This window comes from Pantherophis guttatus, chromosome 3 (assembly GCF_059756535.1).
Source record: "Pantherophis guttatus breed Tessera chromosome 3, ASM5975653v1, whole genome shotgun sequence".
NCBI lineage: Eukaryota > Metazoa > Chordata > Lepidosauria > Squamata > Colubridae > Pantherophis > Pantherophis guttatus.
In genome coordinates this window covers 84,856,844-85,001,022 of record NC_142065.1, presented here as the reverse complement: position 1 = coordinate 85,001,022, position 144,179 = coordinate 84,856,844, and the positions used below count along the sequence as shown (strand labels likewise).

General features: G+C 38.6%; 1 protein-coding gene across 7 annotated transcripts; it reads left to right on the top strand.

The window, feature by feature from the left end:
* The first annotated feature begins 43,364 nt into the window (after positions 1–43,364).
* PTBP2 (polypyrimidine tract binding protein 2) lies at positions 43,365–138,234 on the top strand. 7 transcript variants are annotated; one of them, XM_034437271.2, is made up of 14 exons: positions 43,365–43,578; positions 51,448–51,478; positions 59,261–59,336; positions 88,666–88,838; positions 91,243–91,386; positions 106,936–107,100; positions 107,548–107,658; positions 120,847–121,042; positions 132,602–132,738; positions 134,173–134,206; positions 134,612–134,704; positions 136,121–136,337; positions 136,439–136,516; positions 136,642–138,234. In XM_034437271.2, exons 1-14 carry the CDS (start codon positions 43,376–43,378, stop codon positions 136,769–136,771), a joined length of 1,788 nt encoding a protein of 595 aa, XP_034293162.2. In that variant the 5' UTR covers positions 43,365–43,375; the 3' UTR covers positions 136,772–138,234. The 7 variants fall into 7 exon arrangements, with proteins under 7 accessions (XP_034293162.2, XP_034293161.2, XP_034293160.2 ...); XM_034437270.2 differs by having other exon boundaries at positions 136,639–138,234; XM_034437269.3 differs by having other exon boundaries at positions 132,587–132,738.
* Positions 138,235–144,179: the final 5,945 nt, after the last annotated feature.

Genomic DNA, 144,179 nt, shown 5'->3' with positions numbered 1-144,179 from the left:
ATCCCAGATGCTTTGTTCATTGTCCACAGTGAGAAGAGCAAAGCAAGGATACAAAAGGCTTAGGAGAAATACACAAAAGGAGAATGAGAAAGGAAAAAATCAGGCTTAGCGAGAGGGGTTGAAAAACGAGACAGACAGAACCAGAAGTATAATATATTCCAAAGCAAACATCCATTAATATGCCTAAAACATAATGCAAAGTGTATCGCAAGTCAGGGGCCTTGGTGTTCTCTTACAAACGTTTTGTTTGTTTTCTTACAAACATTTCATTACCCAATCAGCTAATATCAAAGTGGTAGAAGTCCGTGGGGCGTGCTCTCATTTTATATACAAGTGGTTTGCTTCATCAGTATTGGTGGGAGTGATTTTGGTAGTTCCTTGATTAGGCTGTTGTTTACTGCTTGATTGTTTCTCTGTTTTTATTTGTTTATTTGTATCCACCTATATTATTTTTACAAATCAGTCAAGGCTGAAAACATAGCCAACACACCTTCCTCCTCCTATTGTCCCCACAACAATCCTGTGAGAGGAGTTGGGCTGAGAGGGACTGGCCCAAAGTCACCCAGCTGGCTTTCATGTCTATGGTGGGACCAGAATTCACTATCTCCTGTTTGCTAGCCTGGTGCCTTAACCATAAATTGGCTCATAGTTTCTTGTTTGGGGTATTGGGTCCTGATCGATTGTTAGTCTAGCATTACTCTTAATCTCTGTTTATCTGGATGTTGAATGTTGGTAAGGAGATGTTTTGGTTTGTTTGTTTCCTTTTTAGCTTTTTGGTTGTCTCTTCTGAATGGTATGTAGATGTTATTTATCTCTATGTGATTGTTGATATCTGATTTGTCTGAGTGCCAGGGTTCCAGGAATTTTCTAGCATTTTTGGGTTTAGCTTGGTCTAGGATGCTCACAGTTTACCATTTGAAATTATGAACAAGTCCATCCATAGGTTTTGAAATTATTTATTTATTTATTTATTTATTTATTTATTTATTTATTTATTTATTTATTTATTTTTTAAATTTTTATACCGCCCCCTCTCCCGAAGGACTCGGGGCGGTGAACAGCCAAAATTAAAAACACACAATACAAACATTAAAATACTATAAAACGAAATTAAATTTATCTTTGGCTTCCCCAATTTAAAACCCCTTACCCATAAAATTCCCCAATTAAAAGATTTTAATTAATTAAAATTATTAATTAATTTTAATAAATTAAGAGGTTTCACCTTTAGACTGTTAGTTGGTGTTCGTGGATGGTGTTCTGCCTGTTTGTCCTACAGAGTGGCTGTTATAGTCTCTATAGTCCCTGCATCACCATGGCTCTTCTGATGATATTATTCTACTCCAAGATATTGCAAACAGTAATTTACACTAAACATGTCGTGCGTGACAGTAATATCTGTTTTTCTTTAATAAATTACAAGTACAGGATTAGGATTGAGGTTAGAGGTTTTAACTGAGGAGGAAAGGGCTATTCTTTTGGTTACAATTCAAATAAAAGTCCTTAGGTGATTACAAAGTTGGCAGAAAAATCCCAACTGGCACTCCTAACTTGTCTCTAATTGATTCATCTTAGGTGATGAGGGAGATTTCTACTTTGTGGTTCTCTCCCTGTGTACTGTAATCCAAGCACAAATCCCCTCCCCACATGCTAATAATTTATTAAGAACAAAAATGAAGCTACAGCTATGTGCTACATATTCAACATGTCTAATATCATGAAGACATTTAGGTATGTGCTCCTTGTTTATTTGGTGAAGCTTTTAACCTGTGTTTTATGATTAACAATTTCAAAAGCATTAACTATAATCATTATCTGGGTTTAATGTTTATATCTCTGCTACATCAATGATAGGAAAGGTTGGGGATGATAACCATGCTACGTTTTTCATGGACAATATTTAAAAAGGAGTGCAGCCAGCGACAAGTGGATAGAGCAAAACAGAGGAAGTAGGAATTGATATTAAATTAGTAAAAGGTACTAATACCTTAATTTAGTGTTGTGCCATAGCCAATGGCATGTTTAGCAAAACAGAGGAAGTAGGAATTGATATTAAATTAATAAAATATATTAAAACCTTAATTTAGTGTTGTGTCATAGCCAATGGCATGTTTCAAGGAGGTTTGAAAGATGGATAGGAAAACCTGGACAGACTAGACAGCCCAGTCAATTATTCTAAATCTTCCCCCTTTTTAAATGTGGAAATTTTAAATTTTTAAATTTTAAATTCGTCTTTTATAGGGGTATGGGTAAGGCATTTTAAATTGGGGAGCCATCTTAGATTTAATTCTGTTTTAAACGTATTTTAATTGTTTATATTGTATGTTTTTAACTTTGGCTGTGCACCGCCCCGAGTCCTTCGGGAGAGGGGGCGGTATAAAAATCTAATAAATAAAATAAATAAATAAATAAATTCGCAAGCAAAAAGATTTTTTGGAATTTAATTTTTTTAAGTCCTTCTATAAAATCTTAAATGCATTTCATAGAATCTTAGAATTTAAGAGTTAGAAATATTCTTGGACACTGCTTAGCCCACTCCTCTGTCCAGTGTAAGAATCCAGTCCTTGAGCATCCCTGAAATGTGGCCACCTACACTTTCTTTAAATACAGGTAGTCCTCCAGTTACGACAGTTCACTTAGAGACAGTTTGAAGTTATGACATAACCACCACCACCCAAGTACTTATGACACAGTCCCAAAGTTATGAATGTTGCAGCACCACGGCAGTTGTTCACACTTACAAATGACCGCAGAGGCACTGCAACATTTGCCCTGCCTATTCACACACACACACACACACACACACACACACACACACACACACACACACACATCTCCATAGGCTCTGGGCCTGTGGAAACTCACTTTACGATGATCTAGTGAGCCATCAGTTCTTTCGCCTGCTTTGATGCATTCGCGGAGAACAGAGGTCTAAAGCACTGCAAGGTTATGCAAGATCAGTAGCATGAGATCTTGCGCTACTGATCTTACGTAATCTTGCATTACAGTACTTTAGGCCTCTGTTCTCTGTGAACCAAGGCCTGCACAAAATCCCCAGCAAAAGGCTTTGCAAATGGAGGGAAGGCCTCTCTGTTTGCAAAGCCTTTTGCTGCAGATCTCATGCAGGCCTCAGTTTGCAGAGAACAGAGGCCTAAAGTACTATAAGATCACAGCCTGCAAAAGTTTCAGTCTTGGTGCGAAAAACGTTTGCAAGCCAATGAAACTTTGGGGCAGAGAAATCCCATTGCTTCAAGCCTCCCATCGGCTTACAAACGCTTTTCAAGCTGAGAAAGTAAGCAGGCAAAGAATCCGCAGCAGAGAGGTGGAAGAGGAGACAGCTTGCTAGATCTTCACAAGGTAAGTGACCCAGCATTGCAGGATGGGTGGGAGCAATTGTGGGGTCCCAGAGGAGGGACCATGAGGTATCTCAGTGGGTCGGGGGAGGCCTTGGGTAGTCTGAAGCAATGGCCTGTTTCATCGCTAGCCTTCCTCACACTGAGATACCTCCTGTGCACTTAACGACCTGTGCATTCAATTAGCGAATGTGTGGGTGAAACCAGGGACATGATTCACTCCAACGAATCCTCGGTTTACGAATGTAATTGGTGGGCTCCATTACATTCGTACCTCGAGGATTACCTATAGCTTGTTTTATTTTATTTATTAAATTTACATACCCTCGTCTCACTATCTAAAGTTCCAGCAAAAAGAATCCACAATCTCCTGACAAAGTCTGTTCCACTGTTGAACAACTCAAAGACTTACAAACTTTTTCTGATGTTCCAGCACAATCTTTATATCCTTGTAACTGAAACAGATTTTTCAAAATCCTGTTTTCTGCAACAGCTCTGAATAATTCTATCACCCGTCTCCTCCCACTTACGACTGTATGACTGTAACCTTGTTGCTGGTATCCTTAAGATGTATATTGACTGTTTCCCTATGACTATCATTAAGTGTTGTACCTTATGATTCTTGACGAATATATCTTTTCTTTTATGTACACTGAGAGCATATGCACCAAGACAAATTCCCTGTGTGTCCAATCACACTTGGCCAATAAAGAATTCTATTATATTCTATTCTCTGAATAATTCTGCCACATCTTCTAGGGATCAGACCTTTAAATTCTTGAAGACAGCTATTATGCATCCCTGAAACCTTCTCCAAGTTAAATAAATGTAACACCTTCTATGTTTTCTTGCAAATGCTTCCTTTCAGACTCTTTTAGCATTTGGTACTTCTCTGGGCACACTCCCATTGGCTAATGTCTTTCCTAAACGCAGTGCCCAGAATAGGAAACAATATTCTAGGTATGATTTGACCAGTGCAGAATAAAGGAAATGATGGCTACCATTGTTGAAACTAGCTTAGGTCTTTATTTGCTTTTTATTTTTGGCAGCTGTATTCCACTGTTGGCTCATGTTCAGCTTGCGATCCACTAAGACATGCATATTCCTTTTTCATGTACAACTGTCCGGTGTGATTCCCTCGTCCTATTATCAGGCTTTACCCAAACATGAGACTGTGCATTTATTCCTACTGAAATTCATCTTTCCAGCTTGTCAAGATCTCCTGAATCTTGATAATGTATTTGTTTCCTCCCACCCACCCCATCTTTGTGTCATCTGCAAATTTGACACTCATATCTTCTGACTGCTCTCATCCAAGTCATTTATAAGGCATGGAACAGTGCGTGGCCTAGAAAAAAAACCCTGTGGTACTCTACTTGACTTTTTCACCTTGATATAGAGTCATCGGCATACATTAATTCATGGTATGATTGTTCAACCATTTTGTTCAACAGTTATTCTGTTCTGTATCAATCTAATGGTAGTACAGGTGGTCCTTGAATTATGATGCCAATTGGAACATTTTGTTGCAATCTGGTTGTAAAGCATGACATTGCATGACTGTATCACTTGGCAGTACCTCTCGCTGTTGTCAAGCAAGAACTGCATGGGACGTTAATGAGGAATGGCGCGATGTGATTGGACTGGTGGGAAGAGGCAGACAAGCAGGGGGAGAAGTGGTGGGATTGATTTGAAATCTCCTGCAGGTTTCCCCATTGACTTTGCTTGTGGGAAGCCAGCATGGAAGGTCACTAATGGTGCTCATAGGACTCTAGAGCACTGCAACCATTAAAATTGCGAGCCAGTCGCCAAGTGCCTGAATTGAAATCATGTGTCAGTGGGGACATTGTGAGGGCCACAGCTTTGAGGATCGGTTGTAACTCCCCTTTGTTTAGCACTGTGATAACTTTGAACTTTTGCTGAAGGAGTGCTCATAACCCAAGGACTATCTGTATAGTACAACCCACACTTTTGCCATTTGCCTACCTTGTCTCGTAGAAGGCATTATTGAATGCTCTGCTGAAGTGAAAGTGCACAATGTCCACCTCATTCCTGTGGTCAGCTAAACTTATCACATGTTAATAATGCGGCAAGACAATGTAGGGCAGGACAAGAAGCAATGGATGGAAACTAATCAAGGAGAGAAGCAACCTAGAACTAAGAAGAAATTTCTTCACAGTTAGAACAATTAATCAGTGAAACTTACCTCCAAAAATTGTGAATGCTCCAACCTTGGAAACTTTTAAGAAGAGTTTGGACAACCATTTGTCTGAAATGGTATAATCCTGCCTGAGCAGGGGGTTGGACTAGAAGACCTCCAAGGTCCCTTCCAACTCTGTTATTCTATTCTATGTTACCAAAAAAAGGAGATCGGTAGAATTTGCATTTATTCTTAATAAACCTATTCCACCTCCTGCCAGGCAATTTTCCAAGTGATCACAAACTGCCTTTTAAATTTGTACCAGAAGGTTGCACGGTATTGACATTAAGCAGATCAGTCTATTATTATGCAGGTCCCCTTTTTTCCACTTTTTGGAGACAGGTATGATATTTGTCTTTTTCCACTCTTCTGACACTAAACTTATTCTCCAGGAATTCTGAAAGATCACAGAAAGAGACTTTGAGATGACTTTATGTCCAGGATATTATATGTTGGTTGACTACCTAACCTTTTTAAAATATGTGCAGACACTTTCCAGTTCAGCTTCTAGTGCAATTTCAATGGCCATATACAGTTCATGTATTGTCATTCCTATTCTATAAGTCTTCTGTTGTAATTTAATATTACTATGAATACAAGGGATGATTCTGCATGTTTCTATGCTTTATTCCTTAGGGAAATATGTGCCCTCATTTTCAGTACTGCATTCTCTCTTCAGAGATTCTTGGAGGCTTTTCAAATGTAAGTTTATATTTGATTAAGACAGTATTTTTAGTTGTTTGGCTCTTTTTTAAAATGTGTAATTGGTTCTGTCTGGTTATCATGGTACATACTGGATGAATGGTTCTTATACTTTTAGGAATTTTGAATAACTTGGCCATCACGTACTTCAAGCTACTGGAATTAAGTTTTTCAAGAAGTGGAATTGTTGTTACTTGCACTCTCATTGTTTCACTTCTGATTATCTTTTGGAAACACGTAAAAATATTTGTTTTGGATTATTTGCACATGCCTTTATGTTAATGGCCTACACCAGGGGTGTCAAACTTGTATCAAGACTTTATCCCCCTTTGCTAAACTGGAGGTGGGCGTGACCAGCATGTGATGCACCCGGCCTGCGGGCCGCAAGTTTGATACCCCTGGCCTAGACAATGCTATTTCACCATCATTTTAGCCATTGTCTATCCACTACAGGATGAAGGCCTCTTCCACATGTTTCCAACCAATACGGTCCCAAGTTTTCTTTTGCCAATTGGACTTGCAATACTTGCTGATGTTATCGATCCATCTTGTTTTAAGTCTCTTTCATGGACACTTTTTATCAAGTGGGATCCATTCTATGACTGCCTTCATCCACCCGCAATCGGTTCTTCTTGCTATGTGACCAGCCCATTTCCATTTCAGTTCTTTTATTCTCTTGATGATGTCATATGTTTTAACATGCCGTTCAATTTATTGTATCACCTTCCATTGAGATCCATTGGCCAAGGTATATGTAATGGTCTACTATGTCTACAGTAGTTCTTCTCCAATATAAAAGATTTTTTGGTATCCCCATTTATCTTTGCAGCTTGAGATACTGTTATCAACCAATCAAGATACACTTCTAAATATAATTAACCATAACTATTTCATAGTATCTAAACAAATAAAAGCCAATGTTTTCTCCACAAATACCAGATTATCAACTAGTAAAATATTTAGAGTTATTCTAAATGCATTTATATTCAGAATGTTATTGGACTTGATATTTTTAGACCATTTCCACATATAAGGGCCTTTGGCTATCATTAAAAGGACCCACACCTGCCTCTAACAACAATGGATGTTCAATTCTCACTTCCCAAATACCTTGAGTGTCATTGGATGACTTATTAAGTTTGGTGAAAAGTTTCAACAACACATTTGATATTATAGAAGATAAGGAACATCCTTGATGAGCTCCACGTAGCATCTTAATTATAAGGGAAATTATTCCATTGGTAATTGCATGAGTAGAGAGATTAGTTTAATAAATCATAAATCCATAAAACTAAATGGGATGAAAATCCATTGCTTTCCATTGCTTTTCCCAAAAGCTTACTATTTGTTTTGTTTTCCTTTTTACCTTATATTATTATTATATTATTATAAAATATAAATAAATAGATTGTATTATTTGGCTGCAGTGGTATTTATGTAGAGTTGACTAGAGATTATTAATGCTCTGATGTTTAGATAACCTAAATCTTTAAAAAATAAAGAAATAAAAGAAAGTTTGAATCAATATTAACTAAGATTTCTAAACGTTAATGTTGATAAGTATAAGGTTGCTTAAAATTTCCATCTAAAGCTGAATGTGGTATTATAAACAACTGCAAAATTAAAAAAAATTATATAATGAAGATTTTGTCTTAAACTTAATATGTAATACTAAAGTCTCCCTTATATTGTTACTTATTGTTATTTATATGTTATTTATATAAACAACAAAATTTTTAAAAATCTATTTCATATATAACCCCCCATTTCTTGCGCTTTTATTAATTTGCAGTGTTTATAAGCATTTTCACTCCCTTTGGTACCTTACTATGTTTATATTTGCCATGCTCCATAATATTGTGTGTATGGGGACCATGCTATCTTGAATTTGGTTCAAATGCTGTTGTGAATTTTAGTTCAACTGCTGTTAATTTTGCCACCACTGCATATAATCCAACTTTAAGTTTCCAATCAGATATCATCAGAATTGTATTTTTCATCTAATGAGAAAAAATATTTTTGTGGCTGTGAGCATGTATCTCAGCAAATGATGAAATTTCTTATTGATATAATCTGAGATTATGCCTGGTTTTTAAAAAAATGTGATTTTATTTCAAATTTAATATCCAAAATTTTCCACATTCTATTTTGTATGTCTTTCCAGTATGCTTGAAGGTTTTTTTATATGCCCACCAGACATTGTAAAATGTCCCTTCTGTGTTATGGCATTTCCAACATTTATTATCTATCTTGGAGATTATTGATGGAGATGTTTACCATTTTGTATTAATTTTATTTTAAATTGTAGCTTGGAATAAATTTTTATAGATTTGGTCCATAATTCTTTCCATTGTTTTGTTGTGACTCTTTCTTTAAAATTTAGTATCCATTTTAATCATAGTTTTTTTTAATTGGTTCTGTCTCTGTGTTATAACTAAGATTTTGTTTATGCACCCTAACAGATGGCACTGGTTTTGTTTACACATTTCAAATTCTGTCATTTTTCTTAATGTCCCTCCTTCATTTTATCCTTCCAGCCATTTGTAAATACATCAACCATGGTATATTGCAGCCTTCACTGAATAATTCCTGCTGTATCTTTCATCTGTTCATTGAGTCTGAGTGGACCATGTCTGCATATATACTTCCTTTTTTTTTTCTGCAATTGTCATGAACTTGGTAGACATTTGAAAGCTAAGGGTGAGATTGTTGGGCTTATTATTCCATTACAGATTCTATGCTTTTTTCAAAGTTTGTTAATACAGGTAGTCCTCATTTAACAATGATAATTGGGACTGGCAACTCTGTTGCTAGTTGATGCACTCATAAAATGTGACACCTGCAAGACTGTGCCGACTTACAAGAGTAGTTGCCGTTGTTAAGTGAATTCTGTGCAGTTGCAGCATCCCACAGTCCCAAATGTGATCGCCATTTACAATCTTCATGTCAAAGTAACTCTCAAAACCTTGGCATCTTCAGTTAATAAGGATATTGGACAACAGCTTAATTAATCCAACTGGTCCAGAATGCGGCCGCGCGGGTGGTGATGGGAGCAATGTGGCGCTCTCATGTAACCCCCCCTCCTGCGCGAGCTGCACTGGCTCCCAGTGGTCTTCCGGGTGCGCTTCAAGGTTTTGGTTACTATCTTTAGAGCGCTCCATGGCTCAGGACCAGGATACTTACGAGACCGCCTCCTGCCACCAATAGCCTCTCACTGACCAGTTCGCTCCCATAGAGAGGGACTCCTCAGGGTGCCATCGGCCAAACAATGTCGACTGACGGCCCCCAGGGGGAGAGCCTTTTCTGTGGGGGCACCTACCATCTGGAACGGGCTTCCCCCGGAGTTACGAAACATCCAAGACTTACGCATATTCCGCCGTGCCCTGAAAACATTTCTATTCCAACAAGCTGGTCTGGCCTAACTCTCCCTTTTTAATTGGCTTTTAAACTGGCTTTTAAATTGGGTTTTAAATCTCTTTAGATAAATTTGGATGTTTTTAATCTTTGAGCCTAAATTACTTAATCTGTTTCTTAATAGTTTTTAACTTCTATATGTATTTGTATTTATTATGGCTGTTCACCGCCCTGAGTCCTTCGGGAGCAGGGCGGTATACAAATATGAAAAATAAAATAAATAAAATAAATAAATTGTTGGATTTCATGGAACCCTTTTGTTCTGACCTAGGCGCTCCCAAACCATAAAGCAGACTCCTTAGCCCGACAAAAATCCCTTTTTATTAAGTTACTGTGAATTTCTCTCATTCACATTCAGCAAAGTCTTTCAAAGGTGAATTTACAGTCACAGACCTTATCTGGCTTGGAGAGCGGCCAGGCCGATATCTTCAAAACTTGGCAAGGAGTCTCGGAGAGTCACAAACCAATTAAGCAAAATAATTGTCTCCTGCAAACACCCCTCTCCTTTTGCTCCTCTTTTATTCCCTCTGGGAGGGGCCATTCATCGTCCACCTGTGGCCTTACTCCCAAGACGATCCTTGTTCCTTAGCTGTTCCCTTCATCTGGCAACTCTGCACATGCGCACACTGGGAACAGGCTTCAGTTGTTCATCTGCCTCAATGATGTCTGACTCCAAAGGCAGTTGATAACTGCCATGCGGCCCTGGTGCCATCTCTGCCTCCGACACAGAGCACTCGTCAGAGCCTTTCCCAGACTCCATGACTGGCCCATGTTCCTCCCCAACCTCCTCACTGTCTGACTCTGCTACCAGCTCTGCTGGCAGCTGGTGGGCCACAACACCTTTCTCATTTTCAAAATAATCATTATATAAACTTCAGGATATGATAAGGGCAAGGCCCTCTTTTCAAAAGACTCACGAGATATCGCTAACAATACAGAACCAGGATTTCTTTATACTGTCTGTGCCACTGAGTAAGGATCCCATCCAGGGGTGAAATCTAAAATTTGTTACTACTGGTTCTGTGGGCGTGGCTTGGTGGGGGGGTAATGTGACTGGGTGGGCATGGCCATTTTTTTTTACTTTTAAAACCATTTTTTCTACAACCTCTTCGGCGAAGAGGTTGTAAAAAAATGCTTTCAAAAGGCTCTGACGATCCCAGCTGAGTTGCCTGATCGGCAGAGACTTTTTTTCTTTTAAATGCCTCTGATGATCAGGCAACTCAGCTTGGATTGTCAGAGGCATTTAAAAGAAAAAAAGGTTTTTTTCTTTTAAATGCCTCTGCCGATCAGGCAACCCAGCTTGGATCGTCAGAGGCATTTAAAAGAAAAAAAGGGTTTTTTTCTTTTAAAAGCCTTTGATGATCCCAGCTGAGCCGCGCGATCATCAGAGGCTTTTTTTTTTTTACTTTTAAAAGCATTTTTTCGGCTGAAGAGGTTGTAGAAAAAATGCTTTTAAAAGTAAAAAAAAAACTCCTCTGATGATTGTGCGGCTCAGCTGGGCATGGGGGGTGGGCAGGGATTTTTGCTACCGGTTCTTCGAACCACCCACCTCCATCGCTACCGGATCGGGCAATCCAGTCCGAACCGGGAGCATTTCACCCCTGATCCCATCCAGCCCAGGTGGTTTATATAATATCAAATGTCTCTTGCAAAGTTAGAGTTGCAGCTGAACCCCTTGAATGGACATACAAAATTTTAGGAAAATTTATGGTGCTTGAGGAACCATCCATCTTAATATTCTGCATTTGCAGAATACATTCACACGGTGAATGTGAGTGGGATGTACATTTTAGAAAGAATGAATGAATGAGTGAATGAACAGAACTCATATATCATCGAGGCAAATCTATTTCATGAATTTCCCATTACTGTTCCAGGCTACTTTTACATTTCGCAACTTCCTTTGCATATCAATTTTTCAACCTTTCTCAGATATTCAGCATTTAAAAATGTGAACACTTCAAGTAGCGGATAATAAAACGTATTTTATTCTGACATTTATATAGGAATGCAATAGCTTTTTCTATGAAAACAGTTCTGAGATTACTTTATCTCCTGTTACAAACTTCAGATCTGCAGAAGGGACATAACTGAAGTGTCACAGCTTTTGGAGGCTTCTCTTTCAGATAGGTGGGAGAGGTCCTCTCTGTGGTCCTTTCCATAGGCTATGAAACAGAGAAATCAAGCCAGAGGCAATTGGGTATATATAGTACTAAGTTAGCACCTCTTGATTCTTTGGAACATCTGGTCTAATGAGTTGCAGTGCCTCTCTCTGAACATTTTCTGCAGAACATTGAACGCATTAATTGTCAGAATAATATTTACTTCTATCCGCAAACTACTCCCTCTCTCCCAACAAAAATTCTCTTATATTCTTTCACTATTGGAACTTGTTTGTTTTCCAATCATGTTATCCTGCTGGAACTGCTGAAGTATATATGGTTATACCTTTATGCTCTCTGAGCTTGGTTGTTTTCTGCAGTTGTTTTATAACCAAGCTATGTAAAATCATCAATGCTAGTAAGGAAGCAGTTACGTATTTTGGTCATGAAATGGCTGCAAGAAAACCATCAAGCTCAGAGAGCACCAAGGACTCCACAGTTCAACCCTGAGCTACAAATATTTTCTTCTACTGGTTACACCTTCACTTGCTCTCAGTAGAGATACAGTAGAATAATCAGGACTACTGGTTGGGATTTACCATTGTGTATTTCTCTCTGCCTCTTTGTCTGGGATTATATTTTTTTTCCTTTCCAAATAGGAGGCATGTCCACATGAGAGAAGTACATGCCGTAGGAAGGTATTCCTTAGAATGACAGGTAATGTTTACACTTATCCTGAACATCATCAGAGAACTCATTCCCTTAAAAACAATTCTTTTGATTCCAAATGGTATCTTCCATGTACAAGAAGAGATTAAGAAAGTGCTTGGGGAAAAAACAGGTTATTTCTCCTCTAAATCCTTAGAGGAAATTAAAATTACATCAAGAAAACCCTAAACTGCCCCAAAAGAACTAAATTAAACAACGAGACAAGATTCAATTTTGTATTGGGATGGCGGACAGAAAAACAAGAGGAAGGAAAAAGATATAATTGGCCTTCCATTCACTGCAGTAGTGAGTTCTAGTTTTTTTTAAAAAAAAAATGTTCTAAAAGATACACTTTTTACATGTCAGAATAGAACAAGGATTCAGTTCTAAATCCCAATCTCAATCAGCTATTAGATACTGAATATTGATTATACAAACTGACTCTTCACAGCTTGAAACATGTCAGTGTTGCAGTTTTTATGGGGGAAGTAGACGCCAATCCTTCTTAATCTTTACTTATGACAGCCCTTTGTCTTAACGGTGAAGACTCATCTCCAGAAATCTCATTGGGGGTGTTGGATGGCCCCCTGCCTGCACGGATGATCTTCCTGTGGCTTTCAATTCTATAATTCTACCTTAAGTAATTTAAGTGTAAGGCTCAACACAGATAATTAATACAAAATGTTCATTAGGGTACTAGCGGGAAGAAGTAATAATTTGCACCTGTAAATTAATCATTTAATTAATTAGTTAAAAGCATGAGGAATAATTGATTAAAGATCTTTAATCGGATGATGGTTTGAGTGGCAAACTGAACGCTCCAGTCCTAAGCACACACACGTGTGTGAATGGAACTTCACTGGTTTCAGTGGAATTATGCTTCCATTGAATATTTATTTATTTATTTATTTATTTATTTATTTATTTATTTATTTATTTATTTATTTATTTATTTATTATATTTCTATACCGCCTTTCTCCCGTAGGACTCAAGGCGGTGTACAGTCAAGAAAAATATAGACACACAAACATCATAAAATTGCTAATTAAAATTATTACTTAGTTTGGTCAATTAAATAAAACCCAGAATTAGATAACATTTAAAAAACCATTCACATGTTATGTATATGTATACAATGAAACTTTAAATTCATAATCTGTTGGCAAACTGAGTTGTGAGATAACTTGTGGGTTGCCTCATTTCACGATTCCTCAAACTACCATATCTGAAAACCCATTGCAAAATCTGGTCCACAGCCTCTTTATCTCTTTGTCATAATCTCTAACAAAATACTCCCATTCGTTGGCCATCCCAGAAAAATGGTTTCAGATGCATTAATGACATTATCCGGTTAACACTAGCAAATCCCAGCCTTATCATAAGCATGCCATTAAATTAAGAATTATGGTAGGTTCTAAAAACATAGTGAAAAGAGAGGAAGAAGAACCGATCTGGGCAAGAAAAATAGCCTTTGAAATTGTTTCAGGGCTTTGTAGTTTAATAGTTCATTAATATCTTGTAATGGCCCGTAAAAGTGGGTGTACTTTGCAAGCTGCATTGAAATCCATAACTGAAATTGATCCACAGAATGGAATAAGCTAAGGAACTTGTGTGTAAATTGGAGCCTATCTGCTGTTAACAGATTGAATAACAAAAAAGCTTATTCTTTTTTTTAAATAGTTTGTTATCCTTTGATAACATTTTTTTTTGGCTTATCAGAACTGTTCTAGTAAAATGATGTGATAAAATTCTGAGGTAATAGAGTCGAGTGTACATTTCAGACCACAATGGTGAGCATTGCATTTTTAATATTTTCTGAGATAAAATTCTCTTTATATTAAAAACAAAGAATAAAAAGCCCAATATACTGTATAACATGAGGAGATTTTGAGTCTTTCAATCAATCAGTCTTTCTTTATGTAGGGATCATGGGAAAGTATAACTCTGTGTAATTAATAAATAAAATAAAGTTCATTATTTCAGTTCTGCTTCATTCAAATTACCCATATATTCATGGCCACAGACATATTTCTTTGGACCTGAAAAAAGATGTGGCTGCTTTAATGAAATGAATAATTTAGTCAACCTATCTTGAAGCGTCCACATCTTTTATTTTATTTTATTTTGTCTGAGTAGTGAATGGACAGGCAAGTCATGTCTGAATTTTAATCAACTTACAAACTGATTGAGGCATATCTTGGGATCACTTGCCAAGGAGATTACTCTAACTTTTTTCCTTTTCTGGTAGATTATAGCAATTTTCATGAAACAGAAGCTGGGAACCAAGGCTGGGAAGAGAAATGGGGTTTGTTCATTTCTTTATCAACCTAAAAATTAATTGATTAGAATCCCAAAGGATCTGGAAGGAAGTCCAAGAAATTCTAAGATAGAGAGTAATCTGTTTCAGAAAACTGCTCTCTTTGAAAGAACAAGTAAAAAATCCTGGATGTTAACTCTGGTTAAATTTTCCAGATTGACACATTGATTACATTGCAGCTAATTCTCAGAATTGTTATCATTGCTAGTCATGAACACAGCTGCCCACTAAATTAATTCTAAAAATATAGTATTTTTAACTTGGAATAAAACATGGTCTACTGTTTTAAAAAACTGATATTCTAAAACATTTTGTCTTGCGAGTCATTCTATAGATACTTGTGGTTCTTTATGGAGATACACATTTATTTCAATAATTCATCAAGCTAGCAATGTTTCTTAAATATATATTAATGCATCTTGGTTTACTATTGCTTCATTTATCTAAATAAATGCCCTCTCATTTAATGAAGAGAAATGAATAATCTGGACAAAAGAGGAAAACTTTCTGGAGACTTAATGACTTACTGTAAAAGGAAGGTTAAAGAAATTCTTTTATTCTCCGGTCAAAGATTGGGTTGCAAAATTCTGGATGACCATTGGATGGAAACACAAAGCATTATTTGGTGTTCAGGATTTTTGCCATCCAGATCAGATAGCCCCTAAGTATTAATATTTCTGAGAGTTAGAAAATTATTATGAAGCTTAATATGTTTGGAGTAGTCGAGGAAATAATTTGAAAGTCTCTTGGAGAACATGCTACAGTAATTTCCAGATGCTACTTAACTACAATTTTCAGCAGGCTCAGTTACCATGGACAAAGAGACATGATGTTGGGAGAACTATTTCACAACGTCTGAAGGAACATCCAGCCTTCAAATTAGCTATACAGATACATAGCTACAGAAAGAAAAGCTTTGATTGAACTGGATATTTACATCTTTAATGTTCATTTACCAGGGTCCAGCACAGTAGTGGGTTTCAAAACCCATCACTACCGGTTCGTTTGTGGGGGCTTGCACGCTTGACGCATCTGCGCGTGAGCAGAAGCGTCCAGGTGGGTGGGCAGAGCCTCCCGCTGCCATTACCGGTTCACCCACCACTGGTCCAGCATAGATAGCCACCATATGTACCGCTTTTTCAAGTCAATCTTGTCACATGATAAGTCACTGTAGTTTTCTTCGCAACATTTTCAGAAATGGTTGCTATTGCTTTCTTTCTTTCTACAACTGAGAAAGAGTAAAAAGCCCGACATCACCCAGCTGGCTTATGTACCTAAGACACATTTAGAGGTCAGGTTTCCCAGCTCCAAGTCCAGTGCCTTAATCACTAGATCAAACTGGCTGTGAGAGAGCTGGTAGTCTGCCTATATTTATTTTTAACATTTGGCATCTAAAACCACTTTTGTGGTGAATATAGAAACTAACAGATTTATTAATCATTCAATTTCTCTTATACTTAAAAAAAAGCTAGATGCCAACATGTTTTAGGCATCTGTGTAAAGAATGCTTGTACAGGAAGTCCTTGACTTTACAACCGCAACTGAGCTCAAAACTTTTGCTGTTAAGTGAGACATTTGTTAAGTGAGTTTTGCTCCCATTTTACAACCTTTCTTGCCAGAGTTTTAAGTGAATCACAGCAGTTGTTAAGTTAGTAACACAGTGGTTAAAGTGAATCTGGCTTCCCCATTGATTTTGCTTGTCAAAAGGTTGGAAACGATGATCACATGACCTTGGGACACAGTAATGGTCATAAATATGAACCATTTGTGAAGCATCTAATTTTGATCACATGATCATGGGGATGCTACAAAAGTTGTAAGTCTGAAAAGTGGCTATAAGTCACTTTTTCAGTGGCATTGTAATTTTGAATGGTCACTAAATGAACTGTTGTAAATTGCGGACAACCTCTATTGGGCATTTGGAAGATTTAGTGAAAAAACAGGATTGGCTGAGATATAAAATTAGGTGTACTGAGAGTTGAACCCTGAATTCAACTGGGCTTAAGTTGCCCACTGCAACTTTCATAGATTTTCCATTTATTGTGCCTACTTCTTGATTGAAGTAGGCACAATAATCTACACAATAAATGAAATATTGCATTTTATAGAATTTCATTGACCACTTTAATGCATAGGATAGACCTAGTTATTTCAACTGAAAGTGAAGTTATAGAAGCGTATCTCACAACCTTTGACCAAACACACCAAATATAGCCCAGACTCAATTTGAAAAATTATTGACATATTGCCAGTAGTTTTAGTACATCAAGGTATGCACTAAAAACTCTTAGAGTTACTCCATTTGATGAATTATGTTGGCTATAGGTTGGGGATCTGAAGCTTTAATTCTATGGGAATGGAATAAAACAATCCCAATGGCAAAGGCATCCAGAACAAGCCACAATGCCATTAAGTGCATTTGGAAGTTGTTTATATAACAGTATCAGGATGTACACAATGTGACTTGTCTGCCTTCCCCTTCTAGGGATATCCTTGTGTAATTGTAGCATTTAAGGCTGCAAGAACTGAGAAATGACGGCCGTGGCCAGGGGGGCTTTTTATCAGGTTCGCCTGATCCGCCAGTTGCGGCCCTTTTTGGACCGGGATGCCTTACGCACAGTCACTCATGCCCTTGTCACCTCCCGGCTGGACTACTGTAATGCTGTCTACATGGGGCTCCCCTTGAAGAGCACTCGGAAGCTCCAACTGGTCCAGAATGCAGTCGCGCGGGTGGTTATGGGCGCGACTCGTTGCGCCCACGTGACACCTCTTCTGCACGAGCTGCACTGGCTCCCAGTGGTCTTCCGGGTGCGATTCAAGGTGTTGGTTACCACCTTTAAAACGCTCCATGGCTTAGGACCTGGGTACCTTCGAGACCGACTTCTGCCACCAGTAGCCTCCCACCGGCCAGTCAGCTCCCACAGAGAGGGACTCTTCAGAGTGCCATCGGCCAAGTTATGTTGGCTGGCGACACCCAGGGGAAGGGCCTTCTCTGTGGGAGCTCCTGCCCTGTGGAACGAACTGACCCCAGAAATACGCAAGATCTCCAACCTCTGTGTGTTTCGCTGTGCCCTTAAGACCCTGCTGTTCCGCCAGGCAGGGCTATCTATGTAAATGATTTTAAATTGGGTGTTTTAAATTTTGGGTTTTAAATTTGGGCCGAAATTGTTTAATACTTTTAACTATTTTAAAACTGTTGTTTGTACCTTGTGTTTTTAATTGGCTCTACACCACCCAGGAGAAGGGCGGTATATAAATTAAATTATAAATAAATAAATAAATAAATAAATAAAGGATGCGAACTACTCAAAACATATAAACAAAGGCTGAGTAAATATTCAATTAGAAAGATTATGCAGGGCTAATCAATGTACTGTAATTCTGATGTCCTTTTGAATGGCTATTTTAGCATTTGTTCTTTTTGCTTCCAATATATATTGTTCAGTCCTGGGTTGTCAGCTGGTCCAAAAGTGTTAGGAGTGACAGCAAATGTTTTCTAGCTTAAACATGTTGCTTCTATACAAGTTGATTATTTGGCTCTGTTAAATTGAAACCTCTAATATCTTTTTAGCAAGACAAAATGGAGGGAAAAGTATTTTCTCTAGACTAACCATGACAGTCTAAAATACTGTTTACTTCTCTTCAAAGAATACAGAATATTAAGATTAGCTCTTCAGACGTAAGAATTTTTTAATGGCTCTCAAAATATATCCATTACTGAATAGATTTCATTTTCAAAGCTCCTCATGCCAGAGGGAATCCACTTTTGTGGGGTTTATTCCCAGCACGAGGAAAATAGCTTTTCTCCTCTATTTGCCTCAGATACAGGTAGTCCTCAATTTATAACTGTAATTAAGTCTGGAATTCCGGTAGTAAGTCATTGCAGTTATTAAGTGTGTCACTACATAACCAGACCTGAATTTATGATACTTTTTGTGGTGGTTGTTAAGCAGACACTGAAGTCATTAAGCAAATTCATTGTAACCAATGCACTTTTTTTGCCAGAAACTGGAAGTAAAGGCCGGAACCCAGCAATAACATTGAAAATTGCTGGCATGTGACAGCAGGATTCTTCAAACAGCCATAAAGGTGAGCCAGTTGTGTGTGTGTGTGTGTGTGTGTATGAGAGAGAGAGAGAGGGAGGGAGGGAGGGAGGGTGGAGGGAGAGAGAGAGAGAGAGGGAGGGAGGGAGGGAGAGAGAATAAGTTCAAAATTCCTGTGTAACTTCGAATGGTTGTAAATTGAGGACTATCTCTACTCAATCCCATTAGTGTCCAAAATCTGGGACCATTACTCCCATAAGATTGACATTTCAAAAATCTGCATATCATTTGCATTGGGAAAATTGTGACCATAGCAGCATACAGCACCATTCTCCAATGTTGCCACACTGCCATGATCAGCTGCAGCCATATGATTTTTTTTTTACTTCAAAAAACTTAATAAAGCTATTTTTTTAAAAAAAAATCTGGATCCAAAAACAGTGTTTGCTAAAATTAACAACATCTAAACTCAGTGTTCCAAATTTAGCAAACCTAACTGCTGTTGAATTGTTCATACCAGTGAGCACATGCCCTAAGAAGTATAAAGATCTGTTTGAGAAATCACAGCGTGCTAAATAATCTTACGTTGATTATGCCGTAAAAACACTTAGAGTTGCTCCAATGTATTTGATGAACTATGTTGGCTTGAAGAGTCATAGATCACATATATTTGGGTTAGAAATGTGTACATTATATATACTTGTTTGAAGATTTTTAGCTTTAATTCTGTGGGAATGGAAGAAAAGAATCCCAATGACACAGGCATCCAAAACAAGCCACAATACCATTATGTGCATTGTGAAATTGTCTATATAATAGTATCAGGATGTAGGACTAAGTCCAGGTGATTGTAGCTTAAAAGAGCAGGATAGTCATTTGTGGAATAATGGTCAAATCTCAGAAGACTCACTTGGAGCACGAGCTTCTGCAGTAAAAACTCTTGAAAAGCAGTAAATGATTGGCATAACCGGGAATCTTGCATCTGCTGGTTAATCACAATGCCCATATATGTAGCTAGAGTTCAGTTTGGAACATCACAACTTTAGCCTGTAAACAATACTGAGATCAGACACGACACTGATGAAGGTTTTGAAGATATCTTCCAGGAGCATTATTCAGTTCCTTGATGGACAATGTTGTAGTTTGGCTCTGTTTTTGCCGGATAAACATCTTGCTTCTGCCAGACATAAACCTAACACATCTGTAAACTGTAAGTATCATCAGAGAAGCAACAAAATTTTATGCTTTCAGACATCTACTTAAACCTTCAGCTGTCTTTACGCCAGTTATCAAGCGCCCAAATGTGACTGTGGGAACGCTGCTACAGTTGTGTGAGGATCGGTCTTTTAAGTTACTTTTTCCACTACTGTCATAACTTCAAACATTAAATGAATGATCATACATTGAGAACTACCTGTGTTTTTGATAATATTGGACTGTTATGTCCTTTTTTCCCTCTAGGGCCCATTGAATCCTTCCCTCATCATCTCGTAATTTCTGAATTGTTCTTTTTTCTCTTTCCTTCCTCAGCCTATACGCCAGCCATTTCCCTGGTTTGTTTGCGTTTTCAAAATAATTTTGTCTTATATATTTCAATGCTGTTGCATATTTCCCCTGCTCTAATATGTTTAGGTTATGTTTTGCTGTTAACCAATTTAACCTTATTTTTTCATCCCCTGGGTTTCTTTGCAATTTACATTCCCAATTTTGAATTTCTTCTAATAATTTATTATATTCTTTCTCTCTCTCTTTTCTCCGTTTTACATTATATGATATCGTGAGGCCTCTTACATATGCTTTGGTTGTATCCCATAGGTTTTGTAGGGAAGTGTGTTGCTTTGTGTTTTCCTTATAAAACCATTCTAGCTCCTTTTCTATGTAATTCTTATACTCTTTTTCTTGAAGTATCTGTGTGTTCATAGTCCATCTATTCTTCTTTCTCTGCTGACCTCTCCACTTCATCATTATCGGGTTGTGGTCAGCCCAATTATTTGGTAAAATATCTACTTCTTCTATCTCCATTATTAACATCTTAGTTACCCAAATCATATCCAACCTTGACCATGATTTATGCGGATTCGAATAATATGTATAATTTCTTGCTTCGGGGTTAAGACATCTCCAGCTATCTACCATATCTAACTCTTCCACCATATCCATAAAGGTTTTAGGTAATACATTTTTTTTATTTTTGTTTTTCTGACCACATTCATAATCTTTTCTTACATCTAAGATAGCATTAAAATCCCCAATCAGACAGACATTCTCCATTTTTTGTTCTATAATTTTCTCATGCACTTTTTTGTAGAATTCTAATTGTTGACTATTTGGGGCGTATATTACTACCAATAACATCTTTTTGAGCTCAAGATTTAGCTCTACCATGACTATCCTACCTTCTGTATCCACATACCTCATATTACTGTCTATTCCTTCCTTGATATATACCACCACTCCTTTTTTTTTTTCCTCTGCCAATGAAGCGTATTCTTTACCTAATTTTTGTATTGTATATATTTAATATCCTGTTTTCTTATATGTACCTCCTGGAGGCACACAATGTCTGATTTTTGTTTCAAAATTTTTTTGTAAATTTGGTGTCGTTTGGATGGTGAGTTGAGTCCATTAACATTTACAGATAGTATTTTTAAAGTCCGTTCCATTATTATTATTATTTTTTATTAACTTTCCTGTTGTTTCTTCTTTATTTCTTCCTGTTCCTTTTTTTTGCCTCTTGTCTGCACTCCTTCCTCTTCCTGGGTCTCTCCTTCATCTACTTTCCCTCCTTGTTGTGGTGTTCTTTCCCGATCTCTCTTCTGTTTTCCTTTGATATTCCGTCCTTCCTCTTCTTTATTACCATTTGTTGCTTCAGCACCCATCATTTGGTCATATAATTCTTTTGCTTTGCTGTGCGAGTCCACCTTGATTTTCTTTCCCTGCCACGTTACTAACATTCCTTCCGGGGTTATCCATTTGAATGGTATATATCTTCTGTTTAGTAACGTGGCCAGGAACCAATAATCTCTTCGCAAATCTCGTATTCTTTTAGGTACTTGCTTTAGGGTGATTATTTCTTTATTTCTATAATACATTGGTTTGTCCTTTGTTATCTTATATACAATATCCCTCACCTTCCTTCTTACAAATCTTATGTGTACCTCCCGAGGGAGTTTGTTTTGTCGGGCATAGTTAGTGTGGACTCGGTAAACTTCATCTAGTTCATTAATTATCTCGTCTTTTTCTCTCTGGAGTGCCTCTGCTATCATCTCAGCCATTACTATCGTCAGATCTTCCTCCCGGTCTTCCGCTACATTCTGGAAACGCAAATAGAATGCTGCCTTCTCCATTTCTAATTGGGCCACAGTGTTCTCAAGTTCCTTATTTAATCCTGTCAGTTTTGTATCTAATGCTTCTAATTTTTCTTCCGTCAATTCAGTTTTTTGTTCTATTTCTTTTATCCTTTGGTCATTTTTTTGAATGATTTCTTGTATTAAGTCCATTTTTCCATCAATCTTTTGAATGTCATTCTTGACTTCTCTCTTTACCTCGTCCATGTCTTTTCTGGATTGTTCATGGTTTCTGGTCATACACTCTTGCATTTTGGCCATAGTTTCCTGAATTGTTATGAGCGTGGCCTGCATTGTTGGCATATTAGGTGTACTGGGTTGCTTGTCTGATGCAAACATTCCCTCCAAGGTTTTCTGTGTCACTGGGGAGGCCGTTGTTCCTGTTAAAAATGGTGTTGGCTTCTTAGCTGTTTTCAACGTGGTTGTGGTAGTGCTAGTCATTTCTTTCAAAATCTTGTATTGTTCTCCCTATATATAATTCAGTTAAGAATGTGATGAGAATATAGATATAAATCTAAATATAAATATGAGTATAAATATTGCTACCAGTATAAATATATATATAAATAAATATCTTATCTAATTAAAGACTATACAATTGATCAATTCTTAGTATCTTAATATCGAGTAATTAGTTATTCAATAAGATCCACAAACATAAAATATTCTAATAATATATACTGGTTAATATATAATAATTAATTAATTAATAGTAATATGATGTTCTAATAATAGTACTTCTAAATCTCTATGTATTATAAATATTTTCTAAATTGATTAAATATACTCTATATTTCTTAATTGATTAATTCCAATAAATAACATTAATATTAATTCATCTATACTTAAGTAAAGGAAATAATGATAAGTTGGAGCAGTGCTTTTCAATGTTTTTGTTGGCCTCGGTATGTTTTCAATAAAGAAAAAAGAAATAAGTTCTTTTACAACTGTTGAAGTCTTTTCCGGTTACAGTATGGCGGCCTCTATTCTGCACAGTCACTGTATGTAATCCTTACTTTGCCAAGATTTTCTCACTCCTTCCGCTCAGGCAGCTAGAAGCGGAGGTAAAAAAAGAGAGTCCATTCTTCTTTTAATCTCCTCTGTTTAAGTTATTTCTCCTCACCTTCGTTTGTCTGTTTTAAAGTTTTTTAAACTTTCTTCGCTGCTCCGTATTTTGCCCCTTCCTTTTTGCTCGCCTTTTCAGTTGCCGCCCGGTTACACTTTGAGATCTTCCTTCTTCACGCTGTCCCTCCGGAAAGAAAAGAAACTTTCTCCTCGGTTTTGCGCCAAAATTAGTAATCCAAATTAGTTCCGTTCCTGTTCGACCTCAGCAGTTCTGCACTGTACTCCCTCCTTTGCTCCCAGTGATCTCAATCGGCTCGTTCGGGTCTCCGGGCCGACTGTGCTCACCGCGCCAGCCGACTTCTTCCCGAGCCTGGATTGAGGGCTCTTTACGGTACGGCGGGAGATCGCACCTCTCCTCGCCTCCCCCAAAGCTTCCCCTCTTTATTCCCGGTCTCTTCGGGACCGGTCTCCGCCAAAAACAGGTACCAAAGCTCGGAAAATCGGCAACAGAGAGAGAGCTCTTCTCTTCTGTGCCGCCACGACTCTTACGTCACCGCCGGATATAGTAACAGAGGAGGAAATTGAATATTATTTAAAAGGGGAGGGATTGCAAATACTAACAGAGGAAGAAAGAGAATTATTAGATAAGGAGATTATGATGGGGGAGCTAAAAGAGGCACTGAAGAGGCAAAAAAATAACAAAACCCCGGGGACAGACGGTTTACCAATAGAATTCTATAAGACATTTGGAGATCCATTAAATGGAATACTGTTAGAAATATATAATGAGGCCCTAATGGAGGCAAAACTACCCAACACATGGAAAGAAGCATATATTTCCTTAATACCTAAAGAGGGGACAGATACCACACTAATAAAAAATTATAGGCCGATTTCTTTGTTGAATACCGATTATAAAGTTTTCATGAGCATAATTGCCAATAGGATGAAAATAATATTACAAAATAAAATACACCAGGATCAAAATGGTTTTCTGCCTACAAGGCAGATAAAAAACAACTTAAGAATAGCATTGGATGTTTTAGAATATTATGAGGTGCATCCAGAGAGACAGGTAGCACTGATCTTTCTGGATGCACAAAAAGCGTTTGACCAAGTTAACTGGCAATTTATGAAGCAACAAATCAAAAGTATGAATTTTGGAGAAAGATTTACTAAAATGATAACATCGATATATCAGAATCAGAAAGCATGTGTCTTGGTGAATGGTGACCCAACAAAATTTTTTGGAATAAATAAGGGAGTAAGGCAGGGATGTCCACTTTCCCCTTTACTATTTATTTTAACATTGGAAAATTTATTAATCAGAATTAGAGCAAATAAAGAAATTCAAGGATTAAAGATCAAGAGAGAGGATTACAAGGTCCAAGCATTTGCAGACGACCTTGTCTTTTTCGTAGAAAACCCATTAGAAACAACCCCAAAATTAATAAAAGAGATTGAAAAATTTGGAAAGGTAGCAGGTTTAAAAATTAATAAAGAAAAGACAAAAATGATAACAAAAAACATGATAACAAAACAAGTAGAGAAATTAGTAAAAGAATCCGGTCTGCAGGCAGTTAAAAAAGTTAAATACCTAGGGATAAATTTGACGGCCAAAACGACAACAATAAAAGAAGACAATTATGATACTTTAGTCCAGAAAATAAAGGAAGATTTAGAAAAATGGGGGAAACTAAAATTGTCTTTATTGGGGAAAATAGCAGCAATAAAATCAAACATTCTGCCAAGACTCCTTTATTTATTCCAAACAATTCCAATAAAATTAGATAAGAAATTCTTTGATAATTTGGATAAAATAACTAAAAAATTCGTGTGGGAAGGGAAGAAATCAAGAATAAAATTGAATATACTACAAGATGATAAAAGTAGAGGTGGATTTGGACTCCCGGCATGGGATAAATATTACAAGGCTGCCAGTTTATTATGGATTAAAGATTGGATAACCTTAGATAATCAAAGATTGCTAAATTTAGAAGGGCATGATTTAATGAAGGGATGGCACGCCTTTATATGGAGTTCAGGAAATAAAATATATAAACATTTTAATAACCATACAATTAGGAGATCTTTAATTAACACATGGCTACAAATTAAACATGGCTACATGAAAATTCCCGGCTGGCTATCGACTATAGAAGCAATAACTCACCCCAACATATTATCAAAACAAAAGATTCTAAGATACAGAGAAATAGTAGATGTTCAGGGGAAATTGAAAACTAGGGAAGAGCTCAAAGAACAAGGAATAGGAATAGACTGGTGGCCCTACTCGCAAATAAAAGTAAGATACAGAAAAGACCAAGAGGAAGAAGGAATAGATTTAAAACAAAATCGATTAGACAAACTATTAGAATCAAAAGAAGGGAAATTAATTTCAAAAATCTACAAATATTTACTCGAATTCGATTTGGCAGAAGAGTTGGTCAAAGGGCAGATGATAGCCTGGGCGAGGAACATAGGGCATAATATACAATTAGAAGATTGGGAAAGAGCATGGGAAGATAACTATAGAATGACAAAATCGGTATCATACAAAGAAAATCATTATAAAATGTGGTACCGATGGTATCTGCCACCCGCAAGGTTAGCAAAAATGTATCCAAATGTGAACCCGGCTTGCTGGAAATGTAAAAAAGCGCAGGGAACTTTTTACCATGCTTGGTGGCTTTGCCCAAAAATCAAAAAATATTGGAACAAAATAAAAACATGGATATTAGAGATAACAAATCACGAAATTGAATTAACACCTGAAGTCTTTTTACTCGGCATGATCAATAAGAATATTAGGAAGGACATAAAATACCTAATACTCCACATTATAACAGCGGCAAGATTAGCGTTGGCACAACTCTGGAAAATAGACCGTTTGCCAACTGATCAGGAAGTAATACAGAAAATCTATGTATGCGCAGAGATGGATAAATTAACCCTAAAATTACAGGATAAGGAAGATTCAAAATACTTTAAAATATGGAATAGCTGGTACCAGTGGATAAGTCAGAGAGAGGGAATGCTTAGAGATGAAAGTTAGGAGAAATTAATGTAAATAAACAACTGCACTGTCAGAGAGATATAGAAGGAAATAAGTCACTGTGCGTATATATATATATATGTATATATAACATTAGAAAGTAGTTGATAGATGAAGTTGAGCACTATATATGTATAGTATATGTACTTGTAATTTGTGTGTTTGATTAAGAAAAACTTGTTCAGTTTTTCTTATAATTGTTTTAAATGTCCTTTTTTTAAATACGAATAAAGTTTGTTTTAAAAAAAAAAAAAAGAGAGAGAACTACCTGTGTTAGCTACATTACAACAGGAATTCTAAGACTTTGGTCCCTGCTGGTTAGGAATTCTCAGAGCTGTAAATTGAGCATAATAAGGGTGTCAAATTAGGGAAGGTTGTACTAGTTTCTTATTTCTTTAGCATTATTGTCACAGTCTTCCTTTCTGCTAGCTATGCATTTAACTTGATAACGTGAAATAAAATTCTCCAAAGAAGTTTCTGTTATATTTGAGATAACTGCAAATGCAATAGTTTCCAGTGGAGTGGCTTTCACACATTCAAATTCATCAAGTTATTCATATACATACAGAAACCCCTTCATAGTGTTCCCTTGCTAGAGTTTGAAATGTCAGGCAGCCTTTTGAATTATAATCTAGATGCAGAAATTCTTGTTAAAATTACGTGGAGTTGAAATTCAAAGATTCGGTTTGAAGGCAATTCGGTTGAATTTTATCTTCAGCTGAATCATCAGATCCAATTGTTGAATCAATTCTGTGTTTATAAGTTGTCATGTGTGCAACTAAACACTTAACAAGAATTTAAAAATTCAAATTGAATTCATAATTGAATCAGTCATCTGAAACTTACTGATGATTCAGACTGGATCATGGATGATTTGGACATTCTTAATATTTACCTGTATTGGAAATAAACTTCTTTTTAAAATGGTTTTTGAGAGAATCCCATAAATGATTTTACCCCTAGGCACCTTGTGAGTTTGGATGCATTTTTCTTGAATTCTTAACTGTAGTAAAAATAAATAAACAAAAAAAAAAATACCTTACTTATTACGTACCGTAGAAACAAGCAGCGCTGTCCAGGCCTAGGCTGCTGAATCAGAAAGTAAAGTTTTGTCTAAAGAGGTTGGATAGTTAATTAGATTTTGAAGATTTTCTTTTGGGACAAGATCTTAAGCTTTTTAAAGAAACAGAATATAAACAAATGAAAGAACACCTTTGCCTGAAATTTCAGAAGTTGCATGTTGGATGTGAATATTTAATGTTATGTTTATCAGAAAAAACTACTATGAACATCTTCTGTTATTTGGTTTAGCCCAGTGATGTCCATGGTGGTCACTGGCTTCAAAATCATTGGCACAATTGGGTTATTAAGGCCCAGTTCCTTTTTTAAAACATGCATGACATGTTTTGCACATGTGTAAAAAAAGGCAGAGCTAGAATCACCCAGTTACATCTGCTATTTTGAAGCCAGTGGCCATTATTGTGGACAGCCTAGTTTAGCCAGAGAAATGTTTGCATTTTTTACCTGTAGCTTTCTGTTACAGATGTGTGCCTCTGTACGAAATGATATTATATTACCAATATTTGTTTTGCTAATTATTCAAAATGAAGTTTGTGTGAGTAAGCAACACTTTGAAGCCTGGAAACCTTACAATAGCTAAAAGCCTTCTAATTATCAAGGATAATAGATGTTTAACTTTTTACAGCTCTTCATTTTTTTCCCTAATAAATTCCTTTCAGTTAGCATCAATGCTCGTGTATAAGTTTTGAACAAATTTGAATAACATTTTTATCATGAGGGATTTTTTTATGATTGCTATGTCTGAGGAGAATCTTAATTGGGACGCTTCCTTATCTTATTTTATTCTATGCCAATGCAATTTTTTCTCCATTGTTGTCTAGAGTACCTAGTAATCTAGTAATCAGACATGTGTGAGAGAACCCCAAATTCAAAAATACTTCCTGAGCTTATTTTTAACTGAGTTTTACTACCTTGAAATAAACATTTTGATTCATCTAATTATTTACAAGTTAAACTTTATTTTGGATAAACTTCACATTTGGAATCTAAATTGCCCCACAATCCCTTCCCCCCTTGTCTGAATACATCACCAAAAATGCATTAAGTGATAAACTATGACTTATAAACCAAAATGACTGAATTCATACAACGTACAAAGTCATAACCAAACAAATTGTGATTTATGATATGATTTAATGAGTATGTTCATTAGAATTAAATGTGAAAACAGCATGTCCCATTCTTGTAATATTCTATTGTTTTCTGAACAGGCCAAGCAAAGCATTCTGGGTGGTTTAGCCCTAGAATAATGGTCCACAGAATTGTCCAATGGATTGTCCATTGAGACTGCTGAAGTCATTCTATGCTAGTAATACGATGTTCCAACTGATCATAAGAAATGTCCAGTGAGGTATTGTTGATAACATTTTTGACACTGGGTTGCTTTTATTCACTTTAGCCAATATAACAACAATAATATCTACTCTAAATTTCTCCAAAATCACCCCTCTTCTAGTAATTACACGTTTTATTTATAAAACTGTAATTGAAACAGGATTCACGCATAGCTTCAGAGTCAGAATCTGAGTCCAGAATCTGGACTTTATCTCCAGATAAAATGGATTCCTCTTTTTTCAGAGCAGTTCTGAAACATCTTCCAACATAATTTTGTTTTTGGTAGCATTCTACCCAGCCATCTACTATATTCCTCTTGAAAATGTTGACAATGAACAATATATTGAGGCTGTAACTAAGAGCTTGTTGTAAAGTTACTCTCTCAGACTAAGTCATGAAAATTGGAATTTTATTAGGAAGTGTTCTGACCTAAGCTTCTTTAGAAATTAAACAGCACAAACCTAGTCCCAGCAAACCTCTTTAATTCGTATGTCTGTAAATTACTTTCATTTACAGTCTGCAAGACTTGATAAACAGTTTTTCAGAGGAAGGTTATCAACACCCACCTATCTCACGTGGAACGCTGCCAAAGAGCTAATTTCCAGATGCAGGGCAAGGCCAAACTTGGCACAGAGTCACAAACAGAATTTTCAAATCTTGAATCAGCCAGATGAACTAATTGCTTCCTGCAAAAGCTCACATCCTGTTCGCTTCTCTTTTATGTCTTACTAGCTGTACCCGGCCATGCGTTGCTGTGGCCCAGTCTGGTTCTTCCGCTGGGCTAAAAGAGCGAGGCTGAAGTTCCAAAGTCTCCACGAACATTTGGTGGGCGTGGCCAACTCGACGTAACTCACTTTCATAATCACATGACAGCCCCCGAGCCACGCCTACCCAGCTGGTGATTAGGGCAGAGAACCGGTTGCTAAAAAACAATGGGAACCACAAAATCCTCCCTCTCTGTCTCCCCCTCTCTCTTTGTATCTCTCTATGTCTCTCTCTCTCCCCGTCTGTATCTCTCTATGTCTCTCTCTCTCCCCCCTGTATCTCTCTATGTGTGTCTCTCTCCCCCTCTCTCTGTATCTCTATGTCTCTCTCTCCCCCCCTCTCTGTATCTCTCACTGTCTCTCTCTCTCCCACCCTCTCTCTCTGTATCTCTGTATGTGTCTCTCCTCCCCCCCACCGGTCTCTCTGTATTTCTCTATGTCTCTCTCTCCCTCTCTCTCTGTTTATCTCTGTCTCTGGCCCAGACTCTTCTGCATCCCCCGTCATCACCCTTACCTTTTCAGGCCAGGCCTTCACAGCTCTCTGCACCACAGCAGAAACTCGACCCCCCCCTCTGTCTTCCCTACACAGATGTTCTCTGGGGATTCGACGAGGAGACACATAGCAGGGCAGAGAAGGGAAGGGAGGGAGGGAGGGGGTACGGCGGGGGTTCAAGGCTGGTTTGGGGCTTCCCACCTGAAGAAAGAAAGCGGCAAAGCCAGGAGTCACGCACACCCCACTGGATCCCTGCTGCACAGTTCTCCTCCCCCGCCTGCCAAGGGCAGGGGAATGATTAAATCCCCTACTCTTCCAGGCGAAATGAATGTGGGCCAGCCATCCTCCCTTCTGCCTGTTTCCGCCCCTCGAAGCCTCCCCGGAGCCCCTTTTCTGCCAGAGGCTGAAATTTTCATGTAGGCTCCATGAACTGCCAGAGTGCCCACCTGGGAATCAAAGGGGGCGCTGATCAAAAGCGACCCCAAGGCTCCAGTTGCCTCCATCTCCCACTCACCAACTGGATTCGCATAGTGGCGGTTAGCGGCTGGTCTTTCTGACCTCGGGGCCCATGGTAGCGCTCAGCCAGGTGCGATTCGGGCCAGGTGAGGGATGGAGGGTTCCTGCTTGGTGGACCCAGGCAGCTTCGTTGCCAGGTGTTCTTTGGAGGGAGCCCCGAGACCGGCTGGCAAGGGGGATGGGCAGCAGTGGCAGGTGAGGCTAGTTTGCGGGGTGGCTGGGGGAGGGGGAGGTCAGAGCCAGGCTCGGGCAGGCCCTGCCTAGCCCTAGAAGTGCTGGCTGCAAGGGCTTCCCGATGGGGAGCCGGCTGCCTACCTGCCGAGCCTGGTGGCAGGATATGGCCCTCAGGCGTCTTTGCCTTCCAAATGCTCAATTTCTTAGAAGCAATATGGAGAGTCTAAATATAAGGAGCAGAAATCTGTTGAGTGTAATCAGGGCTAGGAGGCTGCCATGTTGGTTTTTCGTCCAGCAGATGGCGCTGTTTTTCAATGTTTGTCAATGTCTTTCAATGTTTTCCAATATTTTTCATGTTTTTACCTGTCATAGGTGTGACATGTATATAATATAGGTATATAAAAACACACCCGTAGTCGAATGCAACGTTGTGTCAAAATTTGAAAGCAATCGGTGAAGAACTTTCGGAGATGTGTGGTTATGTACAAACGGACATTTACATTTTTATTTATATAGATGGGAGGGGCCAATCATCTTCAAGCCTTACTCCCAAGTTGACCCTGTTTCTTTAATTGTTCCTGTCTCCTGGCAGCTCTGCACACGCGCACACTGGGAACAGGCTCATGCTGTTCTTCTGCCTCACTGATGTCAGATTCCGGAGACTCCGGAGGCAGCAAAGAACTACCAGGTGGCCTTGGCTCCCTCTCTGCCTCTGACTCATAGCCATCGTCCGAGCCTTCCCCTGACTCCAGGACTGACCCACGTTCCTCCCCAACCTCCTCACTGTCCGAATCTGCTGCCAGCTCTGCTGGACGCTGGTGGGCCACAACAGGAAAAAGATAAAACCTTTGGATTATTCAATGTTGCGAAAGACAGGATTATCCCACAATTTTAAGTTATTCCAGAATCTGAAACCAATGGGAATAAATAACCCTGGTATATTCATTCCAATCAACCTCAAAAAATGAAGTATAAAGAATTACATCTTATTTTGACTTTTATGCAGAAGACATAGGAAGTAACTTTTCAACTAAGGAGAACTCTCTGGATGGATTCATATATCATTCGAATACCTAGTTTTCATTGTACATAACCATGGCATGATTAAGCCTCACATGATTACTGTGAATTAAATTTTAGGTAAGGCAAGAGTAGAGTAGGAATATGGACATCACAGGACTGAATGTTCAGACTTTGTCCTTACCTGAGGTTGGAGGATGTTATTTTTTTTTTAAAAAAAAAATCTGTCAGAAGTTTCATGTACTTGTTTAAATTCTTTTTTTTAAAAAAATCGCAGTGCCAGAGGCTTCTTTTGTTTTTGTTTTGTTTTTGTTTTGCAAGACATAAAAACAAAGCTGGAGGCTATCTGCAGCCCACGGCAACAGAGCAAATATTGAATGTTAGGAAACTATTTTTTTTTAACTTGGAGCCAATATAGTTAAAAGGCATAAGAGCATCCCTAATAAAATAAAAACAAATGAAAAGTTTTAATAGAAGCTGTAACAGTAAGTTTAAATGAGCACTGTGGGTAAGATAACTGCATCAGATGGTGTTATGAATTAAAAGTCTGAATTGTATTCTGTCATTTTCACTCCTGATCTTTACCCCTCTGGGATATAACTTGAGAACTTCAGTTTCGTGTAATGTTCTCTTTGGATAAGCAAAGTCTTGTTTTCAGTGTTACATTAGCAATACAGTAGTTATAAAGACTACTTTGCCGATTAAAGGATATGCTTAGGCCAGGGTTACTTCAGATGCTCAAAATACTTGTATTATTATTAGCATAGTTACAGTTCACATCTAATCTTCCTTGCTCAAAAGCAAGAACCATTGAGTTCAGTGCTGCAGACTTACCTCATTTTAAGGCCCACAAATAAGAGCAGAACTTACTTTTAAATAAACTATTTAGCAAACCTCTGTAGGATTTAAGTCTTTGAAATAAAGTCTTTATCTGACATGTGTTATTGTATATGTATTTCCCACCAAAAACATACTTTGTAATTTTTCTATATATGGCCGGGACCATACTTTACATTAAGTTATAATGTGGTTTAGTTGGTTTGGGGTTATTGTCGTGTGAATCCTGCCATTTACTGATAATATATCTAACAGTGCAGTTATATAGCTACTGACTTGGAACTAACTTACTGCTTGGGAATTAACTTACTTCTGATCTATGTGCATAGGATTGCTTTGTATAATCAGCAAGTGCTGTCCAAAAACAAAAAGAACCTCTGCCCACCAGTCTAAAAATAACAATACAATGAATTATGGATGAAGTCAAGGGAACGGAAGGAAAGCACAAAAGAAGAAATGCCAATGCCTTGAAATGCACAGCACAAATTACTCACTTCCTATCCTGTTTCCCCCAAAATAAGACATCCCCTCATAATAAGCTCAATTGGGCATTTGAGTGCGTGGCAATAAGGCCAAGCGCTTATTTCAGGGTACAAAAAAAATATAAGACAGGGTCTTATTTTGGGGGAAACACAGTAGTTTCTCAGTCTCTACCATGTTGTGGATAAAGACTTTGCTTTCAACTTTCAACTTGCTCCATTTTCATTGTTGGTATGCTCCAGTTTCTTGGGTGCCTGAGCCTGATTCATTCTTAAATTCAAACAATCTGCTTTATTTGAATTTAGTAAACACTAAATTACCCATGTTTCTAAGAATTTGTGAAGAAATGTCTAAAAATGAGACCACAGAAGAAGAAGAAATCTTTGAGGGGTGGAATTTGAAACAAATTTATCAGTATTTGATTCACATCATAACAAAAGAGGAAATACTGAGGTTACATTATTTATTACATTTAGATTATTTTTTCCACTACAGTGCAATTCAATGTATCCAAACTGAATCTGGACAATGTACAATAAAATCAAACATGATAGAAAACATGATAGAATAAAGATAAAAAAAGAGAGAGGAATAAAGAACAAGAACAGTGCAGCCAATAATTAAACATTGATTAAAAACATTACTGTGTTTAAAAAGTCAATAAAATGAAAATATATCAATAAAGAAGCATTGCCTATGTGCAGATGTTCTCTTTCTAAACCTTCCAGCTCTTTCTGTGCATTCTGTGCTCAAACGGAAATGTGTTTGGGATGCTTTGGCCATAGAAGAACGAAATAAAGCTGTTTTGATCTGGATATGGCTTGAAACATGGTTATTCCAGGCAGAAGTGGCATGGGAAGAATAATAAGAACAAGAAAAGGCAAACACTGAGGGCTTTGTGATGACAAGTATGGATCCTTGGAAACAGCAGCAGCAGCAAATGAAGGGAGTAAGGGAAGAGAAGATGCTGGATAGATGCCACATATCAGCAGCACTGATGACAGAAAGAAGAGAGAGGATAGAAGGAATGTGGTGGTAAGATTAGGGAGGGGTGTACCAATGGAATATGATGCACTGGGAAATTTGGTGGTAGAAGATTTCTGCAGGGAGAATGTTCCAGAGGGTAGGGGCTAAGGGACATAAAGCATGTCTCCCAATTTCTGAACAGTTAATATTCCTTGGCTGATGGGATTGTAACATACACAACTTGCTGGTCCAAGCTGAACAGGTGGAAGAAATTCCTGGGAGAAGATGGTGTCTTAGGTAGCCCAGTGTCATGGCACAGGCTGTGGCCTCAGATTCTGATTCTGAAGCTGAAGAAGTTGCTCCAGTTTAGCCTCTGGAATGTCAGCCTCACGAAACACTAAGCTGGACATCATATGTGGCTGATCAATCATAAGCACCGGCTGTGCAGCTGGACCTGTCTAGTGAGGATGACTTAAGAACTCCTGGTCCCTGCATCGAAAGGAGAGTAGAACAGAGGAAGTCTATTAGGCTACTTGCCGAGCAACAGAATAAGCATTCTAATTAGTGACAGCAGGCTGCAGCTTATAAAAAAAAGACTTGCTTTACCTCTGTTGTCTTGTTGGAAACAATGCCTGACTTGTGGGTGTCTTCCGTGGGGGAATTCTACTCTTGTACTTTAGACCTTGAACTGGCTGACAACCAGCTTTTGAAACTTGGACCAACTTGGGATAATTCTTCTCCGTATTCTTTTTTGAATACAAGCTTCACAGGCAAGCCTTTGCTTTGTTTGACATTCTTTGCTATAGAGCTCACTCAATTGCCTGAAAATAAAATTGGTAATTTCCCAAGAAACCGTCTGTGCATCTGTGGCTGAAACCTGAAGCAGGACACTATGGTCCCAAGCTACGGAGGGGTTTAAATGTGACAACCAGCAGCTTATATTGCACCCAGAAGCACAGTGGCAACCACTGTAGCTCATGCAACAGTACTGTAACATGTACCAAATATTTGATAGATTTATTACTCATGCAGCTGCATTCTGTGGTAGTTGAAACCTCTCAATGCTTTTTCAAAGGCAGCCCAATGTAGAGTGCATTGCAGTAATCCAGAGGGAGATGGTGCTGAGAAGTCAAAAATACCAAGGATGGCCACACGGTCCCCATTTTTTTTTTTTAATTTGATTTATATGCCGCCCTTCTCCGAAGACTCAGGGCGGCTTACAATGTGCTCAGCAATAGCCCCCATCCTGCTCCTGCCAGAGCATTGAGTGCAATCAATGCTGTCTCTGTTCTGCAACCTGATCTGAACTTTGACTGAAAGAGCTCCCAATAAGGCAGGATACAAATAAAATAAAAATATATCTATACTTAGGAATCAGAGTTTTCAATTCAAACCCACTGCTCTTCCCTAGCTTACCAATTGTAAGAACTTTACATTCAAATAAATCTTTCTGTGCTATCTCCTTGTTAAGTGCTTATAGGACTGCAGATTACAGTAATGTGTTTTTTTTAATGGCCAGTGAGGAGACTCTAAAGTGGCTTGAAACTCCAAATTATAATCTTACAGCAGCACTCATTTCATGACTTCATCATTTTCTTTGCTACATGAAAATTTGTTCACACTATTTGTCTATCACTAAGTCCTCCCCAGTGTAGTGTTCAAGGGATGTTACATGGTGGTTCAATTTTGCAGAAATCTAATATAATAAATGAGAGATCATAAAAGAGTACTTGCTGTAAGATGCTGTGCCTGTAGAATCTTCACAACTTCCTGAATTTTCTCTATACCCCTTGGTATGCCTTGGGTGTAAATAGTAGGAACACAATATGTAGTACTAGATTTTTTAAAAACTCAACAATAGTTCTATTGTACATCCAGGGTTCTATGAGAATATGGTGAGTTTCTCTGAGGGACTAATAAGAAACAAACAAATGAAGTTAACAAGAACACAACTAATTTCCTATCACTAAAGTTCTGTCTTTTGATCAGAGTTCTGAGATTTCTTTCTTAAACTCACAGATTTAATGGCCTGAAAAAAAGTTGATAGTCCCTCCCATAATGCATTGATTTTATAGCACTGTCTGTAAAATTTGGTGCTAATTTAACACCTTATCGAAGTGCTGATGCAGATGCTAGTCCAGAAACAAGTTTATAAATTTAATTGTATTTATGGTGAGAAACACTCTGAAATCTTCCTTCTCCAGAACAGTAGAGAAAGCCCTTTAGATTTATTTTGCTGAAATGTTGCTCTCCAGTGAGGTTAGCAAAAATGTTTTCAATTTCAACAAGTAGTATTGCTTGGCATGTAATCGTGGATGAATGGTAACTTTTAAATCAGCAGAAATCCTGACCGTACCAGAATTTTAACTAGAAGAAGCACAGGGTTCACCCTTAGCTTCCCACTAGTTCAATGTTTGCATACACTGTAGTATATGTAATGAACATGCTTTATGAAACTTGGGAGTGACACTTTCTTGTAATACTATTTTATCAAAGCTGTGCTTGAGTGTTCATGTGTTTCCAAAATGTTTCTGATCAGTGTATTTTACACTGATAGATATTACACTGTGATCTTTTTGCCAGTAATCATTTTAATTGTATTTCTAGTGGCTTTGGTTTAGCATTATTAAAACGCTTTTCAAATTCATGCTGCTAGTACCGTGTTTCCCCGAAAATAAGACCCTGTCTTATATTTTTTTGAACCCTGAAATAAGCACTTGGCCTTATTGCCATGCGCTCAGAAGCCCGATTGGGCTTATTATATTTTGAGGGAAAGAGGGTAATTGGGAAAGCAAAATCAGCATTCAACTGCACTGGTAAGATTTTGTTAGTCTGTTTTTGGTATGAGCCCCATTGCAGGTCTTATTTACATGCAAGAGTTTGGCTACCCCTGGTTTAGTAATAAATTCTTCATCTGCAGTAGTTTCTCAACCTGGGCGATTCAATTGCTGGCTGGGGAATTCTGAAAGTTGGGTTCCCTTCATCTCAGAATTGCCAAAGTTGAGAAACGCTGATTTACAGCATTTACTACTGCACTCCTTTTAAAGTAATGGCTTGGTAGTTTATCTGAGCAAAGGGTTTGCTTTTCCTTTAACAACAGGTTCTCCGGATATATTTCACAGAAAATATTGTGTCGTTTCCAGCTAACAAAGAAAAGACTCTGGAGTCACAAGCTTGATGCTGCTCTCTTGAACCTTTTATAAGAACTACTGTAACTCTCAGGAGTCTCCAAGAGCAAAACACCTACAGGCAGCCCCAGGCAATCAAACCACAACCCCAGATCACAGGCATGCCTAATCAACAACTACCCAGTACACTACAGTAAGGTAAGTTAACCAGAGAGTTACTGTAACACTTATAGAAAGTGTGGCTAGAATTTGAACAACACATTAGAACTGGCTTAATGCTGCCCTGACTCTTATCTAGTAAATTTATGTTCATATTGTAGGAAGCCTCCTCACCCCCACAAGAATGAAATATTCTGTGGAATATTAAAAGAGGAAATATATTATATTTCCCCAAAGGGGAAATGGAGGGAAAAAAAACCTTAACAAAGGCAGAAAGAAGCCCCAACAGCCTCCAGCAGATGCCTGAAGTCTTTAGAGATGGATATTTTGTGCCCATTAAGAAATCCAGGCCAGCCTATTGACAAACAAAACACCTTCAGCTCCAGATGATGGGATTAAAATTTACATGCCCCACTCAAACTCTAAGAACAGGACATGACCTTTAGAACATAAAAGCATTAACCCACCACCATTAGAATAGCAAAAGATACCAGGCTCACTACATTGCAAACTCTCTAGAGCATCTCAGAACCCTATAAAAATCCATGTGCTCATCAAACCAATTTGCCAGCTGTCCCAGAACTACATGCTGTTATTGGTTCTGCTCATCAATAAAGAGAATCCTTCTTTCCAATCAGCCTCCATTTTATTTCCAGCACCTTTCTCCCAGCTTGGCACCAGACTGGATTTTTCTTCCAACAATACTTTGTATCTGCATTCATTTACACAGCTGGAAGAAACTCCTATTTGCATTGTTAGAAAGCTAAATAAACTAAACCAAGGAAAACAGAATAGATCTCAAGTCTCAGCCCATATGGGGATGGCCTTTAATTTTCAATCCTGTCATAGTTAACCAACCAATTAAATATCTATTACATTGCATAATGCATCATGCAGGGTTATTGTTTTAACCACATGGAGTCCAAACCTGAGTTCTAGTAGATAGTGGACATTTTACTTTTGTTATAATCAGGACAAAGTTTATAATTTGTTGTATGAAATAAATCTACCCTTCCAATTTCTAGATAAAGATGGGACTCTGGATTTAATCAGACACGCTCTTTTTCTGTTCTATTTTATAATCAGTGTTGAATCTCTATGTTGGACAATGGTGACTTCATTTCCTTTCTGTCACCACAGTTTGTGTCATTGTGTTTAAAAAAACACTTTTAACTGTTCCTTTTTAAAAAACAGAAAGAAACAGCCAGGCAAGCTCTGCAAAGCTGGTGGATTGTTAATCAAAATGGCTGCACTCTAAAAAACAGATTGTCCTCCATTTGGCTAGGACTAGGTAATCTGGTTCCAGGTCTCTTGGTAAGTAATTTTTCCCTGGTTAAGTGTGTTATGCAAATACCTTCATTGGGTTTTGCATAATCCATAAACCAGTTGAGCACATTTCAACCCAGAATAAGAGTATCATGCAAAGACAGACATAACATAGTTGTTATAACTTTCTTCACACACCTTTCCCTCCAGTCTGTCTTCTTTTCACTGGGTCAGTATTTCTTCCCGTGATCACCAATGAATCATTTCAGTGAGTAAAAGTATCCATCATGCCCACATGGGCAGAGGAATTGACAGGATTGTATTTCAAAGTAAGGAATTGGGCAAACATGAAGCAATTTCAACAGCTATTAGCTGGATTCACACTTCTCGCTAAGCCATAATGAGGTTTATTTTTGGTGTGGTGTATGAACTCAACAATTGTGCCTTGTGGCTTAATAGACTGGGCAAATAAAGTCAGTTCTGGTTTATTCCCATTTAACTATGTGTGATGAGAAGCCAGTCCCTTGCTGAATCTACAAAATATAACAAATTGTAGCTTTGTCGAGGTGTGAATCTAGCTCTTATTTTTTTAGTTATCCTTAAAAACCACTAATTCTGAATTAATTTTTCATTCCCTATTTAAAAGATAAAAAACTTCTTTCAGTAGACTTGACTCCTAACGGTTACATGGACATATCCATGTAGTTTTTGGCAGCATTTCAATCTAATACCTATTCTTTCCCAATGCCTTTTGCATCTGCCATCAGGACCAGAAAAAATTGCAAGGGACATCAACATCTGCTGGATAAAGAAAACCCAAGCTGTCTTCTTTGGCAGCCGTTCCTGGGACAGTGTTAATTCTAAAAGCTGCAGGAGGCCAGAGATTCAAAACTGAATAGCAATCAGAACATCTGACTATAGAAAGGGAGGGAAGGAGTAATAATTATTTCCACATGGTAATTCTTTTTTCTCTATTCTAAAAATCTTTTTCAAGTCATCTTTGCTCAGAAATGCCATTTAGCTCAGGGAAACTTATTCCTGGCTAGAAATGTGAAGGTCTAAGAGAGTTAAAAAAAAATAGCATTAAAATCCTTTTTCTGATATTTTTTGCTTTCTCTGAACAACTGGAAAAAAAATGGGTGAAATATTTCCTGCTAGTTTCTTTTTAAAACATAACAGCTGAAAGAAATTGGCCTATATTTGGAAATATTCATTCCAAATGAACATGTGAAAGAATAGAGTCACCTCAATAGATGCAGGCCTTTGGTTTTTCAGACACATGCAAATGATAAAATAAGGGTCAAAGATTTAGAAATGTACTAATTAGATAGCATAGTAATTATGTATTTGTGAATGATGCTAAAAAAAGAATTGTGTATATTCCATTTTCCCTTTGAAATCCAGTTTTCGCCCCAAAGAATTTTTTTTCCTCTTGGCTTCCAAATTCCTGGAAATGTTGTATCTGTATTCCTAGGTAAGCATAGAAGGATTACCAACCAAAATACATTGAAATATTAGCAAAGCTAATTTTACTGCATATGAACTACATATTAAGCCAGCTTGGTCTAGTGGTTAAGGCACCAGGCTAGAAAGGAGAAGTCTCTGATTTCCAGTTCTCCCTTAGGCATGAAAGCCAGCTGGGTGACCTTGGACCAATCGCTCTGTCTCAACCCAACACACCTCACAGGGTTTTTGTTGTGAGGAAAATAGGAGGAGGAAAGAGTATTAGATATGTTTGCCGCCTTGTGTTATTTATAAAAATAGTGGTGGAAAAAAAATCTGCAAAAATAGCAACCCCTTCAGTAGATTCTTTTGGATGTTTACTTGTTTTTCTTTCTGTATCAACATCTTTCCCCACATTCTAAAAGGACTCAGTAAACTGCACTGCACACTTCTATCGGTGGCACATATCACTTTTGTCTCCATTGTTTTGTAATTTTACTTGCCAATATACAGCATGCATGTCAGAGGTGGGTTTCAGCAGGTTCTGACCAGTTCTAGAGAACCGGTAGTGGAAATTTTGAGTAGTCCAGAGAACCAGTAGTCAAAATTCTGACTGGCCTCACCCCCATCTATTCTCTGCCTCCCAAGTCCCAGCTGATCGGGAGGAAATGGGGATTTTGCAGTAACCTTCCCCTGGATTGGGGAGGGAATGGAGACTTTATAGTATCCTTCCCCTGCCATGCCCACCAAGCCACGCCCACCAAGCCACACCCACAGAACCGGTAGTAAAAAAATTTGAAACCCACCACTGATGCATATATGACTGGAGCTAAGTACAGGTAGTAAAGTTATAATGTGGTTTATTTTGTTTTAATATATTATCTTAGCCATTATGAGTTAGACACTATTCTGTCTCATTGAACAAATATTACTTAGCACAATGTGTGAACCCAGCTATAAATTGTGAACCCAACTATGAAAAGAATCCTGATGATGTTGTGCAATAAACCATATCAATAGAACCTCTAACAAAGTGACCGAGTACATGTAATATGGTGCTTTGTATACTGGTTTGTATACTATGTTTGTACATAGGTTTTCTGGTTTGTTTACATAATCTTCGCTGACTTGTGGAACTAGGTCACAAAGTGTTTGGGTGTATATTGTTAGCCATAATGTGGTCTATTTGCTTTTGGCTTAAGTGTGATGTATGAGCTTAGTTGTTAATAGTTCAGGATATTGGATCACTCCAGCCAATTATGCTGCTAACGCAAATCACCATTAAGCAATCCATGGCTTACTGCAAGAGCCAGCTCATTGCTTCCCTATGGCCCCCAATAGTAAGTGACAATGATCAATAAAGAGAGCCAATGAAAATTGGTTCCCTGAAGCATCCAAATTAAAATACAAATGCAGGTAGTTCTTGACTAGCAACCATTCATTTAATGACCAAAGTTACAACAGCAGTAAAAATAGTGCCTTATGACTGTTTTTCACACAGCCATTGAAGCATCCCTGTGGTCTTGTGATCAAAATTCTGATGCTTTGCAAATGGCATGTATTCATACCAGGGTCATGTGATCACCTTATGTGATCTTCTTACAAGCAAAATCAATGAGGAAGCCAGATTCACTTAAGAACTATATTACTAACTTAACAACTACAGTGATTCACTTCATTGTGGTAAGTTGTAAAATTGGGCAAAACTCACTTAACTGTGTGGAAAGCCCCCCCTCCTAGAAGAATGAAATATTTTGGGAAATATTAAAAAGGCAAAATATTTTATATTTCCCTAAAGGTGAAACGGGGAAACATGCTCTTAAAGACAAAGCAGCCCCTAAGTCTTTCTTAATAGCCCACATCAGATGCCAGCACTTAAGAGATAAAGAGCTTATTGAAAGAGGACAGGTATCTAGATAGCTCTATTCATAAGCAAAGCAAATACTGCAGGCAGAAATCCATTCAAGACAGGATATTTCGAAACTCCTTGGCAGAATGGTAGGATTAGAAAGCAGCCCCTCACCCAAGATCCAACACAGGATGAAAACAATTAGCCACAATAGGAACTGTCCAACACCCTTTCAGAACACAAGTCCCTTCATTGCACCACCCCAGAGCAGTTCAAAGTCACAAAACCTGAGAGCTCAGATAAACAACAAGCCAGAGGTTGACCAGATTAGTTTGGACAAGTACCTAGGATTTGCATTTCCTTTTTTGCCTATAGAGCCAGCTATGACCCCTACATAACCCCATAGGAATCTGACAACAACCAATAGAATATTAAAGGACATGTTCTTGCACAGGAACAGGAAGCTCAAATACAAAGCCCAAAGAAGGTGTAACCCCCCCTCCCCAACTCCATTTTGACAGCTGTCCCCAAATCATATGTGGTTGGTGGTTTTGCTACATCAATAAACCATTCTTTGCAATCAGCCTCCATGTATCCAGTGTCTTTCTCCCAGCTTGGAACTGAACCAGATGGATTTTCCTTTCCACAATTGTCTTGCTCAGCAATGGAAATTTATTTATTTTTTTATTTATTAGTCGCATAACTAATAACTAGGAACTCTGGGCGGCTACATGTAAACATTTACAGGATAATGGTAAATAGGTCTCAAGTTACTAATTGTCCACACATGCTGATTATGATCTTGCATAATCTTGCATAATCAACCCCAAAATGAAGCCCTGATTAGGAGAAATAGTGAAAACAGGACTTAACTATGTTAAGAGTTCCACTTGCTCCTAGCCTCTTTACCACTCAGGTGATCAAATTTGCTCTAGAAGTTATGGTAATGGTTTGGAACATATTTATAAATTTAAATATTCAATTTTGGAGTTTGAAACCCCTCTAAAAATCGGGTGGGAAGGCATATACAAATGCAACCACAATGATTATCTCATGCCTTAAAATAACTCCCATGTTTTTAAAAGGCAAATTCAGGGTTTTTTGATTCAGTGTTCCTACATTTTCCAAACCTTTACTTAATATAGAGTCTGAGGAATACTGCAAAAACCTTACCAGCTTGTGTCACAAATATGCTAATCACAAATAAGAAACTCTATGTTTGACTGAAGATGTGCTGGAAGTCTAACAAAATCCTGTAAATAATTTACTCAATATTTACCACACCAAAGAAAAACAGGGCCTAGTATGAAAGGGTTTCTCAGATCACAATGAGCTACTCTGAAAATCATCTTTCTATGTAAATAAAGGCAGCTCGGAAGGAGATCCTGAATAAATGCCTTTGCCTCAGTCAATATTCTAATGACCGAAACGCAGAACCCAAGGTCCGTCTTACCCTCCCCCCTTCCCCCGTGTATGCACATCCCATTTCCCTTGTCTTTACACCTTCCTAATCTTTTGAGGGCAAAAAAACCCAAACCCTCAGTCTTGTGGACTGAGCATGCCCGAGCCACCTCCGCGCATGCTCACTGAGAACAAAAGAGCTCGCCGATTTGATGGGGAGCAGAACCTAATAGAGCTCGGCAACCTTCGGTGTTTTCCGTTGGGGCCCGGCCGCCATTTTCTCGCTCCCTCTCTTTACTCGTTAGCTGCGCGGCTCCCTGCCCTGGTCGCCAGCGCTTTGTCCTGTTCGGCGATGGACGGGTGAGTGAGGGAGTGAATGAGGGACGGCGGCCGGGAATAAGAAAAGGGAGGAGGGAGTTGTGTCGCCGCCGCCGCCGCCGCCACTTCTCCCGCCTTTCTTGTCTTCGCATCGTATCTGACGGGGGAGCTGGCCGCGCATCCCTTGTTGTGCTAGGCTTTTCCTCAGCCCCTTCATCCTCGGCCGGCTGGTTCGCGGTGTGCGAGCCAGGAGGTTTCGGGATGAGAGGAAAAAGGGGTGTGTGGTTTTTTTTTGTTTTTTTTTTGTAGTGGGGGGGAGAAGGAGGAGGAGGAGGCCGGGAAGGTGGACGGGAAGACAGCTTCCCCCTCCCTCTCCCGTCTCTGGTTCCTCTCAGGGACTGGGCCCGCAGCAGCAACTGAAGCGCTGACATGAGGCATCATCCTATGGCTGGTCTCTTGAGATGCCGGGTTATCCAAGCCGGGGGAGGGGTGGCTGGGTGAATCAGAACAAGGCCTTCAATGCTGAAGGAGTGGATTTAACACACTTCATGACTCTTCCCCCTCTCTCCCCCCCCCGCCCCAACGGCCCTCTTTTTCATTCGGGCTTGGGGAAAGCTCGCGCTCCACAAGTCCCCGGCCCCCTTTTGTAGTAGACACCCCCTTTCCCCTTCCCCTCAGACGAGGGACCGGAGAGCAGCAGGGGGCAGACGCCTTGCTCTTTTGTTCCCCCGCTAGAGCTGCTCCGCGGCCTTCTTTCCCCCCCTCCGAGACAGAAAAGATGCCTTTGTACGCGTGGAAGGCCGCCTGTCAAAAGCCGAAGGGAGGAAACGGCTGTGGGGTGGTCCGCCATATGGAAACAACACACAACAGGGCTCTCCCATTGGCGGGAAGAAGATATTTGGGTGGCTAAGTCTGTAGCCACAGACTCACGACGAGGCCCTCTTTTTTTTTTTTTTTTTTTGTATTGGAGGCCAAGCAGCCCCTGCCATAGACATCAAGAAAGATGATTTTTTTTTTTTATCACCCTTATAATTCTACAGTACTTAAATTTGCTTTGGGAATAAAGCTCTATACCACTTTAAACAGGAGGATGCTGGAGTATTTGAATGTGGGCCTTAGGGAATTCATGGTTGAGAACTGTCAGTGATTTAAAATTGGTTGGTCAAGGGGAAAATAATTAGGTACCATTATTATTATTATCATCATCATCATCATCATTTATTATTATTTATTACACACAATAATGTGAAATCACACCTGCCAGTTCTTTAGCTGGTGTTGGCCTTCATACATGTCAAGTTCTACCCAAGAATCTAATACGTCCTAATTTATTGGCATAGTACAGGGGTCTGCAACCTTAAACACTCAAAGAGCCATTGGACCAGTTTCCCACAGAAAAGAAAACACTGGGAGCCACAAAACCCTTCCCGTGCCTGACTATTTCTCGAGCGGCCACCAAACTAGCATATGTAGTTGAATTAAACGTTCTGTTTTCTTCTGAAACTTCTCTTTTCTTGGATTTATCCATGGTTGGCCTACTGGGGGTTGAAAAGTTCAATGAATCGTGTGCCAACGGTTGTCGCACATTGGTGGTTGTGACACATATTTTGAGTGACGAAGCCGCAGCAGAGGGGTGAAAGAGCCACATGCAGCTCCAGAGCCAGAGGTTGCTGAACCCTGGCATAGTATATGTGCGGATCCAAGCAGCATGGCCTTTTGTAATTGACAGTTGGAAATTGTATTAATGTGCAGGTTTTCTAAGTACCTTCTAAGATTTTTTGGGTATGGCACCCTATGTGCAAATAACAACTGGTTTTTTGCCATAATCTTTCAGTTTCAGATCTTGATACTCCCAATTCCTTACCTTTTATCCTACCATATCCCTGGTATTGCCACATCAATCTACACTTTCTTTTTTTCAACCACAGTTATTTCTGGTTTGTTATGAGCCAAGACTTTATCAGTTTGTATTCAGAAATGACACAACATTCATTTTTCAACTGTAAACTTCCATCAATTTTTCATTACTGGCATATAATTTTTTTTTTACAGATGTTCCAGTTTGGAACATTAATCTATTTTGGTGACTGTTATGTTGTTGTTTATAATCAGTTTGTGTGATCTTGCATGAGCTGAGTATATGATCTACTGTTTCTTCTGTCTCCCTGTACAGTCTGTCCAGTTCTGGCTTTGATTGCATTAGTTTGAGTAGCTTGCTTTTGAGCAGCCAAAATCAAGCCTTCAGTTTCTTATTTTAATGTGCCAGTTGTAAGCCATTGCCAGATTTTATCTTTCTCCATTTTCGCCTTGATCTTTTGTAGAAATTGATCATGCACTGCAATGCTTTTCCTTGCCAGCATTCTATTCTTTTTTAAATAATTGTATATTATTTCAATATACATGTTTTATTTCCTATACATTCAATAAGTTCCAATTTTGAAGTTGCCTTGATGCCTGTTGTTTCTATCTTTCAAGATATGTTTTTTTTTCTTCAATAGTTTGTTTGACTTGAAGTAAACCCCTGCTTCCATTTCTGTACTGCACATATAATCTATCAATATTACTATGGGGATATAATACATAGTGAATAGTCATTAGCTTTCTTGCTTTTCAGTCCAAGCTGTTCAGTTCAGCTTGTGTCCAGTTAATAATTCAAGCAGTGCATTGTATCATAGGTATGGGCCATTTATTGGTGGCTTTGATGGTGTTCCCACTGTTCAGTTTTCTCTTCAGCACTTTTCTCATACTTTGGATATAGTCTTTTACTTATCACATTGTCCCATGCTTGATATTATCCAACTGTAAAATGCTCAGATAATTGTAGTCTTCATTCTGATGGCTCCTGATGGCTGGGCCATTCAGTATTTCAGTACAACTGTTTGTGTTTTTATCCCAATTTATTATATTTTATAGCACATTTCTCTAGGCCAAATCTCATTGCTACATTTTGTGCTGAATATTCTTGCTCTACAGGTAGATCGTGACTTATGACCACAATTGAGTGCAACATTTCTATTGCTAAGCAAGACAGTTGTTAAATGAGTTTTGCCCCATTTTATGACCCTTCTTGCCACAATTTTTAAGTGAACCATTGCAATTGTTAAGTTAGTAACATGGTTGTTAAGTGAATCTGGCTTCCCCTTTGACTTTGTCAGAAGATCATAAACTGATCACATGATGCCAAGACACTGCAAGCATCATAAATATAAGCCAGTTATTTGTTTATGAATCATTTATTTAACAAATAAGTAAATATGAGCCAGTTGCCAAGTGTTGAAATTTTGATCACATGACCTCAGGGATGCTGCAATGTTCATGTGAAAAATTATCATAAGTCACTTTTTTCAGTGCCATTGTAAATTTGAGTGGTCACTAAACAAATGGTTGTAGGTTGAGGACTATCTGTATTTGTCAGTGACTGGATTTTGATTTTAGATTTTCAGATCATCCATATAAAGCAAACATGAGGTTTTATTAGCATTTTTGTAATATGGTAGCCAATATTTATTTTCTTCAAATATTGTAGTAGTGACAAATAATAAGGATGATACTAAGTCACCCTCTCAGATATTTGAGCCAAAAGCCATGCAATTGATAATTTCCAAGATATGTCCACTTCTTAATTTTTAATCATTTCTGCTGTAATTATTAGTTCTTTCATTTGATTTTACTAAATTCATCTTCGGATTATTTTATCCATTCAGTTTTTTTATTATAGTCTATTGGGGTTTCTTATAGATCTTTCCAAAACTGGATTGTTTCCTTTTTGTTTGGTTTTCCATGTTCAGAATTTCTACTGCCATTTATTCTTAGAATTCCCTCTGGTCTTATGGCTGTTATGAACAAGATTCCTCTCTGTTTGGATCTTAAAGTCCCATAATAACGTAACCTGCTCATTTTTCAAAACCTTCTCTAAGTTTGATGGTACCAGTAGTTTTTACTATATTTAAATCCAAACCTCTGGCAATTCAGTCATGACACTGCTTGTAATTTGTAAAATTTTGCTCCTGCTGCAGCCAAAGAGCAAAAGAGCAATTGTTTCATACGTTTTACTACAAAGGTGACATTTGCCATTGTTTGTTGCATGTTGTATTTTCACCATAATACAGTTAGTTGACAAAATTTGTTCTTGTCACTAAAATAAAGCCTTCAGTTTCTTTGCTTAACAGTCTTGATTTTTAACCAACTCCATATAGGGTTTTGAATCTATTTTCTTCAAGTATTGACAATGCATTGCCTTGTTCTTCCAATTAACAAATTGGTTTTCAGTTGTTTCTTTTCTATATTCAGTCTTCACCTTTGTTGTTTTCAAGAGCTTTCCTTTGACTGACTTCCTTCAGCAAGGCTTTCTGGCTTTTCTTAATGTAGTCATTCGGGCCATACTTTTCTGGGGAATGACATCATCATGGCCAGCCGGAAATAACAAGTGGATTAACTGTTTAGATGCTGGTTGTAAATACTCAAGTGAATTAACTGTTTAGATGCTGGTTGTAAATACTCAAGTGAATTAACTGTTTAGATGCTGGTTGTATCCTCCAGTTTGCTTCACTTGTAGGAATTCTATACTCCTCAACTCTTGCCAAATACAATTGATCAATGTCATTTTTGGGGTGCAAGGTTTGTGCATTGTCATTTTTTCTTGGCTTCCAATTCAAGTTATCAAGTTCCATTTGGGTCCAATCAATATAGAATAATGGACTACTATTCAGGTTTAATTTCAAATTTTTCAAAATAATATATTGTAAAAGAAAGCAAAGATAGTAGCAATAACAATAGGCGATCTCAAATCATGAATAGCATCACTTGAACACCATCAATCAATTGTAAAAAAAAACAGCTTTATTTGGGACAGCTTACATGCTGCGGTGATAACCTTCACACCATTAGACAACGTCTACCTATCCCAGGCCCTTGGAAAGGACTTAATTGGTGGATAAAAATACCAAATCCAGTCTAAATATGTGACTGTGTGACCAACTACAATGGTAATAATGAGCTAAAGTGGTATGCTCTAGTTTTGTTATTTTTATTCAGTCCATTCTTGATAATGATGTATATGGTTATTACCTATAAAGCTTTGTAGGCTCTGGATAGCACTCCGGAGACTGCTTATTTGCAATAACAAGAATGGGCGCACTCCCAAGTCCTCTGCATTAAACACTGTCATCTTGTGGGACCTAGGAAGCGATTCTTTTCTGTTGTGGCTCCCAACTTCTGGAACAACATATCCCCTCCCCCCATGACAATTGCACTTTTCTAGGGTTCAGGAAAGTGTGTGGTCCCAGGCCAGGCTTGATTCTTATGATATTTTTAAAGCCTTGGTTTTGTTTTGTTGATTTTATTGTCCTGATTATTTTACTCTGGACTGTGTGTTTGATTTTATGTTTTTAGCTGGGTTTTTTTTTCTCCTAGTATTGTATACTGCCGGAAATCCACCGGAGTTGGGCAGCCAATACATTTATATAAATAAATAATAAATGTTAACTTAATTTCCTTGATCATGGTCTTAGTTTGTTAAACTTCTAGTACATGCTGGTAAATACATTTAGCAAGTTGCCTTTATAACATGATATTATGATTATTTCTTGACATGCTGCTTGATAATCAGTTTGGTAACAATGACTTCATTACTCAGATGCGTTTTCTAAGATAATTCAGTGTAATTTTATAACGGTGGATTTGATTTAAATCAACTTGATATAAATCACGATTTAAATCACTAGTAAAAAGGCTTGATTTAAATCAACTCGATTTAAATCATAATTTTTAAAGAGCAACTGTCATCTCTGACCTGCAGCAGCTCCTGCTCTGACCTGCTGTTGATTCACCAGCAGTCCCAATACTGCAGAATATACAGCCTCATGCTATATAACTAAGCTCAATTTCATGCTGAATAAACTAAATTATTAAAGAGCCCTGGTGGCGCAGCAGACTTGCACTGTTGTTAACATCAGCTGCCTGCAATTACTGCAAGTTCAAATCTCACCAGGCTCAAGGTTGACTCAGCCTTCCATCCTTTCTAAGGTAGGTAAAATGAGGACCCAGATCGTGGGGGCAATAAGCTGACTTTGTATAAATATACAAAAGTGTGAAGGCTATTGCTTAACGCATTGTAAGCCTCCCTGAATCTCCGGAGAAGGGCGGCATATAAATCAAATCCAAAAAAAAAAGAAAAAAGTATCTTAAATAGAAAACTATCTTTTGATAGATTTTTACTCCAAAAGCATTTTATTAAAATAAATTTGATAAAAATAAAACAAATCCAATTTAAATAAAAAAATTGATTAATTTTTTTTTTTTAAATCATTGATTTTTATCCACCCTATTTTATAATCACTATGGGGTTTTGAGAAGTATCCAAACATGATTATGGTGATTTTATACAACAACTGATTCTGTGATAGCTATACTGTAAGACACTTATCAAAACCCAGTCTTGGGGTCAAATATATCTCAGTATATGATGAACCCCCCCCCCCTCGATTTTAAAGGAATTGGTTGTTTGTATTTAATTTCATATAAATTGAATTTAAGGGAACTCAAAATATTAGGTTTTACAGTATAATTACAGTGTTTAAAATATATTAATTTCAACCCCTTATCATGATTCTGTTTTATATGTATTTGTGGCATATAGGGTATTCTTTGGTCTGCTGCTATTTACTGTGCCATGAATCAAAACACTTAAAAGTTAGCATTTTAATACAATAAGTGTAAAAAATAACTTGGTTTAGAGCAGTCTGTTTAATTGCACTTCTTAATCAACTAGCATTATAAGGACACCCAACTCAATATGACTCTGGGCAGATATAAAGGGCTGTGAGGAAGAACATTGTGAGTTGAGAAGGAAGAGCCACAGCCTAAATAAAGGTTTGATCAATGAAAATAGTACAAAGCAGTATAGAATAACAGAGTTGGAAGGGACCTTGGAGGTCTTCAAGTCCAACACCCTGCTTAGGCAGGAAACCCTATACCATTTCAGTGATAGGATGGAGAAAACATCTCAGAAGATATCCTTCCTATTCCTCTGGAAAAGTAAAGGCAGAGGATTGGGAAAGTGCTTTTAGTTTTGCAATATTCTGTTATTGTAACCTGAGAATAAAGGTAATATCAAAACTCATAGTTTTGGTTTCCTGTCTGGACCACTTCATAGGGCCAACAGCAGCATACAACAAAAAAACCCATAAACCAATACCCCACATAACATTAAAAAAGATAAATATAAAATACAGAAAAAAATGGTGACTGACGACCACAACAGAACAACTAAAGAAGGATCAATTCAACTGGGGTCCCTAATGCCTGGAAGAAAAGCCAGGTCTTTAATGCAAGCAGATTTGGGGCCAGTCAGACATCAGCTGGAAGATTGTTCAGAGAACAAGAGTAATTACAGAAAAGGTTGTAGATACTTATCCATATTTAAAAGAAGGAAACTAGAGCATGCCCTCTCCATGTGAGTATGTGGGACAGGCAGATTTTCTTGGGAAAAGGCAGCCCCTCAAGTTTTCTCATTGTACCAATTTCAGTTGAATGGAAACTCCTTCTCTATGTAGCTAACCATAAATCCAAACTACTGTGGAGGATGGGAGCTACCACAACAGATTTTGAGAAACTCTGTAGAAAGTTCTGGGAAAAAAGCAGGGAAGAAGAAATTTGTTTCTTATTCAATACAATAATTTACCTTTAATATGAGAGTCCTGCTTTGAATCAGCGACATGGATGGCATATAAATTTAATTTACAATATAAATATAGTAATATGAAAATGCAAATGTATTCCAATTTCCCTACCACCGTTTTAAGTAAACAGGAAGTTAAATAGCAAATTGAATACTTGATTTTATGAAAAATATTTGCCTTGGTGGAGAAAAATACATTTCCTCTTCTAAAATCTGATTTTTTTTCTTTCCAGCATTGTTACTGATGTTGCAGTTGGTGTGAAGGTATGTAATCAATTTAAATTATAATGTTGAATAATGAAAGCATTGGTCTAAAAATATTTATTTCGAAATTTGTATAGTATTATCTTGGTGATTGGTTGTCATTCTTTTATCTAGAAACTTCAAGCAACCTAGAAGTTAGTAGAAAACCCCCAAATTATTTATCATAAGCACCAGAATCTAAATGTAATTACAGCCAGCTATAAAATGAATTAAAACATTGAAAAGCTTGCAGGAAATTAGATGATTGATAGGGAATTTTCACACTTCTAATCCAGGGTTTTTACAATAGTACTGGGGGGGGGGGGGAAGAATCTCAAGCTAAGCAATATTAGCAACATTCTCAAGGCCTTCTGTTTTTATTATTCTTAGAGGCCTTGTCTAGACATAGTCTTTGCAATTTTTATATCTCAAGCAATGGAATGGTGCTGTAAATATGTATACTCCTTCGCCTGCACAATTTTTCTTGCCCTGTGCTTTTAATACTTAACAGTTCATACATCTGTTGGTTTACACATTGCATTAAACCATGATTTGTCATGTTTGGTTTTGATGTGGAGTGTAAATCTAGTCAGTATGCTTTGTAATTCATGATTTATGTCTGAGAGTGTGTGGATACATGCCCCAAACAATTTTATTCACTAAACAGCTTGGAATATTATTTTATGGACTTAACTTTGGTTTGCTTTTCCTTTTTCCTTGTCTTGATTGGTTATTTTAATTTTGGACTTTATATCTTCTGCAAACTGTTGGTAAACTTTTCTTTCAAAATTTCACTCTGAATAAGTTAGGATCAAATCCAAGAAATTGTATCACAAGCATGCATATTCCCCATTTTTGAAGATGTTTGTTCCTGAAATCAGAGTTTGAAATACAATAGAAGCCAAATTGTAAAGATTTTTTGTTAATAATACTATAATATTAATATTAGGAAAGGTTTTCTTGTATCTAAATCAATAGAGTATAATGTAACAACATACCAAAGGAAAGAGGATTTGTAACTGTTGAATACCTTCTAATGAGGCATAAATTGTTGGATTGGGTTCATATAGCATACAAAATCACAAATAAGTAAGCCACATTTTGATTTTATATGATATATGCACTTACCTTTGTAAGTAGGGGCATTCTTGGAGAGTCAAGTATAATTAGAGTGCGGATGATAACTTTTGTAATCTTATTTACCTTGAATTAAGGAATTACAGGGTTGTAAAAAGGGAGTTTTTAAAATTTGGGCTACTGTAATTTTGATTTTTTAATAAAAAAAATACTGTCCTTAAACAGTGTGTCTCTAAAATTAGAATTTAGGCTGCAGTAAGTAAAATTTAGGCTTGCTATATTGTATGAAAAAAATGGCCTTCACACATTACTTTCTTTTTCAGTTATATATTACATGTATATATCCATTTCTGACCTCCCCTTTAGGCTTACTTTGTTTCAGTAGAAACAGAGATGAGAAATTATTGTTATATTAGAGAAATTGTAATCCTGGTCTACATATAACATAATACTAATTTAAATAAAAGTTTGATTTGCACAGAATACTGAGTCAAAATACTTCATTGTTTTCTGAAACAAATCATATTGGTGTGATTTACTTATAAGGGTAAACCATATTACATTGTGAGTTACTGAGAAAAAAAGAAAGCATTACATTATGCTAATACTGGTTGCAGATGAAAGTTTTACATGAGGCGCTAGATTTTTGAAATGAAAATTTTGGTTTTCTGGGGGATTATTCCATCATATTCAGAAGTCTTGAACTGGAAATAGAAACATTCATTGGGAAATCTATATATAAGAGAATGTTTGTAGCTCAGGGTTGAACTGTGGGGAATATCATCAGTAGTCTAGTGTTGCCTAGTTTGGTAATGAAATGTCTGCAAGACAACAATTAAACTCAGAGAGCACCAAGGACCCCCACAAATCTAAATAATCTAAATATAAATCTAAATATATCTAAATAATGCTGTAGAACTTATTGGACACTTTTAAGTACAAATGAAAGAATTGTCAATTTTGCCATGTTCAGACAATTGTGAGTAGATAGTTTATTTTGTCAACATCATCACTGATAATCATATACTGGTAATGAAAGATAGCCACTTTAGTCCATAATCAACAGAGTAATTATGTAATTAACAGTAACCATTAACTGTAAATCACTTAACATACATGCAAAGTAATAATACTAGAAGAAAGCAAAACATTTTGGCTCCTTTGAAGCTAAGAAAGAAGTGAATTAATTGAATAATTCTAAGCTGTTAAATAAACAATCAAACTAAAAACAAGGGTTTGGGGCCCATGTATCTGTTATGGGTGGCTGTAGTACCTTTCTTCAAGGAAAATCATTTAGTTTAATCTTCTTTATGAACTCCTCTAAGCAGAACCATTGGAAGAGTTTTCTGTGCTCCAATGAGTTAGATAAATATGTAAAACATATTTTACAATAATCTGTGAAGTTTTCAGAGAATTGTGGCAGTAGTTCTTTAAGGATATAAATAAATGGGTGTTTGTAAAAAGGAATCAGTTTCAAAATGGTGGATGCAATGAGGCAGTGAAAGTCTCAGTCCTTTTTAATATAAATGTGATGTATTGAAACACAGAGACAGGGTTTCAATCACTTGATCAAACATGCCATTTTGACTTTCTTGACATCCTGGTCTCATCCCCAAGACTGATGAGAGTATGGTAAATATAATCATCTAGAGTAAATGATCTCTAATCCTTCTTTTGGCCCTTTTTGGAATGAGGCAAACTCCTGGAGCTGACTATATATCTGATGTGACAAAGTCAGATAATAGGGGATGGTTGGATTGGTGTTGGTTGCAGGCTTGTTATTGTCACATTTAGCCTAGAATTGTTACCAATCTCTTGCCCCTCTTTTCCCATAATAAATTATCAAAGTTCTGCCTTACAAGTGCATGGCAAGTTTTCCTTATTTATCAACCTGGGAATTAGTGTATGAATGGTAGTTGATTATATGCTTTATATCATATTCCCCAATGTTAAGTATTGTACAAATATGCAGAGATTCCATGTAATCATTGCTATAGATGAAGCCAGATACCTTTTAAAATCAATATTTGACTTTCATATTGACCTCAAGTTTACTTTCTATACAAATTAGTTGAAAACTGGAAAACACAATCTGCTTAATTTTAATATTTTTGTGGCATTGGAAAGAGTGGCAAGGAAAAAGTCTACAGTGTAGAAGTATACGCTAAAGGAGAATCAATGACTCAACTATATTGCAAGAAGATTATTTAAATGGTTTCCAAAAATGTTGGAAAGTTGTACTACAAAAGTTTTTACACTGTCCTTAAAAAGCATTTTAAGAGGCAGTTGTAATTGTCAATATAACTTTCTTTACATAGATGGAAACTATTTTAAAATATAATGGCAGCTCAATATGTTTATGGAATTGAGGCTAACAAAAACAGTTTTACAGTTTTCTGTAAAGCTAAGTGAAAGTTATCAAATATTCCTATCTTAAATTTTGAGTAAATCTTCAATTAAACCTTCAGGATTTATTAAAAACATTATCTTTCAAACCAATTATTGAATTCACATGAGGAAATATGCTCATGTATGGAGCCTAATAATTTGACTCTTGCATATGGAAACTGTTACATCTCTGATCCTATCCAGGTGTGGAAGTTCAGCAGAGTTGGACTTAGTTAGTATATGGATGGAAGACGGTTAGGGAATTGGGCTGAAGGCCTCATTGGGATGTCAAAAAACGTCCTAGAAGAAAGCAACATTGAACTATTTCCATGTTGTAGTGAAGATAATTGTGCAAATATTCAGTTGCTCATGCAGAAGTTGAGCTCAACTGAAAGAATTCATTAGTTTTCTTGTGAATTTAGCAAAGATTGAAAAATCGAATGTTACATATGAAATTAGTTTCCTGCTTTGTCCATCCTTTGACAAACCAGGGTTCAAAGACAGGCTATTACTACTTCTGATTGTTATTCTATGCTTTGCACAATTAATTACCCTGAAAAGGAGTGTGCATATTTAACAAAAGTAATTCAGTCAAGATAAAACAATTTTTATTGTCTAATAATAGCATATCAGGTCAGGGAAAATATATGAATCTCTTTTTCAACAACTTGGTGTCTCCTGTTAAATTAAGTTGCCCTAGCTTGTTGGGAAGGATGCTTTTGGATATGTCTTCATTGCACGATGTGCAAATGGAACCAATAAATTGCAGTGCCTATTGTTCAGCTAAAGTGTTATTTATTTTTATGAACATGTTAAAAACAATGCAATAAAGTAGGTGGAAATACAAATGCGCAATATGGCAGTTAAGTGGGAATGAATATTAACATAATCCCAGCACTATCAATTAAGAATACAGGTGTCTTCAATTTATGGTCACGATTGAACCAGAATATCAATCACTAAGCATTGTCATTAAGCAAGTATCATGTGACTGGATCCTTTTTACTTCAGTTAAGAGAATCACACAAATCCAGCTTCCCCAATTGACTTAGCTTGTCAAAAGTTGACTGGGTAGATCACAAATCATAATCACATAAGATACTGCAACCATCACAAATATGAGCCAGTTGCTGAGTGCCCAATTGCAATCAGGTGACCATAGAATCGATGTGATGATCATAATTGAAGGATGGGTTGTAAATCACTTTCTCTAAGGCTGTAGTTATAAGTTGAGGACTACCTGTCATGGAAGAGCCCTTTTATTTCAGTATTTTGCGTTACGTATTGGCCAACAGATTCTTTTGGAAGTTCACAATCATGAACAAGAAAATGACAACCATGTGACTTTACAGTTCTCCAGTGTGCTGAGCAAAGAATCCAAAGAATGATGGATTCTGCCGTTCTGCCCAGAGACTGAGTCCTTTTAAACTTTGCAGCCCCGCCTCTCTTGACTGTGTCCCAGTTTTGACTGTGTCCCAGTTTTGACTCAGTCTGAGCCCAAAAAAGACGTGCTTTAGGAAGAGTCCTCACAACAAAAAGGCAGAGTTAAATTCTTTGAATTCTCAGCGGTTTTTCGGCAATGACGAGGTTCTTGGGTAAGCAATACATAGCTATTAATTTAATTATTAATAATCCTATTCTTTACCCTTTTTCTTTCTTGTTGTTTTTCTTGTTTTATTTTTAATGTTGCAAGCAGTTTGTAAATTTCCCAAAATTACTGAGAATTAGGCAGTATATAAATTTAAATAATATTAATAAAAAAAATCCTCCAGTGTCTCAATAGTTATCATCATGTTTTATGGTATCAACCTTTGTAGTTTAATGATGCATTTGGTAAAGAAATACTTACTTTATCTGCTTCCACCTATATTTTGTTTTAGTGCGTTGTTTCTTGAAGAGAGGAAGAAAGCTCCTTTTTATTCATATTGTATATACAAATGTATGGTTTTATATCCCAGTATGATGTCTTCCTTCTTTACTTTAGCTCCAAGATCAAAACACTAAAATGCTGTAGTCATTTCTGGAAGGGAAAGCTGTTCTAACCTCCTAATCAGTTTGTATAACCAGTGCTTCATGTGGTCTTGATTTGCTTTTGAGACTTATTTATTTATTTTTCTGTATCTTGCCTTATTTTTACAAATAACTCAAGGCAGCGAACATATCCAACACACTCTCCTCTTCCTCCTACTTTCCCCACAATGAAAGCCCTGTGAGATGGGTTGGGCCAAGAGGGCAGTGACTGGCCTATAGTTACCGGGACCGTTTTTTATGGCTCAGGCAGGAATTGAATTCACAGCTCCTATTTTCTGTCTGGTTCCTTAACCACTAGACTTTTTTTCTTGATTTTTGCAGCTTTAAATTGGAAATATGGAATCTCTATGGGTTAAATCTGACCTCAGTTCTTGACTCTTTCAAAATCTCTGCAAAATGGTAGTTTTTAAAACTTCCCCCATTTTCCTTTGCCATGAAAATCAAAGGAAGATGAAGATACAATGGTGCTTAAAAGTTTCAGAACCCTTTTGAATTTTCAATATTTTTGCATAAATATGATCTAAAATGTGGGAAGTTCTCCATACAAACCCTAAAACTAGATAAAGAGAACCCAATTAAAAATTGAATCAAAAATATTATACTTGTTCATTTACTTATTGAGGAAAATGACCCAAATCCACATATTTGCGTAGTGCAAAAAGTATGTGAAACTCTAGAATTACTTAAACTCTAGAATTACTTAAAACTTTTTCTGAAGGAGAAATTAGAGCCATCTGTTTCAATCACTTTTTTTGAAGGAGAAATTAGAGTAGTGTTTCAATCAGTGGGATGATAATTGATTATGAATATGAGTGTACTGCTCCATAGTGCTTTACAGCACTCTGAGCAGTTAATGCCAACATATTGCCCCCAACCATCTGGGTCCTCATTTTACCAACCTTGGAAGGATGGGTCAGCTTTGAGACGGTCAAGATCAAACTCTTGGCTGTGGGCAGAGTTTGTCTGCAATATTGTTTTCTAACATTCGTATCACTATACCACCACAGCTCAGTCTGATGTTCACAACACAGGTATTTGGAAGTGTGGCATGGCTCAAATAGAGGAAATGTCTGTGAACTACAAAAAACAGTTATTAATGCCCACCAGTTTAGAAAAGATTACAAAACTAACAAAAGGTTACAAAACTCCAAAAGAGTTTGAACTCCACCAGTATCCAAATGGAACATTGCTGCCCATCTATAGTTTATGAAAGATGAGAAGAGAATATCTATGTAACTGAAGTGTGATTGAATGTACAAAAAGTATATATGGAATATGCATGATGTTATATTGTAATATACACGAAAGAAAAAGTGTTAGAAAAGTATGTACCAGACCAGTCGCACCAAGTCTAATGTTTTTAAAATGTATATTCAATAAAATTATTTTTTTTTAAAAAAAAAAGATGACTTGGATAAGCCTGAAAGCTATTGGAAGAATTTTCTGTGTCTGGATGAAACCAAAATAAAATTCTTGGGCTTGAATGAAAAGTTTTCTTTTTGGCGAAAGGCAAGCACTGCATTCCAGCAGAAGAACCTTATCCCATCTGTGAAACATGCATTATCATGCTTTGGGGCCTTCTTTGCTCCCTTTGGACCAGGACAGCTTGCCCTCATTGGTAGAACTATGAATTCTGAATTGTATTAGCAAATTCTACAGGAAAGTGTCAGGGTATCTGTCTGTGAATTGATGCTCAAGAGAAACTGAGTCTTTCAACAAGACAACCAAAAAATGGTTATAGCAGAAGAAATTCATTTTCACCATTTTCCTCAATAAATAGGTGAATAAGTATTCTCTTGACTCATTTGTTTAATTTGGTTCTCTCTCTGTCTAATTTTAGGACTAGTGTGAAGAAAAAATAACCTTTTAAGACATATTTATGCAGAAATATTGAAAAATATTGAAATACTGAAAATTCAAAAGGGTTTGCAAACTTAAAAAACACTGTATATCTATAGCTTCAAGGGCCTCCACTACTTTGGAAATACTGTCCTGATAATTTAGTTGCTTCTCATTTTTCAAATGGGATGTTTGTAATTTAGATCTCTTATCTGCTATTTTCATGGGGATTTGGATAAGTAACTTTTGTTTTAGTCTCACCTGAAGAGATTATTGTAACTGAATAAAAAATAGATGTAAATAAGTTAGTATCTTCTAAACGGACACCTGAAAGTTTAGTGCAAAAAAAGTGATAACTCTCTAAATAGTTTCCTTGCTTTAGATTTTCACTTAATGTCATTTTGACATTATTAATACCAATTTTGTATTTTTAGATGGCAAACTGCTTATTGTTTCTTTCTTTCTTAGAGAGGATCTGACGAACTTCTTTCAGGCAGTGTACTCAATAGCCCGAACTCTAATATGAGCAGCATAGTAGTTACTGGTAAGTGATGCATTTTAAAGGATCATTGTTATTTGAATATCAAAATATATCCATCTTTCAGAATAGATTAAAATATATGGCAGAAAGATTGTTCATAATTCCATTTGAATAATGACACACTAAACTTTAAAAACAAAACAAAACCACCAATAAATGCCTGAACTAAACTCATGTGATGTGCGTGTGTGTGTATATGTGTATAAATAAATAATTTGGAAAAATCTTTTCATTCTGTATGTTTTAAGGCAGGATAACAAATGGAAGTTTCTTCAACAATCTACCGTATTTTTCGGAGTATAAAACGCACCAGAGTATAAGACACAGCTTAGTTTTTGGGGAGGAAAATAGGGGAAAAAAATCTGCTTACCAGGTATTCATCTGGCTAGCGTCCTTAGTTTGGTCAGCTTCATCACATTAGTTCGCTGGTTTTGAGCATGCACACTTTTTATCACCTGCTTGGGGATAAAAAACAGCTTCTAAAACACAACTGATCTTTGGAGAGAGAAGCAATAAGAAAAGCAGACAAAGCACGGAGATCGCTTCACTTGCTAACACCTTGTTAAGGCTGAAAAAAAGCTAAAGCACAGCTGAGAGTTGGAGGGAGCAGGCAAAGCACGGAAGATCGCTTCACTGAAAAAAAGCTTCTAAAGCACAGCTGAGAGATGGAGGGAGGAGGCAAAGCACGGAGATCGCTTCACTTTGCTAGCTCCTTGTTAAGGCTGAAAAAAAGCTTCTAAAGCACAGCTGAGATTCGGAGGAAGTAGGCAAAGCCCAGAAGACTTGCTAGCGCCTCATTATGGCTGAAAAAAAGCTTTGAAAAAGCTACATTTGGAGTATAAGACGCACCCAAATTTTCAGCCTCTTTTAGGGGGGAAAATGTGTGTCTTATACTCTGAAAAATACGGTACTTGAAATTATATTATCTTATTCTTCCTTTGCCACAGCCTGACCTACAGTTGTTATTTAGCTACAGTATTCAGGTAGTCCTTGACTTACAACAGTTCATTTAGTGACCATTTGAAGTTACAATGGCACTGAAAAAAGTGATTTATGACTGTTTTTCACACTTAAGACCATTGCAGTATTCCCATGGTCATGTGATCAAAAATCAGATGCTTGGTAACTGACTCATATTTATGGCAGTTGCCATGTCCCAGTGTTATGTGATAACCTTTTAAAATCCTCTGACAAGCAAAGTCAATAGGGAAGCCAGATTCATTTAACAATCCTACTAATTTAATAACTGCAGTGATTCACTTAACAACTGTCAAGAACGGTTGTAAAATGGGATAAAATTCACTTAACAACAGAAATTTTGGGCCCAGGTGCAGTTGTAAGTCAAGAACTACCTGTATTACAGAAAATTAATACTTAAATTTTCCTATTTTCCTTCACCCTCTCCAGACCTGTTAGTCTTGTATCCCTTTTACTGCAATATTTCTGTTCTACTTTTTCTGCACATACAAGAATATACTAAATGTGCAATAAAAATGTATGCCTTATACTATGTCCTTGACTAATTATGTAAGTTTTGCAAATAATGTTAAAAGGACAAGTTCCCAGGCTTTTCATACTTGGATAATCTCTTGCTTGAGCATCTAGCACCTCTGCAATCAATGTGTTGAAATCTTAGTGTTTTCCTTAATTATGCATTAATTTCCTTAATTATACATTAAGGTACCCTTTCATTTTATTTGGTGCTTCTATTTATCCTAAATTTGACAGGTAGTATTAGAATTTCTTTAGTTTTTAAGTTGTCCTGAGACTTTTTGTGAGAAAGTGGTAATGTACAAATGAACTGAAACTAGAATTTAAAATTAGGAGAAAAGATATTCTGGGATGGCATGCTTACAATAAGTAGGTAATATTTGATTGATTAGTCAATGACTTGCACAGGGATACCTGTTTCATTCTGGTTTTATATGTTGGGATTATGTGCTATTTTTGTATGTCTGTGTGTACTTTCAAGTCAGGGATGACCCTTGACGACTGCCTAGACAAGGCCCTGTAATTTTCTTGTCAAGATTTCCAAACTAGTTTGACATTGCCTGCTTCCTAAGACTGAGAGTGTGTGACTGGCCCAAGATCACCCAGTTGGTGTCATGCCTAAGGCAGAACGAGAACTCATGGTTTCTCACCTGGTGGCTTAAGACCTACACCAACCTGCCTCTCTAATAAGCTAGCATTAGATTCTATTAAAGTTGTATATTAATAGGAAGCACCCATGCTCTTATTTAAGGATAAAAAACTATCTGTTGGTAACTGACATATCAGATTTTGAGATATTTCACGAATGTACACAAAATAACTACTAGAGGAAGCATGATTTTCAAAACATGACTGCCAGAATAATTATGATCCAGAGGTATTTACATTAAACTTTACATTACATTGAAATAACAACAGTGGACAGTAATATCATTACACAGACCCTAAATATATTTAATGGCATCCTGGTATCTGCTGCAAATATGTAAGCTATAGGTTTCATTGTGGCTTCTTAGTTGATTTGTGTGTAATAAAGTTGTGAATAATAAAAAAACACACACACACACATATACCCATTGCTTTGATATGCTTCTAATGTCTCAAATGATCAACACAATCAAAAGCTTTGGAGTAGTCTATAAAACAGAAGTTGTATTCTTTTTGATATTTTTTTGCTGTTTCTGTCATCCACCTAATATTAAATTACATGATTTTGTTCTGCCATATTTTTCCCATTGTGAAAATATGGGAGAACAAAATTGGAAATGATATATTTTCCAGAGCGCTGTGGCTACGCTCCATAGCTGGGTTCTTCCTCAGAGTCTGTCAACAACTGAGTGGAAATTTATGCTAGAAACTCCTCTCTCCATGCTCCAGTCACGCCCATCCGTCCCACAATCCCCAGTCTTTCACTCAGTTGCTGTCAGACTGAGGTGTTTTTTTCTCTGTGCTCGAATAAATACATCTTTGGCTAGTTCGTTTAGGCTGTTGCTTTATTTTTGATTAAGTATTTTCTTACGGTGGAGAGCCGAAGAGTTCCGTGTGAGTATTTTGGAGACCGCCAGTCAGCTGTGAGGCACGGCGACGTGTCCGGGCGCTCCGTGCCATCCCATGCCGTAGCGCTTTGCGCTGAGGCAGCCGCTGGATTCTGACCCTCAAGAGTGGATCCCGCTTGACTTTTAGCCGCCTGTGGGAGCGTGGGCGAAGCAGTTCGCCGCCACTGTCCCACCCCACCTCGAGTAGATCCTCTGGGCTCTCCCTTTAGGGCGGCGGCGTGGCGGAGCGTTAGCGCAGCCTTTGTGCGCTCTCCAACGAGCTAATTTCTGGTGCGGTCTGGCACTCGGCAGCTGTCCCGTCAGGTGTCTGCGGGCGGCGCCGTTGAAATCGTCCCTGTGCGACCGGCAGTGAGTCCTTTCAACCGCCGGGGCCTGATTCAGCCCTGCAGTGCAGCGTGGGGCAGCCATTTTATTTTGATCAGTTGCGGCCGCCATTTTAACATCGGTACAGACGCCGCCATTTCACCTGGCCTTCGGCTCACCTGAAGTGCAGTGGAAGCCGGCCAGTACTCATCAGTTGCGGCCGCTATTTGGTCGCCTGATTGAGCATCCGCCATTTTGCCTGGCCTTAGACTTGCTGAACAACTGCTGTGGTTGAGGGAACACGTGGTTGAGACTGAGGTTTATTACCACACCTCTTGGGGTGCCTGACTTGTTACCATTTGCTGGCGGCTCAGCCCCCCCGCCTCTGGGACCTTGAACAGTTGACTTCCCCCCCCTTCCCCCCCCAAAAGAGCGCCTTTGTACGGCCGCTGTTGTCAACACTTGATTGCCCCATCATGGCTGATTCCTCGCTTTCCTCGGACCTCGAGCAGAAGGCGAGTCCCCCACGAGTCAAGGCGCAAAAGAAAAGGGCGGGTAAGCGGTCTGTGGGCAGCAGCCACGATACCCATCATCCCAAGGTGGTTGACAAAGACGCCTTACGCCATCACAAGGCCCTGGAAAAACATTTCGATAAGGCCAGACTGGTGACTTCCAGATCTTCAGGCTTGGAGTCTACTACTAGGCAGACTACACCTTCGGAGGCGGGTTCGTCCGCTTCCCGGGGTTCCTCTCCGCTACCGTTACAGTTCGTTAAGGGTGTCTCTCAATCCCTGCCAGATGTTTCATCTGCTGGGTTGGGTCCAGCTCCGACCTCCCGCCGACAGCCTCCAGAAGCCACCTTCACCCCCACTGTGGCGGGGCTCCGGACAGCGGCTCTGCCAACAGTGTGCCCACAGTTGGACTTTCAGACCGTGCTGTCGTCGGCCCTGTCTTCCATTCTGGCGGCCGGCCTCCAACAAGCTTCAATGGTCCCTCCGCCGGCTCTGGCCCAGGCAGTGGTTCGGGGACTTCACCCAACTTCCATGGGTCAAAAGGTGTCATCTACCACAGTGGGCCGGTGGATCAAGGCCTGCATCACTTCGGCGTACGAGCAGCAGGCACAGCCACCGCTGGACTGGATCCTGCCTCACTCAACCCGCAGTGCGGCAACATCTGTGGCTTGGGCTACGCAGGCTTCAGTGTCTGACATCTGTCGAGCAGCCACTTGGACCTCGTTGTCCCCCTTCATTAAACATTATCGGTTAGATGTTTTCGCTTCAGCTGAAGCTTCTTTCGGACGGCGAGTGCTACAAAGTGTTCTGTCGGAGCCTATGTTGGGGGGCAGTCAGCCTTCCGCCCTGGAGGTTTAAGCTTGGGTATATCCCAGCTATGGAGCGTAGTCGCAGCGCTCTGGAAAACGGACGTTGTCTTACCTGAACGTCCATTTTTGGGGCGCTGCGGCTACGCTCCATTCCCTCCCTTGTTCCTTTTATTTGGCTGCCTGCTTTGGTTCGAGGCTCCGACTTTCTGTTGTTGTTCAGTTTATCCTTGTTCGTTAGGATGACGTGTTCTTCTGCATCTTCGTTCAAGTCTGAGGATTGTGGGACGGATGGGTGTGACTGGAGCATGGAGAGAGGAGTTTCTTGCATAAATTTCCACTCAGTTGTTGACAGACTCTGAGGAAGAACCCAGCTATGGAGCGTAGCCGCAACGCCCCAAAAATGGACGTTCAGGTAAGACAACGTCCGTTTCCCATACAATTGCCATTTTTCTTTCTCCATATAGGGCTGTAATCTTTTAGGATTTTCAACATTTTCTTGTTGGCATGTGGTATTAGGACTATTTTAATTAAAACTTTATTTTAAATCTGGCTTTGTATGGGTTAGGTCTAGGTAGATATTTTCCAGTCTTGGGTCCCTGTTGCTTTTTTTACATTGGTTTGCAAAGGGCTGTCATGATTTTTCATACTGGCCTCCTTTAAGAGCTTTATGGAGATTTGATCAGTCCTGGAGTTTTCCCATACAGGTAGTTCTCAGCAACTACAATCCCAACACTCCTTGCTGCCATTGTTAAACAAGAATTGTGGTTTGAAATTTGGTGAGAGACCCAGATAAGGAGCGTGGGGTGCTTCAGGATGTTGGGAGAGGCACTGGCAAGCCATGAATGAGTTGAGAGAGTGCTGCAGAATGGTGCAAATGCAGGGAGGTCAGCAAAAGAAGCTGCACCTTCTGAGAGCTTCAACCACCCCAGCAGTGTGCTCCAGGAAACACCAAAAGCTCAGGAAACTTCCACAATGGAGTGTGAAGCAGCCACCCCTAATAAAGTGCCAAGCAAGTAGGAAGCTTTCACAACTCAGCAAAAGGCGCTGTATCCAGGGAAGTATCAATGCCTAAAAAGTCTTCATAATGGGGGGCAAAGCAGGAAATGCCAAACCCCAGGAAGCTCAACAGCATTGCTCCCTCCTTGTCTCCTTCGCTCACACAAATGCACTAGCTTCCTTCCCTCTTATGCCCTGTGCCTTCCTTCCCTCCTTTGCTGACATGGACCATGGCCTCCTTCTACCTTAGTACACTCACATGCTTTGTGCTTTGTTGCAGCTCTGGGAGGAATGAGAAAGCCTCACGAACAGCCAGCAGCTTCCAAACAGAGCTCCAAAGTGTACTAAAAGCACTCCTGCAGAATCTCTGGAAAACACTCTAAAGCATGGGTGTCAAATTCGATTTTGTCCCGTGACGTATCGCGATGATTTTTGCCTTTGTGGAGCCGGGGCAGGCATAGTCTGCACATGACACATCCGGCCCATGGGCCACCAGTTTGACACCTCTGCTCTAAAGAGAAAGGCAGGGAAGGAGAGTGCAGTGAGAGTGAAGGAAGCAAAGAGGGTGCAGTTCATGAGTGACTTGTGACCTCTCCTGCCAGCTTCCCTATTGACTTTATTCCTGGGAAGCCAGCAAGGAAAGTTGCAAATGGTGATCATGTGATTATGGGGTTTTTGGCAAATGGTTGTAAGTGAGAACAGGTTGCCAAACACCCAGATTGCAATAACATGAATGTAGAGGTGCTGCCACAGTTATTACTTTGGCCATAGGTCATTGTTCAGCGCTGTTATAACTTTGAATGGTTGCTAAACAAATGGTTGCTAAACAAACATAAGCCAAGGACTCGCTGTATGTTAGTTCTTTTATAGCCCATCTGACTTCATCTTCAAGTTCACCAAATTCTTGAATACAATCTCATCTGGGCTAGTCACCTTGTATAAGTTTTTCATGTTGTCCTTCTATGTACATGATCACATTAACAATTTAATGTGATAAAATCCTTTCCATTGTTCCTTATTAAATTGAAACAAGTTTGGAGTGTTCCCATGATTGCTATAATTTTCTATAAAATACCTTTCTTACTCTGTCTACATTCTGAGTTCAGACATATATCTTTCTCATCTGTTGTTGGAAATTTGCATTAAGCTTCCTAGTTTTCCCAAGATTTCCTCTGGCTTTTGCCAAATCTCAGCTTGAGGAACCATAGTGTATCCTCAGTTAGTAGACAGTGGGATGACCAGATTAGCTATAGTATAAGTGGGATTTAGGCCAAAGAATATGCAGTCACAGATCACTAGTGGCAGTGTCATTAGGATGTGGTGAATTATGGAGAACAATGCAGTTCTACCAAATGCCCCAGAAATCAAGTGACAGCACTTTTAAAATTGCAGTCCATCTCCCTGACTGCAGGCAACAATGCATGTTGGCATAGACCCAAGGTGAAATCAGATGAGATTATGATCAAGCATCCACAAGTGAGGTCTCAGCAATTCTATCAACTGTGGCATCATGAGGAAGGGTAATAACACTATTTTAAGATCAGTTTCATAGTTTATCAAGTGTTAGAAAAGGAGGTGGGTCTTATTTCACTGTTAGTCTTCAGAGGGAAGCTAATTTGTATCTAACATCAGTATGCTTTAGTTCTAGATTCCTTCAGGAAGAGTTAAGACTAAGTAATTTACAGGTCCTGATTTATGTATTGGTTACACTAATTACTAAATACTAACAAAATGGTGATAACAAAATGGGTCTGTGCTTTTTGCTCTAGCATACTGCCAGAGAATTGAATATGTATTTTTGATAATTTCTATTGTGAAAAGAGCCAAGACCAAGATTCAGTTACTTATATACAAAAGTATGAAGGCTATTGCTTAACGCATTGTAAGCCGCCCTGAGTCTCCGGAGAAGGGCGGCATATAAATCATTTTTTTAAAAAAAAAACTTATTTCAAAAGTTTACAGTGCTTGAACAATTCACATATTTTGTTATTCTGAAGAGTACTATAATTCCAGATGACAAATTATTTTTGAAAGGACTCTCAGTCCAAAAATGGTAATGCCTATGTCTCTTGAATTAAAGTTGATATAATAGAAATGGCAGTAGTAATTTCTAATAGCAGAAAAACAGTTCAAATAGATTATGCTTTGATTTTTTGTGTGAAAAAAGAGAAGTTTATAGAAGTTAAAATTTTGCAACTTCTATCATCATGGAAGAGAGTTGAAGTTTCATGCAGCCTGGGCATATTGTTTTCTGGCAATTTATTTGCTATTTATAGTAAAACGCTCTTCAGGTGTCACTTCAGCTTTTTTAACTCAATTGACAAATCTGTAGTTATTCTGGTAACAAGCGATCAGGAATAATACCAGATTTTTGCTGTTTTCCTTAATTTGCAACCTTATTTTTCATCCTTTTCCCTTCAGAGCATCAGAATATATTTTTAAAGGTTGTAATGTTTTCCCTTCTTACCTTGTTTGGAAGAGAACCAAGTAATCATTTCTATTTGAAAGTTAAATGTTGTGTGCATGTTTATATTTATGTTTGGTCTTTGTAAATATTTGTATCAAATTGTAATTAACTGGTATTGCAATAGAATGATAGAATCTACAGTACTGAGTGGACTGTAATTGGGATGGTTATTAGGGAGCTTGCAAAAAACGGTCTAAGAAGCCATCTGCTGCTGTATATTCAGGACATTATTGGAGAGGAGGTAAGAGGAGGAAGTCGGACCACTTTTTTTATTTAATTTAGCAAATCTGCCAGGCCATTCAACTTCAACATGTTTCACAGATGGGAAAAGGTTTTTATGCTGGAATGCAATGTTTGCCTTTTGCCAAACACTTTTCATTCAAAGCCCCTAAGTTCTATTTTGGTCTCATCTATCCACAGAGCATTCTTCCAATAGCCTTGTGGCTTATCAATTGGACTTTTACAAATTGTAAATAGGAAGCAGTGTTCTTTTCAGAACATTGTATAACCATTATTTTCTCTTTTTTTCTGTTGGTATTAATTGTGAAAAAAGGAGTGGCAGAAGCTGGAGGCAGAATCAAAAGACAAATCAGCCGAGAATCTCTATGTAGCCACAAGTGAACTGCCCCTGAATTCCATGGGCTCTTATTTAGCTCCTAGGTGCTAACCCTTAGTTGAGAAGATTCCTGTGCATAAGCACAAGTAGCAATAAATCAGTTTAATTGGACCTTCATGTGTGGACCTGATCATTTTGGCTGACATTAAATTTTCTTTGTATCTTATCAGAAAATAAGACTGATTAGGAAAAGAATTTTACTGATTTACTAGTATTTTTGAATAATGCCCATAAACATTTCTTACGGTCCACCAGAAAATAATTTTAAAACTTGCTATCTGCCCTAGAAATTATTGATTGTATGTATAATTTTTGACTTGACAGTAGAGATCACCTGGCTTTTCCAATTTTCATAAAGACTTTGGGAATTGGCACTGCCAGGTTATAACAGCTGCCTAATTAGAAAATCTCTCTCTATTCTCCATTGCAGTGGAGATAGCATCCAGGAATGAGTTGTCCTTATCTGTTAGCCAATAGGACTGAGTCTGTCAAAACTGTGAGGACACACCTACCCAATGGTCCCTAGCTTTTGACTCAGTCCTAACTAAAGATAGACATGCTTTTAATTAGGGCAACCTATTCCTAGTTATTATTCCACTTCTTTGACAGCTATACCTCCAACATGTCAGCTCCTTTGAATTTGACAGCTGTACCACCAATTGATTCCAGCTTTTGAGTTTTTAGCTTGAGCCCAGTCAGGGCTGATCTGCGGCAGTCAGATCACCAGGAAGTGATCCTTACAAGGCGACCAGTTAAGCATTGCTCGCAGAGCCAGCCGGGGCAGTAGCGGAGCAGACAGTGCTTCTGCGCTTTGCAGTGGCGAGAGCTTCAGCACTCTGCTGCTTACAGAGGGCAGCCGGCGGACTGGTAAGCCTTGGACTGTTGTTTGACAACCGCTGTCCCCCCGGACAGAGTCCCTGCCTGACTGCTGGGCGTAATCTCTGTTGTTGCCTGCCGCCATCTCCTTCACAGCGGAGCCCTTGCGGCGTGTCTGCGTGGTGGAAAATTCAAAATGGAAGCGCGGCTGCTCCTTTAAGCTGAGAAGCCACTTTGACAAGCAAAAGCCCGGGCAGGGCTAGGAAAAGCAGAAACGCTTTGGGGGCCTCGGGATCAAGGCCCGCAAGCCTGAAGGCAGCGGCAAAGCTCCTCAAAAGCTCCAAGACCTTGGCTTGCATCTCCAAGGATGCGGAGCAAGAGGCTACCAGGCGCCAGAAAGCCATCAAGAGAGAGTTAGCCAAGGCTTTAAAGGCTGCTGACCGCAGGAGAGAGCCTCAAGCTTCCAGTCAGGCCGTTTCCTGCCAACATGCAGGGCAACTGTTGGGACAGCCTGAGGCCTGTGACAGCCGACCTCCACAGGCTCTATTCCCAGATGGCGCTGGAGAGCAACATTTGCAGGCTGATTGCAATTTGCCCAACAACAGTGAGTCACAGACTGGCTCACGTCCAGACCCTTTTTCTGCCTTATCTCCCTGGCAACAGCCTTCAAGGCAAAGGATTTCATCTATTGAGGCAAGCTTTACCCCGACTTCAGTGGGAAACCGCTCAGGGGAGCGTCAGGCATTCCAATTTCCTTTGAACATGAAAGCCTTGATATCAGAGGCTACAAAGCAAGGAATGGCAACCAGCTTGCAGCAAAGCCAGAGAGCTGCTTCTGTCAGATCTGACCGTTCCTTACCTCTGGATCTCCCTCTAGGGCCCCAGGCTTCAGGGGAATTCTTACCATTGCAAAAGCCATATTCCCCTGCTTCCTCCAATCAACCTTCTGAGGAAGAGATGCCCAGGGAGTTAGACTTGTCAGAGGATGAGGGCTTAACACCTGACCAACTGGCTTCCCTGACCGTTTCCGGCCAGCCTTGTTCAAATGCTTACTGTACAAGGCCAGAAACACGGCTCACCAAGCTGGCCGCTTGCTGGCTCAGGAGCCACCACCAAGCATATTGGCGCCTGTGGGCTCACTGTTTTTCGGAACCGACAGCAAGGGCTAAGGTGGTACCTTTGCCCAGATTACTTTTAGACTTGGTGCAGAGGCAGTAGGCCTCTCCTGGGGCGGGAGCAAATCCCAGCATCCTGGACAAACGATTCTACAATATGGGCCCAGACTTGTCCAAAGCACTGCAGGTGCCTGCAATGGATGCCCCGGTGGCAGCGTTGGCCATGCCATCCATAATGGCAGATTCACCTGAGTATAGCCTCTGGCTCAAGGACAGACAGCAGAACAGTCCCTCAGGGAGACCCACCAAGCCGCTGTTAGGGCTGTGAAAGTATGCACAGTGGCTTCCTTTTTTAATAGGGTGTCCTTAATTTGGTTGCAACAACTACAAGACAGACTTCTGGCGGCAGATGTACGGTCTCTCTCTGGAAGAGGTTTGCTGTGCGGCTACATGGTCCTCCCCGTCCCCTTTCATCAAGCACTATAAACTGGACAGCTACATCTCAGCTGAGGCTGCCTTTGGTAAGGCGGGTCTTCCAAAGGGTGCATGTGGATGGGGGGATCTCAGACCAGGCTGCGACCCACCCGTGAGGACAAGACTGCTTTGGTATGTCCCATTCCTGGATGCTATCTCCACTGCAATGGGGAAGGGGTGTTGGTCTTACCTGATACACTCCTTCTTGTTGAGTGGAGATAGCATCCAGCCCCACCCTGATGCCAGGCTGGCCCTCGGTCCATCGGGGGAAGAACCTCTGACCATGGCACGTAGGGTCTATCTCTATGCCTTCATCAAAAGCTGGGGACCGTTGGGGTAGGCGTGTTCTCACAGCTTTGACAGACTCAATCCTATTGGTTAGCAGACGAGGACAACCTATTCCTGGATGCTATCTCCACTCAACGAGAAGGAGCGTATCAGGTAAGACCAACTCCCCTTTTCTCTTTTTTTTTTGTTGATTACTTTTTGTTACTAAAACCCTTCTTATTTGAATTTAGGTGAGGAAAGTGAAAGGATTGTCTGAGATTGACGATTGATGATAAGTTATCAATAATAAATTCAAGCTCAAACTCAAAAAGACGATCTCACTAATAGGTGACCTCTTTGTTTTTCCTGAGATATAAAATAATCTGACCATTCTTGGCTAGATTTTGGAGACAGTGGGAAAAATACATACTAAAGTTAGATACTGATAAATTAACTAGATCTAGAGAATTTCTTAATAGATAACGATTTAGAGTGGGGCCTGAGACCAGCAGTCATAATTCCCATTTTGTTTAAAAAAGTAGAATAATTAAGCAAACTATAACTATAAATACAACTAGTCCTCGATTTACAACAGTTCATTTAGTGATTGTTTGAAGTTACAATGACACTGAAAAAAATTACTTACGCTTACAACCATTGCAACATCTCCAGGGTCCTGTGGTCAAAATTTGGTTGCTTGGCAACTGACTCATATTTATGCCGATTGTAGTGTCCTAGGGTCATGTTATCACCTTTTGTAACCTTCCACAAACAAAGTCAATGGGGAAGCCAGATTCACTTAACAACCATGTTAATAACTTAACTGCAGTCATTCAGAAAGAGGCGGTGGTGAGGCCTCTCCTCAAGAAGTCTTCCCTGGACCCGGCAGTGTTGGCTAATTATCATCCGGTCTCCAACCTTCGCTTTGTGGTGAAGGTTGTTGAGAGTGTGGTTGCACGACAGCCACCCCAGCACCTGGATGAAACGGTATATCTGGATCTGTTCCAGTCGGGCTTCAGACCTGGGTACAGCACGGAAACGGCATTGGTCGCGTTGGTTGATGATCTCTGGAGGGCTCGGGACAGGGGTTGTTCCTCTGTCCTGGTTCTGTTAGATCCCTCAGCAGCTTTTGATATCATCGACCATGGTACCATGCTGCACCGGTTGGAAGAGTTGGGGGTGGGAGGCACTGTGCTGCGGTGGTTTTCCTCCTTTCTCTCCGACCGGTCGCAGTCTGTTGGCAGGGGGGCAGAGGTCGACCCCGAGGCGCCTTATATGTGGGGTGCCGCAAGGGTCGGTCCTCTCACCCCTTCTGTTCAACATTTATGTGAAGCCACTGGGTGAGATCATCCATGGTTTCGGGGTGAAGTATCATCAGTACGCTGATGACACTCAGCTGTACATCTCCCCCCTGGACCACCCCAATGATGCCCTTGAAGTGATGTCCCGGTGCCTGGAGGCCGTGCAGATCTGGATGGGGCGAAACAGACTCAGGCTCAACCCATCCAAGACCGAGTGGCTGTGGTTTCCGACATCCCGATATAGTCAGTTGGAGCCATCACTGACTATTGGGGACAAGTCGTTGGCCCCCACGGAGAGGGTCGCAACTTGGGCGTCCTCCTGGATTCATGGCTGTCTTTAGAAGAGCATTTGACGGCCGTGACCAGGAGGACTTTTCATCAGGTATGCCTGATCCGCCAGTTGCGTCCCTTTCTAGATCGGGACTCCTTACGCACGGTTACTCATGCCCTCGTCACTTCCCGCCTGGACTACTGTAATGCTCTCTACATGGGGCTCCCCTTGAGGAGCATCTGGAGACTCCAACTGGTGCAGAGTGCGGCCGCACGGGTGGTTATGGGAGCGATGTGGCGTTCCCATGTAACACCTCTCCTGCGCGAGCTGCACTGGCTCCCGGTGGTCTTCCGGGTGCGCTTCAAGGTTTTGGTCACCACCTTTAGAGCGCTCCATGGCTTAGGATCTGGTTATTTACGGGACCGCCTGCTGCCACCAATAGCCTCCCACCGGCCAGTGCGCTCTCATAGAGAGGGGCTCCTCTGGGTGCCGTCGGCCAAACAGTGTCGACTGGCGGCCCCTAGGGAGAGAGCCTTCTCTGTGGGAGCACCTGCTATCTGGAACGTGCTCCCCCCGTAGATACGGAGGATCCTGAATCTACGCACCTTTCACCGCGCTCTCAAGACTTTCCTATTTCAACAGGCCGGCCTGGCCTAACTTTTTCTTTTCCCTTTTTAATTCAAATGATGAATTTTACATTTGTCTTAAAAACATTAGGGTTGTTTAAATTGTCACGGGCCAGATTATTTAATCAGATTTTATGCTGTTTTTAAATTTTGTAATTTATGTGTTTTATCTGGCTGTTCACCGCCCTGAGTCCTGCGGGAGTAGGGCGGTATGTAAATCTAATAAAATAAAATAAAATAAATAAAATAAAAATAAATAAATTCACTTAACAACTGTGACAAGAAAGGTGATAAAATGGGGCAAAACTCACTTAACTGTCTCATTAGCAACATAAATTTTGGATACAATTGTGGTCGTAAGTCGAGGACAACTAGTACTTAGTTTGCTTATTACAGTTAGCTCTATGCTAGACATGTAGACTAAGATACAAAAGCAGTAGCTAGAACAAGAAAAGCAGAGGAGTAGGTAGAATTTGGAGAAACCGATCTGCTATCAACCAAGGCTTAACAATATTACATTTAATGGAGAAATACACTTGTCACTTCACAGTTTCCTTATATTTGGATTTTATAAGTTTTAAAATTGCCTTTTGATTCCATCTCTTGAATAAAACTGGGGAAACTGAAAGCAACTATGATGGATTATCACCTATTACTTCCTATTTGAGCCTTTTATGATGTCTTTGAAAGTCAGAGGTAACCCCAAAGCTATCTATCAAATGCTATGTCAACTTGAGAGGTAATCAAACAAGATTGTAAATTACCTCTACTTTTGTTTAACTTTTGCATAAATGACATAATAGGTTACTTAGATGGGACTTTTATTCTCCAAAGTTGATAGAGCCATTTATATCCGTCCTTCTGTATGCATGTCTAGAAATCCCTATAAGGCTTAGAAGAATTCTACAAGTCCTTGAGAATCTTGCAGGGAGAATTATTTGTAAATAAATAAGATAAAAACTAAAAATATGAGTTTTGTTTGGAGTTGGAGACCAAGGAATACTGCTGGCATATAAATGGGCATCTATGACAGACATATGCAGTCTGTACCTCTAATAGTAGGAAGACACATACATCACTACTATTGTTGGTCAAAATGCTTTGAGAATTAGCAGCATTCCTAAAATGTTTATAATCAAAATATGATAATTATTATTGGAAAGGTTGTGAGTCTGATTGACATATTTCAAATATGTTTTGGTTTATGGATTGGTAACAGAGGTGACATAAGCCTAAAGGGGGAGGGTTTGGAGTTCCCCTAATTATGCGAATTCTAATAACATTTAATCAATATAACAAACAGTTTTATGGGCCATGGCAAAATATATGTTAATGAGTTTCACATGGTGAAACAATGTATGGAAACTTTTGGAAAAAGTGGAAACAAAGTTGACTGTCCATATTTAATCTTTAATTAAGATTGATCTTGGCCATAGAGTTTTATTGATGTCAAAATAAGTAGTGGCCTATATGGTTATGTTAGACAGCTAGAAGTTCTTGAAATTAGAAGAGTCTTCAGTCTGGTAATATTTATGTCCTGAAGTATCTGTGCCTTCAATGTGACCATCAAACAGTCCCTTTCTTTTGATCATATTATGAAAACATCCAAAAATATCCCACCCTTCCCTTTAAAAGGCTGATTAGATATACTGATAAATTATATATCTTTGTACTTTTTTCTGGTTATAATTTTACTGTAGCATACAATATTTACAAGCTTGTAAATATGTTGGGAATTGACTGCTAATGAGAATTAAGAAGATTCGTCAAAATCCTCAGTTATATAATTGCATTGTTGTATTTCTGTCCCATTATGCTTCGTTTTCTACTCACCTTGTTTGGCAGTTTTAATGATAAAGCTTATTAGCATATTATATTAGCATTTCATTACTTTTTAAATTCTTTTTATAGCATAGAATACGTTAATGTATATTGTTACTTTATAGTAACAAATTATTATTGATATTTTAATGCTGTACATAGTTTTAATATCAACTATAACTAATCATAATTTAGTTAATAGTTACTTTGCATTCATCTTAGACTGAAAAAAATATTTAAATGTTTTTATACTGTTTTAAAATGTGTATATATTGTAAATATACTGACACGTGTGTGTATGTATGTGCATACACACACACTGAAAATAAGACTAGGTTTAAATAAGATTAATTTTTGCTCCAAATTACACATTGGGACTTATTTTCCTGTTAGGTCTTATTTTTGGGAAAATACAGTACTAAAATGTGTCTGTCTGGGTGACGTTCTTAATCGGGGCTTATTTTTAGGGTAGGGCTTATATTACAAGCATCCGGAAAAATAATGCTAGGGCTTATTTTCAGGTTGGGTCTTATTTTCGGGAAAACGTACATACATAATAGTTTTATTAAAAGAAAGCCACATTTCATTGTAGTTGTCCATGAATAACCTGATTATAAGCAAGTTGTTCATAGGATACATGTAACCTTAGGTGTGTGTAACTGAGGCCATAAACTTGTGTTTTAAGTTTGAAAAATTCATTTCTTGGTAGCAAGGGCACAGACTGACTATTTTGTCCACCTGCTGGTTTCCATGTTGTAGGTATATCATTAAAAAGAATGTCTATATCTGAGAGTATTAAACCTCATTTCAAAATCAAATCCATATATTTTATTTAACAAATTTAGAGGCTGTCCATCTCACTCTCAGTGCAACTGTGGACAGTATAAATGTGACTGCAACATCCCAAAACTTAGTTATTTTAGACCATTGAAACAGATAATTTAATGAACTGTTATTCTGTTTGCATCTCTACCAACACAATGATTTACTTATTCTTTTCTTTATAAATTTGTTAAAAGGTATTCCTATATTCTCAATTATTGGAAAAATAATTGAAATTGTATCTTTTTCAGAGGTGTCTTTGGAATTGAGGAAACCCACAAAATTGTACAAAACCGTGCATGAGTTTTGAAAATATTTCCTGGATATGTACACATGCAAAATATAAAGGATCCTGGGAATTACATTAATTTTAGAGCATTTATCCTGTCTCAAAGGATATGTTTTAATCTCATCAATTAGTGTCCAGATAAATCTCTTAATGTATCTTATACCCATTCAGTAATTATTATTTATTTATTTATTATTTATTCTTATTTAAGAAATAGTGCTTGAAATAAGGATACCTAAACAATGGAGGAATTTGGTACATATATAAAAATGATAATTATTTTATTTTATTCAGGATAATTTCTTCAGACATTACTTAGTTGTGTGATTTTTAAATTTTTTATTAAAAATTATTAATAATGAAATTTTCATAAAATTGCAACAAATAAAATTATTTCTATAAAATAACCTTACTGATTTTGCTGTTGGTTTATTTTTTAAAGAAATGTGTCCTCATAATAGCAAAGAATAAAAATCATTTTCTGTTCATTCTTGTTTGGTATTTTCATCAGAATTCATCATTTCATCAGCTTTCTCCGTAAACTTGTAAGAGAAATGGGAGGGGAAGTATCACCTCTGTCTCAGTCCCAATAAAATGAATTTCTCCTTAAAACAACAAGTTTTATCAGTTATCGCTAATAGAGTGTAACATAATCTAGGGCACGGGTAACAACTCAATTGCGTCACGTGATGTATCATGAAGTATTGTGATGTTTTTTGTCTTTGTGGAGCTGGGGTGGGGGTGTCCTGCGAGTGACACAACTGGCCCGCGTGTCGCCAGTTTGACAGGCCTGATCTAGGGCATTGATTCTGAGGTTCTTATCCATATTTGATCCTTTTTTGTTGATTAAATTTATGTGCCACCCATCTCACTATTGAGTGATTCTGGGCATCTTACACCATAAAAACAAGAATATAAAAACATTAAAATATCAGAAACATTAAGATTTACAGAATCTGTGTAAAACTAGGAACCAGTACATGTACAGGATGGAAGTGGGATTTTCTTTCTTAGTCCACTAGCCATCTTTACAGTGGGCAGTTCCCATCAGGGTCCCAAGCTGATCAGTGAAGTCAGATTTTGAGGCCGTTTCAGAAGGCCAAAAGGATGAGGACAGATCTCGCCTCCAGCAGCATGATGTTCCAAAGGGCGGGAGGCACAGAAGAAAAGGGCAACCAAAGTTTCTTGACTGGATCTGCAGCATGACCTTTTTGCTGGACTGAGTGAGGGGGGCCAATCCCATTGGGTTGAGAAATTCCTCAAGTAGCCTGATCCTATGTCATGAAGGTCTTTAAAGGTGATAACCAACATCTTGAATTGAACCTGGAAGCAAACTGGCCACCAATGCACCAATGTATGGCCATCCCAGGTGCCTCTAGAACTGTCTGCACAGTTGCCTTCCAAGTATTCTTAAAGAGTAACACTATGTTGAGTGCATTGCAGTTGTCCAAATCCAACATGATCAGGGCATGAGTGCAGGACCTCACAATCCAGGAAATTGTGCAACTGGTACCCAAGACAAAGGCTGTCTTTGAACACAAGTTGTAGCTAGGAGAACTCCCAAGTTGCGCACAGGGTCTATCTGGGCCAGTGCAATGCCATCAGGACTAAATACGTTAAACTCCTAGATCTTTGAGGCTTCACACACTCAATCATACCGGAGTTCACTGATTGTGCCCCATCCAGACCTTCAGGCACCATGAAAGCAAGACTTGGATCAATCACGTTGGAGATGCAAAGTTGAGTATCATCAGTATACTGTCTTTTTATGCTGTCTTCCTGCATTAAGACTAGTCAGATTTTGTATAAGTTACATATGTAAGGATGGAATCCTACCAAGGAGCATGTCAATCCAAAAAGTTCAAACATTTTTAAAATAAATATTAGGTTATATTTCATATAAAATCATATTTAGGAAATGTAAGATTTTATGGATTAGAAGCAGATCTTCTCCTTTTATAACAAACTCAACATGAGAAAAAGATTTGGAATGGGTTTGTAACAGTTTGTAACAGTGTAGTAACAGTTCTTGAGCGAGGGGATTGTATAGCTTCAATGTTTATATCTTTTTTGAATCATATATACCCTGTTTTCCTGAAAATAAGTCCTATCCCAAAAATAAGCTGTACTTAAGATCCTGTGCAGCCAGCCGGCTGCACATTCTGTTTGGTTGTTTGCTGCGTTGCAGGCGGGAGGGTGGAGGCTTGCTTATGGCCGCAACGGAGCAGCAGGCCGAGCAGTATGCTGGTGCCACCAGTGCAAGATGAGGCAAATGTCAGGACATGGATGGCCTGGCTGGGGGAGCCCTGAGGCAAGCTGATGTGATGACCCGGGGCACGGCTGTTGTGGCCCCGCCCTCTGAGCCTGTCCCATCGGAGGAAGAAAGCTCCGAGCATGAGGAAGAGGAGTCAGCCAGGCCTGCCTCTCCAGGCCCCTCCCCTCTGGCATTGTCTCAAGTGCCGGCCGAGGGAGAGGAGACAGCTGATTTGGATCAGAGTGATAAAGAAACATCATTCCTGGACGCACGCCTCCGAAGGCGTGATAAACGTTTGCAGCAGCTTAGGAGGCGTGCTAGGGATTAGAACTGAGTCATTGGACCACACCCCAGAGACTATATAATAGAGGGTGGTAGTCAAGGATTTTTGTGACGAACAAAGCAAACCTTGGATAGTCACTAAAGCCTCGTCCGGAGCTGCTGAGAGAAAGATTTAAAGTGTCGGACATTTGGACTCTTGAGTATTTGTCTTCCTGTTTTACTTTGAAAATAAAGTCACTTGGCAGACGGTGTGTCTATCGCTGCCAAGTGGGAGATAAGAACTGGGTGCGTTCCAAAGTGTTTCCTTAACCCTCGACTGGCTGTGTGTGTGTGTGTGGGTACGGGGACAGATCATCGGCACAGAGATAACACAGGCAGCTGGCAGTTCAAATCGACACCTTATTGCTCCAAATTTTCCCAAACTCTCCCACGTTTCCGGCAAGTCCCAGAGCAAAGTGATGACAAACCTCCACAAACACCTCAAGCAGCCTCTGGCTGCAAATAGTCCAGCCCAGCACTGTGTACACAAGGCTGCACAGCAATAAATCTAGCAGGGCTAATCAAGGAGTTCAGGAAGCAAAGGATCCAGTTAATTAGGTCAGAAAGCCAGAAAGAATGCAAGGACTCTTAGAAAGTTCAAACGTCAGCACTTAACACTTCAAGAACTCAGCATTTGTTCTCAACAAATTCCTCTCCCACAGCATCTCCTTAAGTCTCATTCCCCAGGTGTGCCTTGTGAAGATGGCCAGGTCACTCTTCTCCTGAGTAGCCTACTCAGTCTGGGCTGTTCTCGCCTTCTCTCCACACTCTGTGCTCTCGGATCAGGAGGGAATGGTCCTTGCTCCTCACCTAAGCTCTGTCTCTCATGTTCATTCTACCCCTGTTCCTCCCTGTCTACAAGCTTTCTAATCCTGAAAGGCCCTGGCCTGACTAACCCTGCCCTTCCCCATTTTCTTCCAATGGGCCAATGAAGCCGCCCCCTCAATCTCTGTTGGTTTAGGCTCCAGCTTGTCTTCTCCCATAGATTCAGGCTCTGACGGGGGCATGACAGCTGATGAGGGGAGTGCGGGGCAGCTCCACCCCCCTCATCTCATGGCCACGGGATCAGTGTGTCGCTCAGTTTCCTGCTCTGTTGTGGCTGCAAACAGAATAAGTGGGCTGGCAGCCATGCGGGGTCCTTCTGGATTGGATTGATGGAGCTGTGGTGGCAAGGCGAGGCAGGTGTTGGGGCGTGGGTGACCTGGCTGCAGGGGCCCTGAGTTATACCAGTGCAGGATTAGTTCCAACCCCTTCCTTGCGGCGGTGGCAACACTGGTACACCACGCAGCCTCCTGCCCTGCCGCGAGCAAGCAGAAGAATTGGGCCTCCTGTACACGGGGGGAAAATAAGACACCCCCTGAAAATAAGCCCTAGTGCTTATTTTGGTGTCCAAAAGAAATTAAGACCCGGTCTTATTTTGGGGGAAACATAGGTAAGAAAGAAGAAGCTGTACGTCAGTTTCTAATGGATGAAATGGTTTGGCCTGTAGACCTGTAGAATGCAATGGAATTTTCTGTGCAAGTGTTTTTTAAAAGTAACCTGGTACAATCAATAAGAACAGAAATTTATTTTTATTAAATAGAAAGTAAAAACCAATAAGCTTATAAACCTGAGTTCATCCTTTATAAGGGAAGATAAATCCTGAAGGTGTTGCATTGCTTGTGCTCTTTGCCAACCTGGAAATTTGGAAAAAAGAAAAACAGACCAGGACTCTGGTGACTGTTTTTGTTCAGGTATCCTGTTTCAGAGTAGTTTGCAGACACTCATTCTGAATTTTAGTTATTTTATTCCTGTGATACCAAGTTGAATTAGCACATGGTCATAAATATATCAGCTCAGGGATTCAGAAGACATACTGGGGTTTTTTTTTTAATTATTATTTTTTGAGAGCTACAACACTTAACACTTTTGTCATTTGGATTGATACTTTTTTTGGACTGGAAGAGATCATTGAAAATAAGCTCTTCTGCTTGATCCAGTTTCATATAATATATATTTTTCCCCAATGCAGATTTAAAAGCAGGAGCCTCTCCTGATTGTGCACTAAATGCACTAAATGAAACAAATCTTTCTTCCCATTTTTGAACATAAGTCACATAATGTAGAAAACCAAAAAGTGACATATATCAAACCATGCTGCAAAATTTATATAATTATACTACTTCAGAGAAAGAATATTTTGCAATATATCCATTACTTTAAAGGTGTGTAGCAGATCAGACCATAGGCTTATCAAGTTCATAGGCTTATGAAGTTCATAGGCTTATCAAGTCTAACATTCTGTTTCCTGCTGTGGTCAGTAAGAAAACACTGGGTGGTCCACAAAACATGGAAGTAATAGCTATTTTTCCTCCTCAGTTTAAATTTATGGGCATGCTGCTTTCTAGAGATAGCTTGCATGCAGCCATGAAGATTGATACTGTAAATGATGATACTTAATCATTACCCATTTGTTTTATTTCTTTTAAAATGTGATTAATTCTAAGGTGTGGCACAAATTTTAAAACCAGGTTATGGACAGGATTCTGGTTTTTATGGCATTATGATTATTTAACTTCAGCAATCAGATTATTTTTGAGAAACATGCATACACACAGTGGTTGTCTATAGCATGTCAATTTTTTGTCCCGTTTTCTAATCAAAATACTTATTTCTTGTTGGGTTTTCTGTTTAGAATCACCAATATCAGTTTCTAACAACTATTGTTTTATTATAGATTTATAACAATTTTGTAATACTCATTAAGATAATTATGGGTTGTTTACAATAAAATATTGTCATAAAACATCCCACTAAAATAACCATCATTTGCCATAAAAACTATGGTTGAAATAATTAAATATTACCCAATGACAATAGCTGACTGTTAATGCTGTTTTGAAAAGGTTTTCCATACAGGTGATCCAGAATTCTGCTATAGTTAATGATATGATTAATTGTCACCAGCTCTGAGGAGGCCCAGCATGGCTTACACTTCCCATCTAGTGTGTCCAGACAAGGGAACTAGGCAGAAGTTGAGAGATGGCCTTTTCAAGGGAAAGCACACCACTGTCTTTTTCATAGCAGTGTCATCACACTTTTCTTCAGAGAAATGTTAATCCTATCCTAAATCTAGCAAAATCTAGCGGGTCCCATCTCCTAGGGAGATATACCTGGTGGGACCCAGAAGAAGGGCCTTCTTCGTAGTGGCTCCCTCTCTCTGGAACATCATTCCCCCAGAGATTAGAATGGCCCCCACTCTTTTCCATAAGGCGCTGAAGACCTGGTCCTGTCAGTGGGCTTGGGGAACCCAGAGCAGGATGGAGCCAATTAAATGGCTTGTGTGAACTGCTGTTGCTGGGGTGGGAGGCGATTTTATTATATGATATTATTTGATTCTTTTTTATTAGTTTTATTGTTTTAAATGAGGTTTTATATTCTGCAAGGTCCTAGGAATGGCCAAGAATGGGTTGAATCATCTGTTTCCTGTTGAGATCGAGCTGTCTGTTTCTTTTAGCCACGCCTCCTGCCTCCACTTTCCTGCCCCAGTTTCGGCTCGGCCTTAACCTGAACGAGACATTTCAAAGCATTCCTGGTCACTTCTGATCTTCAGGATCGTGAGCTTTATAAACAATTTTCTCCTTTTCTATTTTTCTATTTCTGCCTTCCTTTAAGGATTAGAGGCGGCGGTTGGCTTTTAAAGCTGCTGCTTTAAGGACTTTACAGTCCTTGAGGGCCCATTTTCCTCGCTGGAGCGAGAGGGAGTCCCTGCCTAGTTTTGGCTAGGCATACTCGGTGGCAGTGGCCTCGAGAGGCATGGTCCCTACTCAGCAGTTGCTGGGCATACCTAAGAGCCACAGCCTCAGTGGAGGCCATTGGAGTACCTGTTTAGTCTCGGCTAGGCACACTCAGAATTCCCTGCTAGCCTGATTGGCTTTAAGTCCCTGCCTGGTCTCGGCTAGGTATACTGATTGCAGGAGGTTTTGGGCTACAGGAGTCTGCAAACAGTTTGTAACGGCTGCATTTTTCAAATTGCAAAATGGAGGGAAGAGCTACTGGGCATAGAGCCAAGAAGCAAGGTTCCAGTAATTCGAATCTGGCAACTAATGTTGCAATGCTTCCAGAGGCCACTCCCTTAACTGGGGCCCAAGGGAAGCAAAACATTCCAAAGCTTCTGAAAAAGATACTAGTAGAAGATATAAGGCTCTGGAAAAACAATTTCACAGAGCAGAGAAGGATCAATCCCAACACGCCCATGCTAGGGCTGAACAGGGTACTTCTTGCCCAGCTTCTTCCTCTTCTTCCTCTGAGAAATTGCTGACTAATCAGCCTGTAATTGCTCTACTCTTGTCACCTGAGGGTGCAAGTGAGGCTTCCTTTAACTTGTCTCCTAACACTAATGATTCTCTTGTGTGAGATTCTGTTTTCTGCCCAGCTTCTGCGGCTGCTCCCATTGCTACTGCTGCTGCTGCAACTCAACATTGAACTCCTCGAAGAGAAGTGTCAGCCACCTTCACACCGGCTGCAGCTGGTTTGAGACAAGGTGAGACCTATACTTCTGATTTACCTGCTGATCTCAAATTGCTCATTGCGCAAACTGTTTCTCAGGCAATTGTGGATAAATTGAGCAGTATTCCCAGGCCTGTAGCCCCTCCAGTTGAGGCTCTCACCAGTCTTCCCCATGGAGAGCATTTGGCAAGAGACCTGTCTTACAGGCAGGAGTCCCAATCGCAGGATGAATCTTCTGATGACGAAGATTCACGTATACAAGAAGGGAGTCAAGGAGTGGTGGATTTATCGGAGGATGAAGGGTTAACACCCAATGTGCCGGCCTTTTACGGCCTCTTTCCTCCTGCCATTTTTAAATCTCTTCTGCACAAGGCACGTGTGACAGCAGGGATGAGGTTAGACCCCTGTCTCAGCTCACCAGGACCCACAAATCCCAGTGACCTCCTTTTCTCCAAGCCGGCCACTGTACAGGAGGATGTTCTGGCTCCACAGTTGTTCATTGATGTGGTGCAACAACAGTGGGCACTACCAGTATCCTTCCCAACACCAGGTGGTCTTGACTGTCGGTTTTACCAGCTGGCACCAGCATTGGAAAACCAACTGCTTTTTGCCCATGGTAGATTCTCCAGTGGCATCTCTTGTCTTCCCCTCATTGGTATCTGGCGATATAGCGGAGGGGCTGAAACCAGAGGATAAAAAAGTGGAATTGACATTGCGCAAGATGCACCAGTCCTCAGCCTGGGTGATTAAGGCCGCATCTGCAGCCTCATCTTTTAATCGCACTTCGTTACTGTGGTTCCAGCAGATGCAACTGAGGGTTCCATCCAGTAAAACCAGGCTCCATCAGGACTTGAATAAATTGATCGCAGCAACACAATTTTCTGCAGATGCAACATTACCTGCAAGTATGCTTCTCAATCTTTGGCCTCCTCCATCACATCAAGGAGGATGCTCTGGCTCCACAATTGGCAGGCGGATGCCAAGTCCAAATGGTGGTTGGCCTCGGCCCCTTATACAGTGGGCTCCCTCTTCGGGGAGGCTATGGAGCCTGTATTACTTGAGAATAAGGACAAGAGGAAGGTCCTGCCATCCTCCCTTAAGAAGGGCGAGAGGCACACGGCTCCTTATTATCGCAGGTCTTCATATTGGCCTGATTCCAGCTCTTCTTTCCAACAGTCTCAATGACCTTTTCCTCAACGTTCTGACCGCCAAACAGATAGGACAGGGTTTCACACCCAGCCTAGGCAGGCCCTCCAGAGCAAACAGCCCTTTCGAGGGGCAGGAAGTTGCGCCTTTCGTAGACCATGATGACTACATGCCAAGCGCACGCATTGGCGGCCGATTGGCTCTTTTTGCGTCCCAATGGGAGATGATCACGAACGACCTCTGGATCCTCAATACAGTGAGGCTCAGCCTCAGCTTGGACTTCCTCTCCCTTCCTCCAAATCACTTTGTCAGCTGTTTGGTATCCTGAAGCAGTGAAAAAGAAATTCTCCTGGAAGCCACCATCCAGCATTTACTGGAAATTCAGGCACTCGAGGCAGTTCCGGAGAACCAGAGGGGTCGGGGGTTTTACTCCACCCTGTTTATGGTCCCAAAGTCTTCGGGGGGGTGGAGAGCAATTCTAAATCTAAAAAAATTAAATTTGTATCTGGTCTACAAAAGGTTCAAAATGAATTCCCTAACCACCATCCTAGAGGGAATTCGGGAAGGCGACTTCCTGGCATCAATCAACCTTACGGAGGCTTACCTCCATGTGCCAATCCTACCCGGCACATCGTCAGTATCTCCGCTTCTGCTTCAAGCAGTCTCACTACCAATACAGCGCCTTGCCCTTTGGACTAGCGTTGGCACCCCAGGCCTTCACCAAGGTTCTGGCAGCATTAGCGGCTTATCTATGATCAATTCTTATTCGTCTACAATGCTATTTGGACAACATTCTTGTGCAAGTGTCCTCCTTCGAGGAAACCAGGAGGCATTGCAGACAACAATCACCGTTTTACGACAGCATGGATTCTCCGTGAACTTTCCAAAGAGTCAGCTGGTTCTGGCCATGAGACTCTTACACTTGGGGATGGAAATCGACACCAGGCTGGGATGGGTCTTCCTTTCCCAAGACTGCAAGGACAACCTGTCATCCCTGCTCAGACAGATAAGAGCAGAGCATCGGGTCCCCATTGTCCTATTAGCACGACTGTTGGGGATGTTTGTGTCATGCATCTCGATAGTGCCTTGGCCTCGGCTGCACACAAGAACCCTTCACTGGTTCCTGCTCCCATACCAACGGGCAGGCAACAGCAGCTCTCAGACCAAAGTATGTGTTCCCCCAGAGGTGTTGCTCTCCCTCAAGTGGTGGATGTCTCCAGTGCTGGACAAGGGCTGTCTCATGATAACATCAGATGCCAGCCTCTTCAGGGCCACATGGCTCAGGGCTGCTGGACCCCAGCGGACCTGACCCACAACATCAATTGGCTGGAGCTTCGGGCGGCACACCTTGCCCTTTGCCACTTCAAGACCTTAGTACAGGGCCAACACGTTCTCATTCTTATGGACAACGTCACGGCCAAGGCACACATAAACTGTCAAGGAGGCACTCATTCCAGGAGCCTCATGACGGAAGCGGAGCTCCTGGGGAGGTGGGCGGAAAAGCATTTACTTTCCTTCAACGCGGAGCATATCATGGGGGCGGCAAGCATTCAGGCGGATTGCCTCAGCCGCTCCACAATAGACAACGCAGAATGGTAGTTACACCCCACGCTCTTCTTGGAACTGACAATCAGATTCAGTCAGCCAGTAGTAGACCTGTTTGCCTCCCAAGAAAATGCTCAGCTTCCCAGGTATTTCACCAGGTTCCCGTCACAAGGGGTGGAGGGGACCAATGCCTTTCGCAGCCCTTGGCCAAGTGGCCTACTTTATGCCTTTCCACCTCTTTCGCTGATCCCAGGTGTTGTCAGGAAGGTAATTGAGGAAAGGGCGGAAGTCCTCCTAATTGCCCCTCGCTGGCCCAGGTGCCTGTGGTTTGCACATCTGGTCGACCTCTCAGTCTCCCAGCCCTGGAGGATCCTTCAGGAGCGGATATCACTCAGCCAAGGTGCCTTGCAACATCCGGAGCCCCAGTGGCTCAACTTAACCGTTTGGCACTTGAGCGGGGAGTCCTGAGGAAGCGTGGCTTCTCTTCCAGGGTCATTGTAACCGTCCAGGCCTCTCGCAGACATTCTACGAATCGTATTTATGATTCCACATGGGCAGCATTTATCACCTGGTCTGGGGCTAGGGATCTCGACCCCACCTCTGCTACAGTTTCACATGTTTTAGAATTTTTGCAGGACGGATTGGACAAAGATCTGCCCACAACACACTCCGCAGGCAGGTTGCAGCGCTGTCCATGGTCTTGCGGTGTGAGACTGTGGACATCATTGTCCACGGTCCCAATGGGCCCAAGAGGACATAATTGGCCCATGAACCTATTCTTAGGCAATCTATTAAGGGAGCTGCAAACCTCCGACCTCCAGTGGTCCATCGCTACCCCACATGGGATTTATCTTGAGTTCTTCAGGCCCTTACATCGGTCCCGTTTGAACCTTTTGTGCACATGGACTACTCAGAGGGCTGAAAAAGTTATTTTTGACTGGTCCTCACACTTTTGACCAGTTCTCGAATTTTCGACTGTCCTCACATTTTACGTTTTTTGCCCTATCTTATCACCATGATGAAAAGAAGCAGTTGTGAAATGAGTGACATGGTTGTTAAGAATGCTGCACGGGCATAAATGTGAGGATGGTCATAAGTGTGAGGACCAGTCAAAAGTGCGAGGACCTGTCAGAAATGACTTTTTTCAGCCCTCTGAGTAGTCCCTATACACATAGCCATGGCCACCCGGTCACATGACCAGCTAGCCACGCCCACCCAGTCACATGACCTCCAAGCCACACCCACAAAATAAGCCATGCCCACAGAACCAGTAGTAAAAAAATTTAGAACCCACCCCTGGTTGGCGGTCACCACAACATGAGGAACTGTATTAAAGGGTCGCGGCATTAGGAAGGTTGAGAACCACTGCTTTAGGCCCTTACAGAAAGTAGAGACTGTAACAGCAATGGGGGAGAAATTTATTTTGAGACTTGGCAAGATTCTGATAATGTAACCTTATAAAAGAGTAGAATGTATTCATCTGGGTATGGTTCTTGTCTGGACTATCTCACAAGATTGAACTCACAATTCAAAAATGTGGTCCACGATCTTCTGCAGATCATTTTGTACACCAGCTTTAACTCATGTTTATCTTTACAATCCATTTTCTCATACATACACATCCAATTATTTCCAAAGTAGCATTGTTGGTTATTTCCCAAATTCTTATAACCTCCTGTCCTTCCTATCTGTAGCATTGTGACTTGTACAAGATCTGAAACTTGGTTGGACAAATCTTGAGATCCTGAAATCAAATAAATAAAAATTGCTCTCTGGATTGAACACTAAACTATCATCAGTAATTTGGTCATTTAGGTACAAGGCTGGAGCAATGGTTTAGAAGGGATCTGCACTGTGGGTCTGTTTTTTTAGTGGTCTACTGAATCCCCCCCCCCCCCGACTTTCCTATGCCCAACATTGCTAAATATGGTCATTACTGTCCGGACCCAGTATCATTTTTCAGCATCCCATTTGGCATCTGATAGCTTTTTATCCTATACGTTTAGTGGCAGTATGCATAGTACATTTGCAAACCCTTTTAAGTCCAACCTATGCCATCATCAGTCTGCATCCACAATTCCATGGACATTCATTACATCCTAATTATGATCATGTTCTCTTTCTTAGTACATAAATCAAATAATCTCTTGAAAGTATGTTTTTTAATCTTGAGCAAAGTTCTTAAACATCTGGCACAGTCTAAGTATCTGACTAAAACAACTGGTGTAATATGTTAGTTCTGTTGAGAAAGAAATAAGATTTTCATGGATTTAAATTGTGTTTCCTGACTAAGTTTATATATTTTTATATTTTGTAAGTGTTTCATGGCTGAATTGTTCCAGATTTTTCAAATTAAAATAGAACACAAATTTCACATTTATAGCCCAAGTGCTTTCCTCTATTTAATTAGTAGAATAGGCCAATAAATGGTAGTGACTCATGCAAAAACTCAGTAGGAGCTTTTATTTTTTTAAAAATGAAATTATGTTGTGTGGAGTTTGGGCTGAGATGATCTAAATCACACTCCAAACAGGGATGGAGTATAACTTCATATTCTGTGCAGCAGTGAATGCTGATTATAAGAAAACATTCATAGCTGTAAATTATAAAGAAATCCTACAGGCAGCATTTCCTGCTAATGGGATGGGTAGATAATTTTGAGAGGTATACACTATGTTCATGACACATCAATATGACTTAACAAATGAGAATTGTTTGATAATCCAAATACAAAAAATAATTCACTCATTATAAACTGATGTTTGCTTTAGATAATTAGTTATAGAAACTATGCAAGTATGTCTTCCCTTTTTCTGTATGCTGTCATGCTAGAGTTTTCTAATCTGTTTTGGTCTGCTTGGTAATTTATTAGATGTAGTTTTTATTATCTTTTTAAACATTTAATTGAAAGATTTCAAATTCATTTTTCATATACTAATTTGAAAACCTGTGTGTATACTAAGTGTATTTTTCTCTGAATTTATAATAAATTTTAGATATGAAATTAATTCAAAAATGTTTTACAGCCAATGGTAACGACAACAAGAAATTCAAGGGTGAAGATAAAATGGATGGGGCTCCTTCTCGTGTTCTTCATATCAGGAAATTACCAGGAGAAGTGACAGAAACAGAAGTTATTGCTTTGGGTTTACCTTTTGGTAAGGTAACCAACATTCTCATGCTGAAAGGAAAAAATCAGGTATTTTCTCTTTTTGTCTTATTTTTTCAATATACAAAGTTTTTTTCCCCCATCCCAAGACACTTACTGTAAGTTTTACCCTTAAGATGTATGCATTTTATCATAATATACCAATTATAGGAAACTTTTTTTAATCAACTGAGACATGGAAAAGTATTTTAGGTTGTTAGGTGCAAAATCAAAAACAATGTGACAGCAAAGATTTTTATGTATTTGCTTTGTGAAAAATGGAGGGAGGGGGAAGCAGATCTTAAAAATGTTGTTCTGGTAAAATAGATCTCGGGCTAAATGCCTGACTGTATATTGAAACTAAGAATGGTCCACAGTTGGTTTTTAGCTGTAAGCTATAGCACCAATTAACTGGAAAGTACAAGGAACAGGACACATTTCCTATGTTTTGTGATATCATGTTCACACAGTGATATAGTTTTTTATAGGGGATTCTGTGTCTCTTTCCATGAATGTTTTAAAATGGGAGCAACGTAGCGCTATATGGTTCAGATGCAATCAATTCTAGATTGACTTGGCAAATTGCATCAAAACTACTTTGAGCTGGGTGAAACTTGAAATAATCAGCAAATAATGGTGTGCATAAAGTAGAAAAAAGACAAAACTTGTTTTGAGCTCTGGACAGATCTACTGAGTTGCCTATATCTGAACAAAACTCTAAATACTTCGTTTCAGATAGAGCAAACTATTTTCTATAAAAATAGAAAATAATAGGAACTTGAAAAAAATGCCCCATTCCTTCATTTTTGAACCCAAAATTAGATGGGATGATTTGGTATACAGGCTGACTTTTGCTTTTCATCCAACAGGTACAAAAGTTTGCAATGAGTGTGATTAAAAAAAAAAAAAATCCAATAGGCAACAATGGAACCAACAGCTTAAACACTATTATTTTCCACAGCCTGCCTATACTCAAACAGCTGCTGAAATCTAGAAAAAAATAGCACGATTCACTTCAATCTGTGAACAATGACAAGTGCAACAAAAGTATTTTTACTGGCTTCTCTCTTAATGCATAACCTCATATACCTTTCCATTTGACAGTCTACAAGCAAAACTCAACACATGCAGCAAAAACAACCTACTCTTTGAAGTTAACTTGCTTCCTGAAGACTAAGCATCAGCAAGAGTATGCACATAGCATACAACATGACTCAACAAATAAACGAAAGCAACATAGTTTTAGCAAAACTTTCTAATAAACATTGTATGGAAGAGACCTTCCCGTTTGCATAATGACCATCAGTAAAAGAAAGTACAAAACAGAATGCATTTCTAGGCCCACAAAAGAAAGCATAAACTTCCCAATAGCTAAGAAGTTTAAAGAAAAAATACTAAATTTATCCCCATCTTGCATCATACATTTGATCAGTGATATTGTCATCTGCCATGAGTTAAAATAATGTCGTTTCCTCCTCCTACTCTTCCTCTTGCCTCCTAGTCTGGGCCAGCAATAACGCAGATGCAGCTACTGTTATTTTGATGGTTATGCTGTGGAAAATATATATATTTAATTTATAATTAAATTACATAATTATACAAATTATATAACTAAAATTATAGTTTAATGTATAAATGAGGTGATATCTTCAGGATTTCAGAATATGAATATTTGAAATGAGCTTATTTTGAGGGAAAGTATTCTGAAATCACAGATTTATTCTGTGATCAGTACACTTAAAAACAGTGTTTTGAGTTTAAAAGTTTACAAGCTTGGAATGTTTTAACATCACTACAAGTGGATGTTGCACCCATGATAAATAATAAAAAAATATAATGGCTGAGTGTGGGAAACACAAAACATAAGAACTTTTTAACTTTTTGCTACATTGAAATTATACTTAGAAGATGTATTTAAAATTTAAAAATCAAGAATATAGAAATTATTAATTTAATCATATTTTTAGAGGTTTGTGCCTGTTTAGATTGCGCCTTTCAGTCTTTTTGGTTCCTTAGAGTTTTGTTGTTCTGAATGATGTCAGCAATCTCATTAATACTCTCAAGCTTAAGTTTGCTTCATGTGAATGTTCTTGAACTAAAATCACAGCTGTGATTTTATGATTACAGATATAATGATATAAGAAATACTGATCATAAGGGAGAGAATAAATTAAATCTTTATTATAGTGGTGGACCAAGCCAGGGATGAGGGCATATATTGACTCAGTACATGTGTATGCAAATACGAAGCAAATATTGTTCTTTATAAATTGTACATTCTAAATCCAATCTAAATTTTAAATAACTTTGGTAAATAGCTTTAATACTTTACCAGACTATAATTCTGAAACTAGGTGGGTGAATAGATGAATGGATGGACTGATGCATGTGATAGTAATTTCTTTTATGTATAGTTATGTGTATATATATATATATATATATATATATTTTCTAGGCTTTTTTAGAGCTGGCAACAGAAGAAGCTGCTATTACTATGGTAAATTATTATTCTGCCGTGACACCTCATCTTCGCAATCAACCTATATATATTCAGTATTCAAATCATAAAGAATTAAAGACTGATAATACACTTAATCAGGTAACATTATTATAGTTTTTAATGATGTGACTAATCTGTATATGTAGTTTTTCTCTATTTATAACATGTTTAAGAATATTGGGAATTATTTTATAGTTTTCTAGTAAATATGGCATTTATTAATAGGATGTAAGCATGTTTATCTTTAATAATCTTTCTGGCCCAGGAACTCAAGTTAACCAATAAAAAAATTGTTACTTTGTTAACTAGATAATGGGAAACTATGTTTCTGGTATGTTTAAATAATTCATTCAAGTTTTGAAACTTAATCTCACCTTACTATGATCTGCTCTTCTAATAAATGAATTTATTGAAAAGACATTCATATTCACTGTGGGAATAACTGAGTACATAGTTACTTGATTTTGAAGATATTTAAAATATATTTTAGATCAAGACACTATTCATGCTTCAACAGTAAAACTACAATTATGCAGGTACTAACTTCATGGACATTTTAAGTATATGATATTTCTTTTCTCATGAAGGAATGTAAAAGCAGCATTGACCCATGCTATATCAAATGGTAATAACTTCATCTTTGTTTTTTCTATTGCTTCATCATTCTGAACAATGGTTTAACAAACATTAAAGAGTTTTTCTGTTCTAATCTTCTCTATTAATCCTAGCCTAGAGACTTTTCTCATTTGAAATAATAGAAGCAAATTTGTTTTCAATTGGATTTTTTCTCCATAGCAGCTATGTTGATCACAATAAACTGGTTCAGTAGTAAGGGTGCCTCAGTGAATGGCAGCATCTTGCTGACCTTGGGTTATGTCAGAAACTAAGCAGGACCATCCCAATTAGTACTTTGATGGGGCATTGCCTGAGAATTTTAAGGCTATATGATAGATGATGAAGTTTAAAAAATATCTTGGAAGAAGGTACTGATAAATATTTGTAGCATCCTCAAGAAGGCTACATTGATATACCGTATTTTTCGTAGTATAAGACACACTCCCCTCCCCATCAAAGTGGGTGGAAATGTCTATGCATCTTATACAGTGAATGCTGCCAAAGCCCCGCCCACCCACTGGCCATTTTCAGCCTACACGTGCCGTATTTTTGCCACCTGGAACAGGCCGAAAACGCGATGCGCAGAGGCCAAAACTGGGTGTGCGGAGGCCGAAAATGCGACACGCAGAGGCAGCAATCGGCGGCAATGGGCTATGGTGATCCCTGCAGCCTGGAATAGCTGATTGGTGGTATTCTGGGTCAATCAGCTGCTCGTGCTGAATCAGGCTGCGATAATGTGCTGAAACTGACCAGGTTGTTTGCTGTTTGCTGCAAGGACGCTAGCCAGATGAATACCAATGGATACTGGTAAGCAGAGGCAGAATTTTTTTTCTTTTTTTCCTCTCCAAAAACTAATGTGTGTCTTATACTCCAGAGCATCTTATACTCTGAAAAATACGGTAACCATCAGCAATTCATTTTAAAAAGTGTTCACAAGCTGTTTAAAAATTGTAAAATAATTTTAATTGAGGGAAAAATGCTCAGTTCTTGATTGTCTAGATTTTATTCATTAAAGACTGATTGGATTACATTTTTACCCAAATAGAAATGTGTTAAATTAATGCTGAAATGTATTTAAAAGGTGCTTCAATTGAAAAAATATAATTACCCTATTTATATAGGGTAAAATATTATGCCTTAATCTTGCAGCCTGTCTAAATTTGAGGGTTGGCTGCTGGTATAGGAAATACATATTCTCTAGTGCGCTGCGTGGAGAATCCAAGCAAGGGTTAACTTCAATCCTATCGCCAGAGACTGAGTTGCTAGAATTTTCTTGGCCATGCCTCCCTTTGCCTGGCTTAGCTCCAGTTTTTCAACTCAGTCCAGCCGAGAAAGATGTGGAAAAATTTGCTCCAGCAGTTCAAATCTAAGGGCAATAGGATGTTGCTTAGATTCTTCAGTATTTAAGCCAATTAGGGTGGAGAAGGAGAAACAAGAGGCTTTTGGCCACCTCGGGGCTTTTAGCTCGCTGTGGGAGCCTGCATGCTGGGGGTGCGTGTGCTGGTATACCCGGCAAGTCTGGAATGACTGCCACCACCCAGAAGAGGACAAATAGGAGGCAGCTTATCCAGGGCCAACCCACGTGTGGGAATCCTCTGTGAGTGCAAGCACCCATTTCTCCGCCCAACAGCCGCTGGTGAGTGCATTGGTTGGTCCAGTCAGCTGGCATAACCACCACTGTTTTTATTCTTCTCAATTGGGGATTCCGGAGTCACTGACTGTGTTGAGGGACATACTCCGTGTTTGACAACTTGCCCGATCCGCACATTGCTGGGAGAGCAGGTGATTATGCTCTAGCCCCATTTAAAATCAGACGTGTGGAGGAGCGCTTGGAGCGGTAGTATTGCTGGCCTCCATGCTTGGTTTCCTTGCTGGGGGGGCTTGCAATTTCAAATTGACCTGCATGGAGCTCGGAGAGGAAGAATTCGCTCTCGCATCAATCACCAATCAGCTGTGGGCGCGGGGGAGCTTTGGCACCTGCACACTCACTCCAGAAAGCGGCCAGCCTTTGGGCTTGTGTTTTTTCGCCATGAGGCGCTGGGAGAGTAAAAAATTTCCACTCTCGCACTATTTGATTCCAGCTGAGAGGCGTGGCTAGCTATTCGGCACAGCGGCATTGCAGGGAGAGCGCGCTTCGAGGCCAGTGTTCTGTAGGGATACTGGACTTCCCTGGTCTACCAACTGGATCCACCACCTCCTTTGGACCTGCAGGAAGACCAGATCTGGTGCAGGGGTGACTTCCGCCTGGTCTGTATAGCGTGGGCAGTAACAAGATGGCGGAGTGAGCTTTGTCCCCAAACAAGGGCCAGTCAGATCCTCCCAGACTCTATAGAGCTGGTGATTGCAGCCCTAGGCATACCAGGGCTTCCAGTAGAGGGGCATCTCTAACGCATTATAAGCTGCCCTGAGTCTCCGGAGAAGGGCGGCATATAAAAATAAATAAAATAAAATAAAATAAATCTCAAAAGGAAAGTTCCAAAAGGCATCTAAGAAAGATACTGCTGCCTTGGAAAAAGATGCCAAGAGGCGTCACAAGGCTCTAGAAAAGCAATTTTCCAAAGCCCAACAGCAGCAGGCTCAGAATCCCACAGAGTCCAAGGTTTCTTTTGCAGAAGATGTATTTCCTACAGCATTGCAACCTGATTTGCCCCCTCAGATGTGGTGTTGTAGTCAGTGCAAATCACTACAACACCACATCTCCCATTGGCGGTCGACTACAATAATTTGCGATCCAATAGGAAAGGACCACACCAATGCATGGGTCCTGCAGACAGTGCGACTGGGTCTCGCACTGGAATTCCTCTTCAACCCTCCAAACCAATTTTTTCGTTGTCCAGTCCCAGTAAACATCGAGAAAAAAAACCTGATGGAAGCTGTGATCCAACATCTGTTCGAAATCAATGCCATCAATCCGGTTCCAGAAGGTCAGGAGGGACAAGGGTTTTACTCAGTCCTCTTCTTGGTGACGAAAAGTTCGGGGGGCTGGAGGGGAATTCTGGATTTAAAAAAGCTCAACGCCCACGTGATCTACTGACACTTCAAGATGCAGTCCCTACAATCCATCTTGGGCTGCATCAGGGAAGGCGACATGTTAACATCAATAGACCTCAAGGACGCCTATTTTCATGTGCCCATACGACCTTGCCATCGCATGTTCCTGAGGTTTTCGTATGCAGGGCACCACTTCTAGTACCAGACTTTGCCATTCAGTTTGTTGTCGGCTCCCAGAACCTTCACAAAGGAGTTGGCAGTGGTGGCAGCAAACATCAGGGCAATCCCTATAAAATTGCAGTGCTATCTGGACAACATCTTAATCTAGTTGAGCTCAGCCTTGTGAGCAGAACAGGATCTCCAGACTGTAATACATACTCTTCAGGACCATGGCTTCATGGTCAACTTCAAAAAGAGCCATCTGGTTCCCTCCACCCGCCTTCTTCACCTAGGCGCAATGATAGACTCCACATCTTGCCAAGTATTCCTTTCACCGGACCGCCAGGAAAGTCCACGGTCCTTAATAGACAAGATTGTTGCTCTGAAGTCAGTGCCTTTGAATCTCCTCTCGCAGCTCCTGGGGAAGATGATTTCGTGTTTGGCGATAGTTCCTTGGGTGTGGCTGCACGCCAGGGCACTACAATGGTTTCTGTTACCACATCAGAGAGCCGGAAAAAGTGACTCAAAGACCAAGTGAGACTTCCACTGAAGGTCCCTCCACTGGTGGACTTCTCCAGCCATACGACAGCGCCTTCAAGGAGGCCCAACGCATCACAATCACATCAGATGCAAGCCTCTTTGGTTGGGGTGCCCACCTCCATTCCCAGGTGGTCCAGGGAAGGTGGTCTCTGACCGATCTCCAGAACAATATCAATTGGCTGGAGGTAAGGGCAGTCCACCTTGCCCTACGTCATTTCCAAGAGGCAGTGACAGGTCAGCATGTCCTCATACTGACAGACAATGTGGCCACCAAGGCTCACATAAATCGGGAATGGGGCACTCGCTCCAAATCCCTCATGACAGAGGCAGAGAAACTGGAGCTCTGGACAGAGAGACATGTTCTATCCATCAGAGCAAAGCATATTTCAGGGATTGTGAATGTGCAGGGGGATTGGCTGAGCAGGAAGAGCCTAGACCACTCAGAGTGGCACCTGGATCCGGATTTCTTCAAAGAGCTGTGCGAGAGATTCGGTCGCCCAATAATAGATCTATTTGCTCATCCTTCGAGTTGCTGAGGTTCTTCTCCAGGTTGTTCTGTTCCCGTCTCACACACGCACACAAACAGATAGCCGGGGGTTAAATAAACTGGCAGACAACCAATTCTTTCGATAAGAGGATTGGCAGCAACCCAGTAGCTGCTTGCCAAGACTTTATTCATAAACAAAATACACACAGTTCAAGAATTGTCAAGTCCAGTCCGTAATTAAATTCAAGGCAGATAATGTTGTTTCCAAAGATGCAGTGTGACTCGATAGTAGTTAGTTTTGTCCGTCACAGAGTCTGAATGGCCACTTCACCCCTTTTATACCCTGTGGAGTGTGGTCCAGTGACTCAGCTTAATCTCTGGCACGCCTCTTCTTCTGTTCCGCGCGCTTATATCTGCGACGCTGCCGAGGATCCAGCCAAGACTCATCTCCCTCATTACTGTCCACCTGTGGCTGCATGGACATGCTTGGCCCCGGGCCTATCTCTTGACCTTCGGCGGACACCAAAGGCATTGCTAGAGAGGAGGGTCCTGGAGAGGGAGGCCTTGCCAACTCCTCTCCTTCACTCTCGGAGTCCTCTCCTGCCGATGACACAGGCTCAGGTAACGGAGCCACAACACAGGTTAGCAACCCCGGGAGCGGAAGGGGTTAATGCTCTCCGTGGTCCCTGGCCTCAGGGTCTGCTCTACGCCTTTCCTCCAATTTCTCTCATTCCAAAGGTCATCAGAAAGGTGTTGGAGGAGAGGGCGGAAGTCCTTCTGCTTGCCCACATTGGCCCAGGCGCCCCTGGTATACAGATCTGGTCAACCTCTCAGGATTCCCCATGGCAGACTTTCCCTCAGCCAGGGGGTTGTAGTTCATTGGAGCCTCAGTGGCTCCAGCTCACAATCTGGCACTTGAGAGGAGCCTCCTGAGGAAAGACAAGCTTTCTGGCAAAGTGATTCAGACTATCCAGGCTTCCAAACGGCCTTCAAAAAATCAAATCTACAACGCCACTTGGTCGGCCAGTGGTGTTCTTTGGGACACATTGACCCTTTAGGAGCTTCGGTTCCGGAGGTACTGGACTTTCTACAAACCGGATTGGACAGTGGACTATCTCCCAGCACCCTTAGGAGACAGGTTGCAGCTTTAGCGACAGTGTTGACCTGTGAGAACCAGAAACCTCATACTCATCATCCCAGAATAAGCAATTTTCTGAAAGGAGCTGCTAATTTGAAGCCCCTGGTGATACATCATTATCCCATCTGGGACCTGGCCTTAGTGCTCCAGGCTCTTACTTCAGCACCATTTGAGCAGTTGAAGACCTCTAGCCTCAGGTATTTGACCCTTAAGGTGGTGTTCATCGTGGCAATAACATCAGCCAGGAGGATCTCTGAATTAACAGCATTATCAGTGTGTGGGGATCTTGACATATTCCATGCAGATAGGGTGGTTCTTCGTTTGGATCCATCATTTCTGCCCAAGGTAAATTGGTTTCACAGGGCCCAGAAGCTCATTTTGCCTAATTTTTGCCCAGGATCCCATCATCCCGTGGAGGAACGATGGCATACACTGGCTGTCAGGTGGGCTCTTCGCAGATATATCAAACGGACTTCTTCCTTTCGGAGGACAGAATCTCTCTTCATCTCCTTTCAGCCTTGGGCAGGAAGGTGACGTTATCCACTATAGGCCGCTGCTTGAAAGCCTGTATAGCTAAGGCTTATGAGATGCAGGCTTGACCCGTTCCAGGACAGATTCACTAGGAGTGCAGCCACTACAGTAGCATGGGCCACGGAAGCTCCCATTGAAGACATTTGCAGGGCAGCCACCTGGTCATCCCCGTCACCTTTTATTAGACATTATAAACTGGATGTGTATTCCTTGGCTGAGGTGGACAAAGTGTTCTTCAGAGAGTACATTCCACTGTGTACTGTGGGGACCAGGGATCGGCTGGTCTCCCTCCCCTAGTTCTAAAGCTTCGGTACATCCCTTGCTTGGATTCTCCAAGCAGCACACTTTTTTTTTTTAATTTGATTTATATGCCGCCCTTCTCCGGAGACTCAGGGCGGCTTACAATGCGCTAAGCAATAGCCTTCATCCTTTTGTATATTTATACAAAGTCAGCTTATTGCCCCCACAACTGGGTCCTCAATTTACCTACCTTAGAAAGGATGGAAGGCTGAGTCAACCTTGAGCCTGGCGAGATTCGAACCTGTAGTAATTGCAGGCAGCTGGTCTTAATAACAGGGTGCTTTAGACCACTGTACTACCAAGGCTCTGGAGAAAGGACGTTGGTCTTACCTGATATGTCTCTTCTCAGTGCGCTGCAGGAGAATCCAAGATCCACCCTGCCGACCGTCCTGGTCCGGGTGAATTTCCATTCTCTACAGATCCACATACACTGCACTGCCATGCCTTCATCGAAAAACTGGAGCTCAGTTTCTGCCAATAGGATTGAAGTTAACCCTTGCTTGGATTCTCCCACAGGGCACTGAGAAGAGACGTGTCAGGTAAGACCAGCATCCTTTTTACACTATATCTTTACACTTTTATATCAGCTCTTCTCACCTGAGATTCAATATATTAATTCAATAGTATTATCATAGTACTATCAATGTGTGCTTATTTTCGTAGATGTAGTATCATCAACAAATATATTTGTCTTTTGCATGGAGGAACCTAAACTTTGCAGTAATTTGCTGCTGAAGCTAACGTTAACTCTTTCTTGTTACAATTTAATAGAAGAATTAAAATCATTTATTTAACCAGGTCATTCAGTCTTTCAGTTGAGGTTTCCACATGGTTATTTGTAAAGTGCCTAAAGCCATAAGTAGGAATGGGCTTCATATGATTTTTTTAAAAAAATGAATACATTTTATTTTGTGCTTGGCATGACATTGTAACTACATATTTATGTCCCTATAGTTAAATCAAAATTAAATTAGATTTAACATTTTTCTAACAAGATTTATTATTTTTGTATTTGTTAATATGGTGATAACTATAGCTTTCCTCAATGAGGAAATGAGGTGTTTACATTACCTGAATTTCATATAATACAAAGTTTTAAGATTCCAAAATTTTTAAAAACTAAGAATCCAGAAAACAATTATATGCCTCAATCCTCCAAAGTTAATATCCTCAGGTTGGATAAGCCAAAATGTAGGACCAGATGGTGACATGTCTGCATCTATCTCTGATGGTTAAAACTGTCATATCCCTATAATTGTAAATGCAAATTACTTATATGAGAAATGCATTGCAAATTAGTAACAGCAATCCTTCAGCTGGTTTGCACAGCAGGATACCTTGGGTCCATGCACAAAAGGCTCTTTATCACACAAATTATCCACTAGCCAGCATTAGGGCATATGCAACAATGGAAACAAGTAATATTTTTTGTTATTTAGTCATGCTCATCATCATGTCATGCCACCTGCACTCTAGCTGTCAAACACCATCATTTAATTGTCTGCTGCTCTCAGGAATACCAGAGGAGCCAGAATGTCTTTGAATTGAAAACATTCAGATACATCAGCTGTGTTTATATAATGTGCTGATCCCTAGGTAACTGAACCATGATCTAATGAATGATCCCAATTCATTAGATACAGAACCAAAAATTAACTACATAGTGAGACACAGGTTATTTAAACATATTTTGTCCTAGTGCATTTGGCAAACAAAATCTTTGTATCAATATATCATAGCCTTGAGAAGATTGCAGCCTATAAGAAATTTAATGAGAGATCTTAGAAAATATCCATGGATTTTCAAGGGTAGACATTTATGTTTGGGTTTTCCATCAATTTGGAGTTTATGAGCTACGGTGGTGCAGTGGTTAGAGTGCTAACTGACTGCAATTCGGTAGTTCAAATCTCACCAGGCTCAAGGTTGACTCAGCCTTACATCCTTCTGAGGTGGGTAAAATGACCCAAATTGTTGGGGGCAATATGCTGACTCTGTAAACCGCTTAGAGAGGACTGTAAAGCGGTATATTAAGTCTAAGTGCTATTGCTATTGTTATTAATCAGAGTCAAATAATGATTTTCTATGATAAATAAATAAATCACTGGCTTCAATAATTGAGACTAAACCTGTACAAAAATGAGGTCTAGTGAATAAATTCTGCTTCTGCTGAACTCAGAGTGATAAACACATAATCGTAATAGAGGCCATAGAATCCTGAGGTTTTCCTGAGGAACTTTATCATAATAGAATTAAAATCTCCTAAAATTCAGCAGCGGGTTGCATGACACATTTATGCAATCTCTGTCAGCTTCAAGTTCCCAACCAAATATATTGAACAAAACGCCATTCTTTCATTTAACTGAATTGGCATTAAAGAGATCAGGCTAGTCTATTTTACTTGATACTGATTCAGAGATTCTTAAAGCATTTACTAATCATACCTTCAGAATGAAGAGATTGCAGCTGAATCATCAGGAATGTATGACAAATATTTACTATACTTACTTGCAAAATAAGCCAAGATTTTTAGGTGCCCAAACACATCCTCAAAATTGCATTTGGCTTAATCACAGATGACCTTGTATAGGGGAGAGGGTAATAATTTGTAAAGCACCTGTATATCTCGTATATACTTTGCATAAGCAAATCCCCATATAAAATGACCCTCAATTTTTTTAAGCAAAATATCATGAAAAATGAATAATCTGTGAAAAGTAAAACATACAGATATTTTGATACCCATGGGTAGCATATTTTTCATGATATTTTGGTTCAAAATGTGACGGGTCAGTTTATTCACAGACTTATGCATTACTATAATATGGTGTGCTTTCTTTTTCCACCAAACCATTTGTTCACCTAACCACATTCTATCTTTAATATATCATAAAACTCTTAAAATATGACTCACTACCAATTTTTTATGGTAAATATAAGTCTAGCATTCCCAGTGTACTGCACATAGACACCAGTACATTTATATGCCAGTCTCCTCCAGATGTCTTAAATTTTAAACAAAACTAAATGGGAAACATATTACAAAGAAATTATTTACAATACTATTTAATTTATTATATTTTATTTTATTTAATAAATTTATTATAGCTCCCATTAGCTGACAAAATCCAGAAAACAAAATGCAAACAAAATTTGGCAGCACAGATTAAAACAGCCATAGAAATGTGACAGGAGCTCCATAAATATATCAATATATACTTTAATCTCAGGCCTGGAAGCTTTAGATCTCTATTGCCCCAAGGTGTTATTGGAAAGTAAAAACAATGAGTGACTACAGTCTACTATATCCTGAAGTAATTAAGTCCAGGGGGAGGGGATGAAGTAAAGTCAAGCTTGGATACTTGGAATATTACAGACTAGAAAGGTTGAGGAAACATAACCAATTTTATGAGTATCTATGACATACAGTACTTTCAAAACATATTTTCTTGCCATTTTTGTGTATTGCACATTCCGACCGTTGTCTTCTTAAACATATTATTTTCTTACAATAAAAGAGTATTATAAAAATTGAGTTACTTTCTCACTCATCTAACTTACTTAGCAGTTCGTCCATTGTGAGAGATACCCCCCCTCAACAGTTATTTTCCAATGTAGCTCCAGTTTGCAACACACTGCTCAAAGCTTTGCTTCTTTCAAAATCTTTCCTCCTCTGCTGCTGCTTTCCTCCAAGAGCAAACAATTGTGGCTAGACATTTTAGAGCATATTTCTGTATATTTCTGCTGTTATGCATTACTAAACATTCAGCAAATATGAAGGCTGTCCAATTAAACTAACACCTTTCCCTGTGTTTTTCTCTTTAAGAGCATGGGAGTTAAGGATTTTTTGGTGAATATAATTATAGATCCATATGAGTATGTCTTCACAGCTCTTTTTTTAAAAAAATTAATCCAAAATTAAGCATTTACTGCTTGAGTTATTTTATCCTGTGCCATCTTGGAGCTAACAAGAATGTAGAACTGGAAGAACAACAAGAAAAATAGAAATGTATGATTCCTATCTATATTTTAATAAGAGAGGTGCTACTATTTTTATACCAAGAACTAAGATCTAGCTTGACGATATATATTTTGAGCTATAGGTCAGGTTCTATAGCCAGTTGGCTCTTTTTATTTATATTTCCATTATATTTGAAAATCAATTTTTTTCCTTGTAAGTCATTGGGAATAGTAACGGGTTTTATAATTGGGTTGGATAGATATGGATATTCAGATTGCATACTAAACCAGAAAACTGGAAGTGATTTTTTTTTTTATTGAAGACTACTTTCAATGCCTTGTCTAAATTAAGCCAAGAAGCACATCGCATGAATTGAAAAGTTGAAGGCTTCACCTTGATAGATGGCTACATTGATTGATACAACATTCCTGTTTTCTGTTGTAGCACCTGATTATATGTTTTGAATATTTGTATAAACACACTATTGATTTCTTCTACAAAAGAAAGGGCATAATTAATGAGACTGGGGCAAGTGTCAGATTATTATCAGATAAGCTCTTTGCATCCCAATTCTTATTTCTGAAGAAATGACTAAATTTTGTTTGGAACATTAAAAATTGTGACATTTTGATACAAATAAACAGGCAGCAACCACTACCCACTTCACTTGCACTGATGATATTATTTAATTGGGTAATGAAACATCTGCAAGCAAACGACCAAGCTCAGAGAGCTTCAAAAACTCAACAGTTCAACCCTTAGCTACAGACACTCTTTTCTAAAGGAATAAATTGTCAAAATTCTTATCAAAACTAGAATAACTTGATCACACAAAATGTAGTTTACAAAAAAAGCCAGTTTGGCACAGTCGTTAAGGTACTGGCCTAGAAACAGGAGACAGAGTTCTGGTCCCAGTTTAGGCATAAAAGCTGGCTGGGTGACTTGACAAGTCTCCCTCAGCCCTATTCACTTTATCAGGTTGTTTTCTTGGAGAAAATAGGAAGAGGAAAGGAGTTTTTAAAACTTACATAAAAATGTAAGTTTTCTGCCTTGAATTACTTATATAATAACGGCACAATAAAAAAATATAATAAAATAAGTTAAAAAATTTGCTTGAAATTACACATAGATTATTGGCAAATATTTCAATAATTATTAAGACTTCAGATGAAGCATGAATTGATCCTAAATTACTATCAACTGCTAAATATATAATATATACAGTATGCAGAGTATTGAGCATTGAGTTCAGCTCACAGTTATGTTCACAGGACCTCTATAGAAGAGTAACATTTAATTAGCATAAGAGAGAGAAAAATTAAGACGTGAGGCTGGCCGAGGTCGAGAACTGAGAACATGAATAGTACCTAAAGCAGTGTTGCTTTGCTACCCAAAACAGCTCTGTTAAAAAAGTGGAGAGTTGTAGGAAACAAAACATACTTGTACTAGTATCTGAGTCACAGAGCTCATCATAGAATTCAGCTACTACTGTTTTCCATATGTGAAAATGAAAGTTGAGGGACACAACCCCAGAAGTAGAAGAAAAGCCATCAAATCTGCTAAGCACTTTGAAATATAAAGCACTTTGAAGGCATGTCATTCAGTTGCTGTTTTGAAATAGGCCTTCACTTTGATCTGCTTTGTTGAGATAATGGAAGTATTGAATTGAACTTCATTTCTTTCATTTCTTTGAACCTTTGCATATTGTAATAAATTTTAGAGTTCTATTTGTAATTGTTCTAGATTTTGTTTTTACAGTGACTTCCTGCATTAATGTTAGCTTTTGTTTAGAACTCTTTTTTTTTTAGTAAGGAGATTAAAATAAATTTGATTTATTTCTTTTTGGCCAAGTAGGATACCTGGAGTCTATGCACAAAAGGCTATTTATCACACAAATTATCCACTAGCCAGCATTAAGGCAATATTAGGGCAATATGCTGACTCTAAACCACTTATAGAGGGCTGTAAAGCACTATAAAGCAGTATATAAGTCTGAATGCTATTGCTATTGCTATTAATCACAGTCAAATAATGATTGTCCATGACTTCAATAATTGAGTCTAAACCTGTACAAAAATGAGATCTAGTGAATAAATCCTGCTTCTGCTGAACTCAGATTGATAAATACATAGTTGTAATAGAGGCCATAGAATCCTGAGGTTTTCCTGAGGAACTTTATCATAATAGAATTAAAATCTCCTAAAATTCAGCAGCGGGTTGCATGACACATTTATGCAATCTCTGTCAGCTTCAAGTTCCCAACCAAATATATTGAACAAATCGCCATTCTTTCATTTAACTAAATTGGCATTAAAGAGATCAGGTTAGTCTATTTTACTTGATACTGATTCAGAGATTCTTAAAGCATTTACTAATCATACCTTCAGAACGAAGAGATTGCAGCTGAACCATCAGTGCTACCAGGAATGTCCAGAAGGGTGAATGAAAAAGACATATCATTCACCTTTCCTCAGTTTGAAAATCTGCCTTTCCCTACTATAAAAGTCATTGCCCATAATAAAATGTATGACAAACATTTACTATACTTACTTGCAAAATAAGCCAAGAATTTTAGGTGCCCAAACACATCCTCAAAATGCATTTGGCTTAACCACAGATGATCTTGTGTAGGGGAGTGGGTAATAATTTGTAAAGCACCTGCATATCTCGTACAGTGGGGCAAAAAGTATTTAGTCAGCCACCAATTGTGCAAGTTCTCCCACTTAAAAAGATGAGAAGCCTGTAATTGTCATCATAGGTAGACCTTAACTATGAGAGACAAAATGAGAAAACAAATCCAGACAATCACATTGTCTGATTTGGAAAGAATTTATTTGCAAATTATGGTGGAAAATAAGTATTTAGTCACCTACAAACAAGCAAGATTTCTGGCTCTCACAGACCTGTGACTTCTTCTTTAAGAGGCTCCTCTGTCCTCCACTCATTACCTGTATTAATGGCACCTGTTTGAACTTGTTATCAGTATAAAAGACACCTGTCCACAACCTCAAACAGTCACACTCCAAACTCCACTATGGTGAAGACCAAAGAGCTGTCGAAGGACACCAGAAACAAAATTGTAGACCTGCACGAGGCTGGGAAGACTGAATCTGCAATAGGCAAGCAGCTTGGTGTGAAGAAATCAACTGTGGGAGCAATAATTAGAAAATGGAAGACATACAAGACCACTGATGGATAATATCCCTCGATCTGGGGCTCCACACAAGATCTCACCCCATGGGGTCAAAATGATCACAAGAACGGTGAGCAAAAATCCCAGAACCACACGGGGGTTGAGTGAATGACCTGCAGAGAGCTGGGACCAACGTAACAAAGGCTACCATCAGTAACACACTATGCCGCCAGGGACTCAGATCCTGCAGTGCCAGACGTGTCCCCCTGCTTAAGCCAGTACATGTCCAGGCCCGTCTGAAGTTTGCTAGAGAGCATTTGGATGATGCAGAAGAGGATTGGGAGAATGTCATATGGTCAGATGAAACCAAAGTAGAACTGTTGGTAGAAACACAACTCGTCGTGTTTGGAGGAGAGAGAATGCTGAGTTGCATCCAAAGAACACCATACCTACTGTGAAGCATGGAGGTGGCAACATCATGCTTTGGGCTGTTTCTCTGCAAAGGGACCAGGACGACTGATCCGTGTACAAGAAAGAATGAATGGGGCCATGTATCGTGAGATTTTGAGTGCAAACCTCCTTCCATCAGCAAGGGCATTGAAGATGAAACGTGGCTGGGTCTTTCAGCATGACAATGATCCCAAACACACCGCCCGGGCAACGAAGGAGTGGCTTCGTAAGAAGCATTTCAAGGTCCTGGAGTGGCCTAGCCAGTCTCCAGATGTCAACCTCATAGAAAACCTTTGGAGGGAGTTGAAAGTCCGTGTTGCCCAGTGACAGCCCCAAAACATCACTGCTCTAGAGGAGATCTGCATGGAGGAATGGGCCAACATACCAGCAACAGTGTGTGCCAACCTTGTGAAGACTTACAGAAAACGTTTGACCTCTGTCATTGCCAACAAAGGATATATAACAAAGTATTGAGATGAACTTTTGATATTGACCAAATACTTATTTTCCACCATAATTTGCAAATAAATTCTTTCCAAATCAGACAGTGTGATTGTCTGGATTTGTTTTCTCATTTTGTCTCTCATAGTTGAGGTCTACCTATGATGACAATTACAGGCCTCTCTCATCTTTTTAAGTGGGAGAACTTGCACAATTGGTGGCTGACTAAATACTTTTTTGCCCCACTGTATATACTTTTGCATAAGCAAATCCCCATAAAAGATGACTCTCAATTTAGTTCATCTGGTAAAAAATGAGGGATATTCATTCATAAGATTATTGTCAAAAATCAAATGTTCCAATGAAAAAGTGAATAAAAAAACAGATTTAACAAATGAAATTCTGTACTAAAGATTTATTCTCTATAAATATTTTCTTACAGCAAAATAGATTACTAAAAATTTAAAACTAAATTATTTATAGATTTTGAGAGTATTTTATAAAAAATGACAATACTTTGCTTGTTTCTCTTCAGTTTCTTTAGGTTGCAGAACAGTGGGTCTCATGCCCATGGGAAAAAATACAAACATCAAACATGCATGCTTGTAAATCTACAATATGTCCTAGATTTTTTTTCTACTTACTAGTAGCTAACCCTTCACTATAGTTGTAATTTATTATTTTTGAGCAACCAGACTTAATGCATAATTCACTTTTAGCTTCTCTTCAGCTAATGTGGGTGGTGATATTTCTTTGGTTAGAAATAGTCAGTTAAGAGTTGCTTATTGTGATTAATTTATTTTTCAACATGGTTTGAGGCAATTACTGAATATATTGATCTCTAAACTTAATCTACATGCATTATTTTTTCTTTTTTTTCTTTTTTTTTTCTTTTTTGCAAATAGCGAGCTCAAGCTGTCCTGCAAGCAGTAACTGCTGTACAGACAACAAATACTCCCATAAGTGGAACTACTGTTAGTGAGAGTGCAGTAACTCCAGCTCAGAGTCCAGTCCTTAGAATAATTATTGACAACATGTATTACCCAGTAACCCTTGATGTTCTTCACCAAGTAAGTTGCCTTTATGAGTAATTTTCATTCTCTTTTTAGCATGCTTCAATGGCCAGAAAATGACAGTGCTAATATGATGATGATGAAGATGATGATTCCCAGTTTAGTGCAAGCAAGCAAGATCAGGGCTTTTCCTCCTACGTGAGACCGATGGTTGCAGTGGAAGTGCAACAAATAATCTGTAATGTGACATGAAGAAAGAGTCAAAGAATAGCGGCAGACCCAGTAGAAATGAAGGGATGATATTTCACCCCATTTTGCGCCCAGTACATGGCCATTCAGAGAGCTCAGTTCAATCCTTCTGCTACTTCAATACAATTTTGTTTCCACTAACAGTTTGAACTTTAGCAAATACGTTGATGTTGGCCTTTTAATAAAGCATGGTATGCTTTATGTATACGTTTATTGAATATATGAATATTCATTTACTTTTTTCCCCTCCAACAGATATTCTCTAAATTTGGTGCAGTCTTGAAAATAATCACTTTCACAAAAAACAACCAGTTTCAAGCATTGTTACAATATGGTGATCCTGTAAATGCCCAGCAAGCAAAACTTGTAAGTATAATTTCAAATACTTCTTTTTAGCCTATATAAATAAGTATAGTATATATGTTACTATTGACAGTACTTTTGCAAAATTTTGTTTTGTTGGGTACAATGGACACAACTTTAAATTATAAATAAGTCATCCTATATAGACTTTATCTTAAATGCACATTTTGGTGACTTCTTAATTATTATATTGGATCAAAACAGATAGTATACTGTTTTCAAAGCAGTTTTTATGTCTCTTATATCAAGGTAAGCCACTAGTTTGCTTTGTTGAAGAATAGTTGATGAAATGTTATGAGCAATTTGTCATAGTCCTTAGTTTGAATATATCTATTACAGTGTGCTGTGTGGATTCTTTAAGGTACTTTATGTGAGCGCCACCCTTGAAAATTGAAAGTTACAGTTAATCCAGAATACAGTAAAAGGAATAATAATGAGCATATCCTATCTTTTCCATGTAGCACCACTGATTTGCACTGTTCTGGCTTTTGGATGTGTAATTCAAATTGAAATTTGTCATTTTGTGGCACACCCACATTTACAATTCTCACCTACCTGTTCCCCCCATCTATGCCCTTTTGGATACCCTGCACTCTGCCACCCCATCACCCCCCCCCCCCATTGACCTTTGCCAGAGATAGACAGCTGCCTATCTCTCTCCCCATCTCTGCTTTTTGGAGGCCTTGCAAAAGGTCAGGTGCTTCAGTCGAGCACCCCTCAGTAGTGAGAGAAAGAAGATCAGCTGGAGGTGATGAGGGTGATAGGCAGGATGGGAATGTTGAAAGAGTGGTGGTTAAAGTAGAGATGAGTGCAGCACAGCAGGAGAAATATGAGATCCTCACCTAAAGGATAAGTCCTTGCCTAATGACCACACCCAGAACTTCCATTGCTAAGAGGTGCAGTCACAGGATATTTTTGGTTGATGACTCCTTCGCTTAGCAATGGAAATCTTGGTCCCAATCAGGATTATTAAATGAAGACTCTCCCTAGTGTTAGGAAATAATCTAATAGGCCATATTTAAGATGACTGGAGAAAAGACACTGCTTTGAATTTTTCATGCTTATACTGTATATTACTTCTCCAAAAGTTAAATAATGAAAATTAAAAGTCTTAATACAGATTTCAAGAGAGGATTTTATCATTCCAATTTACATAGTTATGTAGTATCTGCAGCATAGCAGTGATTCTTGAATAACACTTTCTCGTTTTTAAATTATTTCATAACATAATGAATAACATAGTATGTTACATAACATGTACATACTATGTACATAACATAGTCAAAATTAAATGATTGGGATGACTACTTGTACTGGATGATCTTTTAACTGGTTAAAATTTCACAGGAAAATAACTTTTGAATAATATACATGTAAGATCTAGTTCTAGCAAAAATTCAGATGCAACCAACCTAATGCTAGCCTAGTTTGTTACATAATAAGGAACAGATGGAAATTGTTTTTCCTTCCAAAAAAGAGAAGCTTCAAGCTTTTGGCATACTTTGGATGGGAGAAAGAAAGCAAAATAATTTGGATTTTGATACCACTTGAAATAATGTTTACATTTTACTGTAGCCATTACTATAAACAATAGCTTCATTTATTTTTTGCAATTAATTTTTCAGAGATAATTCATATTTACTGCCTATTTGTGCCACTTTCATTTCTAGGATTTGCTGGTCCAATTCTGAGAATATATTTTATATTACATGTGGATTTACCATCAATCAGTAGACTGTTACCTTTAGTACAATATTGCAGTAATATATATGATTCTTGTAAACCTCCAAGAGATATTGCAGATTGTGGAGGATGCAAATTTAATAAATAGTATTTCCACCAAACCTGAAAAATAAAGAGTAACGCCTGTATTCACAGAATGTTGGTTAATTCATTGATTGCAGTATTTTAAAACTTTGAACAGTGTGTACTTTTTAACTGAATTAATGAAGAGAGGTAGGTATAGAAAGAAAAAACGTAGATGTAATGTCAAAAAATTAAAAATAAGATTGCCTCCAGAGTATAAAATAAGCCTCCCAGAGTCACCATGAGTAAGTTGGGTGGTCATATACATTTTCTTAATAAATAAGTAAAATAAAAATGAAATATCCAACAGTTGACAGGGGTCAAGTATAATACAGGTGAGAAATCATCAAATGTGTTCACTGGTTTCTTACTTATAAAGATTAATAGCAAAAATTATTTTGTACATAGTCTATATAAGGAATCAGAATGTGAACTTCAGAGGTGTTTAAAATTTAATAAGGAAAATTTAAAAGAGCATTTTCTGAAAAGCCTGATGAAAATAACTTTGTTGCCAACTTCCTGCTATAAAGCACTGGTTATCTTTAGCATGTTACTCAGGTGGCAAAAGTGAATATTGGCACCTATTATTCTATTTTTGTCTCACAATGACTCCTTCCCTCCATTATTATATTAGTTTATGAGAGTGTGTGTGTGTTTATATCATAAATTACTCTTTAAAAAATACATTGCAAAGAAGGATTTATCATTAGTTTGTATGAGCCACCAAAACAAATAGATTAGTTTCATTTTCTAAAATTAGATCAGAGTATAATAAAATCATCTCAGGTTAAACTTTGTGTATCTGTAGGGAACAAAAACGTGGATATCAGGAATAGATTTGCCTTTTTTCACTTCAATTTTCCTCCAGACGTAACTTTCTGTGAGGTTTGAGTGAGGTGGATAATGGTTGTTTTTGACTTTCATATCTGTAGCAGTGAGGCTGGAAAAGCCTCTCTGCATGAGGAGGGATAAAGGACAAAAATTCCTGTCAGAAGACTCCTGGTCCCTATGAGTTTTAATCCAGAATTGTTGGAAACACTTTCTTAATTTCTTGTGAGTAAACATGCATGCATGTTTTAACCTTGGAAATAAATTTTATTCATTGTCTTTAAGAGTGTTTTTACCATTATACTCGTCTGTGTTAAATGGTATTTTATTGTCTTCAAATAGACAGATTATTTTAATGTGTTTTATAATTTGTTGAAGAATAGATTTTAAGGTTTTTAGTGTATCTGTTGTATAGCTGTGTATATATGAAAGCCACTTGTGACCTTCCTGAGGCAACAGGACCAATTTGGATGGTCCAATTCTGGTGTCTAATGGAATTTAATTGTTTCCAGTACTTAGGAAACGAATTGTACCTCATCTCTGGCAGATGGTTCAGTTTAATGCTTGGTAAACCATTGTCAATGGGGGGCAAGCTGGACACTGAATTAAATCTCCCCAAGTTGTCTCTTCCTAGGGGTCAATCTCTAGAATACATATACTATATCAACATGATAATGTGTTATTCCTATCAATATCAGCTCCAACCCTTTGATATTACTAAAATTGAAATGTGCTCAAGGGATCTCAAGGGAACAAATTCAACCTTTGAAAAATAACTTCTTGTGACCCTACAAATAGTGATGATTGTAAGATTTTTCCTTCCTCACGCTTCTCAAATGTCTCTTAACTTTCTCTCATATTCAGCATTGTTTTGGCTGTAACACAATCAAGGAAGTATTTTGTATAGACCCACACACATGCATACATATGAACACATACACACACTTAAATAGAAAACCAATACATATCTGGAGAGCAAACTCAGCATCATCAGGCCAAGGTTGTAAGCCTGGAATAGTGCTGTTTTTCATTTTAACAAAATAATCTTTGGTATCCATGGTCAATAAATACAATTGAACATCATTTTTAAATCCCATTCCTCTTCCCCAAACCATATAACTGAGCCTTGGTGGTGCAGTGGTCAGAATGCAGTATTGCAGGCTAACTCTGCCCACAGGCTGGAGTTCGATCCTGATGGGGCTTGAGGTTGAGTCAACCTTCCATCCTTCCGAGGTTGGTAAAATGTGGACCCAGATTATTGGGGCCAATATGCTGACTGTGTAAACTGCTTAGAGAGGATTGTAAAGCACTATGAGGTGGCATATAAGTCTAAATGCTATTCCTACATTAATAAATTTAGGAATATGAAACCAAATAATATAATAATAGGCAATCCCATAGCAAATTGGGATTAGCAAATTGTAATTATTCCAATTCTCATTTTATCCTTGCAGCATAACAAAGATGAAAACTTTTTCTTTAACATTCTTAACGTTGTTTGGAAAAATGGTTTGAGACAATCTTATTTTAAAATCATAAAAAACATATATAATATTTAAAACCTTTAACCTAACTGCTTTGCTAATATGGAGTATTCCAAAGTTAATGTAAATAACTTATATTACTCTTTGTAATACTCTAAATGTCTGTTGAAAAAGATTTGGAGCAAAGGCAATATCAGAAGTTTTTATTGATATATTCTGTATTGTGCACCTCCACATAATCCAAATTTCTCTTGCAGTTTAAGTGGTGTAAAAATTAAATTGCCAGTAAGGAGATCTAAAATCTTTTCCCCTTGTGGCTCCTCTTTGAGCTTGGATTGCTGGACCTCCCTCTCTCCAGGTCCCATTACTATATATGGATCTGAGACAGTAAGATGTATTTTCTTATATCAATGACAATACAGATAGACCCTGTTAACTATCATTTGTTCAGTGACCATTTGAAGTTATAAGGATGCTGAATGAGTAGTACTTTTGACCAGTCCTCAAAGCTCTATCTATCTCAGCACCCCACAGTTATCTGATCATGATCTGGGCACTTGGCAACTAGCTCACAATTAAGACAGTCGCTGCATCTCATGCTCTTACAATCAGTCATAACCTTCTTCACTTGATGTCAGTTTACAACCTGCATTATTTAGTGATGGAAATTTTGATCCCAGTTACTATTATTAACCAAGGACTACTTGATTTGCAATATTATATACTTTGCTTTTCTGTAATCCTATAACCCCCTTGGCATGGACCATGGCTCCCCTGTTACATGTTTTTCATCTGTGGCCCCTTCAAAATATCCTAGGGTCCCCAGAGGGTCATATGGGCAATGATTAAGAACCAGACTAGAATATTGATATCCCTGTTAGCCCATAAATATAAAAAGTGGGGGAGGGAAATGATTTACCTGTGATTTTCAAGCTGGAGCTATCTCAGAATGCGATAATATTATGGCTGGTTGCCTATTCAGCCAGATGTTTAGACTGGATGGATTTCTGGGCTGTATGTTGTACAGACCTGGTTTAATATATCTATGAAAACTTTCACAGTGGGTGCACACACACACACACTGTATGAATTTGGGGAGTGCAATGGAAAGTGTGGATGGGTGTGTGTTGAGGGACAAGGGGAAGAGATCCGCCTAGGAAACAATCAGACAAGAGAGGCAGGAGCCCCCAGTGGCTTAACGGTCAGAGGAAGAAATTTAGGAAGGACCCTTTTAAGAAGTTAAGAGTGGCAGTGGGAAATTTGTACTTTTAGACTTGCCACTTTCTGTTAGTGTAGCTTTATAATAAAGTAAAATTAGCTCATCTAGTTGCATTTTCTGTCTAATTTACCTGGGAGAGCTGACTGATTCTCACTCTTTCCCAGACTAATTTTGAATGGTTCATATTTATGACAGTTGCAGTGTCCCAGGGTCATGTGATCATCTTTTGCAACCTTCTGATAAGCAGTCAATAGGAAAGCCAAATTCACTTAACAACTGTGTTACTAACTTAAAAATTCCAGTGATTCACTTAATATCTGTGGAAGAAAGGTGGTAAAATGGGTAAAAACTCACTTAACAGCTGTCTCACTTATCAACAGAAATTTTGGGTTCAATTGTGGTCGTAAGTCGAGGACTACCAGTATGTCTGTAATAAAGTTGAATACCAGATCTTCATAATTTATTTTGGATCTCGAAAGATGTAATCCAGGATATTTTTTTAATTATTGCTGATTAAATGTTCTGACAGATGTATGCATTTTTAATTACTCTAGCTCTACCAAAGACTACCCAGGTATTTTATAAGGGTGCTTTATACTTTTTTCTATTCTAATGGTGGATTAGTTAATGGCTAAAATTTTAATAAAATTTTAGATCCTCTATAAGGTTGTCATGCTACTCTAACTAAGCATAATTCTTGTACATGGAAAAAATTACAAGTTTGTTTATAGAGTTTAATTGGATGAATTATAATGACTTTAAATCCCTTATAATAAAAATATCATTTTTGCTCAGTTGCATATCAGACCTGTTTTCGTATCTTGACCTTTAGTTCATTTGTTAGATAATTGCAATATAGTTTCTGTTGTAAGATACAATCAAATTCTAATAACATTATCAATTACTCCTAAGGGAAAAAAAAGTGTGGTTCATCTAAAATAATATTTAAATTCACCAGTATTAAAAGAAATGTATAAAACAGATGAAACAAGGCTTCAGATAGCTTTTTACTATTGTTTTTTGCAAAATTTTGAGGGTTGTCAGGGCTGCTGTCCCAGAAATAGGCAGATGGGAGAGACTAGTTGGGACGCTGGGCCTTAGGGATCAGTTGGGATTGCTGTTGTTGACCAGCCTCCTTACTGTTTTTCTGCCTGTGCTGGTTGATGCATTTTCTTGGTTGCCATCTGTGGGCTCCAGGCTTATGGCCATAGGGATTTCAACATATCCTCCCTGGGTACAGATTCAGAGGCACTTTTTGAATTCATACCCACCATGGCAGCTATGGCAACCAGCAACTTAATTTATAGCAAGCTTGACTCATTGGGATAAGATGCAGAGGTGTCACACACTAGACCTGGTTTTTGCTTGGGGTAGTGGTGATGCGATATGGAATTGTAGGACGTCACCATCAAGGACAGATGTACATCTTTCTTAATGAAGACCATAAAACCCCAACTTCAGCTGCTCTGTGATATTATCCATTTATTTATATCCATAAATGTCTAAATTTATTTTTTGGTTCTGATATATTACAATAACTGATACTTTCTCAACATTTTGGATAGTGTAGAATACCACCTTACGTTGTTTCTCTGGCATTTTTATTTCTACATACCATCTGAGCTTTCAAAACTTTAAATTATCTTCAAGCATCCTGAACTGATTATTCCTTTTATCTATAGTTTTCAATTCTAAGAAGCTGCTTAAATATTAAAATGTGTTGAATTTAATAATACCAAAGTCATTGTTCAACAAAAATATTCTTTTTGCACCAGATGCTAAACATTTCAAAATAAATTCTTCATTGCTTTTCTTTGTTTGTAGGAACTTCGCAGTCATTCCAAAATACCTTAATTTCTTATATCTAGAAATACTATGCATCAGTTGAAACTAGAATATTTATCTAATAAATGGAGGGTAGTTGAAGTCACCTATTATTACTATATTTTCTCTTATTTCAGTTGCTTTTCAAGATTGCAGAATATATTCTCACTATGTTATTTTGAGATTAGACATGATTAGAAAAAATAAAGATGAGAATAAAGTAATTAAAATATGTTTTGATCTTAGATTTAGGCAATCTTAATGGTTTGTTATTTTCCATGTCTACAACTGCCATTTTAGGAGTTATGGTTTCTTTTACATTCCTTATTTGTTAAGGATTGGGAATCTATTGCCAGTTGCTGTTTTATAAAAATAAATATCCAGTATACAAATGTTTTGTAGTTTTAATTTTCTTAAACTACAGTACAGTAACAACTATAGGATAATATGAATTTTAACTTTTGTATTGTCTTATTTTCTCCTTTTGGGGCAAATGATAAGATATCTGTCCATCTTCTATCTATTACAATAAAATTACATGCCCAGCCAGTCTCTTTTGGTGTTTATAAATTTGGTAATAACAGAAAAGAAAAGAATCTGTCATGAGCAGTAACAGCTCTTGTGATATTGACTCTTTTTTGTTTGGTTTCTGAAATTGCTCCAACTATTTGACTATTCTATCCTGATTTCTTAAACTTCTACAATAAGGCTGCAAAATGTTATGGTTATGTAGTTACAGTGGGGCAAAAAAGTATTTAGTCAGCCACCAATTGTGCAAGTTCTCCCACTTAAAAAGATGAGAGAGGCCTGTAATTGTCATCATAGGTAGACCTCAACTATGAGAGACAAAATGAGAAAACAAATCCAGACAATCACACTGTCTGATTTGGAAAGAATTTATTTGCAAATTATGGTGGAAAATAAGTATTTGGTCAATATCAAAAGTTCATCTCAATACTTTGTTATATATCCTTTGTTGGCAATGACAGAGGTCAAACGTTTTCTGTAAGTTTTCACAAGGTTGGCACACACTGTTGCTGGTATGTTGGCCCATTCCTCCATGCAGATCTCCTCTAGAGCAGTGATGTTTTGGGGCTGTCGCTGGGCAACACGGACTTTCAACTCCCTCCAAAGGTTTTCTATGAGGTTGACATCTGGAGACTGGTTAGGCCACTCCAGGACCTTGAAATGCTTCTTACGAAGCCACTCCTTCGTTGCCCGGGCGGTATGTTTGGGATCATTGTCATGCTGAAAGACCCAGCCACGTTTCATCTTCAATGCCCTTGCTGATGGAAGGAGGTTTGCACTCAAAATCTCACGATACATGGCCCCATTCATTCTTTCTTGTACACGGATCAGTCGTCCTGGTCCCTTTGCAGAGAAACAGCCCCAAAGCATGATGTTGCCACCTCCATGCTTCACAGTAGGTATGGTGTTCTTTGGATGCAACTCAGCATTCTCTCTCCTCCAAACACGACGAGTTGTGTTTCTACCAACAGTTCTACTTTGGTTTCATCTGACCATATGACATTCTCCCAATCCTCTTCTGCATCATCCAAATGCTCTCTAGCAAACTTCAGACGGGCCCGGACATGTACTGGCTTAAGCAGGGGGACACATCTGGCACTGCAGGATCTGAGTCCCTGGCGGCATAGTGTGTTACTGATGGTAGCCTTTGTTACGTTGGTCCCAGCTCTCTGCAGGTCATTCACTAGGTCCCCCCGTGTGGTTCTGGGATTTTTGCTCACCGTTCTTGTGATCATTTTGACCCCATGGGGTGAGATCTTGTGTGGAGCCCCAGATCGAGGGATATTATCCATCAGTGGTCTTGTATGTCTTCCATTTTCTAATTATTGCTCCCACAGTTGATTTCTTCACACCAAGCTGCTTGCCTATTGCAGATTCAGTCTTCCCAGCCTCGTGCAGGTCTACAATTTTGTTTCTGGTGTCTTTCGACAGCTCTTTGGTCTTCACCATAGTGGAGTTTGGAGTGTGACTGTTTGAGGTTGTGGACAGGTGTCTTTTATACTGATAACAAGTTCAAACAGGTGCCATTAATACAGGTAATGAGTGGAGGACAGAGGAGCCTCTTAAAGAAGAAGTCACAGGTCTGTGAGAGCCAGAAATCTTGCTTGTTTGTTTAGGTTTAGGTTTAGGTTTATTTGATTTGTATACCGCCCTACTCCCGAAGGACTCAGGGCGGTGAACAGCCAACAATAAAATACATAAATACAAAAAATTTAAAAACCAGATAAAATCAAATTAAATCATTTTGGCCCAGACAGATTAAAACACCCCAATAATTTAAAAAGATTAAAATTTACATATTTAAAAAGGGAAGAAATTAGGCCAAGCCCGCCTGATGGAATAAAAAGGTCTTCACAGCACGGCGGAAGGAGCGCAGATCCGGGATCCTCCGTATCTCCGGGGGGAGCTCATTCCAGATGGTATTCCAGATGGTGCCCCCACAGAGAAGGCTCTCCCCCTAGGGGCCGTCAGTCGACACTGTTTGGCTGACGGCACCCGGAGGAGTCCCTCCCTATGAGAGCGTACTGGCCGGTGGGAGGCTATTGGTGGTAGTAGGCGGTCCCGTAAATAACCAGGTCCTAAGCCCTTTAGCGCTTTAAAGGTTGTAACCAAAACCTTGAAGCGCACCCGGAAGACCACCGGGAGCCAGTGCAGCTCGCGCAGGAGAGGTGTTACATGGGAGCGCCATGTCGCTCCCATTACCACCCGCGCGGCCGCACTCTGCGCCAGTTGGAGTCTCCGGGTGCTCCTCAATGGGAGCCCCATGTAGAGAGCATTACAATAGTCCAGGCGGGAGAAGACGAGGGCATGAGTGACCATGCGTAACGAGTCCCGATCCAGAAAGGGACGCAACTGGCAAATCAGGCGAACCTGATAAAAAATCCTCCTGGTCACGGCCGTCAAGTGCTCTTCTAAAGACAGCCGTGAGTCCAGGAGGACGCCCAAGTTGCGAGCCCTCTCCGTGGGGGCCAATGATTTGCCCCCAATAGTCAGTGATGGCGTCAGCTGACTATATTGGGACGTCGGAAACCACAGCCACTCGGTCTTGGATGGGTTGAGCCTGAGCCTGTTCCTCCCCATCCAGATCCGTACGGCCTCCAGGCACCGGGACATCACTTCAAGGGCATCGTTGGGGTGATCCGGGGTGGAGATGTACAGTTGGGTGTCGTCAGCGTACTGATGGTACTCCACCCCGAAACCACGGATGATCTCGCCCAGCGGCTTCACATAAACGTTGAACAGGAGAGGCGAGAGGACCGACCCTTGCGGCACCCCACATATGAGGGGCCTCGGGGTCGACCTCTGTCCCCCTGTCAACACAGACTGCGACCGGTCAGAGAGAAAGGAGAAGAACCACCGCAACACAGTGCCTCCCACCCCTAACTCTTCCAACCGGTGCAGCATGATACCATGGTCGATGGTATCAAAAGCCGCTGAGAGATCTAACAGGACCAGGACAGAGGAGCACCCCCTGTCCCGAGCCCTCCAGAGATCATCAACCAACGCGACCAATGCCGTTTCCGTGCTGTACCCGGGCCTGAAGCACGACTGGAACGGATCCAGATACGTCGTTTCATCCAGGTGCTGGGGGAGCTGTTGCGCAACCACACTCTCAACAACCTTCGCCACAAAACGAAGGTTGGAGACCGGACGATAATTTACCAACATTGCCGGGTCCAGGGAAGGCTTCTTGAGGAGAGGCCTCACCACCGCCTCTTTCAAGGCGGCAGGAAAGACACCCTCACCCAACGAAGCATTTATAATCCCCTGGAACCAGCCTCGTGTCACCTCCCGAGAAGCCAGCACTAACCAGGAGGGACACGGGTCCAATAAACAAGTGGTCGCGTTCAGTCTACCCAGAATCCTGTCCACGTCCTCAGGGGTCACAGGATCAAACTCATCCCAGATAACATTCTCAAGACCTGCCCCAGTCCCTCCCCCTGAGACTACCCAGTTGGAGTCCAGATCTTCCCGAATCTGAGTGATTTTGTCATACAGATATTGAACAAAATCCTCGGCTCTTCCCTCCAAGGGGTCCTCCCGCGCTTCCTGGTGGAGCAGGGAGCGGGTCACCCTAAACAGGGCGGCCGGGCGATTATCTGATGACGCAATAAGAGCAGCAAAATAGCTACATTTCGCTGCTTTTATCGCCACTAGGTAATTCCTAATATGATATCTTACCAGTGTCCGGTCAGATTCAGAAAGACTGGCCCTCCAACTACTCTCTAGGCGTCTTTTCCGGCGCTTCAACTCCCTCAGCTCCTCAGTGAACCAAGGAGCTAAATGAGATCGGCGCCGGGTCAGAGGCCGCAAAGGCACGACCCAATCCAGAGCTCCAGCGGCCGCCCTATCCCAGGCGGCCACTAGGTCTCCAGTCGAGGCGTGTGCCAGAGCCTCAGGGAATGGCCCAAGCTCCATCTGGAACCTATCAGGTTCCATCAGGCGCCTGGGGCGGAACCATCTTACCAGCTCCGCCTCCCTGCGGCGGGGTGTAGCGGTTCGAAGGTCGAGACGAAGGAGAGAGTGATCAGACCATGACAAGGGCTCGGTGACTATATCCCCTATCTCGAGATCACTCAACCACTGTCCAGAGACAAAAACCAGATCCAGCGTGTTTCTCCCCGTGTGGGTAGGGCCATGAATTAACTGGGTCAGGTCCATGGCTGTCATGGAAGCCATGAACTCCCGAGCCACATCAGATGCCTCACCAACGGACGGTAAGTTGAAATCCCCCATGACCATAAGCCTAGGGGTCTCAACCGCCAACGTGGCGATGATGCTGAGTAGCTCGGGCAGGGCTGCTGCCACATGGCAGGGAGCCAGGTACGTGATCAGCAAACCCATCTGAACCCCGTGACCCCATTTCACAAGGAGGGATTCACAGCCGGCCGTCTGAGGAACAGTGGCCTCCCTCGGTCTCAGACCTTCGTTAATAATAACCGCTACCCCCCCCCCCGCCCCTACCCTGCAACCTCGGCTGATGGAATGCGCGGAAACCTGGTGGGCACATTTCAACGAGAGGGACCCCCCCCTTGGCCCAACCAGGTTTCCGTAATACCTGCCAGGTCCGCTCCCCCCTCCTGAACAAGATCACAAATGAGGGGGGGCTTTATTTACTACAGACCTGGCATTGCATAACATCAGACGGAGGCCAGGGCCCTGAGGATCTGCGCCACCTGGAGAACGAGTGGAGCTTTGTAGGTGACCAAATACTTATTTTCCACCGTAATTTGCAAATAAATTCTTTCCAAATCAGACAATGTGATTGTCTGTATTTGTTTTCTCATTTTGTCTCTCATAGTTGAGGTCTACCTATGATGTCAATTACAGGCCTCTCTCATCTTTTTAAGTGGGAGAACTTGCACAATTGGTGGCTGACTAAATACTTTTTTGCCCCACTGTTTATCAGTAGATCTGTATAAATATTTTATAATTTATTTTCAGATAGTTAACTTTCTTTAGCCTTGTTCTTAGCCAACTCCAAGTGGCTAGATTGCTAGAAATACTGAAGCACATATTTCTTTCTTTAGTAGGAATTAACTTTGCTTCTGCCTACTTATCCTAGAAACCAAGTTGGCTCCTTATGAAATCCTTCAATCCAACTTCTGCCAAACATTTAAAAATGACATTGAAATTTACCATATATTGTTTGATGTCTCTGGAAAATGAGAGTAAAATAATTATTGAGATAAGACCTTTCTACTAAATTGGGAGGGAAGAGTATTAAAGGAGGATATGGGAAAATTATATGAGGACAAACGCTAGTAATACCATATAATGTAAATTGGGAAAAGAATAGCTGAAAACAGTCTGGTAAAGCTGCAATTGTATCAGTTTGAACTTCATATCAAGAGAAAATGTCACTTGCCAGTTTGGAAACAAAGAAAGCAAGATCTAGTTGATATAACATTTTTAAATATTTTGAGATTAATTTCAGTGGAGATTTAATTTTCTTTTATAAATTTTGCTGTATCATCTTATTCCATATTTCTGGTTTTCCAGGCATTAGATGGTCAGAATATTTATAATGCTTGCTGTACCTTACGGATTGATTTTTCCAAATTGGTCAACTTGAATGTAAAGTATAATAATGATAAAAGTAGAGATTACACTCGTCCTGACCTTCCATCTGGTGATGGTCAACCAGCTTTGGATCCAGCTATTGCTGCAGCATTTGCAAAGGAGACTTCACTTCTAGGTATGACTTTGTTTATTCCTCTTTCTTAGTTGTTTGTAAAATAAATGTCATTTGTGGTTTATGTTCACACACATACACACAAACACATGAATGAGCTTATTGAATTAATTGGTTCCTAAGAATAACATTATTTGATTACTGTTCTCACCGCTTTTTCTTTTCTTTCTTAAGCAATTACTTAATTTATATCATTTCAAGTCTTTTCAATCTGAGTACCTGCTTCTGATATTCAGGTAATAAGTTTCCCATTTTGGAAGGTACTTTTATTAACATTGCATTAATTTAATACATCATCCAGAATCTGTTGAAATGAATGTTAATACATATCCTATTCTACATGGTCCCTTGAACTTTCATTGGCCAATTTATTATCTATGTATGATAAAAAAAAGAATCGGCCATGAAAATTGGCCAGTTTTATTATCTATGTATGATTTAAAAATATAGGATAAAAATAAGCACTCAACTTTTGAATTAAATTATCTAATTCACTCAAAATCAAAACAAGAGTAATACTAAAGATGCCTTTTCTTAGAAAAGAAAGTATTCTAGATTTCTTTCTTCCCTAATTCTTGATAGATTAATGAAACGGGCTGAAAATGAAATTTGGAAAGCATTAATATTCTGCAGTGTTTCCGTTTTTAAAAAATGCACATATTAGGATTATAAAGTCTAAGCCAGCAATATCTCATGGTCAATCATGATATAGTTCCTAAATCATGAGACATAGGTTCAGGAATCATAAATTCCTAAATCATAGGAATGCTCCATTCTGCATTTGTCATGTTCCACCCCAAAAATGATAGATCATGCTTTAGAAAATACAGTATTCAGACAAATTGGATGCATCTAGAGAAGGGCAGCAAGCATGTGTGAACAGGGAATCAGAAACTACATTTTGTAAGAAACGATGAAGGGAACTGAAAATGTTCAGCTTTAAGAAAAGAATACTAAGGTGGAATATAATAGCACTCATTAAGAATTTGAAGGGATGTCACATAGAAGACAACTACCGCCTGTTGTCTGTCATCCCACAGTACAGTACATAGCAAAGCAGAACCTAATTGCATGTTAAGAAAAATTTCCTGAGAGTAAGAGTAATTTGACAAAGAGTCAGTTATTTAGAGAGATAATGGGCTGTCTTTTTGTGGTTGTGTTCAAGTGGTAGCATAGCCATATATTCAAAACTTATTTTATTCATTTTAATTCCTGCACTAAATGAAAGGTTTAATTCAATAGTCTAAATTGTCATTTTCAATTCAGAATCTCTGATCTATATAATAAAATCATACTCTCGCAGTGATATAATCCAGAAATGATACAGATGAAGCTGTATTGTTGATGTAGGGCATATAAACTGAGATAGTACAAATGCTGAATGAGGAACTGCATATATCAATAAATAATATTAGCAATTTTATGGTAACTTGTATCAAAAGATTTTATATTAGGGATCAAAATGGTCTTACAGACTTGCAACTATTTTAGAGCATGTAAGTGAAGATAAAAGTTCAAGTTCACTCTGACTCTTTATCAAATTAGCAAGCTAATTTTAGGCTCTCCAGCTAAATATTGGCGTAACAAATCTAATAGAATAGATTGTTTTCAGTTGATGTGATACAGGGCAAATTCATTGGTCACAAAAATAAAGAAAAAAATCTTAGTGCTGTCTTTCCCTTTCCCTTTCCCTTTCCCTTTTCCTTTCTGTCCTTTGAAACTGCTGTTCCTGGCATTGATGACATAACCATTTGAAAAAACAGCTTTCATTCTAAAGATGTATATATCATTTACTGATATGAACCGGGCCTTATATAATTGAACAGATTATTCCAGCAGAAATCGTTTTCAGTCAAACAGTCTGAAGAAATGTGAAAGATTTATGTAGGACACCTAAGCACCTTTAAGTATAAGCTTCTTATCTAGCTTATAATTAAAACTATTAAATAAAAAGAATAAAAAATAACACTAGATAGTTATATCAACTATTAAACATGCTGAAATGGCTGGTGTGATTTTCTCCTACAATTTTAACATAATTTCTCAGGTAAGTTTCTGTGGAGATGGGACTCCAGATGTAAGATGTCACAATGAGAAAGCTTTCTGTCTGATCATCAACCACAGAGCATTGTACTAAAAAGTGATAACATTTGTACAGAACTGTGTGTCATTTGACAAAACCTTCAGGTAGCTAAGCAAATCCTTTAGGTACCATGTTATGAATAACAGCGCCTCAAAATGAATTAGCAATCAGACAGTTCTAGTCTTGCATTGTTGACTAGACTGCTTTTTGTATTATTGTTTTCCAAAAAGATTTTAAAATTTTGTGTTCCTGCAAGAGATGAGAGCTATTACTTGTTTCCCTCTTCCTTTTACTTCTCTGTCAGTTGTATATATGGTTGGGATAGGAGAATCTCATTGCTTACAATCATTCAAATTTGGTCAGTATCTTCACTGGAGCAATAAATTGTATTGTCAAAAGGCAATTAAATATACTTTTTGCTTTGTGCTGATAAATATTGCTTCAAGGGAAAACACAGTAAACTGTGAGTATGGCTATAGGTTATTCTGCATGAAATCTAATTATATTTATTGCATTTATTGTCGAAACCTGTTTACTATAAAAGCAAAAATGGTCTTTTGATGAGTATGTTAGTATACATGAGCCCTGTACATTGATCTTTCCAACCACCTGAGATTTAGCATTAATGATACTGAAGTAAATAAAGAAATGGTTAGGGGCTGTGTTATCCATATCTGCTGGTTTCTAATATAAAGTTTGGGGCCAAAACAAGAGCATCACTGTCCTTGCAGAACTTAATTTTTTGAGATTTATAATGCATGTAAGGTATATGTAGCTCATACAATTTCTGATTTTCAGTTTAAAACTGTAAATGTTACTCCATGGTCTTTGTTCATATATATTTCTATGGTCTGTTCTTTCATTTATTGTAAATTGGATACAATTTCAATCTGCTTTTTTATGTTTTTGTAAAGGAAAAAATCTCTTCAACAAATAGAAAAGCTTGCTTTCTGGTTTTGTTAGGAAGAGTTCTAGATTCTTTTATTGACACACATTTTGTATTTTATGGAAGAAAATCACATGGAGGAAAACTGTGACACTGTATTAGTTCTCTGCTTGAACTTAAGAACAATAGCATTTTGATAGTGCCATAATTTAGTCTTGAGGGGGAAGAGTGTTTAAGAGTTTGCCCATTCAGAACTAAAAGTAAATTTAAATCTTTGCAAGGTGCATTTGGATACTTTTATCACTAGAAATCCCATTTATATTTTACATGAATACGTTTCTTCTCGTCAAACTGCTGTGAGAGTCCATATAGTGCAGGTAATGTTTAGTCGAGAGAAAGAATACTATTGAAGCTGCCTGAGTAAGTGATTTGGAAATTATACAAGTAGGACAAGAATATCTTTTCCATTAGGACTATAGAATTAGAGGATAAATAAGCATTTGATCTATTAGTGTAGACAAATAAATTATGCCATTTTTCTGATGAGTTGAGATTCTTCTGTGTAATTAGGCAAAAGAAATTCACATGCTTAGTAATAAAAAATTAGAGAGATAGTAAAAGTCATTTAACAATTGACATTTATTTCCACGGGAGGATAGAACTGTACCATTAGGGGTTGAATTACAAAAGTAACTAAAGATTACAGTCTTGAACAAGTAACAAAAAACTCATTAATTATCACTTAACCAGCTATTTTAATAATGCCTCCTTCCCAATGCATTCAACATAGACTGTATGCAATTGTTGCCACAATTTTTCATGACACTTTATGACCTATTAGGTTTTTAATTTGTTAATCTGTTTTCTTCAGTGACTTTTATTATCTAAGTCTCTGCGGAAATCTGCCCCGAGATCCTATTTAGAAATAGAAGGGCATTCTGATAAAGCTTAACCCTTCCATCTAATTTTGGAGATGGGATTGTTTTATGTTAATCTGGTAAATTGCTATGTGGACTTGAGCTGGAAAAGTTCTGTTGCAGGGCCAGAGCTTTTGTTGATGTTGGTTTAGGTTTAGGTGAGGATAGATAACAAAAACCACCCCCAGAAACAGCGATAACTTGAGGTCAGCATGTTCTCACTTCATAAATACTGTCTATATGTAATTGACCCAATACAATGTGCAGAAAGCAGAGAGCCTGCCCATAAATTGGGGCAGGGACAGAAACTTATTTCATCACTTAATATGGTTTGAACTACAGGCAGTCCTCGACTTATGACCATAATTGAGCCCAACATTTCTGTTGCTAAGTGAAATAGTTTTTAAGTGAATTTTGTCTCATTTTATTACTTTTCTTGCCACAGTTGTTAAGTGAACCACTGCAGTTGTTAAGTTAGCCATATGGTTGTTAAGTGAATCTGGCTTCCCCATTGACTTTGCTTGTCAGAAGATCGCAAAACATGGTACATGACCCTGGAACACTGCAACTGTCATAAATATGAGTCAGTTGCCAAGCATCTGAATTTTGATCACATGGCCATGAAAATGTTGCAACAGTCATAAGTGTTAAAAACAGTCATAAGTCACTTTTTAAAGTGCCATTGTAATTTCAAATGGTCACTAAATGAACTGTTGTAAATCGAGAACTAACTATAGTGTCTATGAAACTACAAACTGAATCTCAAGTTTGCAGCACAGAAAGTTAAGAGTCTCATATAATCTCTAGGAGTCACATACCTACTGAGTGTATTTACTAAAAAGGAAATTTGGTATTTTTGCCCTGTGGAAATCCCAGTCAATTTAATATTACATTAAACTGATGAAGAAGAATCTTTGCTTTACACATGAAATCATTCAGCTTTTAAGATTAGTGTCTACTAGTGTACCCAAAAGCAAAAAAGGAACAGAGATATTTCTAATTTCTTAATGAATTCTTAACATAATATCTTGAGCAAGAAAACATTGCTGTTGTTAGCTTCCTCATTTTTCCAGAATATACAAAATAATGATCTCCTAAGTATAGCCATGTTTCAATAATAGGTAAAGTTGTTAAGTCCCATTTTGAATAGAAAAGAATTTTATTGATTTGGGTGCAGAAAGTGAATTCCATTATCTGTTTTTTGACAGAGAGGAAGGACTGGTTATAAGGACACTGCAGTATTAGTTCTTATATCACCTTTCCCCCCCCAAAGAATTTTCCAGCCTAGTTAAGGCAGTTACACAAATGGCATTTGAGGCAGTTGGTATTCCTTCAGGTTTACTTGGATTGCTGAAATAAATTTCTATAAAGGCAAAGCCCCAAATCAGGCAGTATCATTTTAGAATTGTCATATGCTTGTGAGGAAGAAAAATAACAATCCTATTTCTAGTTAGCAATGAATCCATCTTTCTTTCTTTTTTAATTAAAAGTTTATAAATTTTATTAAAACACAAATTAGACATTTACACAACATACGACATATAAATAAATAGCTTATCCTTTTTAAGCATTTTAAGAAATCTCAAGGAACCTTTTACCATCTATGGTAGACGTGCCCAGCAGCAAAAAAATTTTGGTCTAATATTAAGAAATGGATGGAACAAATAACAAAACTGCAAATAGAAAAGAAACCAGAAACATTCCTGTTAGGAATCTTTACAAAACCATACCCCAAAGAAATAAAATTTTTGATGATACATATGTTAACTGCAGCACGAATAACATATGCAAAAAACTGGAAACAAGAAAAAATCTCAACCGAAGAAGAACTAATAGATAAAATCTTAGAATGTGCTGAAATGGACAGATTAACAAAAGAAATCAAAGAAAAAGAAGAGACAGACTACTGCAGAATATGGAACAAATGGTATAATTGGCTTAACACCATCAATAAAGAAACATAAATACAAGAAGAAAAGAATAAAAATGTAAATATGTATATAAATAATTTTTATAGGTGTATAATATGAATATAGAAATGTAAAAAAGTAAAGATATAATCAAAATATATAGATCTCTATAGGGGGAAAGACAAGGAGGGGAAAAAAAGAAGAATAGGAGGAGGGGCGGAAAGAGATTAACAAAAAGGGGAAAAATATAAAGTATCAGCAATGAATCCATATTTCATTAAGGCTAGTTGCTTGTCAAATGTGTTGCTATGAGTAAAAATGTAGAGGTCTCCTTGTAGTAGCTCTTCTACTACTTTAAGTATATGAAATAAGGAGTTTGGAAACCTTCTGTTCACCAGTTTTTACATTATTACTTCTGACCAATGTGAAGATTCAACTTGCATTCTTGAACTCTTTTCAGGTGTATTATGATTTCAGCATCTTTTTTCAAGAGATCAACTCTTAGACCATTTTCTATCCCTACAGTGCCCTCACTGAAGGATTTGTTACTTCTTTCTTCATCCCATTTGGTCTCGAGTATTGGAGTTTAATGTTCGTATTACTTGTCAGAGTGGCATTTTTGAAATGAGAGGTTTTTTTGTTAGGTTAATTTACTTTTGTTTGCTCTAGTCTGAGCCAGAGTTATATTTATAGGATGCAATAGACCGGCTTTGCAAATGTAATGCCCTCTGTATATATTTCCCAAGAAAAAAGACGGTTTCATCATTCATTCTAGAAACTGTTTACTTATTCCACGAACTTTCTAAAAATATGATGATATATAATAGATCTCCATGGGAAATTATAGGTTTTATTGAGTGTTCAACTATGACATTTTAATATATTTACTTTATTTTGATTCTTTCATCCAAGCATTATATCTAAAATCATGTTGGACTACTGAATCTCATATTGTTCAATGGCCAAAGCAAGAACCTGGGGTGTGTCATGATCATGACATATTTAGTAAAGATAATAATATGACACTGGATTTTAGTATTCTGTATCAGTGAAGGATTTGTGCAATTTGTGACATGCAGATCTCTTATTCAATATATATCTTGTATTATTAGTCAAATAACTATTTCTGCAATTATAGTCTTCGACCTCCAATCACTGAATTATATGGCCCGTTTAATAGTATATAAATCTGTTGGGGGGGGAGAGATGGATTTATAAAAAAATGTTGCTTATAAATCTATTCATGTTCAGAAATTCTATTATGGTTCCAAAATAAATTCATTATGGATTCTTTTTTATCTTTATACTAAGTATGCATATTTTGTTTTTGTTTTTGTGCATAGTCTTACATAAAAAGTAATCATATGTAAAGATAGCTTTCCATGGCTCTTTTCTAATTGTCCATTAATCTCAGCACAAATTAAAATTCTGGTATTAATCAAATATTAAGTTTTTTAAATTCTTTGCATCATTGTGTATATTTGAACCCAAAATTTTCTGGCTTTTTTTTACACGTCCACCATACATGATACAGTGACCTTTTTTGTTGTCCACATTTCCAGTATAAATTTGAAGTACCTTTATACAATTTTTCTGAAGTCTAACTGTTAGAAATACTGTCTAACAAAAAGTAAATTTTATATCTTTTAACCACATTTTTTCTCACACTTTATCAATACACTATGTCCAAAGTTCTTTATCATGCACTCTTCCATGTATTCTTTTGTTTTACAGTTGAATAAAAGTTTATATATTTTAGCAATTACATGTTCATCTTTTTACAGAATTTAACTACAAATTCTGCCTTCTGCTTTTCGGTTCTAAATGGCATATCTACCTTAAATCTTTTTCTTCATTATACATACAAAAACCATTGAAAACTACTCCCTCTACAGGCAGCTGTTCTTTTAATTTCATCTTATATTCTCCATGCTCTTGTTTTAAAAACCTCTCAATAGGTTAGCCTCTTTGCTTGCTGTTCTTTTTTCTCCTATAAAATACTTCTTGTGCTGAGATCCCTGAAGACATTTTTGGGCACAGTCTGGGTTTATATCTATTACACAATCTCAGTGTGATCGTTCTAATATAATTATTCTTAAGATCTACATTAACCTTAAGTTTATCGTACCAAAAAAGAAACCCATGCCATCCAAATCTCAGATTGTGTTCTTCTAATTTTAAAATTCTCTTATATCTCAGGAGAACCTACTCTCATCCAAATCAAATAGCAGGTTGCAAAATACAAAGTCAAGTTAGGTGATTCAACTCTTCCTTGTTCCTTTGGGTCTGTGCTGCTCCATTTCACACACATACAGCAAGAGTTCTATAAAGGAGTTTATTCAACACTAAACACGTCCTCAGAAAGCACCCACAATGTGCCGGTTTGGATTCCTAGCTCAGCATGGCAAGAGTCACTGGGTAAACAGAGTCGATCGGTTTACACACAAAGTCCAACAAAAAAGTCCACAAGTTAAATGGGTCAGGTTACATGGCACGAACACACAAGGCACAGAACTGGGCACGCTGCCGCAACATTCAAATCCTTGGGGTGGGATTAAGTAGGCAACACTAGTGCGGCCCTTCACGAGGTTGCCTCCTCACAAATAATTTAGCTGACTGGCATTGTGTCCTTTCTGCCCTAGGTGACCCTGGATCAGGAGGAGGTGTGGATTTCACTTCCTCCTTGTTGCTAATGGGTGGCAGCTGCTCCCGATTCTTACCTGGAACCTCCTGACCATCTAACTGCAGCTGTGGCTTGCCTCGCTTAGCCTCAGCCTGTTGCTCATCCGATCCACCCAGGCTAGCATTCTCAGCCCCGATCTGGACCATCGCTCAGCTCTGGGCTGTCCTCTATTCAAACCTCCCCCTCCAAACTCGCGTCTGGAGAGGGGTCCAGAGGCGGATCCATGACAGGATCTGGGAGTATTTTATATTTAACCTTTTTTTTTATTCCATTGCCATACAAACTTGGATAGATCTTTCTGCCATTGCTTAAATGATATATAAAATGTCAAAATATGTAGTGTTTGAAAGAAAAACATCATTCTTGGCAAAGGATTCAGCTTTATAACAGGAATTTTATAAACCAAAATTACAAAAATAATTGTAATGTTATCTTATTAAAAATCTTAGCATTCATAGGGAAGCTACAAAACTCTGTGATCGGGGCTTGATAAATTGACACATATCTGGAGAAATGAAGGCTGCTGCTGAGGCCCCACCATGATACTTCCTATCCTGTGGTAGGCTTGTCCCTGCACTTTGAATGTTGGCATAAAATTTTCCTCCTTTACCTCTCTGGCTCCAAAAGATGTCATTTGGAAGCATCCATTGTATTTCCAGGCAGTGGAAAGGAAGTGCTCTGCCATTGGATGCTGGTGGGTGCGAAGGCTGTGTAAGGGTTCAGGGGAGGGCTCAAGGGGAGGGAGTTGGACTTTACTGCCACTGCAGCACATCCCGGGAGTCTCATCCTGCCACTTCAGGGCATGGCACCAGGCACAGGGTAACGGGGGTCCGAGATCAACAACCTTTCCCCTGGAGTAATCAATCTGGGATTCATATTTAAAACCAGACAAATACTTATTAGTCCAAGGCATTGAACTAATTTGTGATACCTTTTCATTGTATTTAGCTGTAGCTGCCTGATTAACGTAGGGATTATTAGATGCATACTTTTTTACAGCCTCTCTATTGACTTCAGGATGACTTTGACAATACTTTTTTGCAGCTTCCCTTACTTGTGTTTTCCTAATTACATCTGTAAATCTTTTCCTACATTTTCCCCTCTTTTCCCTTTAACTGGTGTTACAGTAGAAGGAACAGATTCGTCTGAACTGAGGAGGTCAGTGTAAGAAGTGATTTGGGGCTGGGACACTATGCAGGAGAAAGGTTCACAATCCGTTGGCTCAGTGGTGGTCGGAAATTGAAATTTAAGGGATTAACTCTTAAGGGAATATCTCCCGCCGCCTTGAGTTCGAAAGCAGTTCCATAGGTGGAAGGCGTAGACATTTTGGTGAGGTAGCGACGTTTAGTACTGTAAAGAGCCCCAGACCGCTCCTGAGTGAAGGAGTGGAACGTCTGCCAGTTTGAACTGAGGTAACAGAATGTGAGGCAACTGGCAGTTGGAACAGAGTTCTTTTCAGGTGGGGAGTGGGAATAGAATGTTAACTCCTTAGCATCAGAGTGTGTGAATATAATACTGTATATGAAATACTAGTGATCTGATGGTCATTCTGAAAAATCCTTTCTTAGCAAGCACCTAGAAGCCCAGAGGAACATATGTGCCAATTTCAAGTTTGTAGGTTTTACCATTCTGGAGATTTTGTGATGAGTGAAGGGTATTTGGCTTTTAAATATATAGATTTGAGGAGGGAGTTGTTGCTTTTAAATTCGGGGAGGGAGTAGGCAATGGTACTCCGTCTAGTAATACTAGGTACAAGTAATACTCACTAGTCCATGATCACCAGATTTTGATACTATTTGCAAGTAGTTTTTTCACTCAATACCAAAGGATAAACAGCACAGGCACATTTTTATTTATTTATTTATTTGTTTGTTTGTTTGTTTGTTTGTTTGTTTGTTTAATTTGTATACTGCCCTACTCCCGAAGGACTCAGGGCGGTGAACAGCCATGAAATAAAACATATAGATACAAAATTTAAAACAGAGATAAAACCGATTAAATAAATTTGGCTGAACCATTTTAAAAACCCCAATAATTTAAACCAAATTTAAAATTCCCATTTAAAAGAGGAAAATTTAGGTCAGGCCGGCTTGATGAAATAGGAACGTCTTAAGCGCGCGACGGAAGGTACGCAGATCCGGGATCCTCCATATCTCCGGGGGGAGCTCGTTCCAGATAGTAGGTGCCCCCACAGAGAAGGCTCTTCCCCTGGGGGCCGCCAGTCGACATTGTTTGGCCGACGGCACCCGGAGGAGCCCCTCTCTATGGGAGCGTACCGGTCGGTGGGAGGCTATTGGTGGTAGCAGGCGGTCCCGGTAAAAAAATTTATGTTAATCTCTGTAATATTGAATCATAGTTTTACAAGGTACTAATACAGATTGATTTCACACTTAGAACAGATAATTGTGAATAAATTATTCTGAAGAAAATTGTGAATAAACTATTCTAGAGAAATACTGTCATAGAATATAGTTTGTAACCCTTAGAGAATTTTTCTTTAGAAGGCAGGACAGTGGCAATGATGACTTCAAAATTAGGAAGGGTGATTGTCCATTGTAGAATTTGATACTTACATATCTGTAAACTTTCCATCACTTCTGATAACTAATTTGCACTATATTAGGGGCAGTTTGCTGATTAAGAAATGAATTTTATTAAATTCTGAGGAATAGTGAAATACAAAAATGTGTACTCTTTTCCCTTTGTTACTTTTGTTATTTTTTTCCAAAAGATTATGTAGGTAAAAATGCTTCAAACTCAAATTGATTAGAGATTTTTTTCTCTCCTTTGCTAGAAGGGATTTTTTTTTAATTAAAAAAGCCTTAATCTGGAATTTGTTGTAAAAGAAATAACATCATTTGCTTCGATTTATATTAGTCAGTTGAAGAGCATGCTGGATGGATGATTCTGCGAGTTGAAGTCCACACATCTTATAGATGCCAAGGTTGAGAACACTGCCATAGAGTCTCTTTATCATAAAGAATTGGTTTCAGCAATGGGAGCATTAATTAGGCTATATTAGAGCGACTTGTGTGTGTTTCGTAAAATATGCTTTATTTTAAAATTAGGGCTTCCTGTTGCAGCTGTTCCAGGAGCGCTGAGTCCTTTGGGGATTCCAAATGCTGCGGCGGCGGCGGCAGCAGCAGCGGGCCGTGTGGGTATGCCTGGAGTTTCAACTGGTGGCAATACAGTCCTTTTGGTTAGCAATTTAAATGAAGAGGTTAGTGTATCTACTCTCTCTTCAGCATTCTTTTTTCTTTAATCATGCTTCATTCTTTTTCAAATTTTTATGTACCCTTCTTATTTTGAGCTTGCTTCCATATCTTAAGATGGACTTTTAATTTATTCATGTTACTTCAGATTGCGTTATGGCTGGAATCCAATATGTTCTGTACTGTTAATTACTTTTGATTTTGGAGGTAGCTAGCCTTTTTAAAATAACCCTTTCCCACTTGGCTACCTATGTTTCATTTTAAAAAAAACTAGAGAGAGTAAACACTGCATGTTCTGGATTTTTTTTTAGCTTATTTTTGTAACAGTGTGTTCCATTTTGAAATATAGAATTTAATAAAACTGCTATTTTGTTGTTATAGTTGTTCCTTTGCTTATTCATTTCATGCTTACACATCCCTGCTCTTTTTGTTGTATTAATGTATGTGAACAACTCTAACTAATTTTTCTTTGAAGGTTCCTCCCAGCGATTTGATCCAGCACTCTTCAATCTCTCTTAGTAATTTTTCTTTTCTTTTGCAGTTGCTATTCATTTTGTCTCCTTTTTAGAAAACCTTTGTTTTATTATTTCCTTAACTCTGAAGTCTGAGTTACTTTTAGTTTTGCATTTTATTGCCTTGGATCTTTACTTTGACTTGCTGTGGAAGCTGGTATGAAATGTGGGATAGTTTGTATCGGTTTGTCTACTTTGACTATGTGTTCCATTTGACTGGCCTCTGTTTTAATATTGAACCATTATACTTCTCTCATTTTCGTCATTCATAGTCTTGCGTGTTAAAATGCTTGAATCAGAGTGCCATTTGAAAGACTTCTCCCTGCATTTCATAACCAGACATGCTTATGCAGTTAAAGTTTAGAGGATTTTTTTTTCTTTAAGTTTCTATTGCATGTTTTTTCATGTTCTATTGAAATGTAATTTACTGTATGATATGGATGTACTTTACCCATATTTTGTCTTGGGTGACTACATTTTACTCAGTTTTTCTTGTACAATACATAAACCAACCATTTTCTGACCAAATTCCTGCATTTCCTATGTACTGACCTATATTTTATTTTTTTTTTGTTCCCCACTTCCTTATTTTTCTTCTGCATTGCTGTTTCCCTTCCCCATTTCATCTTCTCCCTGTGTGCTCACCTACCCTTTCCCTGTCTCTTCCCAAATTCCCACACCCTCCCCTATCCTATCCTTTGCATTCCTTGTCTACACCCCTGTCTCCATCCCCTATGTTCATGCTTCTGTGCTTGAACAAAATGTTCCTCGGACCAACTTGCCCCAATTAACCGCCTTGAACCATGATCCATGACCACCTCACCATTCTGCGGGAACCACCCTTCGTTATGGATGATCTGTTCATCTCCGCTCTTCCTCGACTCTTCTCTCTTCTTGTCTTATGCTGCTTGCTCTTCTCTCCTTCTAAAGATGGTTACGCCCCAAAGTCTGTTTACCCTCTTCGGTATGTTATCGTTAGCACTATACTTTTATTATTGATTTAATTATTTGTTTCACCTTAATTCTTATTTATAGCTAGCAGTTTGGCTTAAAGTTGAATAGTAAATCTTTTGCTATTTTTCTTTTGCTATTTTTAAACTCCATAGATGCAAACTTTTCTTTTAATGCATGTGATTTTATTTTGCATGGTCTTTTATTTAAAACCATTCTCATAGCTTTGAGGGTATATCAAAAATGTCTTCCTTTTTTCAAAATCCACCTATTCAAAATCTTGTTCTTCTTATTCATTTGTGTGAATGCTGGAAGAAGTGAAAGATCTGTCCGAATGTTTCATTGATGTTTCAAAGTATTCTATTTAGCTATATTTAAAATACTATTTCTTTTGGGTTACTTTTCTAATCCTAAAAAGGTGTTTATGGGGATGTACAACGAGTGAAGATTTTATACAATAAGAAAGACAGTGCTCTTATACAGATGGCTGATGGAAACCAGTCACAGCTTGGTGAGATTAACATGTTTTTTTTCTTCTTCCATTTCATTCTTGGTTTTCAGTATTTCTTAAAATTATTTGGGAAACTTCATATTTCACAGTTTATAAAACCATAGGATTCTGTAGGGGTGAATAAAGTCTGTAAAGTTGCCTAATATGTTCTGCAGATAGATAACTGTTTTCTGAACATGAGGCTGTTCGATCAGACAGTACAATGTCAGGATTCAAATTTACTTTTCAGTGGATGCAGCTACAGACTTTTTTTCCGGATGTTTGTTTTTCTTAGATCTCAACCCTCTGTACCTGTGAGATAGTTTATTAATTGCAAAGTTGCACCTGTGATGGGTGGATAGTTAAATAACAGAATATTGCAGATTCATGCTCTTTTCTTCCGAGGTTGCATTAAAAATAATTTTATCTTTAAGGAAGGGAATGAGACTAATGAGGGTAATTCATTAACTTGCCTACTTATGTTAAACATAATCTTATTTATAAGAAATTTTTATGTACATGGCACATTATATAATTCTTTCAGATTCTGCTCCAGAATGCACCAACTTACAAAAATGCACCATTGTTTACTGTTCTGCTGAAACATGTCTTTTTAGATATGTATTATAAAATTGATCTGCCTAATTACTGGTAGTAATTAAATCATCTGATTTGTATATTAAATAAGCCATTATTTTCCTTTGGTTTTCCTCTTGCTTTACTGAATACACAGTGATGTGAATGAAACTTAAAAATTAATTTTAATTTTAAGTAGAAATTCATCGAAATTCAGTAGTAATTCAATAAAAAAAGAGTTCTAGACAGCCCTGGAAAATTTGGAATGGAAAATGACAGAGACATCAACCTTCTTGCCTGCAGGGTCTTGCTTATTGAATGCCCTTTCCAAATAGGACAGCCAGGCTTCATTGTTAGTCTCTTTTCAGTACCAAGTATTTTAGGACATTCCTTTTTTCCAAGGCTTTCTATATTATGTTACTTAGATTGAGATTAGATGTCTACTATGCACTGGAATCATAAATAGTAAATTTATTTATTTTATTTTAGAGTTCATGGGCAGACTAGACACATGAAAGATAGATAGATAGATAGATAGATAGATAGATAGATAGATAGATAGATAGATAGATAGATAGATAGATAGAATATACTATGCTTTATTTTTCATGCTATTTTTTTTTATTATTTAGATTGTTTTTCTGTTTGTTTTTTAAAATTTAAAAAACTCTTCTTTGAGAAACCTTCAGTATTTCAAATAACATTGATATTGGGCAGAAAAAAAATTACATCTTTTTTCATATCTTCATTTAATAAAACAAATTGCCACCAGACTCTTTTTAAAACAATAAATATATCAAAAAGTTATATTGTTAAATTGATATAAGGACTGAAGCAATAATCTTCATTACTTTTGTTTAGCTATGAGCCATCTTAATGGGCAGAAAATGTATGGCAAGATTATTCGTGTCACTCTTTCCAAACATCAAACAGTTCAGCTACCTCGAGAAGGTCTCGATGACCAAGGCTTAACAAAAGATTTTGGCAATTCACCTCTTCATCGTTTCAAGAAGCCTGGTTCAAAAAACTTTCAAAATATTTTTCCTCCATCTGCAACTCTTCATTTATCTAATATTCCGTAAGTCTTGGCTAGCAAATTCCTTGAAAAATTCATGTAAAAGCCAAATGTAGCTTTTAATCCTTTCCTGTCTCTCTTCTCTCTTTTACTTCTTTTTGTAGACCATCAGTATCGGAAGATGACCTGCGCATGTTGTTTGGTAATACTGGAGGCACTGTGAAAGCATTTAAATTTTTTCAGTAAGCACATTTTCTTTGAAACTTCATTTAAAATGAGGGAGCAGCTGTCTTTGGTAAGAATAGGTTTTATATTAAAACTTTCTTGTATTGTTTTCGTATCTAATTTCATTGCTTTGTTCCAGAAGAGATCACAAGATGGCCCTTCTTCAGATGTCAACAGTAGAAGAAGCTATCCAGGCTTTGATTGATCTGCATAATTACAATCTTGGAGAAAATCATCATCTGAGAGTTTCTTTTTCCAAATCAACCATTTGAAGTGAGATATCAAAATAATAAGGTTGTATCACATTGTTTAGTGTTGTCATCTATGACTGTTCGGGAAAGCGGGGACCAGAGATGGACATCTGTTTTTCATGCTGTTATCATTCCTTGATTGTTTATGTATAAATGAAATGAAAAAGGATTTGCAAGGAAGAAGCAGTGATATTATCTGCTGGTTTTGCATATGTTTATGAAACCATTTTGTTTAAAGGGGATTCTGAGGAAATCCCATAGTTTTTCAACTTAGTTAACATACGTGCCTTAAAGAAGGAAAACTTAGAGTTGCATTTACTAGTTAAAAATTTGGTTGTTTGGGGCACATTATATGGGAATTAATAGGTGCAGTCCAGTGAATGTTAGGCTTGCATTTATTCCATTGAAATCCAAGAATTAGAACATTGATTTCAGGGGGAATTTGTTGCACCTAACTTCTGCAGGATTATGCCAAATATGTATTAGGCAAGAGTGTGTAAAAAGGGTTAAGCTTTTTTTTCTGTTTGGGATTTATCAGTTTTCCATGAAACATTTTTAAAACAAAATCAGTTGCTCTTCTCGAAGAGAAACTCGGCATATTATTTTTTCTCTCAGTAAAAATGGCCTTTGTATTTCAGATTTAGTTTAGTTGAAAATATAGGCTTTAGTCAGAACTACAAAGATGCAAAGAGTTAATTTCTTTAAAAGTCTGAAAGTGATTCTTCTGTTTTTTGTTAGTTCCTGTGGCTTTTAGCCTCAGTGAAAAAAGAGTTGTATAAAGTCTTAACCTTTTTGTAAACACACTCTGGGGCGAATCATATAAATGTTGGCACTAAGTAATGTCTTGTTTGTGGCTGAATATTTTTTGTAGATGTTTTTTGAAGTTGACATAACTTACATGCATTTAAATATATATTGCCATTTTTAGTTAGTAATTACAATTTGAAATATGGTTGTGGATTTCTGAGCATGTTCAGACTGGTCTAGCTAGTTCAGGAGTTGGTGCATGTATTTCAAGGATGAAGAAAATGTATTGCAAACTTTTGCAGAAAGATTAATAATTTTTTTGGCAGTTTTCTTTATAAAAAAACAAAAACAAAACTGACAACCAGGTGGGACCAAAGTTTATGTGCCTTTAGTCTTAATTTACCTTGCATTGTAATATTCAGTTTTAATAAATCTCTTCAAAATATTTTATAACTAGAAATGGATCTGCCTTTACTATAAACATGGCTCAGAATCTACAGGAAAAAAAAATCATTTGGAAACAGTTCCTCTATCAATCTGGGCTGTTTTACTGATTCTGTTCAAATGACCAATACTTTTTGCAATTGATGTATTTAGTTCCAAAAGTCATAGATTATGTTATCTATGTAGAAAAAGGTCATGTATATTTTCTATTAGTTGAGTTTTTACATCTTTAGAAATGTAATATTTCAGTATAGTTTGAAAGCGGCACAATTAAAAATTAATTTTCTAACAAAGTTGGGAGGTTTGATGGTTGTTTAATTTCTTCTTATGTGTACGCTGCTTGCCTCTGTAGCATGCTCAATAAACACTTCTGTAGCTCTGTATTCACCTCTTCTGTCTTTCTCTGCTGCCTTTTCTCTCTTTTCTTCTTTTCCCCCCACTTCCACTGTGCTTTTGAATTCATGTTTATTCTCTGTCAGGGTGGGAAAAGCATAATAATCTGATTTTTTTAACTTCTGGATTTATGCTATATAAAAACCAAATGCTGTGGAAAGAAATAATACTTTGGACAGCATACATACTTTATACATTTGGAAGTCTAACCACTTCACTTACAGAAATGGATATTAAACATTTCCCACCCTGTTATATAATCTATAGCTTTAAAGACATAACTTTTTATCGTAGCTTGTAAGTTCTATCTTTTTTGTTTTTAAAATAGATTTATGCACTAATTAACTTTTCAGATTTGCCATGCTTCTGCTGCAGTTTCATCTTCCATTTTCTGTGTCTGCTAAAAAAGCCTTTCCACTAATCACAGGTATTACGTGGGTTAAACAAAACTGTCAAATTGCTCAATGGAGGGAGGGGAAGGAGGAGAAAAAACGGAGGACAAACTTTGTCAGCTGCTAAATACAACTAAAAGGTGCTGAATATGTTATCCTACTAGTTTTACACTAGTACATATACATCCCCAATTATTTTTACAAGAACTATATTTAACAATTTATTTTAAAGCTTGATTTTTGCCTTTTTATCTGATCTAAGTCTCAGTACACAATCATGTATGATTGGGATGTATTAATTTCACTGGAGTTTAGCTTACAATTTTATACTAAAAATGAAACAAATCCATGTTTACGTAATGGTATATCAATGATTTGTTTAAGGCTCTTCTGGAAACTTGAACTAATAATTTAAATTCAAACATCATTTTAATGAATCATTTTACATGAACACAAAGATAATATCAAGGACTTTTAAACATAATTATTCCCTAGGTACATGCCAGAACTCATTCACTTGTGTAGGAAGATATAATCCCAATTAATAACTTAGCCAGTCTTCATATATGCCCATGAACAGAATTTGAGGAACAGGAGGAAAAAATAATAAATTCCCTTCACCAAACATTATGCAATATTTGCAGTTAAATATCTACATTAAAAGTGTTGTGTACTTCGATTTTTTTTTACCTTTCAAAAACAAGATTAGGTGATTTATAATAAAAAGCAGGCATTCATGTAAACTGTACATGATGTTCAAAGAATGTAGTATAAAAGGCATCTTTTGTCATTTAACGTATTTGGAAAAGCAGCTCTCTCACATGACAAACTGCTTTATATTATGTAGTAGACTGACTTGATTGCTTATAGGAGAAAAGACGAGTGGTGTACTGCAGAATCACTTAGCTTTGCAAAGTGGATGTGGATGTGGAGTGAACCCATTGCATTCATTCTGCGGTATTCCTCTTAGGTGTACACTCTGAAAAAGTGCCCAAGGCTGTAAAATCTGGAGATGGATTTCTGGGGTAAAAAGCCCACAGTATATATGATTTCTGTTACCTTCCACTTTTTATTCCTGCTGTTTCAGCATTTTTACTGGACTGTGTTCTTTTATGAGTTTTATATTTATATTTATCTTCCTTGAAACATAAAAATAAAATAGATAAGCATCTGAAACTAGGATTTTGGAATTTAACAGAAGACTTGAGTGTGCCAAGAATGTCCCTCTCAGGGTGTCCCTGATTCATCTTGCTGAAAACTTTTGCTTTCAGAAGGTTTAAACAAAAAGCATAAGAGAATCAACTGTGGTTTCATTTATTCTAACCAATGGAAGAACCCCTAATAAAAGAAATGGAAGTAGCTGGAACAGTTGAAGGAAAATTAAAACTGAATGTGGCCCAATATATTACATAATATATAAGATGATGTGCCCTGAACTGATGGAGTTCCTAAAAAATTACCAATTGCAGTAGCAAATCATTTCAATGAAGAAGAAGAAAATGAAGACAGTAGAAAAAGTTAAAGGTATAATAAAAGTTTTGAAAGTTAATGGAATGAGTAAATGAGTAAAAGAAAGAAGTGTTTCTGTCCAAGAAAGAGACTAAGGAAATACCCAGTGTCTTCCAATTCTGGTTGTTTTTTCATTTATATTCTAAAATATTGAGGAAAAAACGAAAACACTGCCATTGTTTCTCATCAAAATAAGGGGGTGGATTTGAATTCCCAAAGGAACAGAGCTGTACTAAACAGACAAACCAATATGCTTGAATGTGTCTTTCTTATACAATAAACCATGGACTAAATAACTGCACAAGCATTTTGAAATTTTACCATGTTATCTGAAGATGCAGTTTGGAGGGCAAGACATGTTCTACCTGGCAACCGTTGCCCAATCTGTGTAGATTTTGGTGTTGGCTGTCCAAAACTGGAGAACCTAAAGCTTTACTCTGCCTTACTAAGCTAACAAAAGGAACCTTTCTCTTCCACTGGCCAAATCAATACACTAGTCGGTGTAGAAGCTCAGTAGCTTGGACTCCAGACTCTTATCTATTGCTGGGAATGAAATGTCCATCAGATGGTACTAATGCTTGCTCTACATTTAAGGACTTTGGTCAATGCATAACTCCACTGTTATGTTTGAGTCCCCAAGGCTTTTTGAATGCCGCTTCTCCTGGGGTTCATCCAAGATCTTTTCTAAGAAAAGAACAAATTGCAGAACTTGGCCTATTAAGGCAGACTCTGATGCCAAGAATGGTGAAGTATAGAATCTGCCTTGACCATGCTTCTCCACTTCTGGGGATTGAAGAGGCACATTGAGTGCCTTGCCATGTTGGGTAGGTGGAGTTCCACTATGTAAGGACTACCAGGGCACTCAATGCAACTTGATTCACGCTTGATATGTTTAATTCACACACTCAATATGTGCCTATGTCAGTACTAATACATGGTCTGATTCCTCTTGGTCACCATTACTATCCAGTTTGGATTCCAATAGTGTAGCACAGGAGGCAGATCCTTTTCTTCCTGACTTTTACTTTCAGCCTCCTGGATTCTAACAGAGAGCAGAAATGAGTGCCATTTAGCACCATTAGCTCCTCCAAATGCTGCTAAAAGAAGAGCATCCGGAAGCTCCAGTTGGTACAAAATGCAGCGGCCCACATGGTTTGGGCCACTGCATTTATATCACCTCTCCTGCGGGAGCTCTCCTGTGGGGCCACATGCACATATATCACCTCTCCTGCGGGAACTGCATTGGTTGCTGATTTGCTTCCAGGTGCAATTCAAGGTGCTGGTTGCACCTTTAAAGCCCTTCATGGCTTGGGACCAGGTTATCTGAGGGACCATCTCTTGCCGGTCACATCTACCCAACCCATCAGAGCAGGGAGGCCGGGAATATGGCGGGTCCCATCCTCGAGGGAGATACACCTGGTGGGGCCCAGAAGAAGGGTCTTCTCCGTGATGGCTCCCTCTCTGGAACATCATTCCCCCAGAGATTAGAATGGCCCCCACTCTAATACTCTTCTGGAAGGCGCTGAAGACCTGTTTCTGCCAGCGGGCTTGGGGAGCCCAGAGCAGGATGGAGTCCATTAAATGACTCGTGTGATCTGCTGTCACTGGGGCGGGTGGTAGGAGGTGGGGGATGATTTTGTTATATTGTACTATATTATTTGATTCTTTTTGTTATTTTTATTGTTTCAAATGTGGTTTTATATTCTGTAAGCCACCTTGAGTCGCCATGGGCGAATAGGTAGCAATATAAATTAAATAAATAAATAATAAATAAAAGCCCTTTCCCAAATACCGAGCCATTCTTCCATCTCACCAACATAATAACTGGGGTCACCATAGCTGCTGCAGGAAGGCTAGGTCAATTATTGCATTCAATAGTCATTAATTGCAAAGACTAGACCATAATGATGTAATAACATTTTCTGAAACAAAACAAAATACTTAAAACAGCATGCTTTGTTTCATCTTCAAAACAAAATATATTAAATGTGGATTTTGCATCACAAAACACTCAAAATGCTTTCATATTTTAATTATTTTGCACACACCTCTTCCAGTTGCTCTCCATCACTTGATAAATGTAAAATTGTAGAAAGTTACATTTTAAGAAATGTGGATTACATGGTGGAAAATTGGACTCATTGGCCTAAATAGTGTCTCTTAACACTCATTCTATCGATCAAAGGTACTCATACTGAATACACAAATAAAAGGTTACTAAATGTAACTTATTTACATATATAGCTACCAATCACAGTATTCCCTTTCATAGTGTAATAAACTTTATGGAAAAAAGACATAGTAACACTACAACCACCCCGCCGTAGAGATAAACTGTTAGGAAATCTGACTTAAACCCTTCACAGTCCTTTTTGTACAGTAATATTCTTGCAAGGCACTCTTATCTTCTTCCAAATCTATGCACTGATTCACACATTACATTCTGCATCTCTTCACTGCAATCTTGTCACTCCATCCAAAAGCAACTTATTATGTTTATTTTGCAGTTTGATCCTTATTCTTTATTCACCATCTTATTCTTCACCCAATCTGTTCTTGTTTTACCATCAAGACTTACTAATCCATTCCCACTATATTCAAGTTTCCTTCCTTCCAGCAATTTTCCCTTCTTTCAACATTGCTATGCAATGGACTACGTACTATCTTCTTCTTTCTTTCTCCGGCTTCCCATCTTTAGCAACCATTGTAGCAAGATATACATTACTTATCCCTCCTCATTATAAGAGTTAGAAACCAATAGTGTATTTTCTTTAGCATTCTGGCTATTGGCATTGAGTGACTCCTTTCTAAATTTTGTTCATTATAAATTCATTCCCAAAAATTCAAAATAAATAAGAATTGTATCCTAGTGTTGTCAGGTGACATGCAAATGATATGAATATTACTTGCAATGCCAGGTGAGCCTTTTAAAAATGTAAATAACTTCAGATACCTTGGCTTTAGTTGATGAAGAGCAAATGTAATGCTGAATGATTTATTAGAATCATTTTTACTGATTAGTAATTGCATCACACTTTTAATTTTTGAATTGCACATTATTTGGATGATTCTCCAACCGCCCCCCTTTCCCCTAGCAACAGCTTTCTGAACATCCATCTTATTTCTGATTAGCACTCAAAAGTTATTAACTGTGTGTCTTTGGCATCTTCTAAAAATCTAATTGGTAGAATCCTATTTTTCATGCTTAAACCTGTCCTCCCAGAGATGGCTTCATATTTGGCCTCAAGTGTAGGTCATTTTCTTGACATTGAAGTTACTGAAATACACATTGTATCAATGTGACTTTCCTTGTCTGAAGATAAAGTTGCTTTCTTCCAATTATTCTTCATGATTTCAATCTTTTTTCTTCTTGTTAAAATCAATATCCTAAGGTAACTATTCACCACCATTTACGTGGGATGCACACTTTTGTTGTGTCTCTGTACAAATATGTATTTCATATTAGGCTGTTGCTGCAAAATAACTCCTGTAAGAACTAGCATTATAATGTGTGTTTCCCTTTCATTCCTCCTTCGGCATGTGTAGAAATGCAAATTTTAATACTGTAGTAAAGATAAAAGATAAGGTTTTCCCTTTCAGAAGCATCCATGTGTTATTTATAGTGTTTTGCCCTTTCATTCACTTTTAAAATAAAATTAAAGGATGCTATACTCAGTGGAACTGATTATTGAACAAAATTTTTAAATGTAAGGTTTTAAAAAGCCAACAGAAGAACTACGGAAGAATCTCTTCTCAAAATAATTGCTAAAGGTAAGTAAATTATTTGTTTGCCATATACAGTTCTTCCAATGAAATGCCAGATCATCATCATGACCTTTCAGACCTTTATTGCTAGCAGGGATTTTTGCAATTATTGGAAGCCATTGAAAATAATAACTTAGAGCACAATATTTTAGTATGTAGCCTAGATTTGATTCCATTTT

Coding starts and splice junctions, on each gene's coding strand:
- PTBP2 (XM_034437268.3), top strand. CDS start 43,376: ATGCCCGAGCCACCTCCGCGCATGCTCACTGAGAACAAAAGAGCTCGC. Junction 43,579..51,447: donor TCCTGTTCGGCGATGGACGG/GTGAGTGAGGGA, acceptor TTTTCTTTCCAG/CATTGTTACTGATGTTGCAG. Junction 51,479..59,260: donor ATGTTGCAGTTGGTGTGAAG/GTATGTAATCAA, acceptor TTTCTTTCTTAG/AGAGGATCTGACGAACTTCT.